General features: G+C 49.6%; 3 protein-coding genes and 1 long non-coding RNA gene across 5 annotated transcripts in view; 2 read left to right on the forward strand and 2 right to left on the reverse strand.

Annotated features, from left to right (window-relative positions):
• Positions 1 to 6,791: 6,791 nt before the first annotated feature.
• Positions 6,792 to 33,709, forward strand: CDK5RAP1 (CDK5RAP1 mitochondrial tRNA methylthiotransferase). The gene is made up of 14 exons (XM_078392247.1): positions 6,792 to 6,886; positions 10,717 to 11,051; positions 12,132 to 12,235; positions 13,976 to 14,010; positions 15,079 to 15,179; positions 24,069 to 24,279; positions 25,123 to 25,243; positions 27,106 to 27,339; positions 27,855 to 27,952; positions 28,922 to 28,977; positions 29,624 to 29,754; positions 30,387 to 30,536; positions 30,932 to 31,072; positions 32,732 to 33,709. Exons 2-14 carry the CDS (start codon positions 10,742 to 10,744, stop codon positions 32,810 to 32,812), a joined length of 1,773 nt encoding a protein of 590 aa, XP_078248373.1. The 5' UTR covers positions 6,792 to 6,886; positions 10,717 to 10,741; the 3' UTR covers positions 32,813 to 33,709.
• Positions 33,710 to 33,719: 10 nt separating this feature from the next.
• On the reverse strand, positions 33,720 to 87,484 carry LOC140706433 (uncharacterized). The gene is made up of 12 exons (XM_078391739.1): positions 86,971 to 87,484; positions 74,187 to 76,002; positions 43,182 to 47,099; positions 41,388 to 41,482; positions 40,386 to 40,544; positions 39,025 to 39,075; positions 38,516 to 38,662; positions 36,726 to 36,793; positions 36,094 to 36,136; positions 35,361 to 35,421; positions 34,791 to 34,864; positions 33,720 to 34,071 (listed from the first exon to the last, which is right to left on the reverse strand). Exons 1-12 carry the CDS (start codon positions 86,974 to 86,976, stop codon positions 34,042 to 34,044), a joined length of 6,468 nt encoding a protein of 2,155 aa, XP_078247865.1. The 5' UTR covers positions 86,977 to 87,484; the 3' UTR covers positions 33,720 to 34,041.
• A 384-nt stretch (positions 87,485 to 87,868) lies between these two features.
• LOC144589131 (uncharacterized) lies at positions 87,869 to 89,028 on the forward strand. Its single transcript, XR_013545035.1, has 2 exons — positions 87,869 to 88,019; positions 88,822 to 89,028. It is a non-coding gene; the product is annotated as an uncharacterized LOC144589131 (long non-coding RNA).
• Positions 89,029 to 130,382: 41,354 nt separating this feature from the next.
• LOC140706434 (BPI fold-containing family B member 1) overlaps positions 130,383 to 140,641 on the reverse strand; it is a 14,700-nt gene continuing 4,441 nt past the window's right edge. Inside the window, exons 4-12 of one of the 2 annotated variants that reach the window (XM_078392717.1) lie at positions 139,149 to 139,240; positions 138,548 to 138,724; positions 137,646 to 137,699; positions 137,080 to 137,229; positions 136,051 to 136,118; positions 135,074 to 135,119; positions 133,755 to 133,818; positions 132,149 to 132,225; positions 130,383 to 130,916 (exon numbers count right to left, since the gene is read on the reverse strand). In XM_078392717.1, coding sequence (XP_078248843.1) covers positions 130,830 to 130,916; positions 132,149 to 132,225; positions 133,755 to 133,818; positions 135,074 to 135,119; positions 136,051 to 136,118; positions 137,080 to 137,229; positions 137,646 to 137,699; positions 138,548 to 138,724; positions 139,149 to 139,240 — 815 coding nt within the window. In that variant the 3' untranslated portion in view covers positions 130,383 to 130,829. Of the gene's footprint in view, positions 130,917 to 132,148; positions 132,226 to 133,754; positions 133,819 to 135,073; positions 135,120 to 136,050; positions 136,119 to 137,079; positions 137,230 to 137,645; positions 137,700 to 138,547; positions 138,725 to 139,148; positions 139,461 to 140,641 lie in introns of those variants that run through there. The other variant, XM_072996493.2, reaches the window with a different exon arrangement.

Raw genomic sequence — 140,641 nt, forward strand, 5'->3', positions numbered from 1 at the left:
TCAAGCGATTGGGAGGGACTGTCGATCTACCCAGCCCTTAACCGATCCTTCCTGCCTGCCTCTGAATTCAAAGAGAACCTCACCTCCTCTGCTCAGCGTTCCTTTTCTTTTCTTGAGTCTGTCGAAGTCTGTTTGTTAGTTTGCTGTCGGTCTGTTCACAACTGTACGCAATGAAATGTTTTTATTCTGTTTCCTGCAAATGTCTCGGAATGAGTGCCGGTTAATGGGAGAGAGGAGTGGACTGCCTATGGAACTTGAAGCTAATCCTCTCTGTAAATCGCCAGAAATTCAAAAGTCTGCAGCGTTTTCCTCCGGAGGTGCATATCATTGGATTCTATTGTCTGAGACCAGACATCTTTCCCTTTGGGGGTGGTTTGGGCTATGCTTTCATGTCTGGGACAAGCCGGGACATTTCGCTGCACAAGGGTAAAAGACAAAGCCCTCCCCCCCCCAAAAAACTGGGAGGACCATCATCATTTTAAAAGGTGTTGCTGTGCCAGCCAGGCTCCGATTTCTGCATTCAGCTGTCTTCGGTTCATTTCCCATCCATCAGAAACCTCTCTTCTTGTTTGAAGGCTCATCAGTCACGGCACAACCATTATCTGTATTTATTCAGCCTCCAGAATATGCTTTCCAGAAAGCCTGCCATAAACGGTTGACATATTCTCAGGAAGAATGGGACCGTCTGCCGTGATGGAGCGCAGCATCTTCCCTGCAGGTAGGCGGCGAGGCAAAGGCCGCCTCCAACCCTCAGACAATTCAGGAGGCGTAGCGCAAATGACACGGGCTCTTTCTGGGGGCCACGAAGCCGGACAATCCATCGTGGTGATGCAATCAGCAGCCTTGAGCAAAAACTGACAGGAATGACCGGTGCCTGGCTAGTGGATGGACGCTTCGAGCAAAGGAAAGAGGCTGGAAAGCAGAACAGCAAGCGTGACGGGAGGCTCACAAACCCAAATCTTCTAAACTTCCCACGCTACAAATCTGGGTTTTTTTGCCTTCTTTTTAAAATTGTTCCTGCCTTTATTTTTTAAAAGGAAAGAAGCGACACATCCAATATTGCAAGAAAAACCAAGACCCCATCCTGGGGTCGCCATGGCCCAGGGTGGTGTATTTGTGTTCTTTTCCCCCTCTGGTCTTTAGGACCTGCTCATAGGGACCCCTGCCCTACACTGGGGCAGGCTGATCTGTGTACTTTGTGGCTGTGGGTTACTTGGTGATGTGTCCTTAGTGTGTGTGGGTCGGTGGGGATTCCTGCTGGTCCGTTTCCACCCCTCCACTCTTTACTCCACTTCTGTTTAGTTTTCTTGGGATATCAGCTGTTCCTGCATTCTGTTGTGGTTTCTCTCCCCCCACCCACCCCGTTTTCACTTTTGCACCATAGGACTGGATATGGAACAACGGATTGGTTCAAAATTGGGAAAGGAGTACGACAAGGCTGTATATTGTCACCCTGCTTATTTAACTTATATGCAGAATACATCATGCGAAAGGCTGGACTAGAGGAATCCCAAGCTGGAATTAAGATTGCAGGAAGAAATATCAACAACCTCAGATATGCAGATGATACCACTCTGATGGCGGAAAGTGAGGAGGAACTAAAGAACCTTGTAATGAGGGTGAAAGACAAGAGTGCAAAAAACGGTCTGAAACTCAACATCAAAAAAACTAAGATCATGGCCACTGGTCCCATCACCTCCTGGGAAATAGAAGGGGAAGATATGAAGGCAGTGACAGATTTTACTTTCTTGGGCTCCATGGCCTTCTTGAACATGTCCCAGCATGTCAACGGCCCTACACACGTGGGCGGCCACACACTAGACCTGTTTTTTTCCACCAACGGGAGTGAGAGTGGTCCGATGGTGACTGACCTCGAGTCGGTTCCCTTGTCATGGTCGGATCACCACCTAATAAAATGTGTCACCAAGATGGCTCTCCCCCCTCGCAGGGAGCAGGGACCTATTGTCATGGTCCGCCCTCGAAGGCTACTGGATCCGACTGGATTCCAGGATGCCATGAGAGGAGTTACGGCTGACCTGGCTGGTCCTCCTGTCGAGGCACTGGTTGACGGCTGGTTCACCGCCGCGGCTAGTGCCGTAGACACGATCACGCCTAAACGCCCTCTCCGCCGCAGAGATCGCCCGGCGCCCTGGTTTAACCAGGATCTCCGGGCGTCGAAGCGGGTCAGGAGACGGCTAGAGCGCAAATGGAGAAAGGACCCGACGGGTTTCAATTGTATAGCTGTTAAGGTCGCTACTAACCTTTACCAGGCTAAGGTAAAGGCTGCCAGTCGAACTTACCTCGCTAACCGGATAAGCGAGGCGTCTAACCAGCAGGCGGAATTATTCCGTATAGTACGCGACCTATCCGGAATTGGCCCGGGTGATAGGCCTCCCCCTAGTTTTACACCGGACCAATTTGCAGCATTTTTTAAATCTAAAGTGGAGGCCATCCGCCGGGACCTCGCTCCTTTTTTGAATACAGCGAGTCGAGTTGAGATGTCCAGCGCTCCGTCTTGTCCGGTGATTTTTGATACCTTTCAGCCTGTTTCATCCGATACTGTCGCCAGGACGCTTGATCGCTGTCGTGCCACCACCTCCTCCTTGGATCCTTGCCCGGCCTGGCTAATCAAAGCAGCCAGGCCTTCAACAACGGAATGGGCTACTGTAATAATTAATCGGTCTTTCCTTGAGGGCAGATTTTCCTCTGCCCTCAAGGAAACACTCATTAGGCCCATTAGAAAGAAACCTAGTTTGGCGGCGGACGAAATTGGCAATTATAGGCCCGTCGCCAATGTTTCTTTCTTAAGCAAGGTAGTCGAGAGGGTGGTGGCTGATCAGCTTCAGGCGTTCCTGGATGAAACAGATGCCCTGGATCCATTCCAGTCGGGCTTCAGGCCGCGCCACGGAACAGAAACGGCATTGGTCGCCCTGTGTGATGACCTATTGAGGGAGGCCGACAGGGGCAAAATGTCTCTGCTGGTCCTCCTCGATATCTCAGCGGCCTTTGATACCATTGACCACGGTATCCTCCTGGGGAGGCTCACCGAGTTGGGAATAGGTGGCCAGGCTTTCGCCTGGCTCCGTTCCTTCTTGGAGGACCGCCCCCAGAGAGTACAGCTTGGGGAGAATGTCTCGGCCCCGTGGAGCCTCAATTGTGGGGTCCCACAGGGGTCGATCATCTCCCCAATGCTGTTTAACATCTATATGATGCCGCTGGGGCGGGTCATCAGGGGGTGTGGAGCGATGTGCCATCAATATGCGGATGACACGCAGCTCTACATCTCCTTTTTTCCAACTGCAGGAGATGCCGTTCTGTCCCTTCAGCGTTGCCTGGGGACCGTATTGGAATGGATGCAGGAGAACGGGCTGAGGCTGAACCTGGACAAGACGGAGGTACTAAGGGTGGGCGCTCCCACAGTTGGGGACTTGGGAAACTCCCTCACTTTTGGGGGTGTGACTCTGCCCGCCAGGGATGGGGTCCGCAGCTTGGGGATCCATCTGGACCCGGCGCTCACTATGGAATCTCAGGTGGTGTCTGTGGTCCGTACCGCTTTTTTCCATCTTAGGCGGATAGCCCAGCTGCGACCCTACCTTGATGTGGGGGCGCTTACTACCTTGGTGCATGCGCTCGTAATCTCAAGATTAGACCACTGTAATGCGCTCTACGTGGGGCTACCTTTGTGGTTGCTGCGGAAACTACAGGTGGTGCAGAATGCTGCGGCCAGATTACTTAGTGGAGTGAGAAGATTCCAACATATCTCGCCCACTCTGGCTGCACTGCATTGGCTGCCCATCCGATTCCGCATCGACTTCAAAGTGTTGATGCTTACCTATAAAGCCCTAAACGGTTTAGGACCTCGATACTTGGTGGAACGCCTTCTCCCACCAAGATCTACCCGTGTCACTCGTGCGAGCCAGGAGGTGAGGCTGAGGAGCCTAACGCCGAGAGAGGCCCGGAAGGAGAAGACCAGAAATCGGGCCTTCTCGGCGGTGGCTCCTCGTCTCTGGAACAACTTACCTCCTGAGATTCGCGCGGCTCCCTCGCTGGACATTTTTAAGAAACAACTAAAAACATTGATGTATAGGCAGGCTTTCCCAACAGAAAACTCCTGACGATTTTTCTTTTCTTATATCTTTCTTTGATTTCTATCTTAATCTAGGTGCAATGCTTTAAAATTATATTGTTTCTTTTATTGTAAGCCGCCTAGAGTGGGCTAATATGTCCAGATAGGCGGGATAGAAATAAAATAAATAAAATAAATAAATAAATGATCACTGCAGATGGAGACAGCAGCCCCAGAATTAAAAGACGCCTGCTTCTTGGGAGGAAAGCAATGACAAACCTTGACAGCATCTTAAAAAGCAGAGACATCACCTTGCCAACAAAAGTCCGAATAGTCAAAGCTATGGTTTTTCCTGTAGTGTTGTATGGAAGTGAGAGCTGGACCATAAAGAAAGCTGACTGCCAAAGAATTGATGCCTTTGAATTGTGGTGCTGGAGGAGGCTCTTGAGAATCCCCTGGACTGCAAGGAGAACAAACCTATCCATCTTGAAGTAAATCAACCCTGAGTGCTCACTGGAAGGACAGATCCTGAAGCTGACGATCCAATCCTTTGGCCATTTCTCATGAGAAGAGAAAATTCCCTGGAAAAGACCCTGATGTTGGGAAAGAGTGAAGGCAAGAGGAGAAGGGGATGACAGAGGATGAGATGGTTGGACAGTGTCAACGAAGCAACCAACATGAATTTGACACAACTCCGGGAGGCGGTGGAAGATAGGAGGGCCTGGCGTGCTCTGGTCCATGGGGTCACGAAGAGTCGGACACGACTAAACGACTGAACAAACAAAAGCAAAGTGAACACTCAAAATAATAAAAAAAGAAGTTTAAATTAGAAAGCACACACCTGAAGGGTTGAGAATGAGGAACAGAAGAGGGAACAGATTTGAGAGGAGGAAGGAGACGGCAGAGACAAGAAAACGGGAGGGCAGCCTGTGGTGGGACCTCAGGCAGCAATTCCACAGGTGTGGAACAGGCAGTTCTGGGAAGCCCTAGCACATTTCAGCAACAAATGTACTCCCCAGGTGTGGATGCCAAAAGCAGGGCCATCTGCTCAGATCTGCAGCAAAGCACGCCGAGATGACCCAGTGCAACCCCAGATTGAGTGGGGACAACACTACAGAGTGGGCAAGCCCTGGGTCTGAGTGCTGGACTGTTTACACGAGGATTGTCGACTTTGGCCTTCTTCCAACCCGCTGCCCTGCAGATGGGCTGGACTGGAACAGAGTCTGGTTGTCCTTTGGCCTAACTCTGAACCCTACCCTCCCCCAATCTTCACAAAAATATGTATTCCAATAAAATATACAGAAAAGACTTATTTTCAACGCTGCAGTGGCCAAAAATACTGTACAGTATTCTGATTTTTTTTTAAATGGGGATGTGAAAGACTAAGATTTTAGTGGTGTCCCTTGAAACACAGCAAAACTGCCCCCAGCCCTCCTTGCCCAGGAGGGCACAAGGTAATCTTCTGAGTTCGTTTAGGTCTCTGGCTGCAGAGCCAGAGGTTCGGAGTTTGAATTCCCCGTTGTGGATCATGGAAGGGAATTGGCCAAGCTGCACCCCCCACCCCCCAGAAGAAGAGAATCGCAAACCTCATTTGTGCCTTCTCTTCCCCGAAAACCCTGAAAAAGGGCCGCACTAAGTCAGAAGGGACTTGACAGCACACGAGTATTATTATTTATTTTTGGAGGTGGGGGGAGCTGCCGAGGGGGTGCCTGCCGACCCAGGAGAGAACGGCGACCGAGGGCTGGACGTCACAGCCCCGCCGGCCCAAACGGTTCCAAATGGCTGGGGGAAAGTGGCTCGGGGCTTCAAATGCGTGGGCTCGACGTGGGACCTTTGGAATGCAAGAAAGGTGGGCATCTGCCAAGTAACCTTGCAAAAGCGAGATGGGGATGATGGGTGCCAGGGCGTGATGCTCCATGAGTGTTGGGTCCCATTGCAGAGCACCACTGCCCTCGGTGGCCTCGTTTCGCAAAAACGGACACCTCTGTGCCAGCAGGTGCAGGAGACGAACAGGAAAACGACCCCTTGCAAACCACCTTGGATCCAAATACTCTAAATAAATAAATGTAATAAGTCAATTAGATTCTCAAGGAGGTCCCTCCCTTTCCACTGCTTCTATTATTATTATTATTATTATTATTATTATTATTATTATTATTATTATTATTATTATTATTATTATTATTATTATTATTATTATTATTATTATTATTATTATTATTATTATTTCTATCCTGCCTTGCTCCTTTAAAAGGACCCAAGGCGTCAAGACCTCATTAAAAAGGTGATACAGTATTTGAAAGCTAAAAATAGCAGGTGTGCAAAGATTGGCGGGGGAAAAAAGAAAGTTAAGCAGGTATTTCATTAAAAGCAGCTATAAAATCAGTACTGAAACCCATTTAATGCAACCATGCTATCCGAGGATGGAGGGGGTTTTTGTTTTGCTTTTGCTGCAATATTATAAAAGGGGCCTAAAACGGTTCCTCTCACTAGGTGCACCCCCCCCCCCAATTTTCCACTCTTCTGGCTGAAGAACCCGGTGCTTCCCCAAAGCCTGCACATCTGAAGGAAAGGGGCTTTTTCTGAGTGGATCGGGCCCTCCCTGCCTTTTGTATGTATATATGGAGGGGTCCGGAACGTTTCCAGGCAGGAACCAAAGAGCGGCGGGTAGCAGTTTCCTGAAGGGAAGAGAGAGGCGGGCGCACCGGAAGTCGCTGGAGGCGTCCACGTGGGTAGGCAGGTAGGCAGGAAGCCGGCTGTCCTTGTCCAGGAGGAGCCCCGGCCGGACGGAGGGAAGGAAGGGCGGCCGGAGAGAGGCCGGTGGGAAACGGAGCCCCCTTGTTTTCCGCCGGGAGATCAGGGCCCGGGCGGTCTGGGATGGAAAAGAGGGGGCTGAGAGCTACACAGCTGCCTCTGCGTGTGTTTTTGTGTGTTGTGTTGTGTGTGTGTGTTGTAGGGCTGCACCATGGTTTCCTTGCAAGGTGCTTTCCCCCTTCAGGCCGCCTTCAACCCCCCCCCCCCCGTGCCATTGCTGGGCGTTGACCCTTGGCAGCCTTGGTTTCTCTTTCTGTGCCTTCCTTGCGTTGCAAGAGTTTGGGCTCTTTAAAAGCACCTCGGGGAGATTTTAACCGTCCTGGTGGAATCCCTGAACGCCTCTCTCATGGCAGGATCGTCTTTAACCCTCAGGCGAAACCCAAAGAAACAAAACGACAACAAGAGAGAGGGGGGGTGAACATGTGGCACTCTGCTTTTTCTTTATTCGGTTGTACTTTATTTCTAGTTTAATTGCTTTTTTAAAAAAATGTTTAACTTACTGTGTTCTTTTTCATCTCGTGAGCTGTCTTGTGTTCCCTTATCAGGAGAAAGGCAGCCTATAAATAAAATAAAAAAATAAGAGGACCTGTCCCTTCTGATTTGCTTTCTGTGAGGGGCCCACTGCATCATTGCGGCATTAAACCAGAATATTTGGGAATATTTGTTTTTAATTATTACCTTTGTTTCATGATGTTTAGTTGTGTCCGACTCTTTGTGACCCCATGGACCAGAGCACGCCAGGCCCTCCTGTCTTCCACTGCCTCCCAGAGTTGGGTCAGATTCATGTTGGTCACTTCGATGACACTGTCCAACCATCTCGTCCTCTGTCGTCCCCTTCTCCTCTTGCCGTCACACTTTCCTAACATCAAGGTCTTTTCCAGGGAGTCTTCTCTTCTCATGAGATGGCCAAAGTACTGGAGCCTCAGCTTCAGGATCTGTCCTTCCAGTGAGCACTCAGGGTTGATTTCCTTTAGAATTGATAGGTTTGTTCTCCTTTCTGTCCAGGGGACTCTCAAGAGCCTCCTCCAGCACCACAATCCAAAAGCATACATTCTTCGGCAGTCAGCCTTCTTTATGGTCCAGCTCTCACTTCCATACATCGCTACTGGAAAAAAACATAGCTTTGACTTTGAGAACCTTTGTCGGCAAGGTGATGTCTGCTTTTAAAGATGCTGTCTAGGTTTGTCATCGCTTTACTCCCAAGAAGCAGGCATCTTTTAATTTCGTGGCTGCTGTCCCCATCTGCAGTGATCATGGAGCCTAAGAAGGTAAACTCTGTCACTACCTCCATATCTTCCCCTTCTCTTTGCCAGGAGGTGATGGGACCAGTGGCTATGATCTTAGTTTTTTTGATGTTGAGCTTCAGACCATTTTTTGTGCCGTCCTCTTTCATCCTCATTAAGAGGTTATTTCATTCCTAGTCACTTTCTGCCATCAGAGTGGTATCATCTGCATATCTGAGGTTGATATTTCTTCCGGCATCTTAATTCCGGTTTGGGATTCCTCCAGTCCAGCCTTTCGCATGATGTATTCTGCATATGTTAAATAAGCTGGGGGACAATATACGGCCTTATCGTACTCCTTTCCCAATTTTGAAACAGTCAGTGTTTCCGTATCCAGTTCTAACTGTTGCTTCCTGTCCCACATATAGATTTCTCAGGAGATAGATAAGATGGTCAGGCACTCCCATTTCTTTAAGAACTTGCCATAATTTGCTGTGGTCCACACAGTCAAAGGCTTTTGCGTAGTCCACAAAGCAGAAGTAGAAGTTTTTCTGGAACACTCTGGATTTCTCCATAATCCAGCGCATGTTAGCAATTTGGTCTCTAGGTCCTCTGCCCTTCGAAATCCAGCTTGTACTTCTGGGAGTTCTCGGTCCACATACTGCTGAAGCCTACCTTGTAGGATTTTGAGTACAGTATAACCTTGCTAGCATGTGAAATGAGTGCAATTGTATGGTAGTTGGAGCATTCTTTGGCACTGTCCTTCTTTGGGAATGAGATGTAGACTGATCTTTTCCAATATTCTGGCCACTGCTGAGTTTTCCAAACTTGCTGGCATATTGAGTATAGCACCTTAACAGCATTATCTTTTAAGATTTTAAATATTTCCACTGGAGTGCAATCACCTCCACTGTTCTTGTTGTTAGCCATGCTTTCTAAGGCCCACTTCACTCTCCAGGATGTCTGGCTCTAGGTCAGCAACCACAGTATCTGGGTTGTCCAGGACATCCAAATCTTTTTGCTATAATTCCTCTGTGTATTCTTGCCACCTCTTCTTGATGTATTCTGCTTCTTTGAGGTTTCTACCATTTTTGTCCTTTATCATGTCCATCTTTGCACCAGAAGGTTCCTTTAATATCTCCAATTTTCTTGAATAGATCTCTGGTTTTTCCCTTTCTGAGAAAGGGACGTGATGGCGCTGTGGGCTAAACCACAGAAGCCTGTGCTGTAGCGTCAGAAGACCAAGCAGTCGTAAGATCGAATCCACGCAACGGAGTGAGGGCCCGTCGCTTGTCCCAGCTCCCGCCAACCTAGTGGTTCGAAAGCATGCAAATGCAAGTAGATAAACAGGGACCACCTCGGTGGGAAGGTCACAGTGTTCCATGTCTAAGTCGCACTGGCCATGTGACCACGGAAGATTGTCTTTGGACAAACGCTGGCTCTGTGGCTTGGAAACGGGGATGAGCACCGCCCCCTAGAGTCAAACACGACTGGACAAAAATTGTTAAGGGGAACCTTTACCTTTAACTTTTTTCCCTTTCTATTCTTTTCCTCAATTTCTTTGCACTGTTCATTTAAGAAGGCCCTCTTGTTTCTCCTTGCTATTCTTTGGAAGTTTGCTTTCGATGTTCTGTAACTTTCCTTATCTCCCTTGCATTTTGTTTCCCTTCTCCTCTCTGCTATTTCTAAGGCCTCGTTGGACAGCCACTTTGCTTTCATTTCATTTTCATTCTTAGAAACCTTTATTGGCATTATACACTTTGCTTTTTTGCATTTCCTTTTCTTTGGGATGGTTTTTCTTGCTGCCTCCTGTACAATGTTACGTGCCTCCATCCATAGTTCTTCAGGCACGGTGTCCACCAAATTGAGTTCCTTAAATCTGTTCCTCACTTTCACTGTATATTCATAAGGGATTTGGTTTAGATTATACCTGACTAGCCCAGTGGGTTTTCCTACTTTCTTCAGTTTAAGCTTGAGTTTTGCTATGAAGCTGGTGATCAGAGCCACAAGCAGCTCCAGGTCTTGTTTCTGCTGACTGTATAGAGCTTCTCCATCTTTGGCTGCAGAGAATATAGTCAAATCTGATTACGATATTGCCCACCTGGTGATGTACAAGTGTAGAGTCACCTCTTCTGTTGTTGGAAAAGAGTGTTTGTGATGACTAGCTTGTTCTCTTGGCAAAACTCTATTAGCCTTTGCCCTGCTTTGTTTTGAACTCCAAGGCCAAACTTCCCTGTTGTTCCTTTTATCTCTTGGCTCCCTACTTTAGCATTCCAGTCCCCTTTGTTTCATAGACAGCCATAATTCTAAAGCGTGATGCGAAGAAAGGGGCAGAAATATTCTGATGCTTACACAGATTACACACAGGTCAGTGTGTTCTGCATGCATGTGAAGGAAGCACCTCTTGCAAAACAAGCTGGGCCCACAACCACCTTCCCAACATTTCTCTCTCTCTCTCTCTCTCTGTCTCTCTCTCTCTTTGTGTGTGTGTGTGTGTAAAAGTGTATTTCACATGCCAGTTCTTTCCTTTCCATAACAGTTTTTTTGTGTCTCCTTTCTGAAGTTTCCCTTTGGAAAGTTTGCCAACACAGCCAATGTCTTGTTCTGTTTTAGGAAGCAGTTGCGGCTGGTACCAAAGATGCTTTGCTTACGTAGCATTCTGGGAGGTCCCAGAGCAGTCCCTCAGAGGTGGACACTTCGGGCCACTCCATCTAATCTCCAGGCGTGGGCTTCCACTTGCAGTCCAGAGCCCAGGACTCGCACACAGGACGCCAAAGGCAAAGGGAGTTTGGAAGGCTTTCATGCCAAGTTAGCCAAGGGACCCTCTTTGCAGCACTTCCTACAAGGAGCTGCTCCTGCACAGAAGACCCTTTCTTGGCCCTCTGAAGTGGAGGAGGCCCCCGCATCTCCTCATGGCCTCAGCACCTGCTCTGAGCCATCAAGGAAAGGTTGGTGAAATTGGCCAGCTTTTTTCTATCTGTCTAAAGCTTTGTCCCTTAGGCAGCTGAGGATGACTTAGCAGGAGGAACAGGGGATTCTCAGCTATCCTGTTGCAACCCATCCAGATAGGATACAAATAGGGATTTGCAGGACGGATGGAGGGGCAGCCCTGTTCAAATAAGTCTCCTAATTCCTAAAGTCAGGTGAGAAAGATCTGAAGCTCAGCTCCGAAAATGTGTCTGTGCTAGAGCTCAGCCGTGGGATAATAGCACGGTTTAACGAAGACCAGACTCTGGCTTGAGGGAGTACCTTTGTGAACCCTTCAAAAAGAGCTCTACTCTCTACATATGTTTATGCCTTTTTCTGCTGGGTGCATAAAGCTTTTCACTTCAGTGTGAAAAGCTTCCCTCTGAGCATCCCTCTGAGCATCTGCAGAGTTACAACAATGGAACCCATGACCTTGGGAGGTGGGGAGTGTTCGGCATTCAAGAGAAAACTGGGAAGCCATCGGTCAGATCTGCTTAGATTTGTATTCCTGTACAGAGCAGTGGACCAGATTGGATGGCCTTATAGGCCCCTTTCCACTCCCATTATTCTATGTTTCTGTGAGCTCCCTGGGGCAGGGGCTGCAGTCCACGGTCCATAGGATTCCTTCCCGCTCTGCAGTTAGGCTGACTATCAGGAAAAAAAACTTCTTAACTGTTAGAGCAGTACAGGAGAGGAACCCATGACCTCAAGAGGTGGTGAGCGCTCCAGAGCTGGAGATGTTCAAGAGAAAACTGGACCACCCTCTGACATTTGGTTTGACTTCCTGCCTTGAGCAGAGGGGGTTTGGACTCAATGGCCTTCGAGGCCCCTCCCAACTCCATTTTCTATAATGCTGTGATAGCTATTCTCAGCATGAAGAGGAAAAGTGTTTCCAGGTCAGAGGCCAGTCCCTTTTTTCCTTAGAAAATGGGTGTCCCACCAGAGCGCTTTGTGGGTAGGGTGTCCTCTCGTCTGTGGGTTATGGAGTTGCATTCAACCAAGTGGTAAAAATTCTCATCTTTTTCTCTCCCCTCCACCTCCACCCTCTGCCCCCTTCCCAGTGTACCTAGAGACCTACGGCTGTCAGATGAACGTCAACGATACAGAGATTGCCTGGTCCATCCTTCAGAAGAGCGGCTTCCTTCGGACTGGCCAACTGGAAGAGGTGCGCTGGGTTCCAGTAGCTGCTGGCAGCCATGCTGTTTTTAGCCAAGCTTTTAGCCTTTTTTTCCTTCTCCAGTAACAATGCTCAGAATTTTCTCACAATCCAGAGGTTATCAAAGTTCCTTCCCCCCCCCATTCCCGATGGGTCTTGGCTTTTTTTCCTATTTCCGATGGGTCTTGGGGGGTTTGGTTGCTTTTTGGTCCCCCCCCATTTCTGATGGGTCTTGGAGGGTTTTGTTGTTTTTTTGTTTTCTCCCCATTTCTGATGGGTCTTGGGGGTTTGGTTTTTTTCCCCATTTCCAATGGGTCTTGGGGGTTTGGTTGCTTTTGGGGTTTTTTTCCCCTTTTCTGATGGGTCTTGGCGGGCTTGTTTGTTTTTTGGCTTTCCCTCCCCCATTTCCGATGGGTCTTGGGGGGTTTGGTTGCTTTTTAGGTCCCCCCATTTCTGATGGGTCCTATATGCTTCCCTTGCGTTTTCCTTTGTTTTCTTTGCATTTCCAACCTGCCCCCTTTGTTCTCTGTGCATTTCTGATCTGCTCTATTTTTTTCTGTGCATTTCCAATGGGTCTTGCACGCTTGATTCCTCCCCCCCCTTTTCGGCCGGAAGGGATTAATCACGTTTCTAATGAATCTTGCAGTGATTTTTTGGGGGGATGATTTTTTTTCTTCGGCTGGAACGGATTAATTGTATTTCAATGGGAAATGGTGCTTCAACTTACGACCATTTCGAGTTAACGACCATCTTTTGGGAAACAATTAAGTTCGTAAAATCGAGGCATCACTGTAACATTTTAGGTTTAGAACATGATGGGGAGTAAGTCCACCATTTCTGTATCGTGGCTACAACTATTTGGTTTCTTCCATAGTTTTAGGCGCATGATATTCCTCAGTGACAGGAGAAGGATATCCCCTGATCTAAGCACTGGCTCAGGCTCCTGGTGGATGGGGAGCTCGGGAAGAGTTGCTTGAAATAGTCTAGATAGATATATTTAAGTGAACTAAGGGAATGGGCTTTCAAAATTCCAGCTGTAATGCTAACCAACTGTTCCAAGGACATTGGAACTAGAACTGTAATTCATTGTTTTGTAATAGTGTCCCCAAGAACATTTGTCTCTTGTGCTAAAGGTTAGAAAGTCATTATCCCCCCCCCCTTTTTTAAAAAAATAGAATTCTTCGCATCTCTAGAAACAAGCTAGAATCTGCTTCCACCCAGATGTACTGTGGTGCCTCACTTAGCGATGTTAATTCGTGCAGAAAAAATCGCTGCTAAGCGATAACATTGCTAAGCGATATTAAAAAGCCTGTAGAAACGCATTAAAATGCGATTAATGCATTCCTATGGGCTTAAAACCTTTAAGCGAAGATCCTCCATTGCACCGCTATTTTCGGTGCCTCTAAAGCGAGGAATCCTTCATAGAAAACAGCGGGCGGCAATTTTGAAGCCGCCGATCAGCTGGCCGAAAATGGAGGCTTTGCGACAATCGCTTCCCTGCGATCATTGCAAAGCGAAAATAGCCCATAGGGACAATCGCAAAGCGATCGCTTTTGCGATCGCAAAAACATTGTTGCAAAGTGATTTCTTCACTAAACAGAGTGATCGCTATGCGTGGCACCACTGTAGTATTGAGCATAGGGCTTCAGGGAGGGAACAGAGAGAAATGCTTTGTCAGACCTCCTTTTAGGAAAAAAATCCTTTCCTCTCCTCCAATTTCCTTTTCTCTCTCTCTCTCTCCTCCACTAGGCGGATGTAGTTCTGCTTGTCACCTGTTCCATCCGGTAAGGAATTGTTTGCTGCTCTCTTTGGCTATAGGGATGGCATCCCCCGGTCGCCTGCCGGCTTTAAAATGGAGGGAGTCACCTGGTGGTCTAACTTAAGACTCCCTTTATCGGCGGGTTCTGTTGTACAGTATTCCAGGAAATTAGTAGCCGACACAACCAGCTAAAGAAAGGACAGAACCCTTTAATTTAAAACTTTCCAAGGAGGGAGAGATGGGGGGGCAGTGGAGGGTGGTGGTGGAGGAGAACCGAGTCAGCGCCCACCCAGTGCCTCGGAGGGTTGAAATATTTTTTATTCAGCAGCCTGGTTAAAGAGGCTCGGGCAATGATAGGAGGTGAGGACAATCGGAATGAACAAGTATTATGAGCCAGATCGTGGAAGGCAACATCCGTCAACGCTGCGTTCCCGGAAACAAACTGGGCTGCAGTGCGCAGATCACCCAGAGCGTGGCTGGGCTAGAGTTTCGGCACCAACTGGGAAAGTTACTTTTCCTGGGCTGTAGATTCCAACCCCAGAGAGCAGGTCTCATTTCCACCTGAAGGATTGGGGAAGAGTCGTCCAGGAGATAAGTTTCTCAAGCCTTGTGAAGTTCTGTCCCGGTGAAGTCGCCGCTCGCACCAGACTTTTTCTGTTTGGTGTTTATAGGCAAAAGTTCCCACCAGGGGCTTCCTCATCATAGAATTGTGAAGTTGGAAGGGGCTGGCTATAAGGCCATCGAGTCCAACCCCCGGCTCCATGCCGGGATCCACATCAAAGGAGATGTGCCCGGCAGTGTTCTGTGTTTCTCTTGAAGCCCTCCAGGGTTGGAGCGCTCAACAGCTAACAGGAAGTTTTTCCCGATGGCACAAGAAGGCAACCTTTAAAAAAATGTATGGCTTGCCATCCCACAAGGGGTGCATTGGTTCTACTCTTGTGGGGGACCAGCAGTTAGATCCAGGCCTTTGCTTTTAGGGCACATGAGAAGTCTGGTGTCTGCATCGGTTGCAGGCGGAGACTGGCAAAAAGAACTTGAGCGCCATCCACTGGGTAGAGGCAGTCACTGAGACTCTGAGCTTCTCACTTCTCAGGGAGAAAGCTGAGCAGACGGTCTGGAACCGGTTGAAGACCCTAAAGGCGATGAAGTCCAAGCGGCGTCGGTCACAAGGAACCCTACGGATCGGGATTTTAGGTGAGGAAAAAGCTCTTGGGAAAGGCCGTTAGCAGATGAAAGGCTCTAACTGGCACCCCAGGACAATTTGTGGAGGATTTTTAGTAGAAATGTAAGAAGGCAGTTCAACATATCCTTGTGTTGCCTCTACGGGGAACTTTGGGGAAATCTTTCCATTTTCTGTTACGGCAAACCAGATCCAACCCTTATCTGAGGCTGTGGCGAAGGGAGCTCATTCTGCAATGCTGGTCACAGCCGTGCCAACAGCCCTGTGGGTTTCATACGCTCAGTGCCTTATCTTGGTTGGTGTGGATTCTTTGCACGGTCTGGCAGATAGGCGTGTATTTATTTTTGTAGGTTTATTATTTATTTAAAAGATTCTTACCCCACCATTCTCCTTAAAAAGGACCCAAGGCGGCTTGCATTGTTAAAAGATGATATTTAAAGCTAAAAACAATGAGTTTACAAAGGTAGCTTAAAATATTTATTCAGCTCAGCTCTGCGCATAACAGTGAATCTGCACATCATGCTGCGCGCAGGGTGTTTTTCATGTGTGAGGGGAAATTGTTTTTATTCTATTTTTATTGTTAACTGGCCAGAGTAGACTTGTGTCTAGATGGGCGGGATATAAATTTAATAAATAAATAAATAGAGTCCTAGAATTAACAGAGTTGGAAGGGGCCGAGAAAGCCATCGGGTCCAATCCGCTGCTCTAGGCAGGAATACAAATCTACGCTGATCTAACAGAGGGTTATCCCATTTTTTCTTGAAGGCCTCCAGTGTTGGAGCGCTTCCAAGGTGGTTCCGTTGTTATCCTGCTCTGACTGTTAGAAAGTTTTTCCTGACGTTCAGCCTAAATCTGGCTTCCTGTCGCTTCAGCCCGTTATGACGTGCCCTGCCGTCTGGGATGAGCGTCGATTGGACTTCCATTCTCCTTCACCTGCAAGGGCTTTGGAAGAGCGAGTTCACACCTTCAGGCTTCCTCTGTCTCTGAAACCACACAGGGGCCCAAATCCTGTCGGTCAGTGTAGTAACTCGGCCTAGAGTGGGCCCACTTGAATTGAGGGCCGTTGAGCGAGTCAGCTGCTCCGTACCTCCCACCGATTCAAACCAGCTTCCCTGAGCTGGGACTTACGCTGCTACAGCTGTGGTTAGAGTAGACCTGTTTGAATCAGTGCAACGTCCAGATGCACCAGGTCTCCATTGAGTCAGTGGGCCTACTCTTGTGCAAGGGACTATGCTAAGCAACAGGAAGTTAGCCAGTGAGGTTTGGGAGTGTTCTTTTGTGGTGTTTGTGTGTGAAGGTGGTGTCTGTGTGTGAAGGAATTGCATTTTTAAGCAGTTTCCCTGTGTTAAAAACTCTGGAAAGAGTTCCGCTGGACCCTTCGCCGCCCAGGAAAATGAGGTTTCCTGCCTCTACCGTTAAAAGTGGTAGAAAAGATTGGAGGGCTTCCTTGTTTTGTACATTCAGGCCAAGAGAAGAGGAGACAGGCAAAGGCTGCTTTTGCCAGTCCCGGCAAGGACAGGATGATTGAGTAAATAGTCACAGTAAAATAATCAGTATGTACTCTTTGTTGATTATTTAGCCGACATAAGGAATTTAGGGAAGTTTTGAGAAATTATAAGAGGAAAGTACTGTTACATACAGCACTGATGTTACCTGTCTGTCATGGGTTTGGAGGGAAAGTTCCATCCTATGGGGAGTGGAAGGCGGGACATCAGGAGGAGGGGCTGTACTGTATATATATGTGGAGTGTGTGTGAAGAGTTTAGGAGATGCTGGGAGACACTGGGAGGTGACGAAGCAGCAGCTGGGAAGAAGAAGCTGTTGTGGGAGTCTGTGTGTCAGACAGGGTACTTCTGTGTGTCAGAGTACCAACCTGATAGGTTCAGGTGTCTGTTGGTTAGCCAGAACTGATAGGTTCAGGGTCTGTGCTTCAAGTTAAGGGTTCTGGGTGAACCAAACTGTATGCATGTATGAGTGAGAATAAGCCACGTTACTTTATGTTATTCACCTGATTGTTTATTTTTCCCTGTGTGTATTTAAAATAAACCTTATTCTTTTTATTGTTTAAAAATCCATCCCTGGTCTGTGTGACTTCTTAAAGGGAATGGTTGGTGGCAGCTTAGTGTAACTGTGTGACAGATCCCAGTAGGTCTGGGGTTGTCACATTGATTGGTGTCCAGCGTGTGGGATACGACTGGTCCAGTTGTCCAGCGGTCCAGCAAAGCCTTGGCAAGTGTGCCCAGAGCAAGGGGGGTCTAGTCAGGGACAGTCTGAGGCGCGTAGGTAATCTTCTAGGTGTACCTCACGGGGAGGTGCGCTAGTAGAAGAACGTGCCAACTGGGGAGACTTAGATTAAGGTGCTCTGAGGCAGCCTAGTTTTGGCGGGAAAAAAGCTGAGGCAAAACTGCGTAGTAACAGTGATCTAGCTTGCCAGCTGAGAGGCCCAGCAGAGGGGGGTAGGCTCTGACTCGATACTGTTGCAAGTTTAGTGCTGAAGAACAGCAGCAATCTCTAGGGAGAGCTGGTTCTGAGGCAAGAAGGAAAAAAGTGGTCGTTTTATTTTGAGGCTTGACTTTTAAAGCAGCCTGTTCTGAGGGGGGATTATGCCCTTGACTCGAAGCCAGATAGCAGACATGAGTGAAGTGAAAGACCCCCAGATTGACCAAGGTTCTGAGGATGAATTTGGCTCAGTGCAAGGTGACAGCACAGGAGAGCAGAACCCAGAGATCAGAAAAATACTCCTAGCCCAACAGCATGAACTGAGGGTGAGGGAAATGGAGGAAAGATTAGAGAGAGAGAGAATGGAAAAGGAAGAAAGATTAGAGAGACAGAGAATTGAATTGGAATTGCAGAGAGAGAAAATGGCGTTTGAATTAAAAAAATTGGAACTGATGAACCAGAACAATAATAATAATAGGGATTCTGAGGGAGGCCAATTGTCTAAGGCTGACCTGAAGAAATTCCCTGTGTACCACAAGGGAGATTGTCCTGAGGTGTTCTTTTCCTTAGTGGAAAGAGCGTTTGTGGACTTCTCAGTGAGGGAAACTGAGAAGATGACCATCATGCGGTCTTTAATCAGTGGTAGCCTGGCTGAGGTTTATGCCGAGATGCCTGAGGAACTGATGAAAGATTTTGCAGAGTTTAAAAAACTGGTCTTTGCCAGACATGGGATAAATGCAGAGCAGCTGAGACAAAGATTCAGGTCCCTCACCAAGAAACCAGAACAGACTTTTACCCAAGTGGGGGCCCAATTGGTGAGGCTGCTTGAGAAATGGCTATCGCAGGAAGGGACAGAGACCTATGAACAGCTTAAAGACTTGATAGCACTGGAACAGTTCTATTCAGTCCTGCATGGGGAATTGAAATTCCAGGTGAGGGAAAGGAAACCGAGGTCTGTGGCAGAAGCCTCAGAGATTGCAGATTTTATTTCCCAAATAAGAAAGCCCTTGGGTGAGGGGAAATCTGTAGGTAAACCCAAAGAAACCTACAGCAAGTACTCTCAGGGACCAGGGAAAAGCCAGCAAGGGGGAGGGGCCCATGGTGAAGGGAAGCCCTCAGACATGAAACAAAGACCTCAGATTTTGGAGGGAAAACCAAAACAAGATGAGAGAGAATCAAAATACACCAGAAAATGTTATTTCTGTCAGGGAAAGGGTCATCTAATCTCAGAGTGTCAGAAATTAAAGCAGCTAAAAGGAATGGTGCCTCAGGAGTCTAGTGGAACCAAGCCAAAAGCTGTGTTCTGTGTCCAGAAAGAGCAAGGCTCAGTCTCACTGAGGGAGCCGGTTGCCATGACTACTCAGTCTGGAACAGCTACCTCTGCTGATCAGGCTGAGGAAAATGGTCCTCTTATAGAGGTAAAGCGCTGCTTGCTGATAAAAACAGATTCTCAGTTGTTTGAGACAGCCGGGGTGGACGTAGGAATACTTGACCGTCAGTATAGGGGGCTGCGGGACACTTGTTCCCAGGTAACCCTGTGCCATCCAGATATTATTCCTAGGGAGTTTATAATCCCAAATGAGAGCATGAAGGTGGCAGGGATTGAGGGGCAGGTAATCTCTCTGCCAGTAGCAGAGGTACCTGTCAACTTTCAAGGCTGGAGGGGAGATTGGAGGCTAGCGATTTCATCGACTCTGCCAGCAGCCGTGCTCGTGGGAAATGACCTGGTTGAACATGTGAAACGGGTGCTAGTGATTACACGCTCACAAGCCACCACGGGGACAGTTCAGGGGGGTAATGATGAGCCAGAGACGGAAGCAGAGGGGAGTTCAGAAGCTGTGGTGGAAACCTTAACCACAGACAGCAGATTTGGACAGGAGCAAAAGGCAGACGCCACTCTCCAAAAGTGTTTTGAACAGGTGACTGACGCCCAGCTAACACCTGAAACCCCAGTGAGATTTCTGGAGAAAAAGGGGATTTTATATAGAGAGACCCTGAGGAATATATCAAAAGGGGGAGATGGGATCAGAAGTCAGCTGGTGGTACCTGAAAAGTATCGCCCCATGATCTTAAAAAGGGGTCACTCTGACATGTTTGCTGCACACTTAGGGGTGAAAGGGCCCCTTGATGTGATCAAGCAAGATTGGGAGCAGATCACCCAGGATGACCCACAAGACGTTGTGACATACATAGACACCTTGATGAATGACCTAAAGAGAAATCTAGAGCTGGCAGCAGAAAACCTGCAAGCTCAGAAGGTCAGACAGAAAACATGGTATGACCACAAAGCTAGAGAGAGGCGCTTTGACCCGGGGGAGGAAGTGCTTTGGCTTAGGCCCTGCAGAGAGAATAAACTGCAGCTCAAATGGGCAGGACCATATAGGGTCATTTCCAAGATGTCAGACCTGAACTACCTTATAGAGCAGGAGGAGAACCAAGCAAGGAGGGTGGTTCATGTGAATGCCCTAAAACCCTACTACAGAGGGGAACAGAGGGTTTTATTCGCGATAAAAGCAGCTGAGAGTGAGGAAGCTGAATTACCCTTCTGGGAGGGTAGAGGGGAAGTAAAATACAACCCAGAGGAGGTAAAGATCAGTCCTGCACTCACCCAAGACCAGCAGCAAGAACTAAAAATGCTGCTTAGTAAATATCAACAGGTGTTTTCCAACAAGCCGGGGATAGTGAAGGGAGTGATGCATCGGATCCACACAGGGGATGCACCCCCGCAGGCAGTATCCCCATACCGAGTAACGGGACCCTATAGGGACAAGGTGCGGAAGGAGCTGGACGAGATGCTTAGGGAGAACATAATCGTCCCCTCTTCTAGTCCTTGGTCCTCTCCGATAGTCCTTGTGGACAAGCCTGATGGGAGCATTAGGTTTTGTGTCGATTACAGGAAATTAAACCGTGTAACCACTCCTGATGCCTACCCAATGCCCAGGCTAGACAACCTGATTGAAACCATAGGGGGTTGTCGGTTCATCTCATCATTGGACCTGGTAAAGGGATATTGGCAATTAAGAATTGATCCCAGGGATCAAGAAAAGACTGCCTTTTGCAGCCCTTTTGGTCTCTATGAGTTTCGAGTCCTGAGCTTTGGTCTCAGAAATGCACCAGCCACGTTCCAAAGGCTGATGGACCAGACCTTGGCAGGGCTCAGTGACTTTACAGTGGCCTACATTGACGACATAGGGATCTTCAGTAATACCTGGGAAGATCACCTGATACACCTGGAGTTAGTGCTGCAGAGGTTAAGTGCAGCAGGGCTAACAGTAAAGGCCAGCAAGTGTCAGCTGGGTAGCCCAGAAATAAAATACTTGGGTCATATGGTAGGGGGAGGAGTGATAAAACCCCTGGAGGCCAAAATAGAAGCTGTTCGTGATTGGCCTAGACCCAACACCAAGAAAAAAGTCAAATCATTTCTTGGGTTGGTGGGCTACTACAGAAAGTTCATCCCGAGGTTTAGCGAGATTGCGGCTCCGCTGACCGATCTGACGAGGAAGAAGGCTGATGACCGCATCCCGTGGACCAGCGACTGTGAGGCGGCGTTCCAGAGGTTGAAGGAGGCGTTAATCAACTATCCTGTCCTGCGTGCTCCAGACTTCGACCGGGAGTTCATCATCTACACCGATGCGTCTAACAGCGGCGTAGGAGCAGTTCTGTGCCAGGAGGATGAGAATGGTGACCAACATCCAGTGTCCTACCTGAGTAGGAAACTTCAAAAAGGTGAGAGACATTTGGCAACCGTGGAGAAGGAGTGTTTGGCCATAGTCTACGCGATCCAGAAGGCCAAGCCTTACATCTGGGGAAGACATTTTGTTCTGTGTACTGACCATTCACCATTGCAATGGTTAAAGACAATGAAAACCCACAATAGCAAACTTATGAGGTGGGCTTTAAACCTACAGGACTATGACTTTGAAGTGAAGGTGGTCAGAGGGTCAGTGAACTGTGTTGCTGACGCCTTATCAAGAAGACCTGAAGAATGAAGACGGCGAAAGAACATGGACTATGTGTATATAATGATGACAAAAAGTTAAATGTACCTGGTTTTGAATTTGGTTTGTATGAATAAAGGTAAATTGATGTAATGTATATGGTAAATGTTTAAATGCCTAATTGCTATGGTTGACTTAGAATGTAAGTGTAAGTAAGTATAATATGGTATGTATAAATGTTGTTGTGTATTTTACCCAGGTTGTTTTTTTGGGTAAAAGCACCTTAGCTTTCCCCCTACAAAACAACTTATAAAGAGGGGAGGTGTTACATACAGCACTGATGTTACCTGTCTGTCATGGGTTTGGAGGGAAAGTTCCATCCTATGGGGAGTGGAAGGCGGGACATCAGGAGGAGGGGCTGTACTGTATATATATGTGGAGTGTGTGTGAAGAGTTTAGGAGATGCTGGGAGACACTGGGAGGTGACGAAGCAGCAGCTGGGAAGAAGAAGCTGTTGTGGGAGTCTGTGTGTCAGACAGGGTACTTCTGTGTGTCAGAGTACCAACCTGATAGGTTCAGGTGTCTGTTGGTTAGCCAGAACTGATAGGTTCAGGGTCTGTGCTTCAAGTTAAGGGTTCTGTGTGAACCAAACTGTATGCATGTATGAGTGAGAATAAGCCACGTTACTTTATGTTATTCACCTGATTGTTTATTTTTCCCTGTGTGTATTTAAAATAAACCTTATTCTTTTTATTGTTTAAAAATCCATCCCTGGTCTGTGTGACTTCTTAAAGGGAATGGTTGGTGGCAGCTTAGTGTAACTGTGTGACAGATCCCAGTAGGTCTGGGGTTGTCACAAGTACAAATAAGGGAGGTGCCCTTATTGTACTGACAAGAAGATGGAGCGATTAAGCTCAGCTAATCCTGCTTCATTGACTATGCGAAAGCCTTTGACTGTGTGGACCACAGCAAACTATGGCAAGTTCTTAAAGAAATGGGAGTGCCTGACCACTTTATCTGTCTCCTGAGAAACCTATATGTGGGACAGGAAGCAACAGTTAGAACTGGTCATGGAACAACTGAGTGGTTCAAAATTGGGAAAGGAGTACGGCAAGGCTGTATATTGTCCCCCAGCTTATTTAACTTATATGCAGAATACATCATGCGGAAGGCTGGACTGGAAGAAACCCAAGCCGGAATTAAGATTGCCGGAAGAAATATCAACAACCTCCGATATGCAGATGATACCACTCTGATGGCAGAAAGTGAGGAGGAATTAAAGAACCTTGTAATGAGAGTGAAAGAGGAGAGTGCAAAAAACGGTCTGAAACTCAACATCAAAAAAACTAAGATCATGGCCACTGGTCCCATCACCTCCTGGGAAATAGAAGGGGAAGATATGGAGGCAGTGTCAAATTTTATCTTCCTGGGCTCCATGATCACTGCAGATGGAGACAGCAGCCCTGAAATTAAAAGGCGCCTTCTTCTTGGGAGGAAAGCGATGACAAATCTTGACAGCATCTTGAAAAGCAGAGACATCACCTTGCCAACAAAAGTCCGAATAGTCAAAGCTATGGTTTTTCCTGTCGTGATGTATGGAAGTGAGAGCTGGACCATAAAGAAAGCAGACCGCCGAAGAATTGATGCCTTTGAATTGTGGTGCTGGAGGAGACTCTTGAGAATCCCCTGGACTGCAAGGAGAACAAACCTATCAGTTCTAAAGGAAATCAACCCTGAATGCTCACTTGAAGGACAGATCCTGAAGCTGAGGCTCCAGTACTTTGGCCATCTCATGAGAAGAAAAGAGTCCTTGGAAAAAACCTTGATGTTAGGAAGGTGTGATGGCAAGAGGAGAAGGGGACGACCGAGGATGAGATGGCTGGACAGTGTCTGCGAAGCAACCAACATGAACCTGACACAACTCCGGGAGGCAGTAGAAGACAGGAGGGCCTGGCGTGCTCTGGTCCATGGGGTCACGAAGAGTCGGACACGACTAAACGACTAAACACACACAATCCTGTGGAAACCGTATGGGTCAGTAAGAATGACTGCAAGAAGATTGAGGAAAGGGGAACATGCACCGAATAAGGGGGGGAAATAAATAGGAGTCTGGGGTCTGGCTAATAAGGGGAACGGGGGATGCAAACAGGGACTTCACATGATCGGTTTAGGCGCACCTGATAGGTTGTACACCTTGGAGTACCTGACCAATGGGGAAACAAAGGGAGGGGGACCCTGCGGCCAGGAAGAGGGAAGAAATATCGAGCTGTCTGTGTTGGTCGGTGTGCCTACCCAGTTAGGACCCCGCTTCTACAAAAGTGCTTTTAATAACGGAGAGCCGCTTGAATTTGTGGCTACCTGGTTCCTGTATTAAGTAGCAAGGGTGTGAGCATTTCTCACAAGACTGAGCCTGTGATTCCTCACGTTGTCTTTATTCCGGAGAGACCCTTGCTTCTCCTCGGCTGCTCCTTCGCTGGTCCCACCCGTCTCTTTCCCTCTGACCCTCCGGCGTTCTTCCTCCCTCCAGGCTGCATGGCCGAGCGGCTGAAGGAGAAGATCTTGGACCAGGAGAAGATCGTGGACATTGTGGCAGGGCCGGACGCTTACCGTGACCTTCCTCGGCTCCTGGCGGTGGCCGAGACTGGCCAGCAAGCTGCCAACGTCCTGCTGTCCCTGGATGAAACCTACGCAGACGTCCTGCCGGTCCAGACCGATGCCAGTGCGACGTCAGCCTATGTGTGAGTGAGCGAGACGGAGCTGCAGAGGTCCTCTAGCCAGTATCAGGAGGGGGTGGGGGTGCATTTTGGGGCTGGGGGCTTCAAACACCTGGGGCACCTTAGCTCTCCCAAGATCCCAAAGGGCTGAGGGCTCCTCCACCAGCGGACTGGATTGCCTCCAGCTGCTGGCGCTTGCCCTTGGCGAGAGGTGGGCTCCCAAAGGCACACATCTGTGGTTCTAAAGACATCCTTCCTTTTCACAAAATAGACAGAAGCCAAACCTAGCCATCCTGGGCATTCGCTTCTCTGAAGGGAAGGCGCTGGGCCTCCTGTGTGCAGGAAGAATAGGAAGGGGTGGCGCTGGCCACCTGGGGAAGGGAAGGTTTCCGACCCCAGGTTAAAATCGGCGGTTGGAACAGGAGGTGGAAACTGGGTGATCTAGAAGGAGGTCGTTGGCCTCCTTGGTTCCGGCTTCAGAGCTTCCAAAGTGCTTCTCAGACTCAGGAGAGCCGTGGGGCCCGGTTTCCGCAGCCTCTCCAAGTAGGGCCACAGTCTTGACTAAAACCCAGGGTAGCCGTTGCCGCTCCGTGCAATAATAATAATAATAATAATAATAATAATAATAATAATAATAATAATAATAATAATAAAGGGCACCCTTGGCAAAATGGACCAGCTCTTGACCAAGATTGTCTGCCTTATTTCCTGAAGTTTGAGAAAGTGGTCTGTTTGTGGCCTTGGAGGGGGGGATTCTAGGAACTGTGGTCTGAAAAAGTAACTCTTAGGATGGCTTGTGGGGGGACGGCCGGCAGAGGTAGGGCTGCCTGAATCTGGCTCCTTCACCCACACAGCTCTCCCCCGCAGGTCCATCATGCGCGGCTGTGACAACATGTGCAGCTACTGCATCGTGCCGTTCACCCGTGGCCGCGAACGGAGCCGGCCCATCGCCTCCATCCTCCAGGAAGTACAGATGCTTTCAGACCAGGTGGTTTCTAAATTACTGTAGTTCATTTTATTTTCTGTTCACAGTACAGCAGATAAGGGCTCTCCTGATTCCGGGGGGGTAGGGGGGTTGTTCCTGCTGTGTTTTTTAACATGCAAAGCTCTCCGGCCATCCTACAGTAACAGTAAATTATATCCCAAAATAAAAAGCCGTAAGCGATGGAAGAGAATGCCGAGAATAGTCAATAGTTTTTGGAACGGCAGAAATCTCCTTAAGGGAAATTAAGGCTGGAGTTAATCAGCTGGAGCAAAACGAACCGTCCATGACAGGTTAGCCCCAAGTTAGACCAGTCTTGAGAGTAGTTTAATTACGGATCAGTTTCTGAACTTTTACTCCCATCTAATGTCAAATGAATTGAAAATGACGTGGAAGGATATTACGGGAATAATTGCACTGTGAAGGAATGGATGACTCAACAGAGAAGAACAGGAGAAACATTCTTATCACAGAATCATAACAAAAACATGCTAATCACCCTATCTCCTAAAAAAAGACAAAAAGCCATTTCGACAGCTATAAATACTATCCAACAAACACCAAGAGAGCATGGACAGAGTTCCGACTCCAGTCCTCTGAAGATGCCCATGGCCACAGAGACTGGCGAAACGTCAGGAAGAACAACCTTCAGAACACGGGCAAAGAGCCCGAAAAATCCACAACAATCATTCTTAATGAGAATTTATTAATATTACTGCACTCTTGCATAGTTTAAGGCCAGCATTAAAACCAAGGGTGTAGCTTTTAGCCTGAAGTTAAAATATCATGGGCAAACGTGCATCTCTGTAGCTATGCAGGAGGATTTTGCCTCGGTAGCATAGAACTCCTGGCAAGGCTAACAAAAATAGCTCAAAAATGCAGAAGGTTTCGAAGTGAATCGTGCAGCCACTCCCTTCTGAAGAGAAACCAGTGGGGTGGGGAAAATCGATTATTTTCTCATTGCAGCAGGATCTTTCTTTGTGAAATGTTGTTTCTAGATTTGGCAGGAATTTTTTGTATGGTGTTTTTTTTATTTTTTTTTTATTTTTTCCAGATCGAGGGCCAAACTACACGGGATGCCTCCCCCAGTACAAAATGGTGTCCTTCTTGCTTAGGAAGCACCCAGACCGCCAACAGAATTTGGCCGTTTCTGGTGTGGAAGAGTTGGCCTAAAATAAAAGGGAGACGAGACATTGACCGTGGGTTTTTTTTTTTTTGGGGGGGGGGGACTGAGAAATCTCACTGAGCTGATGAAAACAACTACAGCAGAGAGTTTCCCCCCTGGTGAGGCCTGGAAAATTGGGAGGAGGGGTCATTTTAGAAATAATTGTCGCCTCTGTCGTTCAGGGTCAGAAGGTGTGTGTGTGGGGGGGGGGTCAGGTCTGTATGGTGTGGCTTGGTTTCATAGACAAATCCCAAAGTCATACAGCAGTGTCTTTATCAGAACGTTTCCTCGGGCGATGGAAAAAGAAATGACATGTTAGTTGTAGGATGAAAAATCAGAAAGAGAGCTTCCAAGCCGTCCATGGCTTTCGTTCCTATTTGAAATTGGGAAGTCAAAAGGGAATCCAAGAGATACTGATTTGATGTATCTTTGTTTGGGTTTGTTTCTTAATAGGTTCACCTTTGTTTTTAATTAATGAGGCTCTTTAATTAAAAAGTGGAAAGCCATTTGTAAGACCTCCGCACTCGTTTCTCCTGTCTTCTTCGGCTAAGGAGCTTCTGCGGGTTTAGGGGAGACCCCCCCCCAAATCCCTCTCTGAAGCTGCCTTCTGCTCTGCTTCCACCCTGGATCCGTTTTCTGTAGACCGAATGCGGTTTCTCCCCACCCCCAAACACTGACGGATCGGCTGGGCTTCCCCTTTCAGGGCGTGAAGGAGGTGACACTCCTGGGTCAGAATGTCAACAGTTACCGGGATATCTCCGAGGGCCAGTCTCTGAGCCCGGCAGCCCCGACCCGCCTGAGCCGAGGGTTCAGCACCATCTATAAGCCCAAGCAGGGCGGCTTGCGCTTTGCAGAGCTCCTGGATCGGGTGTCTCAGATCGACCCGGAGATGAGGATCCGGTTCACTTCCCCACACCCCAAGGACTTCCCGGATGAGGTGGGTTTCAGCTTCGCGGCGGCTTCTGTGCCCCAAAGGTGGCATTTGGCTGTCGGATTCTCTGCTACAGGGTGGCTGTCGCTTGAATAATGGCATTGGAAAGAAGGTCGCATCAGTGGGTCCTAACCTTGAGTTTCATGGTTGTTCTTGGACTGCAACTCCCAGAAGCCTCCACCCACTGGCTGTGCTGGCCAGGATCTCTGGGAGTTGCAATCGAAGGACAACTTTTTGGGAAGCCCTGCTTTAGACATATGGCTAGCCGCTACCAGCCAAGATAATTGTGCATCCTCCCCAGCGCCAGAGGCCGTGTGGTTCTTCACAGCCGTCGCAGAGGAGCGTTGGAGAGGCAGGAGGAGGAGGAGAGGGTTGCTGGTTGACCCCCCTGGCGTGCCAGTTTGGGAAGGGAGTGTTGGGCCAAGAGGACCCTTCGGTCGGATTCTGCGCCGGGACTCTTTAAAAAAGGGATGAGTTTTCTCCTGGGCTTTCTTAGCCGCTGCCCCGTCTGTTCCTGACAGGTCTTCCAGCTCATGCGTGAGAGGGACAACATCTGTAAACATCTGCATCTCCCCATCCAGAGTGGCAGCTCACGGGTCCTGGAGGCCATGAGGAGAGGGTCAGTAAGTTCTGGGGGGCGGGGTGGGGGGGGGGGACACACAGTAAGTTCCTACCCCTAGCAGTATGCTAAGGGTAGGAAGACATTTATTTGTTTGTTTTGTGTGCGTGTTTAAAATATTTTTACTCTGCCTTTCTCCTTGAAAAGGGCTCAAGGTGGCTTAACTATTAAAAGACAATATTTCAAGTTGAAAACCATGAGTATACAGTGGTGCCTCGCTTAACGGGTGCCCTGTTTAACGAGGAATCTGCATAGCGATGAAGATTTTGCCATGGCTTTTGCCATCACATTGCGATGTTCCCTATAGGGAAAAATTGCTTTGCGATGATGGCTTTGCGATGATGCTGATTGTCCCAGAAAAGAGCCGGGAGCCAGCTTCCCTGCTCCAGCCCCTTCCCGCCTTACAGCTGATCCGCGGTGCTCTTTCAAGCTTCCCCAGCAGCTAAATAGGCAGTGAAAATGCACTGGGAAAGCCTCTGAAAGCTGCGCTTTGCCGGGGTGGGTGTGGGTGGCAGGGACAGGCCTGCCACCCCCGCGCCCCCCCCCACGACAGAGCACCGCTTTCAGAGGTGTATTTTCACTGCTGAAAAAAGCCCCAGGAGGCTTCTGAAAGCAGTGCTTTGCCAGGGTGTGGGTGTGGTAGGGGCAGGCCCGCCCCCCCTCGTGCCGCTTTCAGAAACCTCCTGGGGCTTTTTTCAGCAGTGAAAATGCACCTCTGAAAGCGGTGCTCTGTTGTGGGGGGCGTGGGGGGGTGGCGGAGGGGTAGCAGGCCTCCCAGGAGAAGGGCCAGCCTGGGTGGCCTTGGGCCAGCTGCACAGTCCCCGGGCCACCCCCAGAAAAGAAGGGAAGGGGGGGGAAACCTGGAAACTCCTGAAAAGGGTTACTTGAAGTCAGAACTCACTTGACAGGAGGTGAGGATGATTCATGGGGTGTCGCGTATGATGCCTAACGTTGCCACCTTCCCACCAGGTATACACGAGAAGCTTACTTGGAGCTTGTTCATCACGTCCGGGAGTCTTTGCCAGGTAGGGGTTGCCGGTTGCCACCACTGCTGCCCTCTCTCCTCTCCCCCCCCCCCCAGGGAAGGTGTGTTGCGATGTCTTGTTGTAATGGAGGGCGGGGGGAGGCGAGGTTTCTGAAGACGCTTCTTAGCCCTGATCGGAGGGATGGCAAAGGTTGCCAGAAGAGGTTTCTGGGAATTCACAACAGAGTTTCCAGCCCATTTTGTTGCTTCTTCATCTCTGCCCTTCTTCTCAGGAAGGCTCCTTGCCAAGGTGAATGTGTTTAAATATGTCCCATATGGACAGCAGTATGGATGTGATACATAGTTTTTGAAATGAGTGAAAAGCATCAGGTTCACAAATTTTGACAACCCCCCCCCCCCCCCGGAGTCCTGCTTTAATAGCACATGGACAGAGTTAATGGGGTCCGTGCATGTGTAGAATCGGGGAATCACGGAATTGGAAGGAATCAATAAGGCCTTTGAGTCCAACCTCTAGCTTGTGGCAGGAACCTCCCTTTGACATTTCGTTCTTAGGGCCAAGCGCTCAGCGTGCACTTTGTCAGGTTTTAAGTCAAGCATGAGTGGCAGAGAGGTAACCCCTGCTCCTTGTCCTCCGTTTCCCATTTGACATGCCTCTCCCTTTCCTGTTGGGCCCTTTGGGGGGCCAGGCGTCACCCTGAGCAGTGACATCATCGCCGGCTTCTGTGGGGAGACGGAGGCTGACCACCAGCAGACGGTGTCGCTGATCCGAGACGTCCGCTACAACACAGCCTTCATCTTCGCTTACAGTGAGCGGCAGGTGAGGGTCCCGTCCAGTCTTGAATCGAAACGCACGCTTTACGCACACTGGCACCACGGTAGGAGACCCGTGTCAGATCCATGGTGCGCCACTGCAAATCGCAGAATCGAGTTTTCGTTGGTGCAGAATTTTGGAACTCCTTGAGATGCAGATTATAATGCAGAATGTGTGGAGACTCTTGCGCTGTGTCTAATTTTGCCCAAAAAGTGTGGTGCGGATGTTCTTTTTTGTGTGTTGAAGGCTGCATACATACTGGGGAGCAAGTCCTGCTGAACTTGGCAGGGCCTACTCTTGGGTAAATGTGCATAGCTGTTCTTTTTAGCCAGTGGTTCTCGAACTTGGGTCCCCAGAAGTTCATGGACTACAGCTCCCAGAAGCCTTCATGCTGGCCAGGGTTTCTGGGAGTTGTAGTCCAAGAACACCTGAGGTTGGGAACCCCTGTTTTAAACCCTTGACTCTTGATTGTTATGGACTTCAACTCCCAAGGATCCCTGCCGGTTGGCTAGACTCGCTAGGGCTTCCGCGAAATGAAGTCCAAGAGACCTGATGGACTTAAGGCTGAAAACTGGGGGTGGATCAGTTATTTCTCGGCCGGTGATGGCTTTGGAGTCACAGATGCTTTGTTCCTCCAGAAAACGCGGGCCTTTCACCGGCTGCAGGATGATGTGCCCCTGGAGGTGAAGCGCCGCAGGGTCAAGGAGCTGATGACTGTGTTCCGGGAGGAGGCGTCCCGGGCCAACACAGCTGCTGTGGGTCAGACCCAAGTCGTTTTGGTGGAGGGTGTGAGTATCAGCTAACAATACAACCCAGAAGCTCAGCGACGAGAGCTTTTCCTTCTTGGCCACCCCCGCCTGCAAGAGGCGGCGGCCCCATTTCCACCCAGAGAGGGAAGGGTTAGGGTGGCTTCGGGACCTCAGAGAGAACACCGAGGATTCTGTAAGTGGTTGCTGGCATTTTGCCACCTCCAGGTGGAGTCCTTTAAAAAACAACAACACACCCACCTACCTCCGTGGTCTGACGGTTTGCTTTAATGGAGATTCTTCCCTGTAAAGTCCGGAGAGTCCTGAGAGTCTCCGGCCATCTAAAGGGGCGGAGGGACTCCCTCTGTGCCTTGGGAGCCCAACGCGTTGGGTCAGAGCAAGGCAGGAAACCAACCCTGCTGTTTTCTTCCCTCCAGCCCAGCAGACGCTCCCCCTTGGCCCTCTGCGGCAGGAATGACGGCAACATCAAAGTAATCTTCCCCGATACGGAGGTAGATGATGGCACTGGTCGGGGAGCCACCGTTGGCCTCAGGCCGGGCGACTACGTGCTGGTGAAGGTAAGCGGCCAGCCTTTATTCCCTTTCTCCCTGGCCTGGGTCGAGGCTCCTTTGCTCCCTTCTCTGGGGCCTCCACCCCACCCTTGCTCTCTTGTGCCACCTTTTTGTTGGAAGATGATGGCGGCCAGGCCCAAAGGTCAGCCAGGGGTCAGCCTCATTTTCCATCTGCTGGCCGGCCGGCCGCTTGCCCTGGAAGCTCCCAGACGCAGGTTAGAGCCGGTGGTTTTAGAAAGAACACCTCCCAGAATCTGCCGCACTGGCTCGGAGATTCTGGAATGTCTCTTCCCAGAAAGCCGCTTTCCCGTCCGCCCCCATGCCTCGGTCTCTTGTCTCACCCACGGCGATTCCTTTACATCTACGCGGAGGGCAGGAGGGCGCGTTGCTGATCCCAGACCTTGCCTGTCTCATTACAGATGGAAGGGGAAGGGGGAGGTGCTTGCTCGCCTTCATTGCATCGGCAGGGGAGAGTTTTCTCATCCGGGGGGGGGGCATAACAACAGCAACAACATGCTGTCGAGTCAATTCTCACACAGTGACCCTGTACAGGGTTTTCCAGGTACCATAGAATTTTATATTAATAATGGAGTTGGAAGGGGCCTCTAAGGCCACAGGGTGCAACCCCTTGCTCAGGGCAGGAATCCAGATCAAAGCAGATCAGACAGAGGATTCTCCAGTTTTCTCTTGAAGGCCTCCAGCGTTGGAGCACTCACCAACTCCCGAGGTCACTGGTTCCACCGTCGTACTGCTCTAACAGTTAGGAAGTTTTTCCTGACATTCAACCAAAATCTAGCTGCTTCTAACTTGAGCCCATGGTTGCAAGTCCTGGACTCTGGGTTGATCGGGAACACATCCTGCCCCTCCTCTGTAGGATAGCCTTTCAAGTCTTTGAAAAGTGCTACCCTATCACCCCTCAGCCTTCTTTTCTCAAGGCTAAACATGCCCATTTCTTTCAGCCTTTCCTCACAGGGCTTGGTTTCTAGCCCCCTAATCATCCCTGTTGCCTTCCTCTGAATATGCTCCAATTTGTCAACATCCCTCTTAAAGTGCAGCGTCCAGAACTGAACACAGGACTCTAGATGAGGCCTAAGCAGAATAGGGGGGGGGGGGACTATTACCTTGGAGGTAGAGAGTACACAGAGGTAGTTTCCCTTCCCCGTCTTCTGGGGATGACCTGGGACCCCTATGCAGCTTGCCCCAGGCCACGCAGGCCGGCCTCTTTCTTTTGTGGCCCAGTGGGGGACCGGAATTCCCAACCTCCGGCTCCACATCCAGAGACTGAAGCCACTGAGGTTCAACGCCACTTCTTTCGTGCTTCTTCGAAGAGGTCCTTCTTCCACCCGCCCCTGTTAATGCACTTCCTGATTTTTTGTGTTCACAACATGCATTATTGTTGTTACGGTCTTTGGGAAGGGCTAGTAGATCTGTGGTGGAGCCTAGGATTAGCCAAAGACTTAGCCACTGCATTGAGCGGTGCAGCCCAGTGGATGCCCCCCCCCCCGAAGCCCCTGAGCGTGGCTGCCTCTGAGCCTAGATGGGCTAAGGAGATACCAGTTGGTTCAAGGCAACGTTTGCGACTCGCCCTTAGCTTTTCACTCAGTCCGGTCAGTTCCATACTAGCCCCCCTTTGACCGTCCTTCTTCTCTTTGACCCTCCCCTCAGATCTCTTCGGCCACCTCCCAGACACTGCAAGGCGTCCCCATCCGTCGAACCACACTGAAGGAGTCGGGGGCATTTTGCTGATTTTTTTTTTTTTTTGGCCGCCCGTGGAGGAGCCGAGGGGACGAGAAGCCAGCTTTCCCTTGTAAGAGGAACAGCAAAGGACTTGGAAACACCCACCAGTGGGGCTCTCCTGCATCCCCAGGCCTGATCCTGGCCTCCCCTTGGCAGGACTGTGGTGGGCCAGGCTTCCACCCTGCACTTTGAGGGGTCACAAGTTTTCTGAAGCTGTTCTTGCCACGGTTGTGTAGACCTACACAGGTCTTTTCGCTGTAAGGAGGTTGTTGATCCTGCTTGCATATTATGGGCAGGGATAGAGCCATGCCCGGGGGCAGCTGGACCAACCCGGAGTAGCCGAGAGAGAGAGAGGCGGGAGTCAGAAGAAAGCGATTCTGCGCTTGTTCAAGGGGCCTGATGGGATTTACTGAGGAAGCTCTTATTTCTTGAGTCCTTCCCCCACCCCCCAAATGCCTGGCTTGCACCAATGGGGTGGCGTCCAGAGTCCATCCTGCAGTGACCTCTCCCTCTTTCCTGTCACCGGCTCACAGCTCCAGGGGCATTGTTATGAGGCGTGGGCTGGCTTGGTTGGCTGGGGACCTCCAGATCCTCCAGATTGGGTTGCTGGCCCCCACGATTTCACACCCACTAGGCTGTGCCTGGCTGGGGATGATGAGCACTGGACTCACCTTTTGCCCACCCCCCTGCCCTCAGAGCAATGTGTGTGGATGGGAAGAGTCAAGAATTCTTCCAGAACATGCTTTGAAGGACTCGCCATTTGGCCTGTTTGGGCCTCGGTAAGTCTGAACAGGGTTGCAACGAGACTCACGGCTGGGGAAAAAGTAAAAAAACTGTTGCCTCCATTGACCCAGATTCTGTATGGACAAATTCTGCATGTCATCAAATAAAGAAAGCAGACGCGTCCTTTGCTGGTTATGCACTATTTATTTATGCATTCTGGCAGATCTGTATGTGATCTTAAGAAGCAGAGCAGCATATCTTGATGAGGGTGGTGGTGTTTTTGACCGTTTCAAACACAAGCATCATTGAAAACACATCTGTCCCACAGTTCGGTTTTTGAAAAGGGTCCCAAGAAGTCTTGGGCCTGGGGGAAAAAATCATTTTCAGCCACAGCAGCCAGCTTCTGATTGATTCTCAAGGGTGAGGGAGTAGATCTGCGGCGGACGTGGGGGGGGGGCAGCTGTGAGCCAATGCCACGGGGAGGGTCTCGGCCGAAGCGGTGTCCATTCTGCTCTTCATGCCGTCTCCTGGATGTGCAGCATGGCCTAATTCAGAAAAGACCGTCAGTGATTCCTTCCTTCTCCTCAGTCCTGATTTAGGAAAGGGGATGTAGCCTTTCTACCGTCCTCTCCCCAGCCCCCGAGATCTGTGGGGACTGGGGTTCAGGCCGCCCCTTCGCCCCACCCCTTGGCTTCCTTTCCCAAGAACTGCGGAAAACGGCGAGGTATCGTCATAAAATCAAAAGGACGTCTTCAGAGTCTGGCAGGGTCAAGAATTCAGCTTTCTTTAAATTCCTGGGCACCTTAATTTTCTTTTTAAAATGGAGAGGTGGTTCACACTGTTAAGAAGTAACAATAACAGAACGGCAGAGCTGGAAGGGACCCTGTGGGACCATCCAGCCTATCAAGGAGGCCCAGCGGGGAATCGAACCCCCAACCTCTGGGTCTGCCGCCAGATATGCCTTAAACCACTGAGCTCTCCAGCTCTCTATGAAGAGACCAGCAGGGAGGTCTGGGCCACTGTTCAGAGCATTGGGAACAGGAGGTCCAGCCGGGGGGGTGAGGAGGTCACCTTCCAGCAGAAGGAAGGGGCCAAGTTCCATTCAGAAGAAATGGCTTACTGGGGAAGCTGGCCGTTTGCGGGGAACTCGGAGGGTCTGTGTCTTGGATCCTCCCATTTTTGTGGAATAAGTGCCCTGTCCCAACCACCCAGAGGCTCAGGGGCTCGCAAATAACATTTTTTTTTTACAAATTACGCTTCTTACCTGCTGAACAGTCACCGCTGGGTTATGCATGGCGCGCAATATGGAGAGGGTCGGGGCGTGCTCTAGGGAGCGACCTAAAAGGAAGAATGGGAAAGAGGAGCTCAGTCCCACATAACGGGGCATCCTGGACGTGGACGACTTCTTTGCCAGATTGCCCCCCCTCCCAGTTCAGCGGCACCCCATGTTTTCCCCCTTTCACCTTGGGGAGATAGAGTTCATTCATTCATTCATTCAATTTTGATACCACCCATCTGACCGATGGGATCACTCTGAGCCGTTCACGGCACAATAAAACATAAACATGGTATAACAAAGTGTTCCAAGTTAAATGAAATGAAATAGCAAGGATTTGGCACCGTTAGACATTCAGATGGGGCTTCCTTCCGGCTTGGAATCGTGTTTCAAAGGGGGACAGGATGCAGCACGAGGAAAGGGCCCATCTCACATCCCAGGGATCTTACTGGCACTGCATGGTGAGCACGGGGTTCTTGTGCTCACAAAGGTTAGGGGCTTCCAGGATAGTGGGGGGGGGGAACCCCCACCACCTCCTTAGTAGCAAAGCTCACTTACGGTTCAGAGCGTCCAGCACCTTTCTCACAATGACTTCACTCTGCTGTTTGTACTGGTCCGTCTGGGAAAACAGAGAAGTGGATTTAGAGCTGAGCCCGGCTAGGAGCCCCCCATGGAGGCTGGAGGACAGCCACAGCCTGCTCTGGAAGTGGGCTTTGGGCCTTTCGGCATGGCGGTTGAATGGTGGGGCTGGGGCGTGCAGAAGGTTCGTTGCCCACACCCCGTTCCCCAAAAGAGCTGAGCACAGGGAGCATAGGCAGAACCCCACAAAATCTGAGAGGAAAATGTTGTTTTGGGCCTCCGCTTCCCTAAGGCAGCAGATGGGGGATTGTCTGAAAAGGGAGCCCTGTTAGCTCACTGGCTTTGGCCTCATCCTGTGAGGGTTCTTGACCAGGTCCCTGGCGCGATGGATGCAAGCGAGCATCGGGTTTCTCTCTATGGGACTGTGCAAGTGGCCTCACTGTGATTCCTATCGCTGCTTGGATAGCTTTGTATCCTACTACCATGTCTTAGCTTCTTTCATTGCCCTTTCTGTGTGAAATTGCACCTGAAGGGAAGAACTCTGTGGGTGTCTTTGCCCTCTCGTAAACATCTCGCACTTGTGCCCATCTTTTTGAGAAAGCTGTTGGCTGTGGCCCTCCCAAACAGAGAGAGCGCCTTCATGTACTAAGGGCCCCGACATGCCTTGGTGTAATCTCAGAAACGGAAGCAAAGGGGACCCACGTCTACTTACATTCCCATCTCCTCCGGGTGTGGAGATTAATATGTCGTCAGCACTGCAAGAGAGAGAGAGAAGTGAAAAGGTGAACCAACAGAAGACTGACTACCTGGCCAGTCCACCAACTTGGAGCAGCAATGCCTGGAAAGTCTGCCTTTCGAGATGACGGGGGGTCATCCGTTGCGGCCTCTGGGAGGGATGCCAAAAAGGAACGTTTCCAAGCTCTGAGCCAAAAGCAGCTTGCGGGGATGTTCGGCCAAGGAATAGGTGTTCCCTGGCCCCTAATTAGCCATGGAGGGATCCCGTAGGCAGCGGGCTGATTGGGAGTTGGCTTCTAGGATTCACAAGAGTCTGGGAAGTAAAGAACGGCAGGTTTCTGAAGGTCCAGCCGTCCAGGGAGGGGAGAAGGCACGAGACGGGGTCCCTCCGTTAAGGAAGTGCTCCTGGAACGGAAGGGAGGCAGGCGCCTTCGAAAGGAGACCGGACGACCGCAAAAGGGTGGCCTGGGTGGTAGGAGCACCCACAGCATCCAAACTGGATGGACCTGTGGTTGGCTCTCTGCTACGCGGCAGTTGCATTCAATGAAGGGGAGTGCTAGACTACCATATTTTTTCCGTGTATAACACTCCTTGATAAGATGCCCTTACCTGTCCAGAGAAAGTCTGATTATCAGCTTGCCACCGGAAACGTCGAAAGCGACTCTCGGATGAACTTCCTGCAATGGCACAAGTGGAGTCAGTCCCTCCCTTCTGCTGGGTTTTGTCCCCCTCGCCCACTGGGTGCACGGTGCAGGAGCCCTGAGGCGCTCGCACCAGGCAAGGGGAGGAAGGCGATGTCCGCGTCAGGCAACGACTCTTGCACAACCCGCCCACTTTGCCTCTGAGCCCCTGAAAGGCTTGGACAACACAAACCTCATTTGTGTTGTCCATATGGTATCTCTGGCCTTTTGGACCTTACTCAGGGGCACTTTTCCCTTCTCCTCTATCTATAGCAATAAACTGTATCGTCCAGCTTATCTCGTTTGGCTCAAAGGCCACCATCTTCACTTTTACAAAACGACGCCACTGCACGTTGTCATACGTAAGACAGTACGAGCCACAATATTTGGTTGTGTGCAATGCAGTACATGCAGGATAAATTGCAGGGGTCTCATGGGAGAAAGATTCCCCCACTCCTCCAGATCTGTAGGAGCATCATCAGGATTATGAATTGCCGGGGTTTTGCAGCAGCTACTGCTCCTGTACCCGGTTCTGAGGAATTCAGAAGAGGACACAGGCTCACCTGGAGGGCAAGCCTACCTATGCGAAAGAACCATCCCAAGACATTCCGAGAACCACACATGATGTCTGTGACAAGAGGCGGCTATTCTCTTCCCATCTCCCTGGGAGTAAACCCCACTGAGCCCAGTGGGCCATCCCTCCGTCCCATGCTGACACAAGACTTCGCATGGCAGTCTCTTTGAAAACTCTATGGAGTGGCAAGCAATTTACTGGCATCCGTGCCTTCTTTGACACGTGCCTAACATTCTTCTTCATTTTTGGTGAATGCTGCCACCTCCCGCTTTTGGCAACAGTGGGTTCCTTCACAAAAGGCTTGTCCCGGACTGAATGCAGCCTCATGTCTGTGGACAGCTCTCCCATCTTCTCCTGGCATTTTCCATCTGTGTGGAAACTGGAAGCTACTGTATTTTTCCATATATAAGACAACCCAAGGTATAAGATGAGCCCCACTTTTCCTAAGCCCTCTGAAAGCAGTGATCAAAGGGCTGCAGAAGTGAAGGGGGAAAGCAGCGATCAAAGGGCTGCAGGGACACAGCCCTTTGATCCTGCAGCCCTTTCATCACTGCTGTACCCCTCCATTACTTAAGGCCTGAATGGAGGGGTAATGCAGTGATGAAAGGGCTGCAGGACCAAAAGGCTGTGATTCTGCAGCACTTTGATCCCTCCCCCCTTACTTCCATGTATAACACGGCCCTCAATTTTTAGTTTAAAGATTTTTGATAAAAGTATCATGTTATACATGGAAAAATATGGTAGTTGGAAAACGGGAGCCATCCCCCCCCCCACAAGACCAGTTGGTTGGACCCACGTTGCCTTGATGGTGTCCCCAGTTGTGCTGGTCTAGTGCACAGAGGACCTCAAACTCTGTCCTTTCCCCAGTGTTTCCAACTATCGGAGGAAACTACGGGAAGGGGAGGCCCAGGGAAGATGAAGGGTGTCCAGTTCGACCAACGGTCCACACCAAGCAGGACAGTAGAGCAAGAGTGTGCTCCTGCTTAAGTTCCCAAGCGACCGGCAGGTGGAGGCAGGTCTTGATGCCTCTGATGCTTTCTTGTTTGGAGCGCTAGGTAGGTGCAGAGCTAAGCGAGACTGCAGACTGAGGATCACACACCAACAGGGGGCACGAAGATCCCTCCACTACCCTTTAAGACACTTACTAGGTTTACGGTAGAGAGCGTGGTGGGTTTTCCCCCTTTGCTGGTGGACCACTGAATGGTAAACGACAAGGTGGGGTTGGCTGGGTTAGCAGCGTAAGAAAGCGACGGCCCTCGGATGATTTGGGCGTTTACACCTCCCTCGGCAACCTGTGAAGGGACCAAGAAGAAGAGAGAGCCATGGGGCAGGGAAGACCTCGATGGAAGAGACAGAATCGGCTGCCCGCCAAAGAAAATCCATGCCCCTTCCTGTCCTAAGGGATTGTCTTCAAGCCAAATTTGGGAAGGGGCTTTCAGGGGGGGGGCGTTCCAGGCTTTACTTTGATCTGTCATGTACGGCATTTGGTGAGAGCAGTACATGAACCAGAGGAAGGATGCCCAACTGCTGGAGAGACCCAGTCATCTGGTGGCAGCTGCCCAGGTGTTTGGCCCCTGAGGTTCTAGGTATCAGGTGCCGTCCTGTCTGTTGTCCCTCCTTGTGAATGAAGAGCAATGAAGCCGCAGCCACGCACCTCTGAAAGAAGTCGGCGTTCCTCTTCAGACAAGACACCCTCGCCGAAGACCTGCCAGGCCGAGAAAAAGCAGAATGAGTTGTGCGGATCCATTGTGGTGTGTTTGCTTTCAGCTGAAGTGGCATTGAAGGTTAACCTCTTGAGGGACTTCCCTGCAACAGACTCTTTGGGGGGGGTCTTCAGGGAGGGACAGAGTAGTTAGCTGGTGGGAAGACCCTAGCTCTGGATTTCCTGTGTCCAAACACAGAGGGTAAGGGCTGGATCGCTGTCCTGACTCCTGTCACATGTGGGACAAAGAGGAAAACTGCTGTGTCCCTGTAATTTTGTGATGTACCCATTAGGAACTTAGAATCCTAGAATAATGGGGATGGAAGGGGCTTGTAAGGCCATCCAGTCAAACCCCCTGCTCAAGGCAGGAACCCAAATCAAAGCAGATCTGCCAGGTGGTTGTCCAATTAACAGTTTGGAAGTTTTTCCTGATATTCAGCCTAAATCTGGTTTCCTGTAAAAAGGTAAAGGTTCTCATTGACATTTTTAGTCCAGTCGTGTCCGACTCTAGGGGGTGGTGCTAATCCCATTTTCAAGCTGTAGAGCCAGCACTTGTCCAAAGACAGTTTCCGTTGCCACGTGGCCAGCGCGACTAGACACAGAAAGCTGTGACCTTCCCACCGAAGTGGTCCCTATTTATCTACTTGCATTTGCATGCTTTCGAACTGCTAGGTTGGCAAGGAGCTGGGACAAAGCAAGGGGAGCTCACTCCGTCGCCTGGATTCGATCTTACAACGGCTGGTCTTCTGACCTTGCAGCACAGAGGCTTCTGCGGTTTAGCCTGCAGCGCCACCACGTCCCTGTAGCTCACGCTTCCTGTAGCTCAAACCTATTATTATGTATCTTGCATTCTGGGATGATCAAGAAGAGATCCTGCCCCTCTTCCATTAGGACTACTTTACAAGTCTTTGAAGAGTGCTCTCCTATCTCCCCTCCAACTTCTTTGCTCAAGGCTAAACAGGCCTGCTTCTTTCAGTCTTTCCTCCTAGGGCTTGGTTTCCAGTTCCCTGATCATCCTTCTTGCCCCGCTCTGAACTTGCTTGTTTCTTGGCACCCTTAAAGTGTGGTTTCCAGAAATGGACACCGTACTGGCTTTCCAGTTCTCTGATCATCCTTGTTCTCCTTATCTCCCCACCACACCCCAAACTTTCTCAGAATCATTGTTGTTCCTCTGTTGAAAATGCATCATAGGGCCTCAACATGTAACCCCCCGTTTTAAAAAAAAAAGTTGAAAGGTGTCAACAGATAATGCACAGAACAAGCGAATTCTTAGGGGGGGGTTGTGTCTCCCCACCCTCCCACCCGCCCCTTACCATGGTCGACAGTGTGCTGGGAGAGACGGCCAAGAGAGGGCTGTAAGGGATAGCGGGGCTCACGGCTAAGTCTGTGTTGCTGCCCCCCTGCTTTGAGGGGAGGGAAAGGGGTGTGCTCTGAAGCACCACCTGGCTTCCATCTGCGTTGGTCACCTGGGTCTGCAAAGAGAGAGGAAGAAAATGAAACGCCAGCCTGGCCAGGAAAAGAAGGAAGTGCTTGTCCCATTCTGGAAAGTATGCAATGATTTGCCACAGGACACCAGTTCACCGGTTTCCCAGCGGCCAGTCTGTGGGGCTCAAGTGGGCAATGAGAAGTCATTCCTCCTTGCCAAGCTCTGCCTTCCGGCTATCGGACATGCCTGAGGGCAGAGCTTGGTAAGGGTCGTGGGGTTTCATTTCATGTTTGCCCTGGAACCCCTAGCATTTGGGGAGTGACAGCCCAGGAATGTTCCCCAGCTCTGCATGAGAGCAGCAAACAGACATTGCTGGGGCTGCCAATAAATAAAATAAATTGTGTGCCCTAAGAGGGAGAAGCCACACTGTGTGGTCTGAGCCAGTTCTTTCCACCCATTTCGTCTGATCCTGAAAACATCTGCTCTGGAGCACCAATTGTAGAGGGAGAAGACTAGCTACTAGGCTCTTCTGCTCTCCCCTTCTGCCAGCAGAGTGCTCTTCTGCCGGCTCACCTCAGGCAGATTTCAAGCAGCAGGGAGGGCTTCTGGCTAAGACCTGTTGTCAGATGAGGAGAGGGAAAAGGCTGGGCAGGGGAGGAACCAAAGTCACCTTGAGATCGACACCTGTGTTCCGTCCCCAGGAACACACAACGCTGGCACAGAGTTGGGTCAGGGCCAGGAGAGTTCTAACGACATTGGGGCACCTGCTCCGAGCTGGGAAGGGCGGGCCTTCTGCCCATCTGCCACTGGCCTCTGCCAGACCCACAGACCCTCCCCAGTCTTGGAGGGTTTGGCCTGTCTCTCGAACAGGCACAAGAACAGCACTCACGGCATAGCGGAAGATACGGCCGTCGTCGGTGACTTCTGTCGGGCCCAATGGGAGGAACTGGATCTCGGGATCTTCTGACCTGAGCGGTTGCAGAGCTGCAAGGATACACAAGTTTGTAGACGTACCGCTTTAAAATGCCACTGGAGCTGGCGCGTGGGCATTGAAAGGGATGGCATTGTCTGAAGGCCCAGGGGTGATAGTGACAGTAACCTCAGAGGGAACCAGTCCAATTCTGGTACTCAGCTGGCCTGGGTGTCAGGCAGAGAAATCTGGCAGGAAGAAGGCACCGAGAATTCGGAGTTCCCCATTCGACTCACCCTTGTGTGCTCCTAACTGGAAAAATCTGGGCACGGTAGAAGGTGGCTAATATTCTGTTCCTGGAAACCTCCAGGAGCAACGCTTTTACTCTGAAATGATGGGCCGATGGAAGCATGTTCCAAAAATATCAAAGGTGCTTCCCTCCTCAGACTTGGTGCAGCCCAAGGGAAAACCACACCCTCCTTGGCCCAGTCCTCTGGCTTTGCACACTCTGGCTTTAACTGGACATCATCATCATCTTTGAACCACAGAGCTGGAAGAAACCCTATGAATGATCGAGTCCAGCTCCTGTCAAGCAGGCCTTGTGGGGAAAATCGAACTCAGCCGGAGACCTCAGTCCCTGAGCTATCCAGCTGCCTATGGCAGGGATAATAACAGGACTTTTTGCACATGTGCTGTTTGTGAGATGGGACACCTTCCCTCTGAAGAGCGGCAGGTGAGCCTGGTGGGGGAGAGCCGATGCTCCACAGCACAAGCCTTATTTGCCTATCAGGATCCTAGGCTGGGGTGGCGCGAGAACGTAAAGCCAATTCAGAGGGATGGAATATTTGCCATCCTTCTGAATTGGCTTTACGTTCTCACGCCACCAGCAAGGCTAGGAGGGAGGCCCTGTTCCTGCTCCTCTCCCCGCCTGTGGAAAGCTCCCACGGCAACTGCTATTTTGGAGCAAAAGGTCAACTGGAGGGCGAGAAGAACAGGAGAACTCATTGACATTTGGAACCAGGGCAGCAGCATCCATTCCCACAAGATTTCAGGGCCAGGTCCTGGGGCAGGGGGGCAAGTAGTGTCACACAGGCAGAGAAAGCCAAGAGGAGAAGGATCCTTGCGTACAAAGAGCTTGATGCTGAGCCTCTGAGCGGCGAGGAGTGTGCAGGCTTCAAAAGCGTGGCACGTGCCAGAAACACAACCTCCTCTCATCCTGAGATTGGCATCCTTGCCTAGAGGCCAGGAAAAGCATAGCAAATTCTCGAGCGATTGAGCAGCCCTAACCAATATCAGTTCCTCGGCTCGATCCCACTCAGTCTCCCCCATGGCGAAGCCGGCATAAGAATGTCTCTGTGGGAAGGGAAGTTATCTCAATGTTTTCTCTGGTCTCAGGAGCAAAGGGGCGATGTGATATTGCCCCATGTCCAACCTGCAGCTTAGTCCAAAGACCCCATTTGGACTAATTTTGGGCCAGACTTCAGATCCTGTCAAAAACAATCCGGAGCCCAAGAGCCAGTCCAGTTCCTAAGAAGTTCATCTTCCACGTTATTAAAACAGTGATCCATTGGGGTAGAGAAAATAGAAGGAGAGCCCCTGTCTTTTCAATCCTGGAACCTAGAGATCTTAGCTTTCGCTGGAATCCATGTTGGCTTGTGTGCCACTTTAAAGACCAATCCCACAACCACCCCTGACCTCGTTCAGGTACTTTTGGGTGTTAGATTATGAAACAGGCGAGCTGGTACAGAATAAATACAACGCTTCATGACTTACCCTGATCCCCTCTTCCGGTGTGGACTCGAACCATGACTGAAGGAGAAAGGGACCCCACGTTTCCTTCTGCGGATGGAAGCTCTTCATCCAAGCGGCTGGGACGTCTTCCTCGGCCGTCGGTACTGCCTTCAGGCAGGGGATCTCCAAGTGGAGGGAGGGTGTTTTCAAGCTGAGGCGAGCTCAGGGACGACACGCCCGAAGCACCAAGGGTCTCGTCAACTAATCCCGTCACGTCGTCCCCACCCTCATTTCCCAAACTGCGTTTCACTAATCGGGCACTTCTCTGAGGGCTTGGCTGTGACTGAGAAGGGAGGGAACTGACTTTTGTAGCTCCACTCAGTGAAAATAAACCTCCTGAACGATTCGGGGCTTTTGCCTCTGAGCCTCCGCCAAACAGTGAGCTCAGGAAGCCTCCCGTTCCAGTTCCCTTTGTGGAGGTGGAACCAGCTTGGGGAATTGGGGCCGCGACGCGTTGCGCAGACCCCTGGCCAGTGGCCTGTACAGAAGAAGAGCCCCCTGGGACCATGGCGGCATTGATCGAAGACCCAGCCTGGGACTGAGGAAAGAGAAAGCCACCCGTTCTGGATGTTGTAGAAGAGGACCCGTCTCTGGCAGGATTCTGGTCATTGGAAGAGCCCCGAGAAGTGGAAAAGCTACCCTCTCCCAATCCGTTTAAGGAGAAGGACGTCCCAGGCTGATCTGGAGCATTTCCTGTGGACGTTTGAGCGGTGAGAGAACCTCCCGTGCCAGATCTCCCCACAGAAGGGATGACACTAGACAGCTTTCCGGCAACCCCACCCACAGTATCCAAGCCAGCTTGAATCCAACCAGAGAAAAGACTACCCTTTCGTGAAGAGGGATCTCCAGAGAGATTTGGGTCATTGGCCTCCGAACCTGGACGGGCTCCGGAGGGGAGAGAATTACCCTGTTGAGTTCCAGTCATGACACGGAGACCTAAACGATTTGGATCATTGGCCCCTGAATCTGGACGGGCCCCGGAGCGGAGAGAATTACCCTGTTTTGTTCCCGTCAAGATACCGAGACGTCCAGAGACACCTGGGTCATTTCCTGTGGAATCTGGAGAGGCTTGAGCATTGAGAGAACCTCCCGTGCCAGATCTCCCCACAGAAGGGATGACACTAGACAGCTTTCCAGCAACCCCACCCATAGTATTCAAACCAGCTTGAATCAAACCAGAGAAAAGACCACCCTTTCGTGAAGAGGGATCTCCAGAGAGATTTGGATCCTTGGCCCCTGAATCTGGACGGGCCCCGGAGAGGAGAGAATTACCCTGTTGAGTTCCCGTCATGACACGGAAACCTAAACGATTTGGATCATTGGCCTCTGAATCTGGGTGGGCCCCGGAGGGGAGCGAATTACCCTGTTGAGTCCCCGTCACGACACGGAAACCTAAACGATTTGGATCATTGGCCCCTGAATCTGGGCGGGCCCCGGAGGGGAGCGAATTACCCTGTTGAGTCCCCGTCAAGATACCGAGACGTCCAGAGACACCTGGGTCATTTCCTGTGGAATCTGGAGAGGCTTGAGCGTTGAGAGAACCTCCCGTGCCAGATCTCCCCACAGAAGGGATGACACTAGACAGCTTTCCAGCAACCCCACCCATAGTATTCAAACCAGCTTGAATCAAACCAGAGAAAAGACCACCCTTTCGTGAAGAGGGATCTCCAGAGAGATTTGGATCCTTGGCCTCCAAACCTGGACGGGCCCCGGAGAGGAGAGAATTACCCTGTTGAGTTCCCGTCATGACACGGAAACCTAAACGATTTGGATCATTGGCCTCTGAATCTGGGCGGGCCCCAGAGGGGAGCGAATTACCCTGTTGAGTCCCCGTCATGACACGGAAACCTAAACGATTTGGATCATTGGCCTCTGAATCTGGGCGGGCCCCGGAGGGGAGAGAATTACCCTGTTGAGTTCCCGTCACGACACGGAAACCTAAACGATTTGGATCATTGGCCTCTGAATCTGGGCGGGCCCCGGAGGGGAGAGAATTATCCTGTTGAGTTCCCGTCACGAAACGGAAACCTAAACGATTTGGATCATTGGCCTCTGAATCTGGGCGGGCCCCGGAGGGGAGAGAATTATCCTGTTGAGTTCCCGTCACGACACGGAAACCTAAACGATTTGGATCTTTGGCCTCTGAATCTGGGCGGGCCCCAGAGGGGAGAGAATTATCCTGTTGAGTTCCCATCACGACACGGAAACCTAAACGATTTGGATCTTTGGCCTCTGAATCTGGGCGGGCCCCGGAGGGGAGAGAATTACCCTGTTGAGTCCCTGTCACGACACGGAAACCTAAACGATTTGGATCATTGGCCTCTGAATCTGGGCGGGCCCCGGAGGGGAGAGAATTATCCTGTTGAGTTCCCGTCACAACACGGAAACCTAAACGATTTGGATCTTTGGCCTCTGAATCTGGGCGGGCCCCGGAGGGGAGAGAATTACCCTGTTGAGTTCCCGTCACGACACGGAAACCTAAACGATTTGGATCTTTGGCCTCTGAATCTGGGCGGGCCCCAGAGGGGAGAGAATTATCCTGTTGAGTTCCCGTCACGACACGGAAACCTAAACGATTTGGATCTTTGGCCTCTGAATCTGGGCGGGCCCCAGAGGGGAGAGAATTATCCTGTTGAGTTCCCGTCACGAAACGGAAACCTAAACGATTTGGATCATTGGCCTCTGAATCTGGGCGGGCCCCGGAGGGAAGAGAATTACCCTGTTGAGTTCCCGTCACGACACGGAAACCTAAACGATTTGGATCATTGGCCTCTGAATCTGGGCGGGCCCCGGAGGGGAGCGAATTACCCTGTTGAGTCCCTGTCACGACACGGAAACCTAAACGATTTGGATCATTGGCCTCTGAATCTGGGCGGGCCCCGGAGGGGAGAGAATTACCCTGTTGAGTCCCTGTCACGACACGGAAACCTAAACGATTTGGATCATTGGCCTCTGAATCTGGGCGGGCCCCAGAGGGGAGAGAATTGCCCTGTAGACTTCCCGGCAAGATACCGAGACGTCCAGAGTGATTTGGATCAATATTATCTGATTCATTGGTGTCTAAAACAAGAGTTCCAGGAGAACCTTCAAAATCATTAGGAGAATTTCCAGATAAGGTGAGACTAGGGCGCATCTCTGTTATTATGTCTCTTCCAGAAAAGGATCCCTTTGACAAAGCAGGATCTCTTCGATGATTCAAAACATTGGTATTTAAACCAGGAACTAAATCTGGGCTTCCAAAATCATCCGCATCATCACCCTTTGGAGAGAGAATGTCAACTGGGTGATTGGGGAAATCTTCAGCTGCATTAGGGCGAACCTTTGGTCTTCGGAAATAATGTGGAAACATTTGCTGCAAATATGAGAGATCTCCTAGGCGACTGGGATCAATGTTACCAAGATTTGCACAATGCTCTGGCCAAAACAAATCATGAGGATAGGTTCCAGCTGGAAAAGATGGATCTCTTGGTTGATTTTGATCTGACATCGGAACTTTTTCAGGGCGTTCATACTCATAAGGAGAATCTCCATTAGGGTCGCTGACGTCCTTCTTTCCTGGTCTAGGGCGCCTGACTGCCGTTTTACCAGTAGAATCGGAATCCTCTGGGCTTTTGTCTTCCTCGGATGATCCTTCCTCCAGGGTGGGGCCATCTGAGAGGCCTTTGGGACCTTTCTCGCCTGGTTTAGGGCGCCTGCCTGGAGTTTTACCAGTGGGATCCTCTGAGCTTTCCTCATCCTCGGGAGACTCTTCACCTAAGGGTCCTTTGGGACCTTTCTCGCTTGGTTTAGGGCGCCTGCCTGGAGTTTTACCAGTGGGATCCTCTGAGCTTTCCTCATCCTCGGGAGACTCTTCACCTAAGGGTCCTTTGGGACCTTTCTCGCCTGGTTTAGGGCGCCTGCCTGGAGTTTTACCAGTGGGATCCTCTGAGCTTTCCTCATCCTCGGGAGACTCTTCACCTAAGGGTCCTTTGGGTCCTTTCTCGCCTGGTTTAGGGCGCCTGCCTGGAGTTTTACCAGTGGGATCCTCTGAGCTTTCCTCATCCTCGGGAGACTCTTCACCTAAGGGTCCTTTGGGACCTTTCCCGCCTGGTTTAGGGCGCCTGCCTGGAGTTTTACCAGTGGGATCCTCTGAGCTTTCCTCATCCTCGGGAGACTCTTCACCTAAGGGTCCTTTGGGACCTTTCCCGCCTGGTTTAGGGCGCCTGCCTGGAGTTTTACCAGTGGGATCCTCTGAGCTTTCCTCATCCTCGGGAGACTCTTCACCTAAGGGTCCTTTGGGTCCTTTCTCGCCTGGTTTAGGGCGCCTGCCTGGAGTTTTACCAGTGGGATCCTCTGAGCTTTCCTCATCCTCGGGAGACTCTTCACCTAAGGGTCCTTTGGGACCTTTCCCGCCTGGTTTAGGGCGCCTGCCTGGAGTTTTACCAGTGGGATCCTCTGAGCTTTCCTCATCCTCGGGAGACTCTTCACCTAAGGGTCCTTTGGGACCTTTCCCGCCTGGTTTAGGGCGCCTGCCTGGAGTTTTACCAGTGGGATCCTCTGAGCTTTCCTCATCCTCGGGAGACTCTTCACCTAAGGGTCCTTTGGGTCCTTTCCCGCCTGGTTTAGGGCGCCTGCCTGGAGTTTTACCAGTGGGATCCTCTGAGCTTTCCTCATCCTCGGGAGACTCTTCACCTAAGGGTCCTTTGGGACCTTTCCCGCCTGGTTTAGGGCGCCTGCCTGGAGTTTTACCAGTGGGATCCTCTGAGCTTTCCTCATCCTCGGGAGACTCTTCACCTAAGGGTCCTTTGGGTCCTTTCCCGCCTGGTTTAGGGCGCCTGCCTGGAGTTTTACCAGTGGGATCCTCTGAGCTTTCCTCATCCTCGGGAGACTCTTCACCTAAGGGTCCTTTGGGACCTTTCTCGCCTGGTTTAGGGCGCCTGCCTGGAGTTTTACCAGTGGGATCCTCTGAGCTTTCCTCATCCTCGGGAGACTCTTCACCTAAGGGTCCTTTGGGACCTTTCTCGCCTGGTTTAGGGCGCCTGCCTGGAGTTTTACCAGTGGGATCCTCTGAGCTTTCCTCATCCTCGGGAGACTCTTCACCTAAGGGTCCTTTGGGACCTTTCCCGCCTGCTTTAGGGCGCCTGCCTGGAGTTTTACCAGTGGGATCCTCTGAGCTTTCCTCATCCTCGGGAGACTCTTCACCTAAGGGTCCTTTGGGTCCTTTCCCGCCTGGTTTAGGGCGCCTGCCTGGAGTTTTACCAGTGGGATCCTCTGAGCTTTCCTCATCCTCGGGAGACTCTTCACCTAAGGGTCCTTTGGGACCTTTCCCGCCTGGTTTAGGGCGCCTGCCTGGAGTTTTACCAGTGGGATCCTCTGAGCTTTCCTCATCCTCGGGAGACTCTTCACCTAAGGGTCCTTTGGGACCTTTCCCGCCTGGTTTAGGGCGCCTGCCTGGAGTTTTACCAGTGGGATCCTCTGAGCTTTCCTCATCCTCGGGAGACTCTTCACCTAAGGGTCCTTTGGGTCCTTTCCCGCCTGGTTTAGGGCGCCTGCCTGGAGTTTTACCAGTGGGAGCCTCTGAGCGTCCCTCATCCTCGGGAGACTCTTCACCTAAGGGTCCTTTGGGTCCTTTCCCGCCTGGTTTAGGGCGCCTGCCTGGAGTTTTACCAGTGGGATCCTCTGAGCGTCCCTCATCCTCGGGAGACTCTTCACCTAAGGGTCCTTTGGGTCCTTTCCCGCCTGGTTTAGGGCGCCTGCCTGGAGTTTTACCAGTGGGATCCTCTGAGCGTTCCTCATCCTCGGGAGACTCTTCACCTAAGGGTCCTTTGGGTCCTTTCCCGCCTGGTTTAGGGCGCCTGCCTGGAGTTTTACCAGTGGGATCCTCTGAGCTTTCCTCATCCTCGGGAGACTCTTCACCTAAGGGTCCTTTGGGACCTTTCCCGCCTGGTTTAGGGCGCCTGCCTGGAGTTTTACCAGTGGGATCCTCTGAGCTTTCCTCATCCTCGGGAGACTCTTCACCTGAGGGTCCTTTGGGACCTTTCCCGCCTGGTTTAGGGCGCCTGCCTGGAGTTTTACCAGTGGGATCCTCTGAGCTTTCCTCATCCTCGGGAGACTCTTCACCTAAGGGTCCTTTGGGACCTTTCCCGCCTGGTTTAGGGCGCCTGCCTGGAGTTTTACCAGTGGGATCCTCTGAGCTTTCCTCATCCTCGGGAGACTCTTCACCTAAGGGTCCTTTGGGACCTTTCCCGCCTGGTTTAGGGCGCCTGCCTGGAGTTTTACCAGTGGGATCCTCTGAGCTTTCCTCATCCTCGGGAGACTCTTCACCTAAGGGTCCTTTGGGTCCTTTCCCGCCTGGTTTAGGGCGCCTGCCTGGGGTTTTACCAGTGGGATCCTCTGAGCTTTCCTCATCCTCGGGAGACTCTTCACCTAAGGGTCCTTTGGGTCCTTTCCCGCCTGGTTTAGGGCGCCTGCCTGGAGTTTTACCAGTGGGATCCTCTGAGCTTTCCTCATCCTCGGGAGACTCTTCACCTAAGGGTCCTTTGGGACCTTTCCCGCCTGGTTTAGGGCGCCTGCCTGGAGTTTTACCAGTGGGATCCTCTGAGCTTTCCTCATCCTCGGGAGACTCTTCACCTAAGGGTCCTTTGGGTCCTTTCCCGCCTGGTTTAGGGCGCCTGCCTGGAGTTTTACCAGTGGGATCCTCTGAGCTTTCCTCATCCTCGGGAGACTCTTCACCTAAGGGTCCTTTGGGTCCTTTCTCGCCTGGTTTAGGGCGCCTGCCTGGGGTTTTACCAGTGGGATCCTCTGAGCTTTCCTCATCCTCGGGAGACTCTTCACCTAAGGGTCCTTTGGGTCCTTTCTCGCCTGGTTTAGGGCGCCTGCCTGGGGTTTTACCAGTGGGATCCTCTGAGCTTTCCTCATCCTCGGGAGACTCTTCACCTAAGGGTCCTTTGGGTCCTTTCTCGCCTGGTTTAGGGCGCCTGCCTGGGGTTTTACCAGTGGGATCCTCTGAGCTTTCCTCATCCTCGGGAGACTCTTCACCTAAGGGTCCTTTGGGTCCTTTCTCGCCTGGTTTAGGGCGCCTGCCTGGAGTTTTACCAGTGGGATCCTCTGAGCTTTCCTCATCCTCGGGAGACTCTTCACCTAAGGGTCCTTTGGGTCCTTTCCCGCCTGGTTTAGGGCGCCTGCCTGGAGTTTTACCAGTGGGATCCTCTGAGCTTTCCTCATCCTCGGGAGACTCTTCACCTAAGGGTCCTTTGGGACCTTTCCCGCCTGGTTTAGGGCGCCTGCCTGGAGTTTTACCAGTGGGATCCTCTGAGCTTTCCTCATCCTCGGGAGACTCTTCACCTAAGGGTCCTTTGGGACCTTTCCCGCCTGGTTTAGGGCGCCTGCCTGGAGTTTTACCAGTGGGATCCTCTGAGCTTTCCTCATCCTCGGGAGACTCTTCACCTAAGGGTCCTTTGGGACCTTTCTCGCCTGGTTTAGGGCGCCTGCCTGGAGTTTTACCAGTGGGATCCTCTGAGCTTTCCTCATCCTCGGGAGACTCTTCACCTAAGGGTCCTTTGGGTCCTTTCTCGCCTGGTTTAGGGCGCCTGCCTGGAGTTTTACCAGTGGGATCCTCTGAGCTTTCCTCATCCTCGGGAGACTCTTCACCTAAGGGTCCTTTGGGACCTTTCCCGCCTGGTTTAGGGCGCCTGCCTGGGTTTTTACCAGTGGGATCCTCTGAGCTTTCCTCATCCTCGGGAGACTCTTCACCTAAGGGTCCTTTGGGACCTTTCCCGCCTGGTTTAGGGCGCCTGCCTGGAGTTTTACCAGTGGGATCCTCTGAGCTTTCCTCATCCTCGGGAGACTCTTCACCTAAGGGTCCTTTGGGTCCTTTCTCGCCTGGTTTAGGGCGCCTGCCTGGAGTTTTACCAGTGGGATCCTCTGAGCTTTCCTCATCCTCGGGAGACTCTTCACCTAAGGGTCCTTTGGGACCTTTCCCGCCTGGTTTAGGGCGCCTGCCTGGAGTTTTACCAGTGGGATCCTCTGAGCTTTCCTCATCCTCGGGAGACTCTTCACCTAAGGGTCCTTTGGGACCTTTCCCGCCTGGTTTAGGGCGCCTGCCTGGGGTTTTACCAGTGGGATCCTCTGAGCTTTCCTCATCCTCGGGAGACTCTTCACCTAAGGGTCCTTTGGGTCCTTTCCCGCCTGGTTTAGGGCGCCTGCCTGGAGTTTTACCAGTGGGATCCTCTGAGCTTTCCTCATCCTCGGGAGACTCTTCACCTAAGGGTCCTTTGGGACCTTTCCCGCCTGGTTTAGGGCGCCTGCCTGGAGTTTTACCAGTGGGATCCTCTGAGCTTTCCTCATCCTCGGGAGACTCTTCACCTAAGGGTCCTTTGGGTCCTTTCTCGCCTGGTTTAGGGCGCCTGCCTGGAGTTTTACCAGTGGGATCCTCTGAGCTTTCCTCATCCTCGGGAGACTCTTCACCTAAGGGTCCTTTGGGACCTTTCTCGCCTGGTTTAGGGCGCCTGCCTGGAGTTTTACCAGTGGGATCCTCTGAGCTTTCCTCATCCTCGGGAGACTCTTCACCTAAGGGTCCTTTGGGACCTTTCTCGCCTGGTTTAGGGCGCCTGCCTGGAGTTTTACCAGTGGGATCCTCTGAGCTTTCCTCATCCTCGGGAGACTCTTCACCTAAGGGTCCTTTGGGACCTTTCTCGCCTGGTTTAGGGCGCCTGCCTGGAGTTTTACCAGTGGGATCCTCTGAGCTTTCCTCATGCTCGGGAGACTCTTCACCTAAGGGTCCTTTGGGACCTTTCTCGCCTGGTTTAGGGCGCCTGCCTGGAGTTTTACCAGTGGGATCCTCTGAGCTTTCCTCATCCTCGGGAGACTCTTCACCTAAGGGTCCTTTGGGACCTTTCTCGCCTGGTTTAGGGCGCCTGCCTGGAGTTTTACCAGTGGGATCCTCTGAGCTTTCCTCATCCTCGGGAGACTCTTCACCTAAGGGTCCTTTGGGACCTTTCTCGCCTGGTTTAGGGCGCCTGCCTGGAGTTTTACCAGTGGGATCCTCTGAGCTTTCCTCATCCTCGGGAGACTCTTCACCTAAGGGTCCTTTGGGTCCTTTCCCGCCTGGTTTAGGGCGCCTGCCTGGAGTTTTACCAGTGGGATCCTCTGAGCTTTCCTCATCCTCGGGAGACTCTTCACCTAAGGGTCCTTTGGGTCCTTTCCCGCCTGGTTTAGGGCGCCTGCCTGGAGTTTTACCAGTGGGATCCTCTGAGCTTTCCTCATCCTCGGGAGACTCTTCACCTAAGGGTCCTTTGGGTCCTTTCCCGCCTGGTTTAGGGCGCCTGCCTGGAGTTTTACCAGTGGGATCCTCTGAGCTTTCCTCATCCTCGGGAGACTCTTCACCTAAGGGTCCTTTGGGACCTTTCCCGCCTGGTTTAGGGCGCCTCCCTGGGGTTTTACCAGTGGGATCCTCTGAGCTTTCCTCATCCTCGGGAGACTCTTCACCTAAGGGTCCTTTGGGACCTTTCCCGCCTGGTTTAGGGCGCCTGCCTGGGGTTTTACCAGTGGGATCCTCTGAGCTTTCCTCATCCTCGGGAGACTCTTCACCTAAGGGTCCTTTGGGTCCTTTCTCGCCTGGTTTAGGGCGCCTGCCTGGAGTTTTACCAGTGGGATCCTCTGAGCTTTCCTCATCCTCGGGAGACTCTTCACCTAAGGGTCCTTTGGGACCTTTCTCGCCTGGTTTAGGGCGCCTGCCTGGAGCTTTACCAGTGGGATTCTCTGAGCTTTCCTCATCCTCGGGAGACTCTTCACCTAAGGGTCCTTTGGGACCTTTCTCGCCTGGTTTAGGGCGCCTGCCTGGAGCTTTACCAGTGGGATCCTCTGAGCTTTCCTCATCCTCGGGAGACTCTTCACCTAAGGGTCCTTTGGGACCTTTCCCGCCTGGTTTAGGGCGCCTGCCTGGAGTTTTACCAGTGGGATCCTCTGAGCTTTCCTCATCCTCGGGAGACTCTTCACCTAAGGGTCCTTTGGGACCTTTCTCGCCTGGTTTAGGGCGCCTGCCTGGAGTTTTACCAGTGGGATCCTCCGAGCTTTCTTCATCCTCGGGAGACTCTTCACCTAAGGGTCCTTTGGGACCTTTCTCGCCTGGTTTAGGGCGCCTGCCTGGAGTTTTACCAGTGGGATCCTCTGAGCTTTCCTCATCCTCGGGAGACTCTTCACCTAAGGGTCCTTTGGGACCTTTCTCGCCTGGTTTAGGGCGCCTGCCTGGAGTTTTACCAGTGGGATCCTCTGAGCTTTCCTCATCCTCGGGAGACTCTTCACCTAAGGGTCCTTTGGGACCTTTCCCGCCTGGTTTAGGGCGCCTGCCTGGGGTTTTACCAGTGGGATCCTCTGAGCTTTCCTCATCCTCGGGAGACTCTTCACCTAAGGGTCCTTTGGGACCTTTCCCGCCTGGTTTAGGGCGCCTGCCTGGGGTTTTACCAGTGGGATCCTCTGAGCTTTCCTCATCCTCGGGAGACTCTTCACCTAAGGGTCCTTTGGGACCTTTCCCGCCTGGTTTAGGGCGCCTGCCTGGGGTTTTACCAGTGGGATCCTCTGAGCTTTCCTCATCCTCGGGAGACTCTTCACCTAAGGGTCCTTTGGGTCCTTTCCCGCCTGGTTTAGGGCGCCTGCCTGGAGTTTTACCAGTGGGATCCTCTGAGCTTTCCTCATCCTCGGGAGACTCTTCACCTAAGGGTCCTTTGGGACCTTTCTCGCCTGGTTTAGGGCGCCTGCCTGGAGTTTTACCAGTGGGATCCTCTGAGCTTTCCTCATCCTCGGGAGACTCTTCACCTAAGGGTCCTTTGGGTCCTTTCTCGCCTGGTTTAGGGCGCCTGCCTGGAGTTTTACCAGTGGGATCCTCTGAGCTTTCCTCATCCTCGGGAGACTCTTCACCTAAGGGTCCTTTGGGACCTTTCTCGCCTGGTTTAGGGCGCCTGCCTGGAGTTTTACCAGTGGGATCCTCTGAGCTTTCCTCATCCTCGGGAGACTCTTCACCTAAGGGTCCTTTGGGACCTTTCTCGCCTGGTTTAGGGCGCCTGCCTGGAGTTTTACCAGTGGGATCCTCTGAGCTTTCCTCATCCTCGGGAGACTCTTCACCTAAGGGTCCTTTGGGACCTTTCTCGCCTGGTTTAGGGCGCCTGCCTGGAGTTTTACCAGTGGGATCCTCTGAGCTTTCCTCATCCTCGGGAGACTCTTCACCTAAGGGTCCTTTGGGACCTTTCTCGCCTGGTTTAGGGCGCCTGCCTGGAGTTTTACCAGTGGGATCCTCTGAGCTTTCCTCATCCTCGGGAGACTCTTCACCTAAGGGTCCTTTGGGACCTTTCTCGCCTGGTTTAGGGCGCCTGCCTGGAGTTTTACCAGTGGGATCCTCTGAGCTTTCCTCATCCTCGGGAGACTCTTCACCTAAGGGTCCTTTGGGTCCTTTCCCGCCTGGTTTAGGGCGCCTGCCTGGAGTTTTACCAGTGGGATCCTCTGAGCTTTCCTCATCCTCGGGAGACTCTTCACCTAAGGGTCCTTTGGGTCCTTTCCCGCCTGGTTTAGGGCGCCTGCCTGGAGTTTTACCAGTGGGATCCTCTGAGCTTTCCTCATCCTCGGGAGACTCTTCACCTAAGGGTCCTTTGGGACCTTTCCCGCCTGGTTTAGGGCGCCTCCCTGGAGTTTTACCAGTGGGATCCTCTGAGCTTTCCTCATCCTCGGGAGACTCTTCACCTAAGGGTCCTTTGGGACCTTTCCCGCCTGGTTTAGGGCGCCTGCCTGGGGTTTTACCAGTGGGATCCTCTGAGCTTTCCTCATCCTCGGGAGACTCTTCACCTAAGGGTCCTTTGGGTCCTTTCTCGCCTGGTTTAGGGCGCCTGCCTGGAGTTTTACCAGTGGGATCCTCTGAGCTTTCCTCATCCTCGGGAGACTCTTCACCTAAGGGTCCTTTGGGACCTTTCTCGCCTGGTTTAGGGCGCCTGCCTGGAGCTTTACCAGTGGGATTCTCTGAGCTTTCCTCATCCTCGGGAGACTCTTCACCTAAGGGTCCTTTGGGACCTTTCTCGCCTGGTTTAGGGCGCCTGCCTGGAGCTTTACCAGTGGGATCCTCTGAGCTTTCCTCATCCTCGGGAGACTCTTCACCTAAGGGTCCTTTGGGACCTTTCCCGCCTGGTTTAGGGCGCCTGCCTGGAGTTTTACCAGTGGGATCCTCTGAGCTTTCCTCATCCTCGGGAGACTCTTCACCTAAGGGTCCTTTGGGACCTTTCTCGCCTGGTTTATGGCGCCTGCCTGGAGTTTTACCAGTGGGATCCTCCGAGCTTTCTTCATCCTCGGGAGACTCTTCACCTAAGGGTCCTTTGGGTCCTTTCTCGCCTGGTTTAGGGCGCCTGCCTGGAGTTTTACCAGTGGGATCCTCTGAGCTTTCCTCATCCTCGGGAGACTCTTCACCTAAGGGTCCTTTGGGACCTTTCTCGCCTGGTTTAGGGCGCCTGCCTGGAGTTTTACCAGTGGGATCCTCTGAGCTTTCCTCATCCTCGGGAGACTCTTCACCTAAGGGTCCTTTGGGACCTTTCTCGCCTGGTTTAGGGCGCCTGCCTGGAGTTTTACCAGTGGGATCCTCTGAGCTTTCCTCATCCTCGGGAGACTCTTCACCTAAGGGTCCTTTGGGACCTTTCCCGCCTGGTTTAGGGCGCCTGCCTGGAGTTTTACCAGTGGGATCCTCTGAGCTTTCCTCATCCTCGGGAGACTCTTCACCTAAGGGTCCTTTGGGACCTTTCTCGCCTGGTTTAGGGCGCCTGCCTGGAGTTTTACCAGTGGGATCCTCTGAGCTTTCCTCATCCTCGGGAGACTCTTCACCTAAGGGTCCTTTGGGTCCTTTCTCGCCTGGTTTAGGGCGCCTGCCTGGAGTTTTACCAGTGGGATCCTCTGAGCTTTCCTCATCCTCGGGAGACTCTTCACCTAAGGGTCCTTTGGGACCTTTCTCGCCTGGTTTAGGGCGCCTGCCTGGAGCTTTACCAGTGGGATCCTCTGAGCTTTCCTCATCCTCGGGAGACTCTTCACCTAAGGGTCCTTTGGGACCTTTCTCGCCTGGTTTAGGGCGCCTGCCTGGAGCTTTACCAGTGGGATCCTCTGAGCTTTCCTCATCCTCGGGAGACTCTTCACCTAAGGGTCCTTTGGGACCTTTCTCGCCTGGTTTAGGGCGCCTGCCTGGAGCTTTACCAGTGGGATCCTCTGAGCTTTCCTCATCCTCGGGAGACTCTTCACCTAAGGGTCCTTTGGGACCTTTCTCGCCTGGTTTAGGGCGCCTGCCTGGAGTTTTACCAGTGGGATCCTCTGAGCTTTCCTCATCCTCGGGAGACTCTTCACCTAAGGGTCCTTTGGGACCTTTCTCGCCTGGTTTAGGGCGCCTGCCTGGAGTTTTACCAGTGGGATCCTCCGAGCTTTCTTCATCCTCGGGAGACTCTTCACCTAAGGGTCCTTTGGGTCCTTTCTCGCCTGGTTTAGGGCGCCTGCCTGGAGTTTTACCAGTGGGATCCTCTGAGCTTTCCTCATCCTCGGGAGACTCTTCACCTAAGGGTCCTTTGGGACCTTTCCCGCCTGGTTTAGGGCGCCTGCCTGGAGTTTTACCAGTGGGATCCTCTGAGCTTTCCTCATCCTCGGGAGACTCTTCACCTAAGGGTCCTTTGGGACCTTTCCCGCCTGGTTTAGGGCGCCTGCCTGGAGTTTTACCAGTGGGATCCTCTGAGCTTTCCTCATCCTCGGGAGACTCTTCACCTAAGGGTCCTTTGGGACCTTTCCCGCCTGGTTTAGGGCGCCTGCCTGGAGTTTTACCAGTGGGATCCTCTGAGCTTTCCTCATCCTCGGGAGACTCTTCACCTAAGGGTCCTTTGGGACCTTTCCCGCCTGGTTTAGGGCGCCTGCCTGGAGTTTTACCAGTGGGATCTTCTGAGCTTTCCTCATCCTCGGGAGACTCTTCACCTAAGGGTCCTTTGGGACCTTTCTCGCCTGGTTTAGGGCGCCTGCCTGGAGTTTTACCAGTGGGATCCTCGGAGCTTTCCTCATCCTCGGGAGACTCTTCACCTGAGTGTCCTTTGGGACCTTTCTCGCCTGGTTTAGGGCGCCTGCCTGGAGTTTTACCAGTGGGATCCTCGGAGCTTCCCTCATCCTCGGGAGACTCTTCACCTGAGGGTCCTTTGGGTCCTTTCTCGCCTGGTTTAGGGCGCCTGCCTGGAGTTTTACCAGTGGGATCCTCTGAGCTTTCCTCATCCTCGGGAGACTCTTCACCTAAGGGTCCTTTGGGACCTTTCTCGCCTGGTTTAGGGCGCCTGCCTGGAGTTTTACCAGTGGGATCCTCTGAGCTTTCCTCATCCTCGGGAGACTCTTCACCTAAGGGTCCTTTGGGACCTTTCTCGCCTGGTTTAGGGCGCCTGCCTGGAATTTTACCAGTGGGATCCTCTGAGCTTTCCTCATCCTCGGGAGACTCTTCACCTAAGGGTCCTTTGGGACCTTTCTCGCCTGGTTTAGGGCGCCTGCCTGGAGTTTTACCAGTGGGATCCTCTGAGCTTTCCTCATCCTCGGGAGACTCTTCACCTAAGGGTCCTTTGGGACCTTTCTCGCCTGGTTTAGGGCGCCTGCCTGGAGTTTTACCAGTGGGATCCTCTGAGCTTTCCTCATCCTCGGGAGACTCTTCACCTAAGGGTCCTTTGGGACCTTTCTCGCCTGGTTTAGGGCGCCTGCCTGGAGTTTTACCAGTGGGATCCTCTGAGCTTTCCTCATCCTCGGGAGACTCTTCACCTAAGGGTCCTTTGGGACCTTTCTCGCCTGGTTTAGGGCGCCTGCCTGGAGTTTTACCAGTGGGATCCTCTGAGCTTTCCTCATCCTCGGGAGACTCTTCACCTGAGGGTCCTTTGGGACCTTTCTCGCCTGGTTTACGGCGCCTGCCTGGAGTTTTACCAGTGGGATCCTCTGAGCTTTCCTCATCCTCGGGAGACTCTTCACCTGAGGGTCCTTTGGGTCCTTTCTCGCCTGGTTTAGGGCGCCTGCCTGGAGTTTTACCAGTGGGATCCTCTGAGCTTTCCTCATCCTCGGGAGACTCTTCACCTGAGGGTCCTTTGGGACCTTTCTCGCCTGGTTTAGGGCGCCTGCCTGGAGTTTTACCAGTGGGATCCTCGGAGCTTCCCTCATCCTCGGGAGACTCTTCACCTGAGGGTCCTTTGGGTCCTTTCTCGCCTGGTTTAGGGCGCCTGCCTGGAGTTTTACCAGTGGGATCCTCTGAGCTTTCCTCATCCTCGGGAGACTCTTCACCTGAGGGTCCTTTGGGACCTTTCTCGCCTGGTTTAGGGCGCCTGCCTGGAGTTTTACCAGTGGGATCCTCTGAGCTTTCCTCATCCTCGGGAGACTCTTCACCTGAGGGTCCTTTGGGTCCTTTCTCGCCTGGTTTAGGGCGCCTGCCTGGAGTTTTACCAGTGGGATCCTCGGAGCTTCCCTCATCCTCGGGAGACTCTTCACCTGAGGGTCCTTTGGGACCTTTCTCGCCTGGTTTAGGGCGCCTGCCTGGAGTTTTACCAGTGGGATCCTCGGAGCTTCCCTCATCCTCGGGAGACTCTTCACCTGAGGGTCCTTTGGGACCTTTCTCGCCTGGTTTAGGGCGCCTGCCTGGAGTTTTACCAGTGGGATCCTCGGAGCTTCCCTCATCCTCGGGAGACTCTTCACCTGAGGGTCCTTTGGGACCTTTCTCGCCTGGTTTAGGGCGCCTGCCTGGAGTTTTACCAGTGGGATCCTCGGAGCTTCCCTCATCCTCGGGAGACTCTTCACCTGAGGGTCCTTTGGGACCTTTCTCGCCTGGTTTAGGGCGCCTGCCTGGAGTTTTACCAGTGGGATCCTCTGAGCTTTCCTCATCCTCGGGAGACTCTTCACCTGAGGGTCCTTTGGGTCCTTTCTCGCCTGGTTTAGGGCGCCTGCCTGGAGTTTTACCAGTGGGATCCTCTGAGCTTTCCTCATCCTCGGGAGACTCTTCACCTAAGGGTCCTTTGGGTCTTTTCTCGCCTGGTTTAGGGCGCCTGCCTGGAGTTTTACCAGTGGGATCCTCTGAGCTTTCCTCATCCTCGGGAGACTCTTCACCTAAGGGTCCTTTGGGACCTTTCTCGCCTGGTTTAGGGCGCCTGCCTGGAGTTTTACCAGTGGGATCCTCTGAGCTTTCCTCATCCTCGGGAGACTCTTCACCTAAGGGTCCTTTGGAACCTTTCTCGCCTGGTTTAGGGCGCCTGCCTGGAGTTTTACCAGTGGGATCCTCTGAGCTTTCCTCATCCTCGGGAGACTCTTCACCTAAGGGTCCTTTGGGACCTTTCTCGCCTGGTTTAGGGCGCCTGCCTGGAGTTTTACCAGTGGGATCCTCTGAGCTTTCCTCATCCTCGGGAGACTCTTCACCTAAGGGTCCTTTGGGTCCTTTCCCGCCTGGTTTAGGGCGCCTGCCTGGAGTTTTACCAGTGGGATCCTCTGAGCTTTCCTCATCCTCGGGAGACTCTTCACCTAAGGGTCCTTTGGGTCCTTTCCCGCCTGGTTTAGGGCGCCTGCCTGGAGTTTTACCAGTGGGATCCTCTGAGCTTTCCTCATCCTCGGGAGACTCTTCACCTGAGGGTCCTTTGGGTCCTTTCCCGCCTGGTTTAGGGCGCCTGCCTGGAGTTTTACCAGTGGGATCCTCTGAGCTTTCCTCATCCTCGGGAGACTCTTCACCTGAGGGTCCTTTGGGACCTTTCTCGCCTGGTTTAGGGCGCCTGCCTGGAGTTTTACCAGTGGGATCCTCTGAGCTTTCCTCATCCTCGGGAGACTCTTCACCTGAGGGTCCTTTGGGTCCTTTCTCGCCTGGTTTAGGGCGCCTGCCTGGAGTTTTACCAGTGGGATCCTCTGAGCTTTCCTCATCCTCGGGAGACTCTTCACCTGAGGGTCCTTTGGGTCCTTTCTCGCCTGGTTTAGGGCGCCTGCCTGGAGTTTTACCAGTGGGATCCTCGGAGCTTCCCTCATCCTCGGGAGACTCTTCACCTGAGGGTCCTTTGGGACCTTTCTCGCCTGGTTTAGGGCGCCTGCCTGGAGTTTTACCAGTGGGATCCTCTGAGCTTTCCTCATCCTCGGGAGACTCTTCACCTAAGGGTCCTTTGGGACCTTTCTCGCCTGGTTTAGGGCGCCTGCCTGGAGTTTTACCAGTGGGATCCTCTGAGCTTTCCTCATCCTCGGGAGACTCTTCACCTAAGGGTCCTTTGGGACCTTTCCCGCCTGGTTTAGGGCGCCTGCCTGGAGTTTTACCAGTGGGATCCTCTGAGCTTTCCTCATCCTCGGGAGACTCTTCACCTAAGGGTCCTTTGGGTCCTTTCCCGCCTGGTTTAGGGCGCCTGCCTGGAGTTTTACCAGTGGGATCCTCTGAGCTTTCCTCATCCTCGGGAGACTGTTCACCTAAGGGTCCTTTGGGACCTTTCTCGCCTGGTTTAGGGCGCCTGCCTGGAGTTTTACCAGTGGGATCCTCTGAGCTTTCCTCATCCTCGGGAGACTCTTCACCTAAGGGTCCTTTGGGACCTTTCTCGCCTGGTTTAGGGCGCCTGCCTGGAGTTTTACCAGTGGGATCCTCTGAGCTTTCCTCATCCTCGGGAGACTCTTCACCTAAGGGTCCTTTGGGTCCTTTCTCGCCTGGTTTAGGGCGCCTGCCTGGAGTTTTACCAGTGGGATCCTCGGAGCTTCCCTCATCCTCGGGAGACTCTTCACCTAAGGGTCCTTTGGGTCCTTTCTCGCCTGGTTTAGGGCGCCTGCCTGGAGTTTTACCAGTGGGATCCTCGGAGCTTCCCTCATCCTCGGGAGACTCTTCACCTAAGGGTCCTTTGGGTCCTTTCTCGCCTGGTTTAGGGCGCCTGCCTGGAGTTTTACCAGTGGGATCCTCGGAGCTTCCCTCATCCTCGGGAGACTCTTCACCTAAGGGTCCTTTGGGTCCTTTCTCGCCTGGTTTAGGGCGCCTGCCTGGAGTTTTACCAGTGGGATCCTCAGAGCTTCCCTCATCCTCGGGAGACTCTTCACCTAAGGGTCCTTTGGGTCCTTTCTCGCCTGGTTTAGGGCGCCTGCCTGGAGTTTTACCAGTGGGATCCTCTGAGCTTCCCTCATCCTCGGGAGACTCTTCACCTAAGGGTCCTTTGGGTCCTTTCTCGCCTGGTTTAGGGCGCCTGCCTGGAGTTTTACCAGTGGGATCCTCTGAGCTTCCCTCATCCTCGGGAGACTCTTCACCTAAGGGTCCTTTGGGTCCTTTCTCGCCTGGTTTAGGGCGCCTGCCTGGAGTTTTACCAGTGGGATCCTCTGAGCTTCCCTCATCCTCGGGAGACTCTTCACCTAAGGGTCCTTTGGGTCCTTTCTCGCCTGGTTTAGGGCGCCTGCCTGGAGTTTTACCAGTGGGATCCTCTGAGCTTTCCTCATCCTCGGGAGACTCTTCACCTAAGGGTCCTTTGGGTCCTTTCTCGCCTGGTTTAGGGCGCCTGCCTGGAGTTTTACCAGTGGGATCCTCTGAGCTTTCCTCATCCTCGGGAGACTCTTCACCTAAGGGTCCCTTGGGACCTTTCTCGACTGGTTTAGGGCGCCTGCCTGGAGTTTTACCAGTGGGATCCTCTGAGCTTTCCTCATCCTCGGGAGACTCTTCACCTAAGGGTCCCTTGGGTCCTTTCTCGCCTGGTTTAGGGCGCCTGCCTGGAGTTTTACCAGTGGGATCCTCTGAGCTTTCCTCATCCTCGGGAGACTCTTCACCTAAGGGTCCTTTGGGACCTTTCTCGCCTGGTTTAGGGCGCCTGCCTGGAGTTTTACCAGTGGGATCCTCTGAGCTTTCCTCATCCTCGGGAGACTCTTCACCTAAGGGTCCTTTGGGACCTTTCTCGCCTGGTTTAGGGCGCCTGCCTGGAGTTTTACCAGTGGGATCCTCTGAGCTTTCCTCATCCTCGGGAGACTCTTCACCTAAGGGTCCTTTGGGTCCTTTCTCGCCTGGTTTAGGGCGCCTGCCTGGAGTTTTACCAGTGGGATCCTCTGAGCTTTCCTCATCCTCGGGAGACTCTTCACCTAAGGGTCCTTTGGGACCTTTCTCGCCTGGTTTAGGGCGCCTGCCTGGAGTTTTACCAGTGGGATCCTCTGAGCTTTCCACATCCTCGGGAGACTCTTCACCTAAGGGTCCTTTGGGTCCTTTCTCGCCTGGTTTAGGGCGCCTGCCTGGAGTTTTACCAGTGGGATCCTCGGAGCTTTCCACATCCTCGGGAGACTCTTCACCTAAGGGTCCTTTGGGTCCTTTCTCGCCTGGTTTAGGGCGCCTGCCTGGAGTTTTACCAGTGGGATCCTCGGAGCTTCCCTCATCCTCGGGAGACTCTTCACCTAAGGGTCCTTTGGGTCCTTTCTCGCCTGGTTTAGGGCGCCTGCCTGGAGTTTTACCAGTGGGATCCTCTGAGCTTCCCTCATCCTCGGGAGACTCTTCACCTAAGGGTCCCTTGGGACCTTTCTCGCCTGGTTTAGGGCGCCTGCCTGGAGTTTTACCAGTGGGATCCTCTGAGCTTCCCTCATCCTCGGGAGACTCTTCACCTAAGGGTCCCTTGGGACCTTTCTCGCCTGGTTTAGGGCGCCTGCCTGGAGTTTTACCAGTGGGATCCTCTGAGCTTTCCTCATCCTCGGGAGACTGTTCACCTAAGGGTCCCTTGGGACCTTTCTCGCCTGGTTTAGGGCGCCTGCCTGGAGTTTTACCAGTGGGATCCTCTGAGCTTTCCTCATCCTCGGGAGACTCTTCACCTAAGGGTCCTTTGGGACCTTTCTCGCCTGGTTTAGGGCGCCTGCCTGGAGTTTTACCAGTGGGATCCTCTGAGCTTTCCTCATCCTCGGGAGACTCTTCACCTAAGGGTCCTTTGGGTCCTTTCTCGCCTGGTTTAGGGCGCCTGCCTGGAGTTTTACCAGTGGGATCCTCTGAGCTTTCCTCATCCTCGGGAGACTCTTCACCTAAGGGTCCTTTGGGTCCTTTCTCGCCTGGTTTAGGGCGCCTGCCTGGAGTTTTACCAGTGGGATCCTCTGAGCTTTCCTCATCCTCGGGAGACTCTTCACCTAAGGGTCCTTTGGGACCTTTCTCGCCTGGTTTAGGGCGCCTGCCTGGAATTTTACCAGTGGGATCCTCTGAGCTTTCCTCATCCTCGGGAGACTCTTCACCTAAGGGTCCTTTGGGACCTTTCTCGCCTGGTTTAGGGCGCCTGCCTGGAGTTTTACCAGTGGGATCCTCTGAGCTTTCCTCATCCTCGGGAGACTCTTCACCTAAGGGTCCTTTGGGTCCTTTCTCGCCTGGTTTAGGGCGCCTGCCTGGAGTTTTACCAGTGGGATCCTCTGAGCTTTCCTCATCCTCGGGAGACTCTTCACCTAAGGGTCCTTTGGGACCTTTCTCGCCTGGTTTAGGGCGCCTGCCTGGAGTTTTACCAGTGGAATCCTCTGAGCTTTCCACATCCTCGGGAGACTCTTCACCTAAGGGTCCTTTGGGTCCTTTCTCGCCTGGTTTAGGGCGGCTGCCGGGAGTTTTACCAGTGGGATCCTCTGAGCTTTCCTCATCCTCGGGAGACTCTTCACCTAAGGGTCCTTTGGGTCCTTTCTCGCCTGGTTTAGGGCGCCTGCCTGGAGTTTTACCAGTGGGATCCTCGGAGCTTCCCTCATCCTCGGGAGACTCTTCACCTAAGGGTCCTTTGGGTCCTTTCTCGCCTGGTTTAGGGCGCCTGCCTGGAGTTTTACCAGTGGGATCCTCTGAGCTTCCCTCATCCTCGGGAGACTCTTCACCTAAGGGTCCTTTGGGTCCTTTCTCGCCTGGTTTAGGGCGCCTGCCTGGAGTTTTACCAGTGGGATCCTCTGAGCTTTCCTCATCCTCGGGAGACTCTTCACCTAAGGGTAATTTGGGACCTTTCCCGCCTGGTTTAGGGCGCCTGCCTGGAGTTTTACCAGTGGGATCCTCTGAGCTTTCCTCATCCTCGGGAGACTCTTCACCTAAGGGTCCTTTGGGTCCTTTCTCGCCTGGTTTAGGGCGCCTGCCTGGAGTTTTACCAGTGGGATCCTCGGAGCTTCCCTCATCCTCGGGAGACTCTTCACCTAAGGGTCCTTTGGGTCCTTTCTCGCCTGGTTTAGGGCGCCTGCCTGGAGTTTTACCAGTGGGATCCTCTGAGCTTCCCTCATCCTCGGGAGACTCTTCACCTAAGGGTCCTTTGGGTCCTTTCTCGCCTGGTTTAGGGCGCCTGCCTGGAGTTTTACCAGTGGGATCCTCTGAGCTTTCCTCATCCTCGGGAGACTCTTCACCTAAGGGTCCTTTGGGACCTTTCCCGCCTGGTTTAGGGCGCCTGCCTGGAGTTTTACCAGTGGGATCCTCTGAGCTTTCCTCATCCTCGGGAGACTCTTCACCTAAGGGTCCTTTGGGTCCTTTCTCGCCTGGTTTAGGGCGCCTGCCTGGAGTTTTACCAGTGGGATCCTCTGAGCTTTCCTCATCCTCGGGAGACTCTTCACCTAAGGGTCCTTTGGGTCCTTTCTCGCCTGGTTTAGGGCGCCTGCCTGGAGTTTTACCAGTGGGATCCTCTGAGCTTTCCTCATCCTCGGGAGACTCTTCACCTAAGGGTCCTTTGGGTCCTTTCTCGCCTGGTTTAGGGCGCCTGCTTGGAGTTTTACCAGTGGGATCCTCTGAGCTTTCCTCATCCTCGGGAGACTCTTCACCTAAGGGTCCTTTGGGACCTTTCTCGCCTGGTTTAGGGCGCCTGCCTGGAGTTTTACCAGTGGGATCCTCTGAGCTTTCCTCATCCTCGGGAGACTCTTCACCTAAGGGTCCTTTGGGTCCTTTCTCGCCTGGTTTAGGGCGGCTGCCTGGAGTTTTACCAGTGGGATCCTCTGAGCTTTCCTCATCCTCGGGAGACTCTTCACCTAAGGGTCCTTTGGGTCCTTTCTCGCCTGGTTTAGGGCGCCTGCCTGGAGTTTTACCAGTGTTATCCTCTGAGCTTTCCTCATCCTCGGGAGACTCTTCACCTAAGGGTCCTTTGGGACCTTTCTCGCCTGGTTTAGGGCGCCTGCCTGGAGTTTTACCAGTGGGATCCTCGGAGCTTCCCTCATCCTCGGGAGACTCTTCACCTAAGGGTCCTTTGGGTCCTTTCTCGCCTGGTTTAGGGCGCCTGCCTGGAGTTTTACCAGTGGGATCCTCTGAGCTTCCCTCATCCTCGGGAGACTCTTCACCTAAGGGTCCTTTGGGTCCTTTCTCGCCTGGTTTAAGGCGCCTGCCTGGAGTTTTACCAGTGGGATCCTCTGAGCTTCCCTCATCCTCGGGAGACTCTTCACCTAAGGGTCCTTTGGGTCCTTTCTCGCCTGGTTTAAGGCGCCTGCCTGGAGTTTTACCAGTGGGATCCTCTGAGCTTCCCTCATCCTCGGGAGACTCTTCACCTAAGGGTCCTTTGGGTCCTTTCTCGCCTGGTTTAGGGCGCCTGCCTGGAGTTTTACCAGTGGGATCCTCTGAGCTTTCCTCATCCTCGGGAGACTCTTCACCTAAGGGTCCTTTGGGTCCTTTCTCGCCTGGTTTAGGGCGCCTGCCTGGAGTTTTACCAGTGGGATCCTCTGAGCTTTCCTCATCCTCGGGAGACTCTTCACCTAAGGGTCCCTTGGGACCCTTCTCGCCTGGTTTAGGGCGCCTGCCTGGAGTTTTACCAGTGGGATCCTCTGAGCTTTCCTCATCCTCGGGAGACTCTTCACCTAAGGGTCCTTTGGGTCCTTTCTCGCCTGGTTTAGGGCGCCTGCCTGGAGTTTTACCAGTGGGATCCTCTGAGCTTTCCTCATCCTCGGGAGACTCTTCACCTAAGGGTCCTTTGGGTCCTTTCTCGCCTGGTTTAGGGCGCCTGCTTGGAGTTTTACCAGTGGGATCCTCTGAGCTTTCCTCATCCTCGGGAGACTCTTCACCTAAGGGTCCTTTGGGACCTTTCTCGCCTGGTTTAGGGCGCCTGCCTGGAGTTTTACCAGTGGGATCCTCTGAGCTTTCCTCATCCTCGGGAGACTCTTCACCTAAGGGTCCTTTGGGTCCTTTCTCGCCTGGTTTAGGGCGCCTGCCTGGAGTTTTACCAGTGGGATCCTCTGAGCTTTCCTCATCCTCGGGAGACTCTTCACCTAAGGGTCCTTTGGGTCCTTTCTCGCCTGGTTTAGGGCGCCTGCCTGGAGTTTTACCAGTGGGATCCTCTGAGCTTTCCTCATCCTCGGGAGACTCTTCACCTAAGGGTCCTTTGGGACCTTTCTCGCCTGGTTTAGGGCGCCTGCCTGGAGTTTTACCAGTGGGATCCTCTGAGCTTTCCACATCCTCGGGAGACTCTTCACCTAAGGGTCCTTTGGGTCCTTTCTCGCCTGGTTTAGGGCGCCTGCCTGGAGTTTTACCAGTGGGATCCTCTGAGCTTCCCTCATCCTCGGGAGACTCTTCACCTAAGGGTCCTTTGGGTCCTTTCTCGCCTGGTTTAGGGCGCCTGCCTGGAGTTTTACCAGTGGGATCCTCTGAGCTTTCCTCATCCTCGGGAGACTCTTCACCTAAGGGTCCTTTGGGTCCTTTCTCGCCTGGTTTAGGGCGCCTGCCTGGAGTTTTACCAGTGGGATCCTCTGAGCTTTCCTCATCCTCGGGAGACTCTTCACCTAAGGGTCCTTTGGGTCCTTTCTCGCCTGGTTTAGGGCGCCTGCCTGGAGTTTTACCAGTGGGATCCTCTGAGCTTTCCTCATCCTCGGGAGACTCTTCACCTAAGGGTCCTTTGGGTCCTTTCTCGCCTGGTTTAGGGCGGCTGCCTGGAGTTTTACCAGTGGGATCCTCTGAGCTTTCCTCATCCTCGGGAGACTCTTCACCTAAGGGTCCTTTGGGACCTTTCTCGCCTGGTTTAGGGCGCCTGCCTGGAGTTTTACCAGTGGGATCCTCTGAGCTTTCCACATCCTCGGGAGACTCTTCACCTAAGGGTCCTTTGGGTCCTTTCTCGCCTGGTTTAGGGCGCCTGCCTGGAGTTTTACCAGTGGGATCCTCTGAGCTTTCCTCATCCTCGGGAGACTCTTCACCTAAGGGTCCTTTGGGTCCTTTCTCGCCTGGTTTAGGGCGGCTGCCTGGAGTTTTACCAGTGGGATCCTCTGAGCTTTCCTCATCCTCGGGAGACTCTTCACCTAAGGGTCCTTTGGGACCTTTCTCGCCTGGTTTAGGGCGCCTGCCTGGAGTTTTACCAGTGGGATCCTCTGAGCTTTCCTCATCCTCGGGAGACTCTTCACCTAAGGGTCCTTTGGGTCCTTTCTCGCCTGGTTTAGGGCGCCTGCCTGGAGTTTTACCAGTGGGATCCTCGGAGCTTCCCTCATCTTCGGGAGACTCTTCACCTAAGGGTCCTTTGGGTCCTTTCTCGCCTGGTTTAGGGCGCCTGCCTGGAGTTTTACCAGTGGGATCCTCTGAGCTTCCCTCATCCTCGGGAGACTCTTCACCTAAGGGTCCTTTGGGTCCTTTCTCGCCTGGTTTAAGGCGCCTGCCTGGAGTTTTACCAGTGGGATCCTCTGAGCTTTCCTCATCCTCGGGAGACTCTTCACCTAAGGGTCCTTTGGGTCCTTTCTCGCCTGGTTTAGGGCGCCTGCCTGGAGTTTTACCAGTGGGATCCTCTGAGCTTTCCTCATCCTCGGGAGACTCTTCACCTAAGGGTCCTTTGGGTCCTTTCTCGCCTGGTTTAGGGCGCCTGCCTGGAGTTTTACCAGTGGGATCCTCTGAGCTTTCCTCATCCTCGGGAGACTCTTCACCTAAGGGTCCTTTGGGACCTTTCTCGCCTGGTTTAGGGCGCCTGCCTGGAGTTTTACCAGTGGGATCCTCTGAGCTTTCCTCATCCTCGGGAGACTCTTCACCTAAGGGTCCTTTGGGACCTTTCTCGCCTGGTTTAGGGCGCCTGCCTGGAGTTTTACCAGTGGGATCCTCTGAGCTTTCCACATCCTCGGGAGACTCTTCACCTAAGGGTCCTTTGGGTCCTTTCTCGCCTGGTTTAGGGCGCCTGCCTGGAGTTTTACCAGTGGGATCCTCTGAGCTTTCCACATCCTCGGGAGACTCTTCACCTAAGGGTCCTTTGGGTCCTTTCTCGCCTGGTTTAGGGCGCCTGCCTGGAGTTTTACCAGTGGGATCCTCTGAGCTTCCCTCATCCTCGGGAGACTCTTCACCTAAGGGTCCTTTGGGTCCTTTCTCGCCTGGTTTAGGGCGCCTGCCTGGAGTTTTACCAGTGGGATCCTCTGAGCTTCCCTCATCCTCGGGAGACTCTTCACCTAAGGGTCCTTTGGGTCCTTTCTCGCCTGGTTTAGGGCGCCTGCCTGGAGTTTTACCAGTGGGATCCTCTGAGCTTCCCTCATCCTCGGGAGACTCTTCACCTAAGGGTCCTTTGGGTCCTTTCTCGCCTGGTTTAGGGCGCCTGCCTGGAGTTTTACCAGTGGGATCCTCTGAGCTTTCCTCATCCTCGGGAGACTCTTCACCTAAGGGTCCTTTGGGTCCTTTCTCGCCTGGTTTAGGGCGGCTGCCTGGAGTTTTACCAGTGGGATCCTCTGAGCTTTCCTCATCCTCGGGAGACTCTTCACCTAAGGGTCCTTTGGGACCTTTCTCGCCTGGTTTAGGGCGCCTGCCTGGAGTTTTACCAGTGGGATCCTCTGAGCTTTCCTCATCCTCGGGAGACTCTTCACCTAAGGGTCCTTTGGGTCCTTTCTCGCCTGGTTTAGGGCGCCTGCCTGGAGTTTTACCAGTGGGATCCTCTGAGCTTCCCTCATCCTCGGGAGACTCTTCACCTAAGGGTCCTTTGGGTCCTTTCTCGCCTGGTTTAGGGCGCCTGCCTGGAGTTTTACCAGTGGGATCCTCTGAGCTTTCCTCATCCTCGGGAGACTCTTCACCTAAGGGTCCTTTGGGTCCTTTCTCGCCTGGTTTAGGGCGCCTGCCTGGAGTTTTACCAGTGGGATCCTCTGAGCTTTCCTCATCCTCGGGAGACTCTTCACCTAAGGGTCCCTTGGGACCCTTCTCGCCTGGTTTAGGGCGCCTGCCTGGAGTTTTACCAGTGGGATCCTCTGAGCTTTCCTCATCCTCGGGAGACTCTTCACCTAAGGGTCCTTTGGGTCCTTTCTCGCCTGGTTTAGGGCGCCTGCCTGGAGTTTTACCAGTGGGATCCTCGGAGCTTTCCTCATCCTCGGGAGACTCTTCACCTAAGGGTCCTTTGGGTCCTTTCTCGCCTGGTTTAGGGCGCCTGCCTGGAGTTTTACCAGTGGGATCCTCGGAGCTTTCCTCATCCTCGGGAGACTCTTCACCTAAGGGTCCTTTGGGTCCTTTCTCGCCTGGTTTAGGGCGCCTGCCTGGAGTTTTACCAGTGGGATCCTCGGAGCTTCCCTCATCCTCGGGAGACTCTTCACCTAAGGGTCCTTTGGGTCCTTTCTCGCCTGGTTTAGGGCGCCTGCCTGGAGTTTTACCAGTGGGATCCTCGGAGCTTCCCTCATCCTCGGGAGACTCTTCACCTAAGGGTCCTTTGGGTCCTTTCTCGCCTGGTTTAGGGCGCCTGCCTGGAGTTTTACCAGTGGGATCCTCTGAGCTTTCCTCATCCTCGGGAGACTCTTCACCTAAGGGTCCTTTGGGTCCTTTCTCGCCTGGTTTAGGGCGCCTGCCTGGAGTTTTACCAGTGGGATCCTCGGAGCTTCCCTCATCCTCGGGAGACTCTTCACCTAAGGGTCCCTTGGGTCCTTTCTCGCCTGGTTTAGGGCGCCTGCCTGGAATTTTACCAGTGGGATCCTCGGAGCTTCCCTCATCCTCGGGAGGCTCTTCACCTAAGGGTCCTTTGGGTCCTTTCTCGCCTGGTTTAGGGCGCCTGCCTGGAGTTTTACCAGTGGGATCCTCTGAGCTTTCCTCATCCTCGGGAGGCTCTTCACCTAAGGGTCCTTTGGGACCTTTCTCGCCTGGTTTAGGGCGCCTGCCTGGAGTTTTACCAGTGGGATCCTCGGAGCTTCCCTCATCCTCGGGAGGCTCTTCACCTAAGGGTCCTTTGGGTCCTTTCTCGCCTGGTTTAGGGCGCCTGCCTGGAGTTTTACCAGTGGGATCCTCTGAGCTTTCCTCATCCTCGGGAGACTCTTCACCTAAGGGTCCTTTGGGTCCTTTCTCGCCTGGTTTAGGGCGCCTGCCTGGAGTTTTACCAGTGGGATCCTCTGAGCTTTCCTCATCCTCGGGAGACTCTTCACCTAAGGGTCCCTTGGGACCTTTCTCGCCTGGTTTAGGGCGCCTGCCTGGAGTTTTACCAGTGGGATCCTCTGAGCTTTCCTCATCCTCGGGAGACTCTTCACCTAAGGGTCCCTTGGGTCCTTTCTCGCCTGGTTTAGGGCGCCTGCCTGGAGTTTTACCAGTGGGATCCTCTGAGCTTTCCTCATCCTCGGGAGACTCTTCACCTAAGGGTCCTTTGGGACCTTTCTCGCCTGGTTTAGGGCGCCTGCCTGGAGTTTTACCAGTGGGATCCTCTGAGCTTTCCTCATCCTCGGGAGACTCTTCACCTAAGGGTCCTTTGGGACCTTTCTCGCCTGGTTTAGGGCGCCTGCCTGGAGTTTTACCAGTGGGATCCTCTGAGCTTTCCTCATCCTCGGGAAACTCTTCACCTAAGGGTCCTTTGGGTCCTTTCTCGCCTGGTTTAGGGCGGCTGCCTGGAGTTTTACCAGTGGGATCCTCCGAGCTTTCTTCATCCTCGGGAGACTCTTCACCTAAGGGTCCTTTGGGTCCTTTCTCGCCTGGTTTAGGGCGGCTGCCTGGAGTTTTACCAGTGGGATCCTCTGAGCTTTCCTCATCCTCGGGAGACTCTTCACCTAAGGGTCCTTTGGGTCCTTTCCCGCCTGGTTTAGGGCGCCTGCCTGGAGTTTTACCAGTGGGATCCTCTGAGCTTTCCTCATCCTCGGGAGACTCTTCACCTAAGGGTCCCTTGGGTCCTTTCTCGCCTGGTTTAGGGCGCCTGCCTGGAGTTTTACCAGTGGGATCCTCTGAGCTTTCCTCATCCCCGGGAGACTCTTCACCTAAGGGTCGATTGGGAACTTTCCCGCCTGGTTTAGGGCGCCTGCCTGGAGTTTTACCAGTGGGATCCTCTGAGCTTTCCTCATCCTCGGGAGACTCTTCACCTAAGGGTCCTTTGGGACCTTTCTCGCCTGGTTTAGGGCGCCTGCCTGGAGTTTTACCAGTGGGATCCTCTGAGCTTTCCTCATCCTCGGGAGACTCTTCACCTAAGGGTCCTTTGGGACCTTTCTCGCCTGGTTTAGGGCGCCTGCCTGGAGTTTTACCAGTGGGATCCTCTGAGCTTTCCTCATCCTCGGGAGACTCTTCACCTAAGGGTCCTTTGGGACCTTTCTCGTCTGGTTTAGGGCGCCTGCCTGGAGTTTTACCAGTGGGATCCTCTGAGCTTTCCTCATCCTCGGGAGACTCTTCACCTAAGGGTCCTTTGGGTCCTTTCCCGCCTGGTTTAGGGCGCCTGCCTGGAGTTTTAGCAGTGGGATCCTCTGAGCTTTCCTCATCCTCGGGAGACTCTTCACCTGAGGGTCCTTTGGGTCCTTTCTCGCCTGGTTTAGGGCGCCTGCCTGGAGTTTTACCAGTGGGATCCTCTGAGCTTTCCTCATCCTCGGGAGACTGTTCACCTGAGGGTCCTTTGGGTCCTTTCTCGCCTGGTTTAGGGCGCCTGCCTGGAGTTTTACCAGTGGGATCCTCTGAGCTTTCCTCATCCTCGGGAGACTCTTCACCTGAGGGTCCTTTGGGACCTTTCTCGCCTGGTTTAGGGCGCCTGCCTGGAGTTTTACCAGTGGGATCCTCGGAGCTTCCCTCATCCTCGGGAGACTCTTCACCTGAGGGTCCTTTGGGACCTTTCTCGCCTGGTTTAGGGCGCCTGCCTGGAGTTTTACCAGTGGGATCCTCGGAGCTTCCCTCATCCTCGGGAGACTCTTCACCTGAGGGTCCTTTGGGACCTTTCTCGCCTGGTTTAGGGCGCCTGCCTGGAGTTTTACCAGTGGGATCCTCGGAGCTTCCCTCATCCTCGGGAGACTCTTCACCTGAGGGTCCTTTGGGACCTTTCTCGCCTGGTTTAGGGCGCCTGCCTGGAGTTTTACCAGTGGGATCCTCGGAGCTTCCCTCATCCTCGGGAGACTCTTCACCTGAGGGTCCTTTGGGACCTTTCTCGCCTGGTTTAGGGCGCCTGCCTGGAGTTTTACCAGTGGGATCCTCTGAGCTTTCCTCATCCTCGGGAGACTCTTCACCTGAGGGTCCTTTGGGTCCTTTCTCGCCTGGTTTAGGGCGCCTGCCTGGAGTTTTACCAGTAGGATCCTCTGAGCTTTCCTCATCCTCGGGAGACTCTTCACCTAAGGGTCCTTTGGGTCTTTTCTCGCCTGGTTTAGGGCGCCTGCCTGGAGTTTTACCAGTGGGATCCTCTGAGCTTTCCTCATCCTCGGGAGACTCTTCACCTAAGGGTCCTTTGGGTCCTTTCTCGCCTGGTTTAGGGCGCCTGCCTGGAGTTTTACCAGTGGGATCCTCTGAGCTTTCCTCATCCTCGGGAGACTCTTCACCTAAGGGTCCTTTGGGTCCTTTCTCGCCTGGTTTAGGGCGCCTGCCTGGAGTTTTACCAGTGGGATCCTCTGAGCTTTCCTCATCCTCGGGAGACTCTTCACCTAAGGGTCCTTTGGGTCCTTTCTCGCCTGGTTTAGGGCGCCTGCTTGGAGTTTTACCAGTGGGATCCTCTGAGCTTTCCTCATCCTCGGGAGACTCTTCACCTAAGGGTCCTTTGGGACCTTTCTCGCCTGGTTTAGGGCGCCTGCCTGGAGTTTTACCAGTGGGATCCTCGGAGCTTCCCTCATCCTCGGGAGACTCTTCACCTAAGGGTCCTTTGGGTCCTTTCTCGCCTGGTTTAGGGCGCCTGCCTGGAGTTTTACCAGTGGGATCCTCGGAGCTTCCCTCATCCTCGGGAGACTCTTCACCTAAGGGTCCTTTGGGTCCTTTCTCGCCTGGTTTAGGGCGCCTGCCTGGAGTTTTACCAGTGGGATCCTCGGAGCTTCCCTCATCCTCGGGAGACTCTTCACCTAAGGGTCCTTTGGGTCCTTTCTCGCCTGGTTTAGGGCGGCTGCCTGGAGTTTTACCAGTGGGATCCTCTGAGCTTTCCTCATCCTCGGGAGACTCTTCACCTAAGGGTCCTTTGGGTCCTTTCTCGCCTGGTTTAGGGCGCCTGCCTGGAGTTTTACCAGTGGGATCCTCTGAGCTTTCCTCATCCTCGGGAGACTCTTCACCTAAGGGTCCTTTGGGACCTTTCTCGCCTGGTTTAGGGCGCCTGCCTGGAGTTTTACCAGTGGGATCCTCTGAGCTTTCCTCATCCTCGGGAGACTCTTCACCTAAGGGTCCTTTGGGTCCTTTCTCGCCTGGTTTAGGGCGCCTGCCTGGAGTTTTACCAGTGGGATCCTCTGAGCTTTCCTCATCCTCGGGAGACTCTTCACCTAAGGGTCCTTTGGGACCTTTCTCGCCTGGTTTAGGGCGCCTGCCTGGAGTTTTACCAGTGGGATCCTCTGAGCTTCCCTCATCCTCGGGAGACTCTTCACCTAAGGGTCCTTTGGGTCCTTTCTCGCCTGGTTTAGGGCGCCTGCCTGGAGTTTTACCAGTGGGATCCTCTGAGCTTCCCTCATCCTCGGGAGACTCTTCACCTAAGGGTCCTTTGGGTCCTTTCCCGCCTGGTTTAGGGCGCCTGCCTGGAGTTTTACCAGTGGGATCCTCTGAGCTTTCCTCATCCTCGGGAGACTCTTCACCTAAGGGTCCTTTGGGTCCTTTCCCGCCTGGTTTAGGGCGCCTGCCTGGAGTTTTACCAGTGGGATCCTCTGAGCTTTCCTCATCCTCGGGAGACTCTTCACCTAAGGGTCCTTTGGGTCCTTTCCCGCCTGGTTTAGGGCGCCTGCCTGGAGTTTTACCAGTGGGATCCTCTGAGCTTTCCTCATCCTCGGGAGACTCTTCACCTAAGGGTCCTTTGGGACCTTTCCCGCCTGGTTTAGGGCGCCTGCCTGGAGTTTTACCAGTGGGATCCTCTGAGCTTTCCTCATCCTCGGGAGACTCTTCACCTAAGGGTCCTTTGGGTCCTTTCTCGCCTGGTTTAGGGCGGCTGCCTGGAGTTTTACCAGTGGGATCCTCTGGGCTTTTTTCATCCTTGGGAGACTCTCCACCTGGGGAGGTGCCCTCTAAGGGTCCTTTGGGACGTTTCTTGCCTGGTCTTGGGCGACTGCCTGGTCTTTTTCCCTGGCCAGGGATGGATTCTCTTGTTCTTTTGGGATCCCTGGGATTTGAATCTGGACTTTCTCCTGCGTTTATATCATTGTCTTCTTTATCTCCTTTGGCAGAGGTGTTTTCTCTAGGGCGTGTGGGTACTTTCTTCCCTGGTTTACGGCCCTTTCCTGGTTTCTTCTTTTTGCCATTGGTCCCTCTTGGAGAGGAGGGTTTTCCTGGTCTATTGGTATCAGTAGGGTTTGAATCTGGACTTTCTCCTGGGTTTTTGTCATTATCTACCTTATCTCCGTTGACAGTGGTGATATCTCCCGGGCGCGTGGGTACTTTCTTCCCTCGTCTACGGCCCTTCCCTGGTTTTTTCCCTTTGCCTGAATTCCCTGTCGGAGGGGAGGGTTCTTTCGGGTTATTGGCATCTCTGGGATTTGAATCTGGACCTTTTCCTGCATTTATATCATTGTCTGCTTTATCTCCATTGGCAGAGGTGACGTCTCCAGGGCGTGTGGGTACTTTCTTCCCTGGTTTACGGCCCTTCCCTGTTTTTTTATTTTTGCCAGTGTTCTTTGTGGGAGAGGTGGGTTCTCTTGGGTTATTGGGATCACTGGGATTTGAATCTGGACTTTCTCCTGGGTTTGTGTCATTATCTACCTTGTCTCCAACATCAGAGGTGTTATCTGCAGGACGCGTGGGTACTTTCTTTCCTGGTCTACGGCCCTTCCCTGTTTTTTTCCCTTTGCCAGAGGTTCCCTGCCTCGATGATGGGTTTCCTGGGCGATCGAGTCCATCGGGCTCTTGCTGTGCTCCTTCCTCTGGGTTTTTGTTATCATCAGACAAATCTGCATCATGGGAGGAAGGCTCTCTTGGGCTCTTAGGATCTTTTCCCCCTGATCTCGGACGCTTCCCTTGCTTTTTGCTATCAGTAGGAGACGTTCCCTTGGGAGAAAGGGGCTCTCTTTTTCGTTTTATATCAGCGTCCTGTGAGGGATCAGTACCGTCATCTGGGGTCTCATCATTTTTCCAAATATTTTGTGGGGTATTTTTCTTTCTGCATCTTTTTTGTTTTGGATGTCTAATTCCTCCAACTTTCCCATCACCCTTCTCTGCCTCCTGTGGTAACTCTCCCAGGGTTTCAGAGGGTTGTGAATTTTCCCCCTTTCCTTTTCCCCCTTTCTTTTTGCAGCGTTTTTGACCCTGGTGTTTTTGGGTTGTGTCATCCCTGACCACAGTTTCTTCACCCTCTGGAGGGAGAGCCGCCTCCTCTCCTGGGTTCAAGGCATCTGTGTTCTCCAGACCAACCTTTTTTGCCCGACATTTCTTCGTCTTGTTCCTGCCTGGTGGTCTATCTGAGGCGTTTTCCAACTGAACATTGTCTTCCGGATTCACCACAAATCCTGGTTCATTCTGTATGCCAAGTACAGTGTCGTCTCGGATAACATCACTCAGAGAGGCATCTGGATTTTGATCTGTGAATGGTTTTCCTGATACGTAGAAGTGGCTTGCAGCGGCTGCAAAAATAATCAAGCCACATATCGGGGACAATTTCATCTTGGACACCTGAAAGAAAAAAATAATGTTTTCCTTCGTTCAAATGCTTCTGCATATGTAAAGGAAGAATAAATCCTTTTCATTAAAAAAAAAAATAACCATATTAATCTGTTCCAACAGCATCCACACATCAAACAAAGCAAGAAATGAAGGACAAAAAGCAAAGCGTGTTGCTTATATACCGCCCCATAGCGCTTCAAGCACTCTCTGGGCAGTTTACAAGTTAATTATGCAGGCTATACATTCCCCCCCACCCCAAGCAAGCTGGGTACTCATTTTACCGACGTTGGAAGGATAGAAGGCTGAGTCAACCTTGAGCCAGCTACCTGCGATTTGACCCCAGGTTATCAGCACAGTTTTCGTCGCAGTACAGTAGTTTCTTTCATGAGCAAAGTGGTGGAGAGGGTGGTGGCTAACCAGCTTCAGGCACACTTGGATGAAACAGGAGCCCTGGATCCATTTCAGTCGGGCTTCAGGCCGAGCCACGGTACAGAGACAGCATTGGTCGCCCTGTACGATGACTTGTTGAGGGAGGCCAACAGGGGTACAATTCTTTGTTGGTCCTCCTCAACATCTCGGTGGCCTTCGATACCATTGACCACGGTATCCTCCTGGGGAGGCTCTCTGAGTTGGGTATCGGTGGCTTGGCTCTGGCCTGGCTCTGTTCCTTCTTGGAGGACCATCCTCAGAGAGTCCAGCTTGGGGAGAGTGTTTCAGCCCCGTGGAGCCTCAATTGCGGGGTTCCACAGGGGTTGATTATTTCCCCAATGCTGTTTAACATCTATATGAGGCCGCTGGGTGGGGTCATCAGTGGTGTGGAGCATCATGTCATCAGTTTGCGGATGACACCCAGCTCTACATCTCCTTTACTCCAACTGCAGGTGATGCCGTCCTGTGCCTCCAGCGCTGCCTGGGGACCGTACTGCAATGGATGCAGGAGAACGAGCTGAGGCTGAACCCAGACAAGACGGCAGTTGTGAGGGTGGACGCCCCTGAGTTTGGTGGCTTGGGTGGCTCTCTCACATTTGTGACACTGGCTGCTAAGAGTGGGGTTCGCAGCTTGGGGTTACACCTGGCCCCTACGCTCACCATGGAATCCCAGGTGGCGTTGGTAGTTTGCACCACCTTTTTCCATCTTTGGTGGATTGCCCAGCTGCAACCCTACCTTGACACGGGGGGCACTTACTACCTTGGTACATGTGCTCATAATCTCAAGATGACCTCTGTAACACGCTTTACGTGGGGCTGCCTTTGAGGCTGATGTGGAAACTTCAGGTGGTGCACAATGCAGTGGCCAGACTCCTTACTGGTGTGAGAAAACACCAACATATTTCTCCTGTTCTGGCCGCACTGCATTGGCTGCCCATCCGTTTCCGCATTGACTTCAAAGTTCTAATGCTTACCTATAAGGCCCTAAACAGTATAGGACCTCGATACTTGGCGGAACGCATGCTCCCACCAAGGTCTACCCGGATCATCCGCGCGAGTCAGGAGGTGAGGCTGAGGAGCCTGACGCCGAGGGAGGCCCAGAAGGAAAGGACACGAAATTGGGCCTTCTCGGCGGTGGCTCCTCGCCTTTGGAACAACCTCCCTCCGATTTGTGAAGCCCCTACGCTGGGTACTTTCAAATCCAAACTGAAAACATGGCCTTCCCTCCTGTCAACATCTGATCTCTTTTTTCTTTGCTATTTATTATTTATTATAGAGTGGTGCCTCGCTTAACGAGCGCACCGTTTAACGACAAATCCGCATAGCGATCTAATTTTTTAGATCGCTAATGCGCTCGCATTGCGATGTTCTGAATAGGAAAACATCGCATTGCGAGGATCGGTAAGCGTTTTGCTTACCGATTTTCGCATTGCGATGTTTTTTTAAACAGCTAATCGGTGGTTCCAAAATGGCCGCCAGGTGCCCAAAATGGCTGCCACAAGTGTTTTCGCGCCCTGCCCTCGCTTACCGAGGGCGCAAAAATGGCGGCGCTATGGAGGATCTTTGCTGAACTGTGAGTTTGGAACACATAGGAACGCATTAAACGAAGTTTAATGCATTCCTATGGGTTTTTCCTTTCCGTTTAGCTATGTTTCCCCATAGCAACGATTAATCCGGAACGGATTAACGTCACTATGTGGGGCACCACTGTACTTTGCACAGTATTTGTTAGTTTTGAATGGTAATGTTTTTCTGTCCTTTTATGTATTTATGATATCCTGTAAGCTACCCAGAGTGGTAAAATATACCAGATGGGTGGGATATAAATTGAATAAATTAATTAATTAACCACTGCGCCATGAGGACCCACCTCCACTTTAAGCTCATGAAAAAACCTTTGGCCAGAGGTTTTTATACATGGGTCAGAATCCTAGTACTGTATTTGTTTGTGATTGTGCAATCCTAGTAGTGTTAACTGTCTGGTATCGAACTCTGTGGCCAAGATAATGTGCTCCATGTGTCCCAGACAAGTGCATTTTTATTCACACTGAGGGCTCAATCACACATGATAAAAGAACCCAGGGATACCGATGCTTTTCTTATCTCTGTTGTACTGATACATTTTTTGGATCGGTCATGTGGTATATATGCCAACAGGAGCATTCACATTGTTTTTAACTGTATCCATACTTTTCCTATTTGAACTGTTATAGTAGGCTACACTGCTCTATAATTTTGGCTTGATTCATTTTCTCCATTGTTTCTAGACACAATCAGAGTCTCCTTGTCCTTTCAAAAAATTAAAATGATACACTGATGACAGAGAGGTCCAAGCCTTCTCTCCTCCTCCCCTTTTCCCTTCCCTCCTTCACCTTTACTTTACTTTATCTCAGTCTTAAATCTCAGCCTCATCCCCATGTTAGAAATCCTTTCCCACTACTTGGCCCTCTCCCTTTTTTGTTCCTTAAATGGGAGATGCAAAATCAAATGGGCTTCCTCTTCCTAGTTTATTGATTCTTCAAATTTTTCAGCATTTAAAACACCTTTGTTTCAAGAGGTCCATATAGAATTTGGCCTGGAAGCCAGAGACAAAGCAAGAGGATTCTGTAAAGCCAGCAATCAAGTCATGGCGGAGGCATCAAGCATGTATCATCATGCGGGCATCACTGGATGGCCAGGCCAATACAGAAATTAGAAAGGCTATATAATTGGAAGAAGGAGGTGAAGTTGCTCTATTCTTCCTGCAAAAAACAGACCAAGAGGGGACCAGGGTCTAAGCCACTAACACTTCTTATCAAAACTTAGAATTTGTCTGAAGAAAACTAGAACAGTCATACTGCACAACTGCAATTTAAATAACATTACTGAAGAATGTAAAGAAATCACAAAGAAAAGGTTCGTGTTTTTAGACTTAACTGACTCTAAACCAGAAAAAAAATGAAAACAGGGAGATTATGCAATTAGTCCCTTCCTGTGGTAGAAAGAAAAGAAAAACCTCAATGTAGGAATCGCAAAACTCTTGGAATTGTTAATGATAAAGGAGAAAGAGTGGTAAAAGTTGACAGAAATGAGGTCAACTTTTCAGAAACTCTCATGTGGAGAGAAGACAACATCAAGAGTAAAAATAATAGATCTCTTGCATGGGATCCAAGACATCAAAGGGACCTATGTTAGGGATGCTAAAAGGTGAACAGGGAGAGTTATTATCTCATCAGTATAAGTTGAAGAGAAGATGAATACCATAAACTGAAGAATTATGTAGAAGAGATGCATGGATGTCAGATTCTTATAAGAAAGAATCTGTTATGAAGGACCTGCAATTTTAGAAAACAAACGAAATGTGTGCTGCTTATTTACCTCCTCATAATGCTTTAAAGCACTCTGTCAGCACTTTACAATTTAATTAGGCAGACTACACATTGTGCCCCCCGCCCCCAAGTGAACTGAGTATTCAATTTACTGATCTCAGAAGAATGAAAGGCTAAGTCAACCTTAAGCGGGCAACCTGAACCGGCTGAGATCAGGTTGTAAGTGGAGTGGGGTGTGAATTTAAAAAAATAAATCACCACATTTGTTCAAAAAATCACTAATTTGTCCATTTGTATTTGTACAAAAACTAATGCCCTCAATGAATATGAATCAATGATTTTGATCATTTTTGATTTGTCAATCTGGCTAGAAAAGGGCCACTCAGGCACTTAGAGAAGCCAAGCGCACCAGAAAGCTTCCACTGACACTCTTCTACAAGCCATGCAATTGTGGTGAAGTTTGGGTTTTTGATGTCTCTGTTATATACCCACAAGAAGAGGGCTCCCAGAAAAAAATTTCCCCAGGGACCTAGAGACATTAAAATTACAGAGAAGCTTCTACTGACTCTCCTCTACAATCCGTCCATGTTCGGTGGATTTAAGATGCCCAAGTTATACACCCACAAAGTGGGAACGCCCACTTTGAGATCTAATTTAAAATTTAAGATAAATCTAAGACAAAAGCCTCACTCTCGTAACTATCTGAAATATCAATATCAAATCCTGTTTACTTCAAAGCATTGCAGATCCTTTAAATGTTTATTGTTCTGACTTGGTGGCTGTGAGAACTTTCTACTCAGAGGGAACCTCCACTTCCCCTTGTATCAGACATGTAAGGTTTCCCTTGACATTTAGTCCACTCGTATCTGGCTCTAGGGCACAGTGCTCATCCCCATTTCCAATCCATAGAGCCAGCGTATGTCCGTAGACAGTTTCCGTGGTCATATGGCCAGCGTGACTAGACACAGAACACCATGACCTTCCCGGTGAGGTGGTACCTATTTATCGACTTGCATTTTAACATGCTTTTGAATGGCTAGGTTGGCGGGAGCTGGAACAAGCAACAGGAGCTCACTCCGTCACGTGGATTCGAACTTATGACTGCTGGTCTTCTGACCTTGCAGCACAGAGGCTTCTGCGGTTTAACCCACACCACCACCACATCCCTTATTTATAGACATGTAAATAGGATTGAGAAAGGAAGACTTAAACCGCATCCCTTATTTACTTAACTTAAGAAGAAGGGGGAAATACTAATCAATATGGCAACAAAAGGTGGAAAAGACAGAATTCAAAGTGGCTCACTGGCACAGGAACAGATTGGCAGTGGGATATTAAGGCAATCATTTAAGGACTGGCAACAGAGTTTTCAAGAGATGTTATCAACAGGGCTACAGCAACTACAAGGAGGGGTGGCTCAGCAATGTGTACAAATGAAAGATTTAGGGATGCAAATGACTGATATTAAAAGTCAAATTGCAGAAAATAAAAAACAAATACCCAGAATAGATAGGACATACTGTAAAAAAGAATGGAAGCAAGACTAGAGACCTTGTATATAGAGATGGGAGAGCTAAAACAGGAAATGTACAAATGGAAAGACACAATGCCATACTTAGATTCTAGAATCTACCAGAACAAAAAGGAGAAGACACAGCACAAGTGATTACTACTTATTTAGATGCAACCAGAGGATTTTCAACAAAATAAAGACACAGCACAAAGAATTAATACAGCATATACCAACAAAATTATAGCAAAATTCAAGCTTAATCTGAAGAAAATAGGAAAAACCATTGGGCTAGTCAGGTATAATCTAAACAAAATCCTTTATGAATACACAGTGGAAGTGAAGAACAGATTTAAGGAACTAGATTTGGTGGACAGAGTGCCTGAAGAACTTTGGATAGAGGCTTGTAACATTGTACAGGAGGCAGCAACAAAAACCATCCCGCAGAAAAGGAAATGCAAGAAAGCAAAGTGGCTGTCCAACGAGGCTTTACAAATAGCAAAGAAGAGAAGAGAAACAAATGTAAGGGAGATGGGGAAAGTTACAGAAAATGGAATGCAAACTTCCAAAGAAAAGAAAGGAGAGACAAGAGGGCCTTCTTAAATGAACAGTGCAAAGATATAGAGGAAAAGAATAGAAAGGGAAAACCCAGAGATCTGTTCAAGAAAATTGGAGATATTAAAGGAATATTTTGTGCAAAGATGGACATGGTAAATGACAAAAATGGTAGGGACCTCACAGAAGCAGAAGACATCAAGAAGAGGTGGCAAGAAAAACTGTCAAAGATGTATACTGATGTATCAAATAAGTGTTGGAAATGTGAAACACAAATGGGAAGTTATTATCATATGTGGTGGTCGTGTGGGGTAGCGAAAAAATACTGGAAAAGAGTGCATGTTCTGTTACAACAAATTCTGCTTTGTAAAGTACCACTAACCCCAGAATTGTTTCTATTAAGCATGATACCCGATAACATAGATAACATAGATAGGTCAAAGGAACATATAGTTATATATATTATCACAGCAGCCAGAATTATGTATGCTAGAAATTGGAAAAGTACTGCGGTGCCGGAACAAGAAGATCTGATGGAAAAGATACGGGAAATAACCGAAATGGACATCTTATCGGAAGTTATGAAGGACCAATCCTTGCAAAGGGCAACAGAAAGATGGGACTCATTTTACAAATGGACTGAAGTAACAGGTAGTAGCTGAATATATATAGTGAAATGAGAACCTTATACATAAGGCAGAAAAGAGTAAATAGAATGATTTTGGATTTGATATGGCAATAGGTATAGATTGGATATTAGTATGCTATGATTTCCCCTCTCCCTCACAAATCCCCTTCCCTCACAAACCCTAACCCCATGTTCCTATGTCACCCTTTATGTAAAAAATAAAATAAAATTATATAAAAAAAAGAAGAGGTGGCAAGAATACACAGAGGAATTAAACCAGAAAGATTTGGATGTCCCAGACAACCCAGATAGTGTGGTTGCTGACCTAGAGCCACACATCCTGGAGAGTGAAGTCAAGTGGGCCTTAGAAAGCTTGTCTAACAACAAGGCCAGTGGAGGTGTTGGCATTCCAGTGGAACTATTAAAAATCTTAAAAGATTATGCTGTCATGGTGCTACGTTCAATATGCCAGCAAGTTTGGAAAACTCAACAGTGGCCAGAGGACTGGAAAAGATCAGTCTACATCCCAATACCAAAGAAGGGCAGTGCCAAAGAATGCTCCAGCTACTGTACAACTGCACTCATTTCACACACTAGCAAGGTTATGCTCAAAATCCTCCAAGGTTGGCTTCAGCAATATGTGGACCAAGAACTCCCAGAAGTACAAGCTGGATTTCGAAGGGGCAGAGGAACTAGAGACCAAATTGTAAACATGCGCTGGATTATGGAGAAAGCCAGAAAGTTCCAGAAAAGCATCTACTTCTGCTTCGCTGACAACAGAAAAGCCTTTTACTATTTGGACCACAGCAAACTGTGGCAAGTCCTTAAAGAAATGGGAGTGCCTGATCACCTTATCTATCTCCTGAGAAATCTATAGGTGGGACAGGAAGCAATTGGATGTGAACAACTGATTGGTTCAAAATTGGAAAAAGACTACGACAAGGCTATATATCGTCTCCCTGCTTATTTAACTTATATGCAGAATACATCATGCGGAAGGCTGGACTGGAAGAAACCCAAGCCGGAATTAAGATTGCCGGAAGAAATATCAACAACCTTCGATATGCAGATGATACCACTCTGATGGCAGAAAGTGAGGAGGAATTAAAGAACCTCATAATGAGGGTGAAAGAGGAGAGCGCCAAAATGGTCTGAAGCTCAACATAAAAAAAACTAAGATCATGGCCACCGGTCCCATCACCTCCTGGCAAATCGAAGGGGAAGCTATGGAGGCAGTGACAGATTTTACTTTCTTGAGCTCCATGATCATTGCAGATGGTGACAGCAGCCATGAAATTAAAAGACCCCTGCCTCTTGGGAGGAAAGCGATGACAAACCTCAACAGCATCTTAAAAAGCAGAGACATCACTTTGCCAACAAAGGTCCACATAGTCAACGCTATGGTTTTCCCTGTCGTGCTTTATGGAAGTGAGAGCTGGACCATAAAGAAAGCAGACCGCCAAAGAATTGATGCCTTTGAATTGTGGTGCTGGAGGAGGCTCTTGAGAATCCCCTGGACTGCAAGGAGAACAAACCTATCCGTTCTGAGGGAAATCAACTCTGAGTGCTCGCTGGAAGGACAGATCCTGAAGCTGAAGGCTCCCCGGAAAAGACCATGATGTTGGGAAAGTGTGAAGGCAAGAGGTGAAGGGGACGACAGAGGACGAGATGGATGGACAGGGTCATTGAAGCGACCAACATGAATTTGACCCAACTCCAGGAGGCAGTGGCAGACAGGAGGGCCTGGCGTTCTCTGGTCCATGGAGTCACGAAGAGACGGACACAACTAAATGACTAAACAACAACAATACTAGGAATAAAAATCTCCCCAGAGAAATTCATGTTATATTTATGAGAAAGATATTTTGAGATAAAGTTCTAAGAAATATACAAGGCAAGGAACCTAATAGAAACGTAATAGAAAATAAACAGAAAATAAAAACTGAGAACCTGAAACATATTCTGTGGCAAATAAGACAGAAAACGAAACAATATGAGAACTTGACATCCCTCTTGAGAACAAACTCCCTTATGTATAAATGGTTGGTGCCTAAAGGGGTCCTCTTTGAATTCCAGGATCAGAGTTATTATATTAACTCAAAACGGATGGCAGAAGATTTTATGAAAACAAAGGAGAAATGGCTAGGCAGAAAAAGAGGGAAAAAGCAGGTGAGAAACGAGAAGAGGAGAAATCAAGTGGGCCATCAGGATCAGAGGCAGAAAGAAGCTCAACTAGAGCACAAGAGCAGGCGAGAAGCCCTAAAGGAAAGTGCACAATAGAAACAAGAGGATCCAGGAGGAGGAAAGAAAACCGCAACAATAAAAAGGGACTAAATGAATAAAATGGTTAAAGACTGTAGGATATACATAAAGGTCATAAAGTGGTAGAAAAATATTGTTTAATAATCAGTAACTATTAAAGAAAATGCAGATAAAATGTTTTATGGATGAGATATGATTTACTGATGGTACGCAATGTCAACAAACTGTTTAAAAAGACATAAAAATGTTTTTAAATAGTGTGGGAAGCGTAAAACACTGGAGGAGACTTTTATTATGTTTGGTGGATCTATAAGGAATAATTTCATAATCAGACTCGAAAGATATTCTGGAAAGCATAGATTAAAGAAGAATGTGAAGGTCTAATCAGGGAATACAGTGGTGCCTCGCTAGATGATTGCCTCGCAGGGTGAAAAACCCGTAAGATGATTGGTTTTTGTGATTGCTATGGTGCTTCACAAGATGTTTTTTTCTATGACTGTGCTTTGCAAGACTTTTTTTTTAGATCGATGCTTCGCAAGACAAATAAATTTCATTCGTCTTGCGAGGTTCCCATAGAGAAGATGATTTTTTCACAAGACAACGATTTTCATGGAACGGATTAAAATCGTCTTGCGAGGCACCACTGTAAATGGATCAGTAACTATAGTAATACTGGAAAAATTGTTGTTTTTCTTTTTATCTCTCTTTATAGTATAATTGTACAAGTTGATGCAAATGTACTATCTCACTCCCTGGAATTTTACCCTTTCGCTGTCCATACCTACCTTCCTAACTCTAAATTCCCTTCCGTATAATCCTATCCCCATTGAAAAGAATTTAAAAAATCAGAAATTAAAAAAAAACACACACATACACACACATGCAAATGAAGCCTGGCTTTTACTTCCTAATGACAAATCCCCAGACAGAAGCATGCCAGTTGGTTGTTGTGGGTTTTTCGGGCTCTTTGGCCGTGTTCTGAAAGTTGTTCTTCCTAACGTTTCGCCAGTCTCTGTGGCCATGGGCATCTTCAGAGGACAGCACTCTGAAGATGCCGGCCACAGAGACTGGCGAAACGTTAGGAAGAACAACCTGTAGAACATGGCCAAAGAGCCCGAAAAACCCAGAACAACCATTAGATCCCGGCCGTGAAAACCTTTGCGAATATATTGAGAAGCATGGCAATTTACCACTTGCAAAACTGTGAAACGCTGCCGAATAATCTGATATCCTTTACTTCTTCAAGTAACTGTGCTTCTAACGGCAAAGCTGGCAACGTGGCCCCTCTGCTTCAGTTTCTCAAGATCCTTAGTGCTAGTCCTGATGGCTATCTGTCACCCCTAGTTCCACAGGTGGGCTGTATGTATCTGAATGCCATCTGAATGCCAGATGCTGACAAACTGGAACAAGTTCAGAGGAGGGCAACAGGGATAATCTGGGGGCTGGAAAACAAGTTCTAGAAGGAAAGACTGAAAGATCTGGGCACGTTTAGCCTTGAGAAAAGATGGCTGAGGAGAGAGAGGAGAGCGCTCTTCAAATACCTGAAAGGCTGCCATGCAGAGGAGGGGCAGGATCTGTTTTCAATCATCCCAAAGTTCAGGACTTAGAACAATGGGTTCAAGCTACAGGAAGCCAGATTTAGGCTGAATTCCAGGAAAAACCTCTTAACAGAGCAGTACGACAATGGAACCCATACCCTTGGGAGGTGGTGAGTACTCCAACGATGGAGGCATTCAAGAGATAATTGGACAACGTTCTGTCAGACATGCTTTGATTTGGATCCCTGCCTTGAGCAGGGGGTTGGACTAGATGGCCTTAGGGGCCCCTTCTGACTTCATGATTCTATGTGGGTGTAGGAGAAATTACCACTGCGATAACTAAGCGCACATTTTCAGCACACAAGGAATCCCCTCTTCTACTGATGGATATTCTGTAACCTCATTTTGCTCTACCAGCCCAGTCAACGATTCCCTAAGTGATCTCAGGTTGTGGTATTATGAGAAAGGAGGAAAAAACCTCTATTTCCTCCACAGCTATCTTTTCCCTCCCTGCGCCCACCAGTTTTTATTATTAGTTTATTATTATTATTAGGTTTATTTATATGCCGCATTTCTCCCGACAAGGGACCCAAAGCGGCTCATAGCATTAAAATTCACACAATTAAAAACACAATAAGTTAAATATTAAAAGACAAATTAAACAATAAATGGATTAAAATAAAGTTAAAAGCATTTCGGGAGTGTGCGAACAGAAACAATATCTTTGCAATATTCTCTCTCTCTTACCCCCATGGCGCTTCTCCTCGTGAAGAGTTTCAGAAGGCCAGCATGGTGCTCCTCTTCCTCCTCTGGCTTGAGCTGAGTGCCATGGGCGCCCTTGAAGCCTTATATATATTTGCTTGTCCTTGATGTAAAAGGCAGATTAAGGAAAGTGACCAATGCCAAATCCAGCGCCTGGGCGGGACGGCTTGCCACGGTCCACTTGCAGCCAGTGATCCATGCCACAGAAGTGGATCCATCTGGCATTGGGTTGGGGCGTTTGGCTTCCTGCTCTTCCTCATGGCAGAAGGATAGGGACGGAGGGCACGTGCGAGGGCCACAGGGACATCCGTGGCACCGGGCTTGCTCGAATCAAGAGCAGGCACCATGGGAAAGGGTTCGACGCAAGCAACCTGGGCCTCCCCAGATGGAGACATCTTCATGGGGGTCATGGTTACAATCAAGTTGGCAAGTGGGCAATGCCTGCGAACCAGGACCTGCCCTCTCCGTTCTGCTTTCTGAGTGCAAGAAGGAAAACCATCCCTGCCTATCTGTCCTGAAACCCCTTCTTCCATTTGTGAGCCAGTCCTTCTGGTGACTTAGTCCCTCGGCAGGCAGAGCCCCTGCCACGCTAGCCGAAGGATGGAGGTCCAACCCCCAACTCCGAGTCGGGCTATGGAAACTGAGAGCTGAGAGCCATCGCTGCTGGCCAGGGTCAGCGCCAGGTGGGCTGTGGGCCCAACGGTGTGTAAAGGGGCTCCCTCTGTGCCTAGGGGCCCACAGAGAGATTCACATACACACACACACCCGCTTCTGGGTTTGTTGCAGCCTCTGGGAGGCTTTGACATGGGTTTGTGAGGCAGCAACCATCTTTCAGAAAGATAGTGGGCAAATTGGGATGATGCCGGAGCAGATTCCAAACGGGCCCACCCCCACCCCCCAATGAAAACAAAACCAAAAGTGGCCAGAGATCCTGTGGGATTGAAAGATGGGTATTTCATGCACACACTTAATACTGCAACTGGACTCTGAACCCTTTATGGGAAGATGATTCACAGTTCATGGAGGTTTCTGAGGTAAAAACTCTCCTTCCTTCCTTCCTTCCTTCCTTCCTTCCTTCCTCTGAGGAAACCCATTTTTGAAGGGGGGCAGGGGACAGGGGAATGAAGTGGGGCCTTCAGGGCCTTGGTACCTGGGGAGTGGGGAAGGGGGACTCAGGCTTCCTGCTCCCCCCCCCAATACCCAGTGACCCCTGTAATGTTATTTACAGGGCCTATAAAGTCACCTGCTGCTGGAGAATTGCTTCCTGCCTTGATTTGCCCCCTTGAACCTTCCATGTAGAATCACCACCAAGACACTGGAAGCTAAGCAGGGTCTGGCCTGGTCCTCCTTTGGAGGGGAGACCGCTGGGATCCCCAGGGCAGGTGTGGGGAAGAATATTGCCTGAAAGAGAGATGGGATAAGGCTGGCCTAAATGGACCAAGGATTTTACTCTGGGTGGAACTTGTCTGGGTCAGAGCATCTATAGAAAGCTGGGCTCAGGAGGAGACAAGCCGTTTCAAAAGGTGGTGCACCTGAGAACATGCGTTTCCAGGTGTTTGGGTTTTTGCATTTGAGAGGGCCTTTGTCAGCTGCAGCGGCGGCGAAGCTGTGGAACTCCTCCATCTTGACAGCAAGCAAAGACCTCTTTATTCAAGGAGGCTTTGGGCAATTACGAAAGGAGCTTTTCACAGACTGGAACCCAACTTCTTCTTGTGATGGTTGTATAAAATAAATTATCCCTTTGCCTTTACACTCAGTAGGTTTTTTTTTCCTTCTTCTTTTGCTACAGTGGGTTTGATTATATTTTTGTTTTATGCCTTTTCTTTGTTTTTATAGGTACTTGGCTTCCTAAAAGAAGAAAGAGGGAGTTTAGAGAAGCTGCTTTGAGGGGAGGGCACAGCAGGATCTGGGGCCACGTAGGAGAAAGCCCTCTCCCCTCTGTCTGTCAATCAAGCAGGCCCCTACAGCTGCTGACCCTCTCAAGAAGACTTCTCCTGAGCATGTTAACATCTGGACAGGTTCATAAAGAGGCAGAAAGCCCCTGAGATCTCTTCACCTATTTTTAAAAATCTGGACCTGCTTTATTTATTTATTTATTTGTTTGTTTGTTTGTTTGTTTGTTTGTTTGTTTGTTTGTTTATTTATTTATTTATTTATTTATTTATTTATTTATTTATTTATTTATTTCTGTGTCGCCTTTCTCCCCTAAAAGGACCCAAGGTGGGTCTTCTTGTGAGTTGCGACCCTTCTCGGGTCCTTGACCTAGGAGAAGGACGGGCTAGAATTCAAACAAACCAACAAACCCCCAACCTCCTTCCCCCGGCCAACAACGAGAACAGGTCCCCTTTGATACAAGTTCCTGCCTCCTCGGAGCTAAGGCCGAAGCAAAAATATTTGCTCAGCCGCAGCCTGGCTGAAATTATTTGCTCCTCTGATCCCAGTGAGAGCTTTAGGGGTTGACCTTGTGAGGAGTTGCCCCTTGTTCGGTTTCATTGCAAAGCCCAAATACCTCTAAATGCCAAGCACTGCGCAAATAAGATGGCAAGCTCCTTTTCAGTGGATTTCTGTTATTTATACTGATATGGAACAGTGGTTTTCTGGTGAGCTTGCGTCTGTTAAAAGAAGGAACTGCTCTAGGATCTGGTACTTAGAAGAAAGGGGCTTATACTTTATTGTTTCTGGAAATGCATTGGGAGATAGATGAAAAGGAAAAAAGCCGCAATTCAGTGTATAAATGCTTTCATAACCGAAGGCACGGGCTTGCAGTCATTACGAAGACACGTGGCTCTCTCTTTCTAGGACAGCTCCTTGGCTGGGGAAGAAACTGGAAGGAAGTCCAGCCTGGGAACAGTAATCTACATAACAACAAGTAAAAACAACATAGAGTTTTGTAGCAACTTAAAGACTAACGTGGTTTATTTGTCAAAGACTGTAACCCCATCTCTTGCCAATGAATTGAATACAGTTTCACCTAAATGCTGCTAAGTTTAGCAACCCTAGGAACGAATGAGCTGTGCTCCATCTTACGAACTCAAGGCCTGGGTTTCCCTTACTTAGGCTATATACAATTCATGTCTGGTCTTCCGTTTTCCCTGCTGTCTTCCCCTTTCCCCAGCATTATTCTCTTTTCCATTGAGTCTGATCTTCTCATGATGTGCTCAAAGCAAAATAAGTTATTTTTAGTCATTTTCTTCCAAGTATTCACGAAGGCTTTCACGGCCGGCATCTGATGGTTGTTGTGGGTTTTTCGGGCTCTTTGGCCATGTTCTGAAGGTTGTTCTTCCTGACATTTCGCCAGTCTCTGTGGCTGACAGAGTTCCAACTCCAGTCCTCTGAAGATGCCCATGGCCACAGAGACTGGCGAAACGTTAGGAAGAACAACCTTCAGAACACGGCCAAAGAGCCCGAAAAACCCACAACAACCATTTTCGTCCGTGCTGTTTTTACATGCCATCAAGTCTCTTTCAACTCCCAGCAACCCTGTAAATGATTGACCTCCAAAAGGCCATGTCACTAACAGCCTTGCTCAGTGTGTGACCATGAATAAATGTATATATATTTTCCATGTAGTTCCACTCTTGTGTCTGAAGAAGTGGACCGTGTCCACGAAAGCTCACCTTAAAATATAACCACTAAACCTGTCCTTACACTTGATTATCTTTTCTAATTCTTTCAATGCTGTCCTCCTGAACCTCAGTCTTCCCTCACTGGAAGGACAGATCCTGAAGCTGAGGCTCCAATCCTTTGGCCATCTCAAGAGAAGAGAAGACTCCCTGGAAAAGACCCTGATGTTGGGAAAGTGTGAGGGCAAGAGGAGAAGGATTTTGACAGAGGACGAGATGGTTGGACAGTGTCATCGAAGTGACCAACATGAATTTGACCCAACTCTGGGAGGCATTGGAAGACAGGAGGGCCTGGCGTGCTCTGGTCCAGGGGGTCACAAAGAGTCGGACATGACTAAACGACTAAACAACAACAAATACACAGTGACAGCTGGCTCAGTGGTTTAGGTCTCTGGCTGCGGAGCCAGAGGTTGGGAGTTTGATTCTCCACGGGGCATCCTGTGCGTAGAGCTAGCTTGGGTGGCCTTGGGCAAGTGATACAGTGCCAGAAATGCCCCCAGAAGAGGGGAAGGGCAACCCACTTCTGAGTATTGTCTACCTTGAAAACCCTGGAAAGTGTCGCCATAAGTCAGAATTGACTTTACAGTAATGATTATTATATAAAATGATAACATCAAACTATTTGTAAAATTAAGAAAGCAGTTGGACAGAGCATTGGTATCATTTCTTCAGAAGGCCAATTGGTGGTTAGTATCAGTACCGCTCCAAAGCTGCAGGACCTGGCCCACATGGTGTTTGTATCCCGCTGTCCTTTCAAGCAGCTCTGAGTGTCTTTATCCAGCTTTGGGAAATAAAGATGCACATTTAAAATAGCCCATCCGACTGCAAAGTCATCTGATTGCAAACCATCTGGTTTCAGACTTTGGAATTCACTGCCACAAGATGTGGTGAGAACTGCCAACTTTGATTGTTTTAAAAAAGGATTGGAGGTTGTTCCAATTTTTTTTAGCATGTATGCATTACTGAAACAACAACATCTATGTTTGCTCGGGCATGTCATGAGAATGGCTGATGGTCAGATTCCAAAAGATCTCCTGTATAGAGAATTCGTGCAGAGAAAGCGCCCCAAAGGGAGACCACAGACGTGATACAAGGATATCTGCAAATGGGATCTGAAGGCCTCAAGAAAGGACCTCAATAGACGGGAAACCCTGACATCTGAGCACTCAGCCTGGAGGCAGGTGGTGCATCGTGGCCTCTCCCAATTTGAAGAGACCCTTGTCCAGCAGACCGAGACAAAGAGGCAGTCATGAGAGCAGCCAAATCAGGGAGCTGGACAGGGGACAGATTCTATTTGTCTCCAGTCTGGAAGGGATGGTCTCTTTTGAATTGGCATTCTCAGCCGTACTAGATGCGGTTCCAAGACCTCTATATTCAGAGCACGTTACCATAGTCTCTTGAGACTGAAGGATGCCTAATCTAATCTGGAGACTGTTCCTAACCAGGACAGCTGTACATCACCAGCTCTATCAGAGGCAGTATGTTGCTGTGCACATGTTGCGAGGGAATGTGAGACCAAGGGTATGGTTGCATGTGTGTTCTGCCAGCAGATGTCCCATAGCCACCAGGAGGATAGGCTCTTGGACTACCCCCTTAGGACTGATCCAGCTTCAGGGCTCTACAAAGCACCAGAAGAACACTCATTACAACCTTTTGCTCCAGAAGAAGAAGGTTTCAGAAGGGGACCATCCACCAACACCAGAGTGTCTGCTTTGCTGGCTGGTGATGGCAGGGCCCGGGCAGGGACCCTCCAGTTTGAGACGGGCATTTTTTTGCAGTCTTCCGGTCAGCCAAAATGAGAGTTAGATGGGCTGGTGTACCTCAAAGCTTGGAGAAGAGTTTTCTTTGAACCGCAACTTCTGAAATGCCAGCAGCCATGAGACATTCTGGGGATTGTAATAGGAAAAGTAAACTAGTCTAGGTTCTAGGATTGACGAGAAGGTGGCTTGCTGCGTTCTCTACTAAAGAGCCTCTCCGAACAGCGATGAACGGGGCCGAACTCAATGTGGGAATCGAGAAGGTTCTTTCGTAACAGGGATGGTGTGGCTGAATCCCACATGTACCCACTGGGCCTCTCCAGTGCCAAGAGAGAGGGGTTGGTTCGGAACTTCCTTCCTGCTTCTAATACTCAAGACGGTAATCCACCTCCTGCCTGTGGGATAATCCCCGTGTAAAGACCAGCAGGCGGGGCTCCCCGTTGGCCAATCCAGAGCAACCAAGACGTGCTCGAAGGCATCCTTCCCGGAGCTGCAACTCTGCCTATATTTGCTTGAGATTAACTTCCACCGACCCTCAGTGGGATTTATTTTCAGTATATAATTACAGGCCAGGATTTGAAGGGACTATCCGAGACTTTGCATTCTGTCCAGTCATTTGTGTAAACATCCAATTCCCCAGGCAAATATCCAGCACTCCTGCTATATCTATTAGAATGAGAAAACCAGCCAGGAAAGTTTTTTGGTTTGTTTTTTTTTTAAAAAAAATCTGTATTCCTTTTTTTTATTATTTCATTTTTTTATTATTTTCTTCTTTACAAGGGCAGGGCAGGGTAGGGGGTAACTGGGACAACGATACATTTAGAGGGGGTATATTTGAACAAACACAATGCAAATCATTATTTTCGTAATAATTCTAAATAATCCCTTCTAAGAGTAGTTCCAGATAACATACAAGAATATATACAACATATAAGGAAAATCCAAATTCTATATTTTGGATCCAAATCCAAAATATATTTTGTAATTCTAATTAATAATTATGTAGCTGTTAATATTTATCTAGGAGGCTCTTGAGAATCCCCTGGACTGCAAGGAGAACAAACCTATCAGTTCTAAAGGAAATCAACCCTGAGTGCTCACTGGAAGGACAGATCCTGAAGCTGAGGCTCCAGTACTTTGGCCATCTAATGAGAAGAAAAGACTCCCTGGAAAAGACCCTGATGTTGGGAAAGTGTGATGGCAAGAGGAGAAGGGGACGACCGAGGATGAGATGGCTGGACAGTGTCTGCGAAGCAACCAACATGAACCTGACACAACTCCGGGAGGCAGTAGAAGACAGGAGGGCCTGGCGTGCTCTGGTCCATGGGGTCACGAAGAGTCGGACACGACTAAACGACTAAACACACAAACACAATATTTATCTAGTATTTAAAAGTAATTCTTCCTATACTATGATTGTATATCAGTCTACTATTCTATTTTGTGATCATATACAGTGGTGCCTCGCTAGACAGTTACCCCGCATGAAAGTTTTTTTGCTAGACATTGACTTTTTGCGATTACTATAGCGATTCGAAAAACAGTGATTCCTATGGGGTAATTTCGCTGGACAATGTTTGGTCCCTGCTTCGCAAACCGATTTTCGCTAGACAACAATTTGCTTTTTGCTAGACAATGATTTCGCTAAACAGCGATTTCAGTGGAATGGATTATCGTCTAGCAAGGCACCACTGTATTTAGTGACCACCACGTTTCTCAGTGCTTCTCTCTCTCTCTCTCTCTCTCTGTCTGTCTCTCTGTCTCTGTCTCTGTCTCTGTCTCTCTCTCTCTCTCTCTCTTGATTCAGCTAGTCTGTTAACATATTTATTTTTTCAGTTCCCAATATTCTTACTATCAGTTCCTATATTTGTGGTGTTCTAGATTCCTTCCAGTGTTTCACGGATACTAATCTTGGCACTATTGTTCCTTCTATCTTATATATAATCAGTTTTTTTTTCATAATAATTCTAAATAATTCCCTCTAAGAGTAGTCCCAGATATTATACCAAAGTATGTTATATAAAGAGAATCTGTATTCCTTGCTGGAAGCTTGTACGGACAAGCATGTTCAGATAGGAAAGACAGGCATATAATTTTTTTTTCTTTCTCTTTTGCAACATATATGTTCACTGAGGAGTTGAGATCAAACCAGCCAATGCAAAACAGATATAACTGTACCACACAATCTGTTCCTTAGTCAAAGATGAATGTTGGTAATTTGCAAAGGTTTCCATTGGGGGGGGGCATACACAGGATGAAAGGAAGGGATCCTGGTAGTGGGTCACACACTTTCCTAGTGGTGCTGGATTATCCTGCGATCTAGGCAATATCTTCCATTTGCCCCACCATCCCCACCCTGGGGTTGGTCAGTAATCCCCAGTTTTTTAGTATCATCATAACTTCCTGACTTTTGAGCAATCCCAGTGTCTCTTCATTACTCCTTTAACAAGAATGCAGTTCACTGTTAATAATAACAATAATAATAACAATAATAATAACAATAATAACAATAATAACAATAACAACAACAATCATCATCATCATCATCATCGACCTAGGAGAAATTACTTTGAATTTATCTTGTGGTATGAAATATGAAAATTAACAAAATGTTTAAGGTGATACATTTTTCCTCATCCAAATCTCACCACCCCCACCCCCGAATTTCTTTATTCTAGCATAGGGGTCAGTTTGGGACCCAAAAGTCTAAATGATCCTGCAGCACCAGTGGCATGGCTAGAGGTGATGTTGAGGTTTCTTTGCCTTAATCTGGACCCAGTAGAAAGTTCAGAGTTGTGGCCCAAAAGGACCTTATGCCACCAAAACTGATGGGACAAATTCGTTGTAAGTGTTGTCACACCCACACAGATTACAAGTGTTAGAGGATGAAAAAGAGTTGAGGTTAACATAAGTTGAGCAGATTTCAATTTTCCTGAGACATCCTTTATTTGTTGGTGGTTGGAGAAGCTGCAGGTGCCCCCCCCTCTGAAGAAAGCTCAATGTTCAGTTGGTCCATTAAGAGGCGCCAGGACAAGAGAGAGTTTTTCCCCAGCTTCTCAACTTCCAAGGAGATGGTATTGAAACCAGGAGCTAGTCTCTGGAATAGCAAGTCAAAGCTTGAACGCCAATAACCTTGACACAAGAGAGAGAGTTCAAATGGTTGCTGCTTTATTTAGCTAAATAAAAGGCGTGATGGAAGTCATGCCTCCAAGTGTAGGCAGGAACAACCGTGTCATGCACAGGAAGACCAGGATTTTTATAACATTGGTTACACAAAGGAATGGGAGGAGAAATGGGTGGTTCATGACCTATTGGCAGAAGGGATGGAGTTACAAAGGAATCCAAACTTTATCGGAGTGGGAATCACCGAAAGCATAGAATTTTACAACAAGGTCTATAGACAACAATTATGGAAATACATGGTTACGTTGTTGTATTGTTCTGACAGAAAAGCAATTTATTATCTTGCAAAGAGGTTACAAGATTGAGTGAAAAGGAGACTTCCAAGATGATAGGAAATAATGTTGGTACAGTGGTGCCTCGCAAGACAAATTTAATTTGTTCCGCAGTTAATGCTGTCTTGAGAAAAAATTGTCTTGTGAAACACGTTTTCCCATAGGAATGCATTGAAATCTAATCAATGCATTCCTATGGGCAAAAAAAGTCAGAACAAAGTCAAATTTGGTTTACAAAGGGTTTATTAAGTGCTCTTTAAAGCCATACATATTGTGCAGATTATTTCAAAAATTTCAATCAAAAACTGTAACTTTTTAAACATCATAGAAAAACATTTAAAAATCAGCAAACACGAGGCAGAAAAAAACAGAAAACATTCATCTTGTGAAGCATGGCCATAGAAACATTCGTCTTGTGAGTCATCAACTCCATTGCCAAAACCATTCGTCTTGCGACTTTTTCATCTCTCGAGGCATTCATCTTGCGAGGCACCGCTGTATAGGAAAAGGTATTGTGCAATGACTGTCCAGGTTGCTGAGTTCAATTCACATATGATTGGTCCTGGTATTTACCTGGGGGAAGAGAGTCAAAACCCAGCTGTGTCTGTTTGCTTCTCCAATCTAGATTGGAATGCGAGATAACCTGCCCTGGCGAAGGAAATCCAGCCAGCCTTATTCCTTTACAGAGACTCTTTCAGGGAACTAAAAGCATGTAGATATATGTGTATAGCTGGCTGTGTTTTATCCTTCCAAACTGTATTCTGTGTGATCTGATTCTTTTTCAGTTTTATTAAAGGTGTGTTCTTGCATGTTTCATGTAGTGCTTTTGTGTACATGGCTCCTTCAATGGATGGCATTACCGCTGGGGCCAAGTTCAGGAAGGCTAGTAGAATACCTGAGTTTATGTCTCTCAAACCCAATTCGAGGCTTGACAACACAGAAAAGCTGCTCTGTGCTGATTCAGGGTTCGGTATATCACACACCTGGCAGTTTCTGCAGCCCAAGTTGCTGTCGCTGTTCACATGGAAATGATTGGTTATCCCAGGGAGGTTTATTGAGAGACTCCACACCACACTGAAATCAAAAGCCATAAAGCAAAGGGTGCTGCTTATATACCTCCCCATAGCACTCAAAGCATTCCCTGGGTGGGTCCGTGAAGATTCTCAGTCATCCGTGTGAGGTTACCTGGAAGCTGAGTCATGGCAACTGGATTCCTTTCTTGTTAGGTTGAAACATCTCGCTACTCATCCAAATGGCTTCTTCAGTCTGGTCAGGAACGTCCAACCATTCTCCGGGTGCTTTACAATTTAATTATGCAGGCTACAAATTGCGCCCCACCCACAGCAAGGTGGGTCCCCAATTTGCCAACCTCGGGAGGATGGAAAGCAGGGACAACATCAAGCCGGCTCCCTGGGCTTGAACCGAACCCAGGTTGTGAGCAGAGATTTGGCAGCAGTACTGCAGTTTAACCACTGTGCGCCCCTGGAGCAACAGCCTCCTATCCTATTAACACCACCCTTCTTTCTAGTACTTGGACTTCTTCCTCTAACACATTTTCTTGACAGATGATGTAGTACTGATTTGAAATGACCGCCAGTCAGCCTAGTGCAGAGCAGAACTTCACAGCCTCTTGGAATTGCCCTCCTCCCAATCCGGGAAATTTAGAGATGGGAAACCTCCTGACCTGCGTCCACCCCAGCTCTTCTTTTCATGACCCCTCTGACCTTTTCCACCTCTGCCGGTGCCACTGTGTCCCTTTGCTGGAGGCTTCATTCCAAAAGAGGAAGAGAGGGGAGGAGAGATATTCTGCCCTGCTCCCCCCCCCCCCCAAAGACACAGCTCTTCTCTTTGGGCTCTCGTCTCTCCCTTGCCTCCCTCAACTTCTGCTGGTGCTATGGCATACCTTGTCCGCTGGATAGCTCAGCGGCTGAGGCCTCTGGCTGGGGAGCCGGAGGTCGGGAGTTTGATTCCCCCATTGTGGCTGCTTGACAGGCGCTGGACTCGATGATCCAGAGGGTCCCTTCCAGCCCTTCAGTTCTAAAGTGGTCCAAGAGGATGAGATTCACCCACCCCCCCATGTCAAGGGACTTAGAGGACATGTGGTTGTGTAAACCAGGTGCAAATTGCTAACACAAATAGTTAAATAAAGCATCAGTTAATATAAGGGTCTGTCTACAAAGCTATGTTTTTTCCAATAGCGATGCATGGAAGTGAGAGCTGGACCATAAAGAAGGCTGACCGCTGAAGAACCGATGCTTTTGAATTGTGGTGCTGGAGGAGACTCTTGAGAGTCCCCTGGACTGCGAGGAGAACAAACCTATGCATTCCGAAGGAAATCAAGCCTGAGTGCTCACTGGAAGGACAGATCCTGAAGCTGATGCTCCAGTCCTTTGGCCACCTCATGAGAAGAGAAGACTCCCTGGAAAAGACCCTGATGTTAGGAAAGTGTGAAGGAAAGAGGAGAAGGGGTTTTGACAGAGGATGAGATGGTTGGACAGGGTCACCGAAGCGACCAACATGGATTTGACCCAACTCTGGGAGGCTGTGGAAGACAGGAGGGCCGGGCGTGCTCTGGTCCATGGGGTCACAAAGAGTCGGACACAACTAGACAACAACAACATGCATTTAACCCTCCTCCTCCCCCCCCCAAGAAATTCCTAGCATCCTCCCCTCCAACTCTGGATTTAGACAAAGGATAGATGTTGACTCGCAAAGTTCCAGGATTTTTTTTAATTCTTGTATTTACTTTTTAACAAGAGCTCTGTCCAGGAGCATCTGGAGACCCAAGGTTGGGAAGCATTGCTGTAGAGGAACACAACTCCTGGCATTTCAGGAGCATTGCTGCCAGCTTTCCCCTCCCCCCAGTCTTCCCCCTTTTCCCCAGTCTGGTTCCTTTGAACCAATACAAGTAATCACATATTCCAAAAAGTGACAAGAAGGAAATTGTTAGCAAAACGGAGAGAGAGAGAGAGAGAGAGAGAGAGAGCCCTTGCTTGCAACTCCCAATGCACCGCAGGACCATTTAAAAAGACCAGGCTTCCTTGTGATTAGCTGTACGTTGTGGAGACAGGCGACACCTCTCGTTCCAGTCCTTTGGCAGGGCTGCCGATTCCTCAGCTGGATGGGTGGCTTTCCTAAGGAGGCCCCAGCAAAAGGTGCGAAGCTGAGCAAATGTCACGAAAGGGTGACCACTGGATCTTTTGTATCCCAAGAAGAACAATACTAAACAGCAAAGGACCTCATAAGACACATTAGTAAATGCAAAATGAATATACTTTATGACCTATTGATTACAATTCTAAATACTGTAAAGGGGTTTCATGCATTCAGCACATTCTCACCACATACATACTCATCAAAGAGAGAATTCTTGATTTGCATCGTCCAAGTTCCAAAAAAGTAGTTGGTTGGTTCCAAAAGCCTCTTGGTCTCATCAGACAAAATTATGGTTGCCCACACCCTTCTTTTTATATTCCTTTTAGGCAGATTACTAGCTGCGCATGCACATTAGATGTTTCTTTGCCTCAGGTTGCTAGCTGGGCATGCGCATTAGATGATTCTTTGTTTCCCCCTAGATATATGGTCCTTATCACCTATTGTGAAGTATGGAATGCTTAATGGGTCTCCCCTCACTTAGTGGACAGGTGTGGCATCTGCTTTGCTCAGGAGGATCCTCCTACCGGGGTCTTCTTAATCCCCTTTGCTCTACTCCCTTAGCAGCAGATGCTTTTTGTGAACTTAGTTCAAAAAGTTCACAGTTCAATAGCTGAATTTCCTACTATGAGGCTTATAGCAGAAATACAAAGTTCTATAGTTCCTCTGGGATCTGTTGGTCTCCATCTTTGTGTCCTAACTCTCTCTCTCGCTCTCTCTGGTTCTTCACCTTATCCAGGCCAAACATGCACACATTCTTCCCAGTGTGGTTTGCAGAAAAGGCGCCCCAGCTCTAGATCATGCACCTTGCTCCTCATCACCACCCCAAAAGTCTTAGCAGTATAAATGTCAAGACTCTTCTTTGCTACAGAAATGCTGATTACACAAGGCTAAAGGCAGCCACTGTCATGTCACTCAGTCATTTCCCTCCCTTCTTTCGTTCCTTGCCAGAGTTTAGTGCAACAGAAGAAGCTGAATGCAAAGGTGGAGAAAATGGCCAGAAAGCAGATGGAGGGACTGTCTTTAAGGTTTGTTGCTTTGGATGATGGATATCAAGAAATAGCTCTGTGGGAGAGAAAGAGAATGTGGTCACCATTTGGCTGCCCCAATGCCTGATCTCCTGACCTTCCTGACCTTCCCTCCTCCTGCCGTGCGGTCCACACCCCCCAGTCTCGTTTTGCCCTCTCCATTCCACCAAGGTGTGACCACGTCTCCCGGCATCCACCTCCCTGACAAACCTGAAGTCCTCTCCTCTTTCATGAGGTCTCCACAACCTCTTGTGCAGCCCACCTTTATTTCTCCCTTGGTTCTTTCCATACCCCATTCCTTAGCCTCTGTGATCTGCTTAAATTGAGTCTCCTTCTTGGGAGGTCTTTAAGCAGAGGCTGGATGGCCATCTGTTCGGGAGTGCTTTGATGGATGTTCCCGCATGGCGGGGGGGGGGTTTGGACTGGATAGCCCCTGTGGTCTCTTCCAACTCTGCGACTCTATGGTTCTATGGTCCTCATGTCCTCCCCCGCCTCTTGGTCTCAGTGTGTGCAGCTGGCAGAGAAACATAATTCTTGCACGATGCAGCTCTGCCTCCATTTTCCACCTTGTGTTGGTTCCCTCCTGCCATAGTTTGGCCTGAAAGCTCTTGGGGTCAAGATGTCATCTGCTGCTCTTCAAAACATAATACACAAAACATGGGCTGCACTCGTAACCTACACCCACCACCCTTATCCGCATCCACAGCCAAGCTGATTCTGATTTATGATGTCCCTTTTAGATGTCATCAACAGTGTTCGCCTCTTCCCCTTTTGGAGCCACCCTAGGCGTGTGCAGCTTGGTCAAAGCCAGGGGTTTTAAATTCAATTTACCTGGGGGCCGCTGGAGGCAGAGTCTGGGTGAGGCTGGGCCGTATCAGATTTTCCGCCAAGCGGAGCAAGAGCCCGAGGAAGTGGCCGAGGAGTTTCCTTAGCCAGCAGAAAGGTGGGCTGGCTGGCAGGCTGCAGTTCTGGATGGAGGGTGCAAGAGGTGCTGTCTTGGGAAAGAGCTGGCGAGTGAGGCAAGGCTTTTTTTTCACTCTTGACAGCAGAGAATGTGTGGGCACTTTGGGGGGGCAGGCAAGGCGAGGGCCACAAACTATCATCTGGGGGGCCGCAAATGGCCCCTGGGCCGCATGTTTGAGACCCCTGGTCAAAGCTATACAGGCTGCCTTTTTTCTCAGGAGACAAAGTGAAGAATTAAAATCTTGACCTACATAAATCAAAACTTGTGGGAAATGCCAAAGACTTACATTATCATGCTTGGTTTGCGTTGTCACCATATCAGCAATGCCTGGAACCAGGGGCAATGGAAATTCATGATCTGGGCTCTCTAAAGAGAAGAAGCATGGAACAGGAACACATGCGTATTGATCCATAAGCACCTTACACCAGAATAAACAAAAATAATACTGCAATAGAACAACTCCATCATTTTTCCACCTTTCTAAAACCAGTGCTTTTATTCCACCTCAAGGGAGAGTCCTCTAAATCAGTGATTTTCAATCGGGAGTCCTCTGGAAAAGTTTTGGATTTCAACCCCCAGAATGCCCAAGGAGTTTTTGAGAATCTCTTCCAAAACCCCTGGAGGAGCAAAAGTTGAGGAGCACAAATCTCGAGAGGTCTTGGCTCAACCTGCAGGTGGCAGCCCTAGGGGAATCCGTAGATCTGATTCAATCTGCTATACTCAAGCCAAGGTCCAGGAGAAGCCAATCGGGTGCAAGACAGGCCAGCGTAGATCCAGGATCAAAATAAAGTCAGACCCAGATTCGAAGGAGAAATAAAGTTTTGAATTAGTTTGGAGTTCATTATTTTTGCCCTTCTGAATTCAGGAACCCCCAGCTTGCTCGTTTCCCTTAAATTAAATTAAATTTTGTGGAGAGCCGGGCTGAAACCTTTTGCTTCCTGAGGCAAAGGACAAAGGCAGCTGAGAAAGCAGACTCTTGGATGAGAAACTGGGCAGTAGCAAGTAGCTCTCCTGTCCAGGAGAGCCACGTCAGCTGATGATGCTCAAGAAGGCTCCAGAGGAAAAGCTGAAAACATTCTACCCTCCGTGCCAAGGGAGGTCACAGCCAGCAATTGGAAAAAAACATTACCTTTATAGAATCTTCAAATCATGACATAGGAAAGGGGCCTCTAAGGCCATCAAGTCCAACCCCCGATGCTCAAGGCAGGAATCCAGAGCAAAGGACATTGGACAGAGGGCGGTCTACATTGCTCTTGAAGGCCTCCCAGCATTGGAGTGCCCACCATCTCTCCAACTCCTAAAACCCAACAACCAGGCTGGGACTGGAAATGTTGTCTGTGGGATTCTGGGAGCTGGGAACCTTCCCAGTCTCTGAAATTTGACTGGGAGGCTCACCCACCCACCCTCTCCCACGCCTGCAAAGATCCGCAGCTGCAGGGAGACTGGTGCTTGCCATCAAGCCCGGGGAACGTATGGTGCTCCAGGTCTTCTTAGGGTACAGTGCTCATCCTCCTACACGACTGGCTCTAAGAGGCACTGCCATGGCAGAAGAGTGTGATCTGGAGGCCCGCCCATCTTGCAGCCATCTTCTGCAGCAGCACTTTCCCACCTTGGGTCTCCAGATGTTCCTGGACTGCAACTCCCAGAAATTCTGGCCTATGCAGCTAGTGGCAGAGGCTTCTGGGAATTTTAATCCAAGAACATCTGGGGATCCAAGGTGGGGATCCACTGCTCTGCAGCTACTCGTAGGGAGTTTTGTGGGGAAGCCTACCCACCATGGGCTACAGTTTCAACCCCCTCCCTGCAATATTTCCTCACCCGATACCTTCCAGATCTTCTGGAAGTCAGTTCTCACTATCCCTCATCATTGGCTGCATTTGATTGATTGATTGATTGATTGATTGATTGATTGATTGATTGATTGATTGATTGATTGATTGATTGATTGATTGACTGACTGACTGACTGACTGACTGACTGACTGACTGACTGACTTACATTGATATCCGACCCAACTGGTTGGCAAGTTACTAAGCTGGGCGGAGAACAGAAGGACACACAATCATAAACAACAGCAGCAACAACAATAAAACAACAGCAAAACAAGAATGAAAATTAAAGGCGGGCTGGCGGCAGAAGGGAGACTTGAGATGACCCGATGAGGGGCCAGCTGTTGAAAGGCTTGGGAGAAGAGCGAGGTCTTCCGTGGCCTCCTCAAACCCACAAGGAATGGGGCCAGCCGCACCTCTGGTGGCAGGGAGTCCCAAAGGGAAGCAGCCCCATTTCAAGTGGCAGATTTCTGGGCCTCCCTTGGGGGGTGGGGGGCACTCGGAGACTCTCGGTGTGAGAGGTGTGAGTGGGATGGGTTGATGTTTTGAGGGAGAGGTGCTCAGCCAGGTCACAAGGTTCTGAGCCGTCAAGGGCCTTGAATTTGGCCAGGCAGGAAACTGTCCAGCCGGGCCAAGAGAGGAGCCCTAAAAACATGCTCCGGAGCCCAGCCTGGCAGCTCCCGCCTGCACCTGCTGCCGCTTCCCCACCACCTTCAAGGGCAGCCCCAGGTAGAGAGCCCTGCAATAGTCTGTTTTTGAGATTACAAGTGCCTGAGCCAATGCTGTAGATGGGCCAGAGCATAAGGTTGGGCAAAAGAGCCAGAGGGCACCCGTTGGGGAAAAGGGGCGGGTGGGTCTTACAATCCAGACTGTGAACTGTGTCTGCTTACCTACATGTAGAGCACACCCACCCCATATTTGTGCCAAAGTCCCCATAAACGACCCACAGTTCTTACCCAATAGCGCAACGGGATCCTCCACATCCATGGCTTTTTGTAGCATAGGAACAAACTCAGAGTCGTCTCTGTCCTAAAAGAAATGCCGTCAATGGTCCCACAGAAAAAAGAATGGGCCCTCCAACCCCGATACCTCTATCAAGCAGGAATCCCAAGGACGAGATCTATGGAGGATGAGGCCAAAGTGGACAGGGTCACGCTGCCTTTCCCATCAACCAACTGTGCAAAGCAGCGGGGCCTGCTCAAGGGTGGCGGAAAGACGCTGGTGGAGGAGCCCTGCTCCTGGTGGATTGTGCCCCAGCGGACGTTTTATCAAGTGTTGAGAATACTGGAGGGGATCTGTCAATCAATGTCCCAAATTATGTCTCAAGAGCAGTCTTGAAGGCAAGGGTTGGGGATCACAGGGCCCATGGATGGGTAGCCCTTGAGAAGATCCCCATGTAGAAAAAAATTATATATGTAGCAGAACCTGGGGGGGGGAGTACTTTTTGGACCACAGTTTGCCGAAACTCCCAGTGGTGATGAATGAGGATTATGGGAGTTGTAGTCTACAACACCACTTTTCCAAATTGGCTCACGCAAACCAAGAACTCTTTTCATGCCCTTCCTAAAAATGTTGGGTGTTCTGCACCAATTCAGTGTGAAGATTCTTTCCCAAGAGGGCAAGGGAGGGTTGGGGGGGTTGAACAGAGAGGGTTTTGCTGATTTGGGGTCTCTGCTAAAAACTGGAGGTTTTCATTTCTCTGACACCAGTGGCTGCAAGAAACCAAGTTTCCAGAGTACAAAACTGGACCCTGGAATAGGGCTTAGAAGCCGTTTCTGTGATGTGCTATGTACGTAGGCTGTGCATTATATCCTGGTATCAGATATGATCAATGGCTCAAACTGGATACCACGTGGGCCACAGGACAGAATAGCTGACCTGGTGCCAAGATTCCTAGTTTCAAATCTCTGTTTAGTCAAGAACAGTGAGCTGGGCTACCTCGGGTACGATGAATATACTTTCAGTCACAGCTCCTTGTAGCTTAATTTTTGACTAGAGATGGGCGCTACCCATGGGGAAACTTCCCATCTTGCCTTCTCTTCAAAGTGGTCGGCTGCCTGAGGAGGCAGGGAAGGGCTGGCCCAGGCACCTGTTTGAACTGGAGGGCTGCTGCCGAAGGCAGAGACCCTCACAGTGCTCAAAGCCTGGCAAGTGGCCCAGCTGGCCCGGGGTGTGTGGGATGGGACCCTTCAGCACCACCTGTAGTGCTGCGCATCGTGCTTTGTATGAAGCACGATGAAGCATGAACTATCCATTTCTATTCTCTACAGATTATATTCAAATACACTTACAAGCTTCATCTGCATGTCGAAAAATCCGCTGAAAATAAAGAAATGACAGGTTAGGCCATGCCGAGGGTGATGTGCTTGTTCACAGCAAACCGCGTGTCCTGGAGATGTCCCAGGGGAGCAGCTCTGACTTTACAGGTGAAGGTTTCATTTATTTATTTCATTTTATTTGAAATATTTTTTTACCCCACCTATCTCCTTAAAAAGGACCCAAAGCGGCCCACATCATTAGAAGACAATATCTAAAAGCTAAAAGCAGGAAGCGTGTTGAAGCATTCAAAAGAATCAACCAGGTTCTCCCGGGGTTCAGTCCCTGCCTGGTTCCCCATCTAAAAGGTCCTCAAATGTCATCAACGTATTGCTGGCACCTCACTCCAAAAGCTTTGAATGACCTCTCCTGGTAGCACCCTATAGATGCCAGATAATGATGGTTCCGTGGATGATGGTGCAGTGGAGCTGCCCTTGATGACTATTTGGAAGCATTAAGTTCAGGACATGCAGGGTTGGCCTTTTCATGACACACACTATGTCACAAAGATCACATCAGAAGCTTTCACTGTTTAAAATCCCTCTTTTTAGGATAGACAAAATAGAGGGTTTCTATTCAGAGCAAACAACTTTTGATAAGCTGCTCCAAAGAACAAATTGTCAGGAAAATGTATAACTATATGTTGGAATTTAAAATGCAGGATGAAATGGTTAAGGAATCTATGATAAAGTGGGCACAAAACATAGGGCATAATATTGATATTGATCAATGGCTGAAAATATGGCAAAGTAACATAAAATTTACAAAATTGGTTAACCTTAAAGAGAATATATATAAAATGTTTTATAGGTGGCACATGACCCCAGAAAAACTGTCAAAGATGTATACAGATGTATCAAATAAGTGTTGGAAATGTGAAACACAAGTGGGAAGTTATTATCATATGTGGTGGTCATGTGGAATAGCGAAAAAATACTGGAAAAGAGTACATGCTATGTTACAACAAATAATGCTCTGTAATGTGCCATTAACTCCAGAATTGTTTCTATTGAGTATGATACCTGACAACATAGATAAGTCAAAGCAACACATAGTTATGTACATTGTTACGGCAGCTAGAATTTTATATGCAAAAAATTGGAAAAGTCCTACGATACCGAAGCAAGAAGGTCTTATTGAAAAAATACGGGAAATAGCAGAAATGGACATTTTATCAGAAGTCATGAAGGACTATCCCTTGCAAAAGGCAACAGAAAGATGGTACCTATTCAACAAATGGACTAAATTAACAGGCAACGTGTAAATAGCATATACTGAAATGTGTGCTTAATCCAAAAGGCAGAAAAGAGAAAACAGAACAATTTAAAACTATGATATGTCAATAAGTACAGAATGGTTGTTAGCATGTTATGGTTTCTCCTCTTCCCCATAAATTCCTAAGTCCCCTTTTCCTTTTTGTCACCCCTTATGTTAAAAATTTTTTTTTAAAAAATCCTCTTTTTAGGCAGACTTTCCATGGCTGCAGTTCTTTGAACAACTGGTGGAATACCCTCTGGGTTCTTTCATTCTCATATGCATAGGGCAATTTTAATTTTGCTTCAAGCTGCGCAGCAGAAAAGGACCCTGCAAGGTGTGCAAACAACTCACAAGCTCACTGTAAGAAGCTTTGGGGTGGGGTCTTGGTGGAGCACCGCTCAACACCTGTGACGCAGCATCCGCGGGCAGGCTCCAAAGGTCTCTAGCCGGCCTCGCTTATTTTTTTTCTGTGCACTAGCCGGTGGGCCTTACCTGTGCAATGTCAAGGAGATCTTGAGCCTGTTGTCCTTCAAGTAAGGGTCGGCTGGAATACAGTACATCTGCCAGGAAAGCCCAAAATGAAACATTAGGCCATTCCTCAGAGACAAATCATACTCCCCAGCATCTCCCATAACTGTTTTTTAAATTCTTTTTTTAAAATCCTTTTTTACCCTTTTTTAAAAGCCTTTCAAGGACCCAGTGCAGCTTACATCATAAAATAGAACATTTAAAGCTAAAAACAGTAAGTATACAAATACAGAGAAGGATCAAACAAGTTAAGGTAAAAGTTCCCCTTGACATTTAGTCCAGTCGTGTCTGACTCTAGGGTGTGGTGCTCATCCCCATCTCCAAGCCGTAGAGCCAGCGTTTGTCTGAAGACAGTTTCCGTGGTCACGTGGCCAGCATGACTAGAAAACGGAACGCCGTGACCTTCCCACCTAAATGCAAGTATTTATCTACTTGCATTTAGATGCTTTCGGACTGCTAGGTTGGCAGGAGCTGGGACAAGTGGCGGGAGCTCACTCCATTGCGTGGATTCGATCTTACAACAGCTGGTCTTCCGACCTTGCAGCACAAAGGCTTTGGTGGTTTAACCTGCAGTGCCACCACATCCCAGGATCAAACAAAGACCACACTAAAATGTGGTAAACCAATGCAAAACCAAGACAAAGCAGCAGCACAGTCCATCCATTTACAAACCCCACTCAGGAAGCCAGTCACTCAGAGAAAGGCTGCCTGAAGAGAGAGGCCTTTGGCTGCTTGTGGAAGGACAGCCAAGAGGGGGCCAGGCTGGTCTCCCGTGGGAGGGAGTTCCGGAGTCTCTGGGAGCAGCCACCGAGAAGGCCCTCCTCTCCCAGGTCCCCACCAGACGCACCTGGGAAGGTGGTGGGATGGAGAGAAAGACCTCCCCTGAGGATCTTAACACTTGAACTGGCTCATCAAGGGAGACGCAGTCCTTGAGATAGCTTGGAACCAAGCTGTAGAGGACTTTATAACAAGCAGAGGCCACGGTCTGTTCTTGGAACCTTCCTGGCATGTCAGTCCTACTAGTATTTACAAGACCATCCAACCTCAAAAGGTCCCCCCCTCCTTTCCCTTTAAAGCTGAGAGGTAGAATTCAAAAACTGGGTTTCTTTTAGCCTCCACCCCACATTTCCGGGGCTGGGGAACCCCAGATTCTAGAGATGGAAATTTCCAAGGAGCGGAGCCCCAGACCTCCAAATTCACCCACCCCCACCCCTGGAGTCCTTCTGCAGAGGGACGGAAGAAGAAAAACCAGGTGCTTACATCTTCTACAGTCCAAACGGGCCTCTCAGGTTTCGTCATGTCAAACACACTGATGTTTACCGGGTGACAGACATAAACACCCCAGGAGGCAATATAGAATCCAGGGGATTTGCAGGCGGTTACGTTCACCAAGTAGTTCTCCAACTCCTACAGAGAAGACAGGAAACCAAATGGTCCTTCAGGTCGAGGGCTTCCAGTCTATATTGTTCGTTTGGGGCATTGGAGAAGGGAAGGTTAATAAGACCACAAGGCTGCTTAAGGGTCAGAGAGACCAGCTAAGCTGGGAGGATCCTTCCCGGAAACCATTGGTTGCAGATTTATTAAATCACAGGCGAACAGCTCAAAAGGACAAGGAAATGCCTGGAATTGGAAATACTTGGAAGACAGTAGCCAGTTTGGGGAAAGGTGTGCCTTGTATCCTCCACCAGACAAACACACACACATGCAAGACTGGAGGATGATGAGCCCGGATGCCGAATTAGACCAAAAGCCATCCTCATTCAGCATTCTGCTCCCTGTGGCCAACCAGTTGCTTCAGGGAGCCCGGCAGCTGAAAGTAAATATATAGTATGGATCACTCGTCGTTGCAGCACGGTTTCATCAAGTGAGAAAAGGTGGTTGCCCCAGCCTGTGATTTTCCTCCCCTACTTATCTTGCATTTAGCGTGATTCATTTTTGTGCATCTCTCTGAAAAAGTAAACACAGACATAATCTGGATGGCTGATCGTGGAAGCACAGCACCAGAGAACGATGGAGTTGGAAAGGGCCTCGGAGGCCCTTGAGTCCAACTCTTTGCTCAAGGCGGGAATATAAATCAAAGCAGGTCTGGCAGATACTTGTCCAGTTTTCTCTTGGAGGCCTGCAGAGTGAAAATGGGTGCATCAGAAGGAATGAGCGTCCCCCTTAATGACTAGTTTGACCGTGTGCGGGAACTGGAGACAGCAGAGGAAAATAACCAATGTTTGGAATCCGAACACTATCTATGAAGCACGCTCACCTCATCGGAAACATTCACAGGAAGCAGAGGCCGAACATTTTCCAAGACCTCAAAGCCCTAAGAGGAATAGATCAAAGGGAGCATTAACGGAGAAGCGAAACCCCTCACAGACCTGGTTTGGTCTCACCTTCCCAGTCTGCCCCCCTTTCTGCCCCACAGTTGCACTTCCGCCTTGAGGCTGGGCTTCAGCGGAACTCTTTTCACCTAAGCCTAGCCTGGACTCCCACACACACCCCATTTCCCCCAGTCTCCGTGGGGATGGTCAAGGTAGAGTCTAGAGGAAGCAGGGCAGACCTGTAGAAGAACCCAAGCAAAACCCTACCCGTTTGCACTCGGAGCAATTTTTCTGATGTCGTGTAGAAAATTATGAATTCATCGACATAGATCAATTCCCCACATATACAAGCCTACTTTTTTTTTTTTTTTTTTGCAAAGTTAACCTTTCCTCCTAAAATCCTAGCAGACTTCTTAAGGAATATTTTAAAGCAGATACTGTGTTTTAAACTCTGCCTTCTGGATTGGTAATGCTTCTGAAAGCAAGCACGCCTGTCTCCCAGAACACTGCTGTGCACCTCCTTAGAGAGAAAGTAGGCTTGGCTGTCATTTTGTTCCTCCAAAAGAGGACAGATTTTCCTGCTTCAAAGCCCTTCTTGAACTCTAGATTGTCTCAGACTCAGGCTTAGAGGACGTGGCCCTTAAGAAGGAACCAAGTAGAACTCGAAGAGAGAGGACCACTCACATATTCATGGCTTTTGTCTACAGTGAGGGGGTTCAGGGTATGCAAGAATTGGGCAAAGTGGGCATCCATCTGGGTCGTCATGAAGGCGATGTCGGCCACTGTTTTGGCCAGCATTTGAGGAAGAGACTCCAAGAAGTTAGTTATCCCTTCTCCTTCTCCTTCTCCGGCTTCTTCTGCCTCCACTTTTGCTCCTTCTTCTTCGACCTGTGGGCCAGAAGAAGATAGCTCATGTCTTACTCTTAAACACTAAATCAGGCCGACAGGTGAGCTTCTTCTCATGAGTCTCTGGACCATTTCCTTCTACCAGATCTCAGAAAATTCCCTCTCTCCCCCTCCTCCCCGCTTTTCACATCACATTTCCTGCCTCTACTTCCTCCCAGGTAGACGCCACTCCTCCTTGAAGTACAGCTGATGGCGTTGGCTAGTGTTGTTACCATAATCTCCAGGAGGTGTTGTGTTTGAAGAGGAGCATTTCCATTCACCTCCTTTTGACCTGCCCAAGATGGGAAATGGGCCATAAGCAATCTTTCCAGCCTTTAAAGCAGGCCTGGCCTTGGAAAAAACCTTGATGTTAGGAAAGTGTGACGGCAAGAGGAGAAGGGGACGACCGAGGATGAGATGGCTGGACAGTGTCTGCGAAGCAACCAACATGAATTTGACACAACTCCAGAAGGCAGTGGGCCTGGCGTGCTCTGGTCCATGGGATCATGAAGAGTTGGACACGACTAAACAACTAAACGACAATGATGGGCGAGATGTACCATGAGCAGGGAGTTGGATCTGGTGGCCATAGGGGCCTCTTCCAAAACCATCCTTCTATGATTGCATGTTGTTTCCTCTTCTGTAGCATTCCAACTAGAGATGGGCAATGTAATGTAATGTAGCCCATCGGCTCTGGCTTGGCTTAATTTTAAAGGGAGCCATTCACGTGACTGGAAAAGTCATTTGCTCAGCAAGTTGCTGGCACAGTGGACAGAGTGGGAGAGAGGAGGTGTGCCCCTGTGCCCTCTCCTTGCTGCCCAGGCTCACTCCCAGCAGATCTTAAGAAAGGGAAGGTCCCTCTGTTCCATAAACAGCTCTGCAGCCCCACCGAGACATCCTGGAAAGGGTTCATCTGCATGCACCAGGAGGTGGGGAATACGATCTTTTCCCCCTGCTCTAACACAAGTGATTTGAATTCATGGTTGAAACTTACATACAGCTCAAAGATCAGAACATCTTCTTTCATCTGTATGCTCCTCACCAAGTACCGGAGCCCCGGAGGCGAGAAGTCGACTGAAAACAGTCCCCAGAGAAAGAAAGAAAGAAAGAAAGAAAGAAAGAAAGAATCAGTAAATTTATAAAGACACGTTCAGGCTATGATCTGAGTTGGGAGGATGGCCTTATCCTGCAACTCCAGGATCAGGTACACCCCCCACCTACTTTTAGTTTGGCACTGAATAAGTGATTGTTCGGTGATTAGAGATGGGCGCGAACTGGTTCGTTCCAATTTTCTTCAAGGCAGCAGCGCAGGTGCTGCTCCTTCCGTCTGCCACCTCCTCTGCTGGTCAAGCCACTCAGCCGTCCCAGCTTGCTTGCTTTTCCCACCTCCTTGGCTAATCTCCCAGTCACGAGCAAGATCCCGGACGTCTCTGCCCCGGCCTTTGGTCTGAGTGGCAGATTAACTAAAGGGGCGGGGCAGAGAAGCCTGAGCTTCCCACTTTACAAACTGGGACGAGTCGGTTCATGGCCATCTCTCTCCAAGACCCTTAAGGAGTAGTGGTTTGATTGCTGTAGGTTGGAAGCACAGGATGACTTTCCATTTCAGCAAAGCAGCTCTTGCTCTCTCCTGGCAAGTAGGAAAAGTTGAAAACGGATTCTGTTCACAAAACCAGCTGGCCAGTGGATGTTGTTTGCCTTTGGGGAAAAAAAATCTGTTGCTCCTCTTCTGCTGTTATATCATATTTGGTTTTATTATACAGTGGTGCCTCGCTTAACGACGATACTCCGTTCCAGGAAAATCACTGTTAAGTGAAAACATCGTAAAGCGAAATTAAAAAACCCATTGAAATGCATTGAAAACCGTTCAATGCGTTCCAATGGGGTAAAAAGAGTGAAGATCCTCCATATGGCGGCCATTTTCGGTGCCTGTATAGCGAGGAATCCGTCCCTAAGCACAGCGGGGAGCCATTTTAAGCACCTAGTGGCCATTTTGAAAACCTGACAAACAGCTGTTTTTGATCGTTGTAAAGTGAAAATCAGTTCCTGAAGCAGGGAACCGATCATCACTAGGCAAAATTCCCCCATTTAGACCATCATTTTGCAATCGCAATTGCAATCGCAAAAATCGTCGTTAAGCAGATTCGTCATAATGCAGGGCAATCGTTAAGTGGGGCACAACTGTAAATAGGGTTTGGAATCTTCTGATCCACCTTGAGATTATGGAGTGAGGACAAGATACTTTTGCCTTTAAAACTGACCTTGAAAGGTATTTAAAAGTTTTTGAATAAATACCTGGAATAAAAAAAAGTTTAGAGCTCATTTCATAGCTCTGGGTGCCTCTTCCCATATATAAAAGGAACCCTTGTGCATATGGAGGTCCCTGCTTATTTCAATGAAAAGACCAAGCAGTTCTGTGTAACTCCATGAGCATATGGCCCCTTGCCTTCCATTAAATTTATGCGGAAATCTGTGTACCTTCTATCTGGAGGTGTTCGACCATAAAACCAAAATATTATAACATAGGAATTCTAAAAGGATCTTCCCTGTCCTCTAATGCAATCTGGCGAATTGTTGTATCAAATCCAAGCTCATGTCAGATTAAAAAAAAGACAAGCCTTTCACAAACCCCAAGACTTTCCACTGTTAACCTTTTGCATGTCTGTTCAAGGAATCTTATTACACTGAGTGGCATTTACTCCCAGATCGGTGTACAGTGATGCCTCGCAAGATGAAATTAATTCATTCCGCGAGTCGTGTCATATTGTGAAAATTTCGTCTTGCGAAGCACGACCATAGAAAATTCGTCTTTCAAGTCACAAAAAAATCGCAAAACGCTTTCGCCTTGCGAGTTTTTCGTTGCATGAGCCATTCGTCTTGTGAGGCATCACTGTATATAGAACTGCAGTCTTTACCAGATCCTAGTAATGCACATTGCAAAGTACAGAACAGAGAGAGAACCATGGGTGTATCCAGCTTGCTCTTTCGTCTCTTTAAAGGAAGCAACTTACACAGCTCTTGGCTCAGCAAATTTCCGGCTGGTCCGAAAAGGGCCGACTCGATGAGGTCGCAGGCCTGCAATGTCACACAAGAGAAACAACAGACAAGGGAGGCTCAGAGGTTAGTGGCAAGCTGGCAACTCTGGACTGCCAAAATATTGTCAGGATAGACGGAAGAACCATTCTGGTTTCTCAGGAAGACTTTGGGTGTTTCATTAAAAGGGCAGCTTTCCTGCTTGAAGTGCCAAGAACAACTGGGGGTATCCTTTAGGACAGTGGTCCCCAACCTTGGGCCTCCAGATGTTCTTGGATTTCAACTCCCAGAAATCCTGGCCAGCAGAGGTGCTGGTGAAGGCTTCTGGGAGTTGTAGTCCAGGAACCTCTGGAGGCCCAAGGTTGGGGACCACTGCTTTAGGACCTTTACCACCTTGAGTTTGGAATCAGGTGGCACAATTTTGTGAACCAACTCTTCCTTCTGAAAATAGGCCATTTTTGTGGAGAAAGCATCTCCTGCCTAAACAGGGTGTAGTGAACTACCTTGTAAGGTGGCCGCCTTTCCTTCCTTAAAGGTCTCTAAGGAACAGCTGCCTCGAGGATGTTTTAGCTGTGGATTTTCTGCTTCAGCTGGGTTTGGACTAAATGACCCCTGAGGGGTGTCCCAGGTCTACAAGGTGATGTTTTTGGGATTTGTTTACTTTTTGTTTTCATTCAGGGCAAAGGAGCATATGCTGCTCACAGCAGGGAGGTGGAAGATACAGAGCATATAGGATCGGGCTCCCCTGGAGACAAGTGTGAAGGAAAGATGCAAGGCCACTGAACAGCTGCGTGTGAGGAAAGCTTTGCAAACATCGCCAGCTTCGGGGAAGAGAGATTGAACACACACTTTCAAGCAGCCCTACCCAGTTTTGGGCTGCTAGTGCAAAGACAATTTGACAGTTCAAATATTTCAGGGATCTTCTTATGCTAGTAATCTCTTTGCCGTTACGCTTATGAACCAATAAGCACAGAGAGACAGGATCATCTTTCCTTTTGCCCGTATGGGACTCGCGAGGCAAGGGTGGTGTGTTAGTGGTTACAGCACCGGGTGTGGGCAGGTCCTGGCCTAAAGTCCTCTCTGAGCCATGAAAGGCATTTGGGTGGGTGGTCTTGGAGGCCCATCGCTCTCTCTCAGCCTGGCCCATCTCACAGGTTTCCTGTGAGGATAAAGCGAGCAACCGGAGGAGTGGCATGTATACGATGGTGAGGGGCCTGGAAAGGAGGCGAGACGGAAACGTTATGGAGCAGCACAGGCCCCAGTTACGCTGGCAATAACCACATATAAGTCAATTTAGATTTTATCGTTCAGATAAGGCAAGGGTGAAATCGATGTACATGGGTTGCAAAGTGAAGTGTGGTGTTTTTTTTAATTTCCCAACAGACTGGCAGAGGCTTTTCAATATTCTTTGCTTCTATTTTATTGATTGATTGGTTGGTTGGTTGGTTGGTTGATTGTATTTATATCCTGCCCATTTAATCAATTGACCACTCTGAAATTGATTTAATTCAACGTGCCTTTGTGTAAATGAGTTGATTTCAGCAGTGTCGATACCAAAACCAGTTTAAATCACTAGAAATAAATCAGTGCATGTGAATGCAGCCACCGGTTGAAATATCAGGTGACCTGGACATGACTTTTTAAAAAAATCTGAAAAGGAATCAATTCAGTTTGCCTGTGTGGCCAACAGTTTACACAGTTAGCCCTTCTCGTGGTTCACGAGAGCCCTTAATGCCATGCCTGGGAGAGATCCATTCCCCTCCACCCCTGTCTGCCCTATTACTGGAAAATAAGACTCATCAAAAGAAAAGTATTTCTGGGCTGAAAAGTCAATCTCAAAATAACATTCCCAGGAAAACTTACTTGTGCATCCAGAATGGGAACCAAGTTATTTTGCAGGACCGTTCGGGCCATTGGCGTGGTACCTGGTTTTGACATGTTGGAAGATCTGAGGGGTTAATAAAGACAGGAAGGACGCATGAAAAATGTTTGCAAAGGTAGCAGCTGCAGATAAATCAAATGAAGGGCTGCAGTCCAGGAATCAGCCATGAAACTATATAACTGATACTTTGGCCATCTGATGAGAAGAGAAGACTCCCTGGAAAAGACCCTGATGTTGGGAAAGTGTGAAGGCAAGAGGAGAAGGGGATGACAGAGGATGAGATGGTTGGACAGTGTCTGCGAAGCAACCAACATGAATTTCACCCAACTCCGGGAGGCAGTGGAAGATAGGGGGGCCTGGCGTGCTCTGGTTCATGGGGTCATGAAGAGTCGGACACGACTAAACAACAACAAGGGCTTTCTTGTTTACTAGTGTTTCTTGCCCCTTTACTAGACAAGACATTTCTGCAGAGAACTGAAAGATGCTCCAGGACACTGGAAAGACTCTTACCTATGCGTGCACTCACACAAATGCACATGCACACATGCACACACAGGGAGTTACAGCAAGGGAGGAGCGAAGGTGGTTTCTCCCCCACCCCACCCCAGATGTAAGAAGCCCAAACCGTCCACCTAGACAGCAAGCCAGTGGACGACGAGGAGGAGAGACCATGCTTCCTTCCCTTTGGGCTCCTGGAGAAACTCTCCCCATCAGTTGTTATACAGTATGTAGAATCACCGCAAAGCACCAAAACATGGGTCCCAGCCATGGGTCCCCATAGAGCCCCATGAGTTTTATATATCTAGGATTGCCCCAAACCATAAAAACATGGGTCCCAGGGATGCCCTGGACTGGTAGTCTGTGGGCACAGACAGGATCTCTAATCTGAATTGGAAGGGAGGGAGGAGAAGAGATGGGGCAGAAGGGGAGGGAAGTGGTGGGACCTGAAAGGGGAGGGAAGGAAGGCTTGCCTCGGCTGACTGGCAGATGTAAAACAACAACAACAACAACAAAGCAACACATAGCAGAGTCATTTACATCTGCTGAATCGATTCGCTGGAATTTGTCTCAAAATAAATACAGTGGACCCTCTACATACGGAATTAATCCGTATTGGAATGGTGGCTGCAGGTTGAAAAGTCTGTAGGTCGAGGCTCCATTGACCTACAATGCATTGAAAACTGATCAATCCCGTAACCGCCCGTTTCTGTTCCAATTTTGTTCCATTTTGGTTTTTTTTTTTTTTCTGGTCTATAGTTTGATTCTCCGGCTGCAAGTCGAACCTAAATTTTGCAGCCAGAGAAGTCTGTAACTCGAAAAGTCTGTAAGTCGAGGGTGCACTGGCAGAGTACTCTGCTCGTACATGTGCCTTGTGTGTACTCCTAAATTTGTGTCATGGCTTGTTTTTTTTTTCCAGCAGAATACAGATTTTATGGTCAGTGGGAAAGGGGCCAAGCTTAGCTTGCTAAGTATGTGAAACAACAAAATACTGAAATGTCGTTACACCAGGAGTGATTCAAGCACTAGTAAAAAGTCATCAAAATACTGTGACTAGTGTATATTAAGGCTTTAATAGGTTTTAATCAGACGGTCAATCAACAACCATTAAGTGAGAAGGAGATATTTTAACTGAGAAGTTAGGAGTTAACTCCCAGTTTCCAGGCAACTTTTTGCTTTGCACCTATAACATTTGCCACATGCAAAACCGAGGGTGAAAACTTGAAGGCGGCCTTTGCTTTTAAGACCACAGGTGAGGAAGATGGCCGGAGGCAAGCTCTCTCCCTCTCTAGGTGTCCTATTCTCAACTGCATCCTTCTGCAAAGCAGTGAAGTATGGTTTTTCCATCAGCTGTTGAGGAGCACGGACCAAAGTGCTATATTTTGGGAGCTCCAGCAGGGGGACCTTTTTGCACGCAAAAAAAAAGTGCAAATGGGAAGGAAGGAGGTATAGCAATAAGATCCATGACCTGGATGATGATGGAAGGCTGGAGGACAAACTTTTGGGTCCAGATCAAAGAAGGTGACTCTCTTCTTGAACCTTCAAAGAAGGGAGAGAGAGAGAGAGAGAACAGGGGCTGGAGATGTCAGATACCCTGAGATGCTCTGAAAGGCAGGCTCTGCTAAGCATGGAAAGTCCAAGGGAAGTTCTCACATCCCTGATGGCCAGCTTCTCTTCTGAAAGGGAGAAGAAGCCATGAGAGGATCAGCTGTCCTGGATCTGGCCCTTTTGAACAGGGAAGACCTGGTCAGCGAAGCGTGGGGAGCCTTTGGTGGAAGCGACCCTGCCTTCATGGGGTTTGCTAACTTGAGGAGAGGGGCAGCTGAAGGAAGATAATGTACACTCCTGGATTGAGGGAAGGTCACATTAGCACATGGAAAGAAATAGTGGATGAGACCCCACAATCAGAAAAATTTAAGAAGAAAGTACAGGAAGACTCTGAGTTTCATCGAGGTGAGAAGGGACCCTCCCTAACAACTCCTGTGAGGGAGAAGTGACCACCCAAATGAAGGTTGACCTTTATGGGGGCTTTCAGTTCCACATTTCTGCCGTTTTTCCAATATTTCATTCTTCCAAAATATAACATCTGGGCTGGCCAACCTGCTTAAAAATTGCTATGTTTGGTAAGGAAGATATTTGCTCCAACTGTCCCTTTTCACTCCCTCCTCCGGGGACAATTAGATGAGGATGCAAAGCTTAATTTAAAACAAAAAAACCCCCCACAAACTCTTGCCATCCAGTCCTGAATTGTTGGCAAGGCATTTGGGGGAAAAAAGGGAAAGGTTCCTTCGGTTCCCTAAGGAAGGGGAGACAGGAGGGGATAAAAACAGGGCCATCTTTCCATTGTTGCTATTTTTAAAATTTTATTTTATTTCACTTTAAAGGGAAAAACTGGCTAAATAGGGTGGCTTGAGGTGTCGTACGGCCTCCTACCCCCAAACCACCTGAGCATGTGGGTGCAAAGATCACCCCAAATGACACACTGCAAAGCAATCTGTTTTGATGGATCCAGCGTGGAACCATCCAGCTGTCCAGTTGCACCCTTAGCACCTCTCAAATGGCTTCTTTGGCACACTGTGTATGAATATATAGCTGTACAGTGGTGCCTTGCTTAACAATTACCTTGTTAAATGACGAAACTGCTTTACGATGAAGTTTTTGCGATTGCTATTGCGATTGCAAAACGATGTTCCTATGGGGAAAATTCGCTTAATGATGATCGGTTCCCTGCTTCGGGAACCAATTTTTTTGCTAGATGACGATTTTAAAACAGCTGATCAGTGGCTCTAAAATGGCTGCCCGCTGTGCAAAATGGCTCCCCGCTGTGCTTTAGGACGGATTCCTTGCTTTACAGGCACTGGAAAATGGCCGCCCTATGGAGGATCTTCGCAAAACAAGCAGGTATTTCACCCATTGGAACGCATTGAACTGGTTTTCAGTGCATTTCAATGGGTTTTTTAATTTCGCTTGACGAGGATTTCACTTAACAATGATTTGAACGGAATGAATTATCTTCATCAAGCGAGGCACCACTGTATTTTTGTTTGTTTGTTTTGGCCCCTACACTCCAAATCTCTCTGTGAAAGGCGGAGAGATTCAATCTGGGCAAATCAGAGCCAGTCCAGCCTTTCCGCAGACGGACAAGTCAAGTCAAAAAAGATTCCATTCCGTCTCTAAATAGCCACCGTTTGTCCTGTCTGAATCCCCTGACAAACCCTTTTCTTTCCCAGAAAATACATTGCCATTTACTTGTAGAGGGTTTTGGCTACCAGTTTGCTGCGGCCATGGGGGTGGTATGCCTTCAGATGGAATCCAGTGCCGTTCCCAAAGACAAGAGCTGAGAAGTTCTTTGCCACTTGAATCTCCACAGAATTACTCAAGGTGTCAACAGACCTGGAAGAGGAACTGGAGGGGGGGGGGGGAGAGAACAGACAAAGAAACCACTATGAAACTCTGAGTCTCAGAGGTACTATGACAGAGGTCGGCGTGAAAGGGAGAATCATAAGGTAGCATGAATCAAGTTTGACCTCATCAAGGTCCTCATTTTCTCCAACTCCAAACCTAGTCTATCTCAAATCCACTCCAGGCCTTCCTAGATAACAAGGAAGCCCCTGCCATTTTGACCAGAAGTTACTCTTTTTTTTTTCTTTTTTTTTTCTTTTTTTTTTTTGGACTATAGCTGCCAGAATAGCCAGTTGTCAGTGGCTGGTAGGTTCTAGGAGCGAGTTAGACAACTACAATCTTTCTTCACAGTAGATCTGTGAGCAGGAATCCATCCTTGGATATTGTCAACTGTTTCAATCATGACCGATTCGCCTTCTGTAGTATGACATTTATGTTCATGGCTTGGATGGTCTTCATAAAGCAATGTGAAAATATGTGTTTCTCAATTCAGTGCCATTCAGTGTCTGAAATCCTGTTGAGCAGCTCTGTGCATGCAGCAACGATGATGTCATCATCTGCCAACTGCTGCTGCTTAAAAGCTTCTTTCAGGGATTTTGGGGTGCACAATGATTTTGTCACATTGCATATGAGTTTACCCCCAAATCACCCGTTTTAATCGCCGGCTATTTGCCACTGTTGATGACATCACAAATCCTGTTGCACACAAGGTGGGTGTGGTAGGATTTCTGCCATTGTGTATTTATTAACTTGACAGGTGATTCTTCATGAAAAGTTGCAAAACAATTTGTAAATACAAATAAAGATCACAAGCACAAGAGCTAAGTCCACGTCAGCAATTTCTCGCTGTATTCTCCTTCTCTAGGTGGAACGGCAAGTATAACACACCCACCCTGGGGATGTGGGAAAATAGCCAGGGAACTGTTACCAGGCCTGCCCGGCAACAGTTGATGAGAAAACTCTCTGAGAAAAAAGACACTGCAGACTTTATCTTGTTAGTATTCAGGTACCGGTAGCGAAGAAGAAGAATATAATATGGCTACCTTCTTCACCCCAGACGTTTTTATTAAGCACGCAAAACAAGCAAAATTAGCATAAGATAAGAATTTGGCCATAGAGGTGTCGTGTGGTTATCAGTCTTAAGGCATTCCACGCCTGCGCACAACAAGAATCACATAACAATGGGATGATTATAAGGAGAATCACAGGAGAATGCATGATTATACTAAAATAATGATTATGTTAAACATCACTGATGTATCCCTAAACAACCACAAGATGGAGCTCTAAACTCCAAAATCCCGACATGGGGACCTGAACCAGTGCCTCCCCATGGTTGAAAGTGAGGTGGGGTATGATTTTTCTGGGTACAACTCAGCTTACACTCAGGAAGCTGCATGTCTTTGCACAGGGAACGAGGAGGGGGAGTCTCTCCTTGTGTTTCCTAAATATTCCTTTACCTCTTCTGACCCTCCTTCCACCTTAGATTGTCATCATCACTTTTCTTCCATTTTTTATTACCTTATTGCCTTGTCCCTCTAGAAATGGAAAGGGCAACTATGGATCCTTATGCGTTTGAATGGCAGAGCTGGAAGAGACCATCGCGTCCAGCCCCTATCAAGAAGGCACAGGCGGGAATCGAACTCCCAGCCTCAAACTCCCAACCGGAGACCTAAACCACTGAACTCTCCAGCAGTTCTGTTGCCTAACATCTCCAGTTGAGTTAGATAAAGCCGGGACTTCTATCGCCTTTCCTATTTCACGTGTATTTCTCCGATAAGCACAAGCTTTCTCATTATGAGAAAGAAGTATTGATTCCTTTGCAAAGGGGGCTGGGAGCAAGAAATGGCTCTTTGGCAAAGGGGGCTGGGAGCAAGCTCAGATGCTCATCCTTTCAAGGGTCCAAGGGCTGAAGCCCCCAGCTGGTGTTGCTCTTGTGGTACTGTTTTCACCTATGCTCCCGACACCTCCACAACGTGTTCCCACATAGCATCCAGAAAAGAAGATGCATTAAAACAACTTACACGTCAAAATAGATGCCAAACAGCACGCTTAGCTGGATGTCCAACAAATCATTTGATCTGTTGCTTATTCCAACCGTTGGGAGATAAGGAGTCTTCACCTTGATCCTGCAATTTAGAGAGGGCTCGATTTAGGTTGAAAGGCACCAACGACAGAGATCTTGAAAGCGTGCTGTGCTCCATAGATAAGGAGACCCTCCAAGAGAACTTATCTGCTCAACCCTCCCAAAATCTCATTAGAGCCACCCGTAAGCCTTATTGTGCTCATCCAAAGATGTTCTTTGAAACAGAGCTGTGCCCCCCCCGTGGGTGCTGTTCTCCCCCCACCTACCCACGCTATGCAAACACCGACCCACCCCAGATCTGGACAGATCCTACCTGGGTGGGATGAGCAGATAGTACCCAAAGAAGGCCCTCCAAGAGCCATGGGGTGGCTGTTTGTTGCGGGCGTTCACCAAGCGGGTTAATTGTTCTCCGAGACTGGAATGGACCAGCCGTTTGGCAAGGTCTGAAAAAAAAACCAAAAAGGCTATTGAGATTTTTCGTTCTGAAAAAGCGGAATAGCTTTGGCAACTCTGATTTTAAAATGTTGGTTTTTCTGGACGGCTGATCCACCCGAACATCTTTGACTTGTAAAAAGAGATGGTTGATATTGTAGGTAAGGGACACGGGAAGTTGCTTCCTGTTTCCATCTGTTTCCATTTAAAGAGATGGGTTCATTTAATTCCCACTGAATTATGGATCCATTTTCCAGTTTTATTCCTTTTGTTTCTTTTACTGATTGCACTAAATTCCCACTGCCCATAATTTCAGTATTTTTTGTGACCTGCTGGCTTTGGTAGGCACACGGCCTGCTCACTTGGCATATTCCCCCGTAATGTTGGTCAGTCTTCACTTAGAAATGCGACTTTCCACGGTGCCTAAATGCCCGTCGTGAATCAAGCCTGCCAGACTTCAAACAGCATGGAGAAAGAGTCCTATTTGATAGACTCGAGGTTATATCTCTCACTTTCCCTGGTTCCTTGAAGCGCCTCGATCTTCTCTCTGCCCTTTTCCTGTGAACTCAACAGAACATCCCACCCAGTGCAAAACAACAAACTCATGCAGCAAAAATGCTGTCTCATTCCATGAAATGTTTGATTATTTTTAGAATGAATGAATTTTAAAAAGAAGAAGACACCTAGTCACATTTGGCTTGTTTGGTTTCCCACTCATTTTTAAAACAAAGGTACAGTATATCCCTAAAATAATTTTCAGGGGGGGCTGGATTCCAAGAAGAGTAGCTGCCAGCATTGTGAGACGATGGGCCAAATAGGTTAAGCTTAATGTTTCCTGCCAACCTAGCCATTTGAAAACATGCAAATGTGAGTAGATAAATAGGGACCACTTCAGTGGGAAGGTCATGGCGTTCCATGTCTAGTTGCGCTGGCCGGAACCTTTACCTTTTTACTCTTATTAGACTGTCTAAAAAGAATGTTCTCAAAATTTCTTCTGAGAATCTTTGATGATGATAGCCTAAGAAACCTTGGCTAATATTGAATTCATTGAAATGTGTTTTTAACTCATGTATGTATTTTACTCCTGCCAACCTAGCCATTCGAAAACATGCAAATGTGAGTAGATAAATAGGGACCAGCTCGGTGGGAAGGTCACGGCGTTCTGTGTCTAGTTGTGCTGGCCACGTGACCACGGAAATTATCTTCGGACAAACGCTGGAAACAGGGATGAGCACCACGCCCTAGAGTAGGACACGACTGGACTCAAGGTCAAGGGGAACCTTTACCTTTACCTTCTAATGTTGGGTTATGGAACCCATGATTATGGGATGTATTGGGCTAGATCAGCTGGTATGTTGAGCTTCAGGCCCTTAAGCCTCCCAGTTGGCTTCTGCCAGTCATGCCATCTGAGGTCGTTGAGGGAACAGGTTGGATGCCCTGGTAAGCATATACCCTGTTCCAGCTTGCCCAGAAAGGGACAACCTCCTAGCCTCACGAGGAGCATCACTGTAAGTGGGTGGCTGCAGGACCTTGACAGCAAAAGAAGGGAAGTTTTAGCTGGAAGTTTACCTTCTTCAAGGTATTCCTTCTTGACTCTCAGGAAGGCCCCCTGGCCTTCACGGCCCAGACACAGACTCAGCAGAGAGCAGAAGTGGACGAGAAGACCCCACCCCCGGGCCATCTTCACAGCTGGTCTGGAAGCTGCAAGAGGGAAATTTCTGGCATGAGAGCCATACAAGAGGAAGAAGCTATAAAACAGAGTCCCGTGGAAGGTAGAACCAGAGTTGCTTTCAGGCCGCTGGACTTTCAGGAAACTGCAGGAGGTTGGGGTTCCGGGGGGGTTTACGATCGTGGCAACACAATGGTCTTGGCCACCTAACCTACAAAGCCAAGTGGGGGATACTTCATGGCCAAATATCTGAGTGACCCCCATCTCCCTACTGGGACCATGAGCTCACCATGTCGCTAGGATAGAAGCAACGGGTGGCCACCTGGAATTAATCTGTGCATGGGAGTATTGTGAGCTCCGTCCGAGGGTGGCCACAGACACATCACCAGAAAGAGGGTATAGCTAGGCAAAGTAAAACCACACACTTTAGTGGGAGAGGTGCAAGTTTAGAAATAACCACTATAATCTTAGAACTGCAGAGCTGGAAGGGGCCCTTCTCCCCTAGGAGGATCAATGGGGAATTGAACTCCCAAAACTCTGTACTCCTCACCAAGTGAGGGAGACAATGACTTGTGTTCCTGCCATTCAGGTGTGCTGAAGATGGGGCTACTTCTAGGCTGTCACTCTGATCTCCCCTCTTAGGGCTTCTTATCACTTGGACCAGGCTACAACTGGATGACCCTTAAGACAGACAATGCCTTTGGGCAGAGGTCTGTTCTCTGAGTAAGACTCACAGCCTCCCTGTTTAGTTCCCTAAACAACCTGCTAGGTAAAGGATTCCTCATCTCTAAGCAAACACCTTTTGTGGGATTCAAGGTTCCACTAAAAGAACAGTAGTAAAGCCCCACTCTGCAAACCTGGAGTGTCCCTACCCTTCTCATGAAGGAGGGACCAGGAATACGCTGTGGGTGACAGGTCAGGTTGACAAAAAAAACTAGCCAACACAGAGTTTTAGCAAATTTATTTATTTCAACCATTTTTACCTTGCCTTTCTCCTCAAAAGGACCCACAGGGGCTTGCAAACCTATCTCAGAGCAGGGATCTAGAACAGCCATGAATGATCCAGAATCTGATAGAAATAAGGGGGGGGGGGCGCTGGATTACACAGGGCTGCCAGGTAATCAGAAAGACAAGAAGCTTTCCTTCTTTGTCCTTGAACAGCCATGTCCTCCGCAGAAATCAATTCTTGAGGTTTTTATTGTATGCAGACCAATGTTGTCACCTTTAAATGCCTGGGAGGAGAGACCTGAAAAAAGTCAGCAACTCTCTAGCTGACTGTTGGATCACCAAAGACGTCTCTCAGGCCTCCGTTCCGCCGAAAGGACAGGTCCTTCATTTTGGATGACCACCCACCCCGGACGCCAAAGGTCGCCGTTAGAGATGGGCTCAAACTGAACCATGCTACCTCCTAGTCCTCCTCAGAGCCACCAGGCCAGACATCCTTTCCTGCAGCTGACTGTCTGCCTCTCTGCGTGCGCCCGCCACCCAACTGGTAGGCAGGCACATGGGCCGAGGTGGCAGCTCTGCGAAGGGAGGCCAGGCCCACTGCATCTGAGGATGGTGGCAACAGCAGCAGCAGTGGTGGCGGCGGTGGTCACAGGACCAGGCATGGAGGCAACAAGGGCATTGGGAACGAGGCGGGGAAAGTCGGGGGAAATGGCCGAGGGCAGGAGCAGGTGGGTTCTCCCCAAGGCACACACCAGACCTCAAAGTGGGTTGTTTTTCTAAGGTTTTCTGATAGTTCACAGTGAGCCACGAACCACGAACCAGCCCGATTTGTCAGTTCTCTGGTTCACGTCCCTGTCTAGTCACCACCCAAACTCACCAAAAACTGGAACTCTCTCTCTCTCTCTCTCTCTCTCTCTCTGGGGCTCAGCAGCAGCTGCTAGGACAAGAGGGCGGCACGCTGAGCCTCATGCCCCAAGGGTGCTGTTGTGTACAGGTAACAGCCAGGTAGCACACCTGAGCCCCCACGGTCTTGCCCCAGGCTCTCCTCCACCCACTGGAGAAACATATGTTCTTCAGGAGCCTTTCTTGTCTTCTCTTCTGAAGCAGCTGGTAGGCAGAGCAGCAGGAAGGAATCTACCTGTCCTGGCAGGGCAGCTTTGCAGCCTCATGGTTTCTGTCTGGTGAGGCAGTTTGGAGCAGGGCAGGGGGAGACGTTGTGCCTGGGGAGCCCTGCATCCACATGCCCCTTAGGGAGGGAGGGAGAGCAAGAAGGGACCCTCCTGTGTGCAGGGCCTGCAAAAACCACACGCCAGCTTGCAGAGAGCCCAAGGAAGGGACAGCAATGCACCCACAGGTACTCGAAAACCTCTGGATCAAAGACAACATACGGCTCAGTGCAGGCACTGCTCTGTGGCAAAAGACTGCAGCCTCTCTGACAGAGAGCCACTCAGGATGGAAGGGGATCCCTTTCACTGGGTTACTTCAGCAAAGGGATCCCCTTCCATCCTGGTGGATCCCTTGTCAAAAGTGACCACTTTTTTTCCCTAGTTCTGTTTGGCCAAAACTGTTCCCCTAAAATTGTAGAATCGTCGTATGGTTGGAAGGGTCCTTGGAGGTCTCTAGCCCAAGGCAGGAGACCTCAGACCATCCCGGACCTCAGACCACGCTGGACAGATAGATGTCCCATCTTTTCTTGAAAAACCTCCAGCGATGGGGCCACCACCACATTGGGAGTTAAGTTGTTCCACTGCTTCTTGGTTCTCACCGTCAAGAAATTCCTCTTTCCTTCCTGGCTGGATCTCCCCTCTGATGGGTTTCCACCTGTGGATTCTTGTCCTACCCTTCAGGCACAGTGGAGGATAAATCGATGCCTTCTTCCTTGTGGCAAACCCTTCAGATATGGGAAGACACCTATCACGTCTCCTCTCAGTCTTCTCTTCCTTAAGCTAATCTTTTCATCTGTGCTCTGAGGACTAGGAAAAGGAGAAGAAAAACGACCCCTCTCGTATCCTGTCCTTTACGAAAATTCTGTCACCTGGCAGGTGAGGACGTTTGTCTTACATCCCATCCACTCCATTTTAACTGGACTGCCAAAAAGACAGACAAGTGGGTCGTAGATCAAATGAAGCTTAAACTATATCTGGAAGTAAAAAATGCTGAAATGGAGGCGGTTCTACCTTGGGCGCATCCTGAGAAAGCAAATTTCTCTGGAGAAGACAATAATGGTGGGAAAAGCAGAAGGCAGCAGGAAAAGAGGAAGGCCCCATAATACGAGATGGATTGAGTTTGCAAGAGCTGAGCTGCTGAGGACAGGATATTTTGGATGTCCCTCATTCATGGGGTCGCCCTAAGTCAGAGGCAGCTTGATGGCGTGTGACAACAACCGCATTTTAACTTAAAACCTAGCAATCTCTCCTATGAGTCACCAGGCTGAGACGATTCGGCATGCTGTAGTTTCAAAAACTAACTTTCCCAAACTGCGTCACTGCAGCAGTCCATGGACCAAGTAGGGAGCACACGCACGCACACGCATGCATGTGCACACGTGCGTGCGCGCGCACGCACACACACACACACACACACAACCACAATTTCAGGAAGCATGCCCTACCAAGTGATGAAAGCACTGTCCCTGTTTTAGCTCCTGCAGCTGATCATGCCTGCAGCTGACCATGCTCTCTAACAGCCCCGAGGACTTCCCACTCCCTTCTCTTCCCGACCTGGAGAAATCAATTATTAAAAATTAATGCTTGTTCACTAGAAGACGGAAGGGAAGCCTTGCCTTGCTCTGGGTTGCCTCTCCTTCTCCCGGCGTCAGAAGGGACTCTGCTCACAATTCCCGGCAAACAGTGGCAGAAAACAATGTCGGTGTTTTGAGCACTCTGCCGAAGGAGGGAGAGGCGGTTGGGGCAGCCGCTGCTGGCGCTAGTCCTCAGGGAAATCATGGGGAAACAGGACAGCAGCTGGGGGCCTCCCTGCACCAGGCACTTGCAATACAGATGGAAACTGAGCAGGATCTTTAAGGGATTGTAGAGAAGTCACTGTTTTGGGACTATAGTATCCAGAATCCTCCAGGTGACATGTCCTAAGGTGAAGGAGGGTTGAGTGGCTGAGAGGCCAGGGCTTTACACGGGCACGCTCCGCAGGCCGGAAGGCACAGCTCTGGTAGAGGTAATGGTGGTTGTGAAAGAAGTGGTCTCGGCCACAGCATTGCTGGATTGAGATTGCTGGGTGGGTGAAAGGAAGAGTCACCCACTACAGAATATCTTCCGTGAGCACTGTTGCCACTTGGCCATAAAGACGGGGGTAGAAGATCCTTCCTTTCCTGGTCAAAGCACAGACCCAGAATCCTAGAATCATTGAGTCAAAAGGGGCCACTAAGACCATCAAGTCCAACCCCCTGCTCAGGGCAGGAATCCAAATCAAAGCAGATCTGACAGAGGGTGGTCTGATTTTATCTCTTGAAGGCCTCCAGGGTTGGAGCGCTCACCAAATCCCAAAGTTATGGATTCTGTTGTCACACTGCTCTAACAGTTAGGAAGTTTTTCCTGATATTCAGCCTAAATCTGGCTTCCTATAGCTTGAGCCCCTTATGACCTGTCTGCGATGACCGAGAATAGATCCTGCCCCTCCTCTGTAGGACTGCCTTTCAAGTATTTGAAAAGTGCTTTCCTAACTCCCCTCACTCTTCTTTTCTCAAATCTATGCATGCCCAATTCTTGCAGCCTTTCCTCATAAGGCTTGGTTTCCAGCCCCCTGATCATCCTTGTCACCCTCCTCTGAACTTGTTCCAATTTGTTAGCATCCTTCTTGAAATGGACAGAATATACTCAAGGTGAGGCCTTACTAGTGCCAAATAGAGGGGGACTAGCACCTCATGGGATTTGGAGACTATACTTCTGTGAATGCAGCCTAAAATAGCATTGGCCTTTTTTGCAGCGACATCGCATGGTAGGCTCATATTCAGCTCTTCGTCTACAAACTCCAAAATCCTTCTCGCTCGTAGTATTGCTGAGCCAGGTATCCCCCATCTTGTAAGTGTGCATGTAGGTAGCTACGTCTGTCATATTCAGCTGGGCTTCTAATTTACCTCGTGCTGTAGCCATGAATATTTCAGCTCACCCAACTGTTCTGTGGACTTTCATGGCTCAATGATAGATGCAGTGGTCCAAAATCCAGGTATATAATTATACTAGAGGCAGGTTGATGACATAAGTTGTGATAGCAAATGGGGGCTGCTTAATGGGTCCTCTGTTTGATTCCTCATCATGCCTTCATTGGGTGGCTTTCTCGATGACCAAGAATCCAAGCTGCGACTCATGGATGAGTGGGAAGGTGCAGCTGTGAGCGACTCTATTGTCCTTTCACGAGTGCAACGACTCAATAAGATTTTGGCCCCTGCATTTCATTTTTAAGTTAATTGAAATGAAGAAGAAGAAGAAGAAGAAGAAGAAGAAGCAAAGCAAAGCAAAGCAAAGCAAAGTGTGCTGCTTATATACTGCCCCATAGCACTACAAGCACTCTCCGGGCGGTTTACAGTTTAATTATGCAGGCTACACATTGCCCCCCCCAGCAAGCTGGGTACTCATTTTGCCGACCTTGGAAGGATAGAAGGCTGAGTCAACCTTGAGCCGGCTACCTGGGATTGAACCCCAGGTCGTGAGCAAAGTTTTAGCTGCAGTACAGCAGTTTAACCACTGTGCCACGAGGCTCAAGAAGCTGGTTTGGTGGCCATTTTAGAGAATAAGAAATAAGAAGCATTTTTAGAAGTATATAAGTGTATACCAAAATGAAAGCTGGGACTCAGAAAATAATGGCTATAATGGTCTAAAGCCAATGTGTGCCCCCCAGCCTAGAGCTGCTGTCACCACCACGGCCCTAACAATGATTTTTGTTGTTGTTGTTCAATACTGTATGGTTATTGCTGAGGTATTAGCCTGGCAGCATTGGGTAGGAAGTGCAGAACAGAAAATGAGGGGCATGATCAGGAGATGATTAATTTAAAAAAACACAAAACACAGTAGCATTCTGGTTAAACATGTTACACCGTCTGCCTGTAGCCGATGTGACGCCCTTGGCACCTTCAGCAGGATGATTAATTTTTACGAGGTTAAAAGTGGGGAGGGTTCAATCCTTCTGGGGGCTCCATCGGCAGTCTAAAGCTGCCTTCCATTGAGCAGGACCGCTTGTTCCGTGTGATCAGGGTGGAGAAAGAAACAACTTAACTGGAGACCCACCTATCCCAGCGGGCCATGTTCCTGTCACAGGACTCCTTTATTCTGTGGTTTCCCATCTTTTGTGTGGTTTCCCCTACTCCCACCCCAATTCTAGAAGACTCACAACCCTCTTCTAAGGGATGGTTCCTGATAGTGAGAGCTTGATATTAAAATATGCTGGAATAGGTTGGGAGTTTTTACAACCTTGCATGCAGCTTGTAGTTTCTTTGGCCAGGAGGGACTTTTCTGGGCTGGGGCGACTGTCAATCTATCCAGCACTAGCCAATCATTCCTTCCCTGCTTTTGATTTCGAAGAGAGACCCGCCTCTCTGCTCAGTGCTTTCCCCCTCTCTAGAGTCTGTTGAGGTCTGTTGCTGAAAGCAGCCATGTGTGTTCTTTGTTTGTTGTTTCACCTGTTCACAATGGTGTCGTTTCACCTGTTTGCAACGGTGTTGTTTAACCTGTTCGCAACGGTAAGTCAAGAAAATGGTTATTCTGTCTGCTCCTGATGTCTCAGAGTGAGTTATCAAGACTGCAAGGGCCAGTTAATGAGGAAAGGGGTGGACTCTTCTGCAGAACTTGAAGTTATTCTGCTCTGTGAATCCCTGCAGCGCAGCGAGAGGGATTTAACCAAGAATTCAGAACTATGCAACTGAGTATTGGGTCCCACTCATAGCTAAAATAGGGCCCTCCTAAGAACCTCTCCAAACTGAATCCTGATCTCATCCCGGAAGACGTTGCCCAACCATTTATATAAGCCTAGATCATCTCCTCCATCTGACGGCCAGGAGATTCTCCTCCGTCCTTCAACCAGAGATGTTTTGACCCAGAGATTTTGGAGGAGCTGCAACTAGGATATGCTGCATGCCAAGCAGCTGCTTCTTCTTCTGCCCTCCCCTTGGGTTTTGGGATGAAACACACCCCTCCCTGCGCCTCCCTTGTTTTGGGAGAATTTGGCAAACAGGATCTGGAGCAAAACTGTCATTTCCCTCCCCTGCATTTCAATGAGGCGCTGGATCCGAAACCCAAGAGGAGACCTAAGATGCCACCGTTGGAACAAGAGCACGAAAATCCTTTCCCTTTGTTGTGTTTAAAAAGGAGAGACTTCAGCCACTAAAGTGCTGTGAAAGAGCACATTTTATTGTTGTACATAAGAGAAGCGAGCAGAGCCGAACGGAGGAAAACCTCACAGCACAGAGCAACCTTCTGACCTGCCAGCACTTCACTCCTTTCAAATGATTTTCTTTTCCTTTAAAAGCTTTGTTGGGCTCAGAAAGGTACAAAAAAGAAGACAAAATCTAATCTTCACGTGTTTCTAGCCCTGACTTTTTGCTGTGTTGAAAGGCAGGAGATGACTCCATCCTGGGACGTTCAGCATCCTTTCATGACAAAGCATCATCTTTTCTTGATGTTGGCTCCATGGACAGAAAAAACCAAAGCCGGTCTCCAACCGTTTCTGGGCTCTTGAGGATTGAAGCGGCGAAAGGGCAACCGGGGTGGAACCGGGGGGGGTTGTGGGTGGGTGGGTCAGGTCGCAATGGAGGAGGAGCGGGGTGATCCGTCTCCTTCCTGGCTCAGACTTCCTCCCAGGTAACCCATTCGACATAGGTCTCCTGTGGCTGCACCTGCTGCTCCTCCCAAGTATACACCACAAGAGAATCCTGCAGAACACAAAGCGACACAGGCGTGTGAGTCCCGTCCAGGCGCTCAGTCTCAGCAACACTCAAAACAGCTTTACCATCACCAAAGAGGCCTAGAAATCGGTCAGAGGAAAACGCTTGTTCATTTCTGGTTTTCTCTCCTTCCCTTTGCCTTCTCTCCCTCTCTGGTCTTCCTTGTGATCAGTTTGAGATTGGAAGACTCTTGGGGCAGAGACTCCCCCGCAGAACCCTGGTAGGGTATTCTACCTGGACTATACACACACACACTGCATTTTTGCCTGGCACTGAATTGTTGTGATCCGCAGCACTCACACAAACAGGGCAGTGATTACAATAGCCAGAAGTCCCAATGTAATGAATAATGGTTTTAAATATCCTTTTAAAATTTAACGTACCATGTTGTACCTTCTGTTTCAGTCTGACCTTCTGCTGAAGCCACAGCTTTGCGCTCTCTCTCTCTCTCTCTCTCTCTCTCTCTCTCTCACTCACTCACTCACTCACTCACTCACATATACACACACACACACACACACACACACACACACACACACACACACACACACACACACACACACACAGAGCACCACCACCTTCTCTATGTAGCACCAATTTTATAATGAATTGTTTGGTTATGTACCTGGGAAAGAGGGAGCATGCCACGTTTCATTTCAGTGACATTCAGCAAATTGAGTATTTTAATAATTCCGAGTCAGATCCAGATGTAATTAGGCTTACAGTAAATACATCAAAAGCAACGGGATGTGGCCACACTAGCAACATGAATCAATTTCTGTTCAAACTTCTAAAAACTCTGCTTCAAGTCACGTGAATGAAAATCGATTCACTTCCAGTGATTTAAACCAGTTTGGGTGTCTACACTGCCGGAACCAACTCATTTCCACAAAACTGCATTGAACCAAATCCATTTTAGAAGCAAAGTATTTAAAAAAAAAAAACCTGCAGGCCAGCTGAGAAAAAGACTCAATTGGCAGGCCATGGAAATCAATTTCACCCTTGCATTGTGTGAACCATAAAATCTAAAATAAATCTCAATGGCATTTAGATGTGGTTCTTATCACCAGTGCGACCACAGTTATGCTTACGTTAACTCCTGTTGATTTCAATGAGCCGACTGGAGGGTTGGCCAAGCCTGGGTCTGGCCCAACATTTTTCCAAATTTGCCCGTAGTAACTTGCACTTCCCACCTTCTAGGGAGGCACTGAAATTCTTACCTTGTCAGTGGCAATTTGGAAGTGCTCTGTTTCAGAACTTTCTACCATAGGCAACGTGTAGCCGTCAGAGAGCAGACCTGAAAGGGAAAGAGAGGCTCACACCCGGGCGGATGCCAGCAGCCAGCCACGGCTGTTCCCACAGGTTGTAACAAACACAGAGTCCCCGGGGGGAGAGATTGGGATCAATGGCAGTGCACACGCTCCAAATCGGAGCCTAGGAAAATTACGTCTGTGAACTGCCACCACGACAGACCCCTGTCCAGCACGGCTGGAACTAGCGGTCCAACATTTCGCATTTCTAATCTGGGTTCCCGAATGTGGTTGGTCAGCGGGAAAATGTGGAAGAGACAGATGAAATACAGACGGTCCTCGTCACGATGCAAACCCCTCCCTTCCCTGTTACGCCTGCAAACAGCAATGGCTCTCCTGAACTTGGGAAAGGTGCTACCCGGTGGTTGCTTCCAGTCTTGGCTGGAAAGGGATTGAAGAAGAGAGGAGGGACCCACCCCGGCCATATCATATGGCCTGGACTGTAGAGGCCCTTGGAACGGCATTGGCAGCCCCTAATGTAAACCTTACCAGGCTCAGGAGAAAAACAGAAGCAGAGAAGGCCAGCCTCACATTGGGCTTCTTTGGGCTCCATAAGGTGGAGGAGGAGGAAGAGAGAGGAGGATGGAGAAGAAAGGCTTCAGCAGCTGATGTACGAATAGAGAGCGGTTAAAGAGAATAAGCCCCCAGCACAGGAGCTGAGATCTGAAAGCCCACAACAGGAGGCCGGGAATAAGGAGAAGAGAAGAGCAAGAACAAGCCCGTCTGTTACTGCACGGGGTCACAGTTTCCTTCTGTTTCATCTGCCTTCTGCATGAAATCGCACTTTTAAAATGCATCTGCAGAAACCTACATATTGCCCCCATATCATTTTATCTCCTGCATGAATTGAACAGCATGGGGGAGAGTGAGATCTGTTGGATAATGAAGCCCCGATCCTGACTGAGGGGCCACAGAGGAGCCAATGAGGCCTCTTCATATGGGCTGAAGCCAAGGTTGCATCCCCCCCCCCCATATATTGGTTTTGCCCTTTTCCTGAACATGAGTGATGCTCCTTAGTTTCAGACCTTCCTTTAGGGCTGATCAGAACAACTGCACCCTCACTAAATTTAACAGCGAGAGCTCAAATCAACTTGCGTTTTTGGGGAGGGAGGGGATTGGACGTCTCCAGCCACTCAGAGACCCACTGACCAAGTGCTCCGCTCTGCCTAAAGCTGCTTAGGGATCTGCTGGGAAGGGGCGAGGTGTCAAACCCTCCGTTTATTGTGCTATTTTTATGCACACAGGCAGAGAAAGGGTGTGGCCGTGATTTCTCACAAATTGTTTTCATGCCAGTGGGCCGCTTTGATTCCTCCCCACACACTCCAGAAACATCTGTACAGATGCTTTTGAAAGGCAGATCCTCTGGGATGCAGAGGTGGCAGGCATTACAGGTGTGCAGATCTGCGGTCTTGGGCTACAATTCCCAGGGTTTCCCAGGCTGCAAAGCAGTAAAATGCGCAGCCGTGCTTGTCAACTGCCATCCGCATCATCATCATCACCACCACAGAGTGCTTACGGTTGGCTTTGGGGATCAGCGTGGCGCTCAGCAGCTCTGAGATGCCGTCATACGTGGACCAGACCTGGAACATCATTGAAAGAAATAAAAAAGAGCAGAGATGGATTGATTCATTTTCCTGCTATCAGAGAGCAGGGTGTTGGTGTTGTTGCAGAAAAGATCTGAACACAACAGCTTACCAAACCAGCAAAAGGCAAACCCCCATCTGAAAAGGGGCCTCCCAACCCTCCCCTCTGCCCTCGTTCGCAAGCCACTGAATGGCTTTTCCGTGCTTCTGTCCATTGTGACACTAGTCCACACGATCTCCCCTAAAGACAGCTTTGCAAATTCAACCTTTCCCTTCATTGACCCAAGTGCCTGTGATGGAGCAGGGAAGGTTGCTTTCACAAGGCAGGATACCTAGAAACCAGAGGCGCTGGAGAGGGCAAAGCATCCTCCTGCCTCCTCTTGACCTTGCCTGTGGGCTGTTTTTCTGGGGTGGGGGGTAGGGGTGGCCCCCAGGTTTGCCCCTGGCAGACCTGACAAGAGCTTGCCCAAACGGTCAAAAGCCGAGGAGAAGAAACAGGAATGAGCTAAACACAGGAATACCATCAAAGCAGATCTGCCAGGGAATTATCTAAGTTCTTCTTGAATGCCTCCGGGGTTGGAGCGCTCCCCAACTCCAGAGGTCACGGGTTCCACTGTCATTCGGCTCTAACAGTTAGGAAGTTTTTCCTGACATTCCACCAAAATCGGGCTTCCTTTCACTTGAGCCCATTGTGTGTCCTGCACTCTGGGATGATGGAGAACAGATCTTGCCCCTCCTCTGTAGGACAGCCTTTCAAATGTTTGAAAAGTGCTGTCATATCACCCACTAACTTTAACTCACTTCGTGCAAGCAGACTCAGCAGGGACATCTGCCATGAATTTTTCAGACTCTAGCCTGCCATTTTTATGCACTGTCCATGTTGGATGGTGCACAGCCTGAAGAAGTGAGATTTTAATCATGAAAGCTTGCAATTTCTCTCTCTCTCTCTCTCTCTCTCTCTGTGTGTGTGTGTGTGTGTGTGTGTGTGTCTGTCTGTCTGTCTGTCTGTGTGTATGTGTGCGTGTATGTGTGTGTTTAATGGTTCAATGAAGGTGTCACCTTTCTCCTGTATCTCAATGCCTCAGGCAAGTACTATAATGAGAACTTCTTGAATCTGTTTTCATAAATGTAATGTTCCATCCTCTGCTGTGGTGGAGGGAGGGAGTGAAAGGCCGCCCATGTGCATGAAACCTATGGCAGAGCTGAAATTTCCATAGGGGCAGTTCTGGCTGTGTGGTGATTGTGTACTTACATCAAAGGCTCCAACAGAAGAGTTTTCCAGGGTAAGCTCGCTAAGGCTGGAAGAAAAAAATGAAACAGGAGGGTTTTTTTAAAAAATTAAGCTCTTCTTTCACTTTTAAAAAATGTTTCTGTTTTCTAAAGAATACAGTACCTGTTCTGCATCCTTGAATCAACCTGAGCTATAACTACCATATAGGCTGGAACTGCAAACTGCAGATACCCTGCCGGAAGCTTTTTACTACAAGTTCTCTGCAGTACGCACCCTTCAGTCTTGAGAGACGAGGGTCACGTGCTCTGTATGGAGGACTTGGAACAGCATCTAATCTAATATTGTGCCAGCCTTGCTTCCATTTTGGATATTTTGTTTTTATTGCGAACTTTCTGTGAACCTATCATTTGTTTTCTGGTGCTTCTGACTGCAAACAATGTAAATTGATATATTCACGAAGGCTTTCATGGCCGGGATCTGATGGTTGTTGTGGGTTTTTCGGGTTCTTTGGCCATGTTCTGAGGTTGTTCTTCCTGACGTTTCGCCAGTCTCTGTGGCCGGCATCTTCAGAGGACAGCACTCTGTGCTCTGGTGTAGCTGGCTTGGGAGTGCAGTATTTATGGCTGTGAGATAGGCTTTTGTCTTTTTCCTGTAGATGGGTGATTAGTGTGTATTGTTGTGGGTGTATTGTTGTGCTAAGGGGAAGAGATTATCTGTTCCTGTGGTTGATGGGTGTCATTAGCTGGTCTTTTGTGTGTAGTGATCCCGTGTCCTTGTGGGTGGGTAGAGTTCGTTGACCTTTTGCAAAATTTGGCTCCCAGCTATCAAACATACTACGTGCAACCCAGAACAACCAATGTAAATTAACATTCTAGTAAACAGACTACATATAGAAAACAGGACGAAAAAAGATGTTTGGGAGCCATTCAAAATGAAGATTTGATTTTAAAAGACACAGAAAAGGGAATGAAACAAAAGAAAAAATTGATTCTTTTTACCTTCCGAAACTAAGGCTGAAGCTCAGTTTCCCGTGACTGACAGAAAAGGCTACAGCGAAAGTTGCTTTCTGAGATTTAAAAAAAATAAGATTTCTGTTAGCCGTAAAGATTGATACATCCAGAGCTAAGCTTGAAAGGAAAGGAGAGGGCCATTCCCAGTGTGTCCTGAAAGATGGTCTCTTGGCCAGGGTGAGAAACAGGATCTGGGACTTGAAGAGAGTTTGAAACTGGAGACCCAATCAGGGACAGTGCAAGTTCTGCCCCCAGGGATTTCTCAGTACTTTGGGGTGTTTTATGAGTCAGTTGTGGGGGCACAGAATACAGTTCCCTGAGTTCACCCTTGAGTTCTTGGATCAGGAAGTTGAACACCAAAGACATTTTCAGGCCTATAGTTCTGAAGATATAACGGTCGAAAAACAAACCAACCCCCTCCCCATCATAAACACATCAAATGCAAAAAAGCAGGCAGGTGATAAGAAACAAAATGGTACAGGTTGTTAGCAGCTGATCCTTCAAGGTCACAGGAATAGGAAAAGAGGAGCCGGCAGGAGAAGGGTGTATGGGTTGAGGAGTGTTGGAGACTGGCCGGCTTGCAACATGGCATCGTTGTTCTGAGCATGATCTCAAGTCAAGACTGGCATGGTTACATCCAGCCTCCACTAAGAGAGGAGCCAGAAGCAGACGCTGGGCGCAAGCCGGGCACAATACGGTGGGAAGTAGCTGGGTGGCCAATGGAGACGAGGGACACTGTGTCGCAACAAGATGGCTCAAGGAACAGGGGCCACTGGGGGAGCCTGGTGCCTCCTCTGAAAGGTTCCCTTCCATATTCTTGAACATTTTGGGCGCATCCGCCAGACTGGGGCACTACCAAGGCTGCTATGAACCAGTCTTACAGATTGGTCAGGCCCAGAGTCCAGAAAAACGACTTCCCCAGAATCCTCCAGCTAGTGTGACTGGTGTGTGGAGAGCGCAGAATCAACACCCGTCTGGAGCCGCACGTGGAGATGAACTTGCCAATCCAGTACTTACCCCTTTGATGGTAAAGAAAACTTGATTTGCAACCCGGGGACGGCTACCAAAGACCGTGAGGCTGATCTCCTGGACCATTTCAGCCTTTCCGGAAGTCATACGGACATTTGGAGCTCCATAGGAGATCTGCAGTGCCTCTAACGTGGCCCCCTGTAAAATTAAATAAAAGACATGAGAAGACCCCCTGATTCTAACCCAGTTGACACTGAGGAAGGAATTGTCCATGAAATGCTTCAGATTGTTTCTCAAGGTCCTTAAGAACAACCCAGTTGTCAACAGAGACTATCTTATCACCTAAGCTGGGTAATTTAGAATTGTACCGTACAGTATTATTATTATTTAGATAATCTCCTTATGAGCACCCACTCCCACCCTGCGGCCTCAGATTCCTTTTTGCTTCCACAAATCATGACATCAAAGTGGGCGTGTTGTAGTCACACAATTAACCAGTTCTGTTGAGGAAGTACCCCAATATTGGGCTCTCGCTAGTAAGAACAAGAACGGCCTCCCTTGAGGACTTCAGCTGCCAACTCGCGGAGCAGAAGGATTCAAATGGAAGTACTCACCCGAGGGAGTGAAAGACCACGGATTGCTTCTATAGATTTCTTGAATATAGCAACCTTTGGGGAAACGAATAAGAAAAATCTTAGAACTCCCTAAGTTTCTTTTAGGAAAGTGGAGCTGAAATCCAGCTCTCGAGAGGGTCCCTGGAAGTTCAGAAATGAAGGATGAGCATCGCTCAACTGAGCCAGGGAAACCCCTTTCTGGAGAGACCAGGTGCCATTCTCTGTAGGCTTCACACCACCAAACCTCAGGGACTCCAGGTCAAAGCTATGGGTGGTTTCCACCATCCAGGGAGCCTATGTAGGGGGTACAGGATCTATGGGGAGGGGGAGAGTTGATGCTCTCCTCCCCTCCCAGCCCAGGATCCAGATCCACATTTTCGTTCATACAAAAAAACCCAAACAAATTTGTAGGCAGCAAATGTCTGGATGCGTCCAGAAGAAGGGCATGGTCAACCACTTCTGAGTATCCTATACCAAGAAAAAAACCCTGGAAACTCAGAATTGATTTAACGATGCATGCTTATTATTGTGTATTAAAATAAGGGACCTTTTGGCCCATCAAAGACCTTATTTATTTGGCCTTATCCTCCATGGACTGCAGATGTTTCATAAGATGAAAATGCATGGATGCAATATGTGTTGCAGTGTGCCAAAGCTTATGCCCAATTAGAAAAGAAAACGTCTTCAAGCATGGCAAGACTGTGATTTTCACTGCAGGAGACTACTGTAGTTTGGCTTCCTTCTTTCCCCTTTCTGCTCTAGCCACTCCTTTTGAAGGAACAGTTCCACGGCAATTTCCAAAATCTTACATTCAAAATTTTGCAACGCAGAACCAATCTCTAAAGTGGATTCAGGACATCACTTGGGAAGATCTGATAAAACGGCGAATGTTTACAGCTGACCTGTGCTTCATTGTTGATGGTGAGGGTCTGGGCAGGCATCTTGGACAGGAACAGTGTTTTAATTAAGTCGTCGCTCATGACGATGTTCATGGAGGAGTCGCCCAGGGGCACGGAGGGAAGCGGGGTGGAACTGGGGGGCAGCTCGTAGCTGCTTCCTCCGGTCATCTGCATGCTACCCTGCGAAGAAGGGACGAGCAAGAACAGGTCACATGACAAATATGAGCCCTGCTACTGAGTGTTACGGAGTGTTTAAAAATATTCCAAGTGCTCAGAAATGGAACAACAGTATTTGCTCTTTGGGCCAAAGACTGGCAGTCTGTACATGTGTGTGTGAAAACAGACAAGAAATCAAGGATGCTAGACAAAACCCACAAACACCTTTTTCAAGTGCTGGATATGGCAAGCCATCTAGGTCTCCAGTCCCCGTGTGGCATTTCCATTACACCTTATTTTACACCTTACAAGAAATTACATGATCCAGATAAGTGACACCAGAGACAAGCACACTGAATAGGACTTTTGGACCCATTTCAGAAAGCTGTTTCCTCTCTGTAACAATTTGTATTTAAAGTTATAAAAAAAAGAGAACACAAATATTTACTTGATAATCAATTCTCATGGACTCGCCGGAAATAATATAGGAATCGGCAGAAAGCTGGATCGATTGTCCATTTGCTGCTGTTGAAATTGAGCCTGTGAGAAAATGGGAATTAGAAGATATTAGCCCTCCTAGGTCATCCTGGCAGATACATAAGGCAGACCACCTTTTCAGGCTGTTCACCTGCACAAACCTCCTTCGAAAGGAGAGAAGTGATGGAAGATCATGTGTCTTCCAGTGGAACTTGTGTGGGAAAAGCATCCTGGAGCACTGGGCCCATGGCTTACGAAAGGTAGGTGAATAAATCAGCATTTAAAAAACAAAGAGGGAGAAGCAAAGGGGGTTGAAAAATTCAGCATGCAGAAGAAAAACAAGAAATAAGAATGGTTGTTGTGGGTTTTTCGGGCTCTTTGGCCGTGTTCCGAAGGTTGTTCTTCCTGATGTTTTGCCAGTCTCTGTGGCCATGGGCATCTTCATAACAGATCATGGACAGAGTTCTAACTCCAGTCCTCTGAAGATGCCGGCCATAGAGACTGGTGGAACGTCAGGAAGAACAACCTTCAGAACATCGCCAGAGAGCCCGAAAAACCCACAACAACCATCAGATCCCGGCCGTGAAAGCCTTCGCGAATACAAGGAATAAGAAATTTATTGCTGGAATACAACTGTGCTCCCGCTCGAAGGCAGATGTCCATAGCTCCTTGTTTCATTGATAGCCTAATGTCCAACTAGGGGGTTGGGGAGCATTAAATCAGAACTTCCCCCTTTCTTAGCTTGAGGTTTCAGCGAACATCTTTCAAGGGCTCGGGGACGACCACGGGGGATAGAATAGCAAATTAGAACATTTCAGGCAGGGCAAATTGCTCGAATGTAGGTTTGGTCTAGGGAGAGTCAAGTTCAGATCCTCACAAATCCACAAAATGTCCAACGTGGCTGGTCTTTCTCTTGGATTTACCGACAGGGTAGAATGGCCCGAGAATACAAGGCACGGGTCTCCGGGGTGGCAGGTCAGAGGAGGGATATGGATTCTCCCTGGTTCCTTCTTCAAGGGAGGGGGGGATGCCACCATCACCAATATGAGTTGTGTCCCCTCTCTGCTTGATCCCCATGGGATGCTGCTGGCTTTTGACCACGAGCCATGGGCGCAGGACTCCTCTACTCCATGAGCAGAGAGGGCCTGGGGAGCATCCCCAAACGCCAGGTGCACCCGTGGAGAAGGCGATGGCACGGAAGGTGACTCTGGGCCTGCTTTTCAAACTTTGCCGGCTACTCGCGGTCATCACTAGGACAACTGGCCTTGACCTTCACGACAGGGTTGCTCCCCACAGTCCTGAATTTGAGCCACCCATCGCGGGTCAGAAGCTAGCCCTGTCCAGGGAGTGGATGGTACGTGTCTCTGTGTGCGTTTGTTTGGCCAAGAACACATACGAGCCCTTTGGGAAGATACTGAAGGTTCAGGATGTAGACAGGGTCACAGGAAAAGACAAACCGCTCCA

This window comes from Pogona vitticeps, chromosome 4 (assembly GCF_051106095.1).
Source record: "Pogona vitticeps strain Pit_001003342236 chromosome 4, PviZW2.1, whole genome shotgun sequence".
NCBI classification, from domain to species: domain Eukaryota; kingdom Metazoa; phylum Chordata; class Lepidosauria; order Squamata; family Agamidae; genus Pogona; species Pogona vitticeps.

Bases quoted from the DNA above. Each gene is read 5' to 3' on its own strand.
- CDK5RAP1 (XM_078392247.1), top strand. From the start codon at position 10,742: ATGCTTTGCTTACGTAGCATTCTGGGAGGTCCCAGAGCAGTCCCTCAG. The intron at 11,052-12,131 runs GTTGGTGAAATT...CCCCCTTCCCAG, and splicing joins CTCTGAGCCATCAAGGAAAG to TGTACCTAGAGACCTACGGC. The intron at 12,236-13,975 runs GTGCGCTGGGTT...CTCCTCCACTAG, and splicing joins GGACTGGCCAACTGGAAGAG to GCGGATGTAGTTCTGCTTGT.
- LOC140706433 (XM_078391739.1), bottom strand. The intron at 35,422-36,093 runs GTAAGTAGACGT...CTGTTTTCCCAG, and splicing joins CACCCGGAGGAGATGGGAAT to ACGGACCAGTACAAACAGCA. The intron at 34,865-35,360 runs GTAAGTGAGCTT...TCTTCCTTTTAG, and splicing joins GGTGCTGGACGCTCTGAACC to GTCGCTCCCTAGAGCACGCC.